Below are 121896 nucleotides of genomic sequence, written 5' to 3'. Positions count from 1 at the left end.
ACTGCTAAGCGCTTGGGAAGTACAAGTTGGCAACATCATCATCATCATCATCATCAATCGTATTTATTGAGCGCTTACTATGTGCAGAGCACTGTACTAAGCTCTTGGGAAGTGCAAGTTGGCAACATATACAGTCTCTACCCAACAGTGGGCTCACAGTCTAGAGCAGCACTGTACTAAGCGCTTGGGAGAGTACAATACAACAGCATTAGCAGTCATGTTCCCTGCCCATAAGGAGCTTGTGGTCTAGATGGGGAGACGCATTTAATATAATATATATTAAATATATATTAAATATAATATACAAATATATAAATAATACATAATATATAAATAAATATAAATATTTATTTTATATTTTATATTTATTTTAATGTAAATGTTAAATATAAATACATAATATATAATATATAAATATTTTATAATCCATAATTTATGTGTCTATCAAGTCTGTTGCATGATACTCTCCCAAGTGCTTTGTACAGGGCTCTGCACACAGTAAGCACTCAAAAAGTGCCGCTGATTGATTTAAACTCCTTGCTGTCACCAGTCCAAATGGGGCCTAAGCTCTGAATATAAATGACCCCGCTTCAGTTTTCCGTCTCTGGGGGTTTTGCTGCATTTTCCAGCGTGAAACAGAGATTGTGACGGCGCCTGAGTTCAGATGGATTTTTAGACTCCCCCTTTTAGACTGTGAGCCCACTGTTGGGTAGGGACTGTCTCTATATGTTGCCAATTTGTACTCCCCAAGCGCTTAGTACAGCGCTCTGCACATAGTAAGCACTCAATAAATACGATTGATGATGGATGTCAGGCCCACGCGACAAGCGCCGTAGCGCGTAGCGCAGAGTAAGCGCTTAGACGTCCTAAATAGCCGCTGAGCGGGACAGCAGGGTGTTTGTCTTCAGGCCTCAAAGAACACGAGCCCTTGAAAATTCCCAGTTCCGTCTTTCTCTAAATGGGGGGACGTGACAATACGCGATTCATTCGGGATTGAAAGGCTTCCTGTTCGAGCCAGGCAGAAAGCAGCCACTGAACTGCTTGTTTCGAAGTTGCCTTCGTGACAATTCCGTCTCCCCTTGACTTTTAGAGGGAGAAAAGGGTTTTGGCATTTGTTGCGCACATGAATTTCCTCTGTAGAGTCTTTCTCGGCTTCCAGGGGAAGGAAATCTTACCAGGCCTGGAGATTGAGGGAGGGTTTAACGAACCGCCACATCTTTGTACATCTTTATTACTCTATTTATTTTACCTGTACATATCTATTCTATTTATTTTATTTTGGTAGTCTGGTTTTGTTCTCTGTCTCCCCCTTTTAGACTGTGAGCCCACTGTTGGGTAGGGACTGTCTCTATATGTTGCCAACTTGGACTTCCCAAGCGCTTAGTCCAGTGCTCTGCACACAGTAAGCGCTCAATAAATACGATTGATTGATTGATTGATTGATCTTTCTGCTTCGGCTGAGACTCCGAGGGCAAAAAGAGCCACCCTTCGATGCTGCCTTTTTTCCTTCCCTCCCGGGCAGTTCCATCCCCCCGTCTTACCTCCTTCCCTTCCCCACAGCACCTGTATATATGTATATATGTTTGTACATGTTTATTACTCTATTTATTTGTTTATTTTACCTGTACATATCTATTCTATTTATTTTATTTTGTTAGTCTGTTTGGTTTTGTTCTCTCTCTCCTCCTTTTAGACTGTGAGCCCACTGTTGGGTAGGGACCGTCTCTATATGTTGCCAACTTGGACTTCCCAAGCGCTTAGTCCAGTGCTCTGCACACAGTAAGTGCTCAATAAATACGATTGATTGATTGACTGATTGAACTTTCTGCTTCGGCTGAGACTCCGAGGGCAAAAAGAGCCAGCCTTCGACGCTGCCTCTTTTCCTTCCCTCCCGGGCAGTTCCATCCCCCACATCTTTCCTCCTTCACTTCCCCACAGCACCTGTATATATGTATATATGTTTGTACATATTTATTTTACTTGTACATATCTATTCTATTTATTTTATTTTGTTAGTATGTTTGGTTTTGTTCTCTGTCTCCCCTTTCTAGACTGTGAGCCCGCTGTTGGGTAGGGACTGTCTCTGTGTGTTGCCGACTTGTCCTTCCCAAGTGCTTAGTACAGTGCTCTGCACACAGTAAGCGCTCAATAAATACGATTGGTTGATTGATTGATCGATCTTTCTGCTTCGGCTGAGACTCCGAGGGCAAAAAGAGCCAGCCTTCGACGCTGCCTTTTTTCCTTCCCTCCCGGGCAGTTCCATCCCCCACATCTTTCCTCCTTCCCTTCCCTACAGCACCTGTATATATGTATATATGTTTGTACATATTTATTACTCTAATTATTTTACCTGTACATATCTATTCTATTTATTTTATTTTGTTAGTCTGGTTTTGTTCTCTGTCTCCCCCTTTTAGACTGTGAGCCCACTGTTGGGTAGGGACTGTCTGTATACGTTGCCAACTTGTACTTCCCAAGCACTTAGTACAGTGCTCTGCACACAGTAAGCGCTCAATAAATACGACTGATTGATTGATTGATCTTTCTGCTTCGGCTGAGACTCTGAGGGCAAAAAGAGCCAGCCTTCGACCCTGCCTTTTTTCCTTCCCTCCCAGGCAGTTCCATCCCCCCATCTTACCTCCTTCCCTTCCCTACAGCACCTGTATATATGTTTGTACAAATTTATTACTCTATTTATTTATTTATTTATTTTACCTGTACCTATCTATTCTATTTATTTTATTTTGTTAGTCTGGTTTTGTTCTCTGTCTCCCCCTTTTAGACTGTGAGCCCACTGTTGGGTAGGGACTGTCTCTATATGTTGCCGACTTGGACTTCCCAAGCGCTTAGTCCAGTGCTCTGCACACAGTAAGCGCTAAATAAATACGATTGATTGATTGATTGATTGATCTTTCTGCTTCAGCTGAGACTCCGAGGGCAAAAAGAGCCAGCCTTCGATGCTGCCTTTTTTCCTTCCCTCCCGGGCAGTTCCATCCCCCACATCTTACCTCCTTCCCTTCCCCACAGCACCTGTATATATGTATATATGTTTGTACATATTTATTACTCTATTTATTTATTTATTTTACCTGTACATATCTATTCTATTTATTTTATTTTGTTAGTCTGTTTGGTTTTGTTCTCTGTCTCCCCCTTCTAGACTGTGAGCCCGCTGTTGGGTAGGGACTGTCTCTATATGCTGCCGACTTGTACTTCCCAAGTGCCTAGTCCAGTGCTCTGCACACAGTAAGCGCTCAATAAATACGATTGATTGATTGATAGATTTCCTGGAGCATAGTGAGGTAGGAGGGTGATAGAGCTAACGGCTGACTGTCCCCCCGTTGCTCTGACATTTTTCATTCATTCAGTCGTATTTATTGAGCGCTTACTGTGTGCAGAGCACTGTACTAAGCGCTTGGGAAGTCCAAGTTGGTAACTATAGAGATGGTCCCTACCCAACAGTGGGCTCACAGTCTAGAAGAGGTACTGAGGAACAGAGGAGTGACTTGCCCAGTGTCCCAACAGACAAGTGGCGGAGCCGGAATTAGATTCATTCATTCATTCAGTTGTATTTATTGAGCCATTACTGTGTGCAGAGCAGAAATCCCCCTGCTAAACAGTTGGGAAAATGGGAATCCTCCGGCTGCTAAAACAGCACTTCTCCCAGGGAACAGGGAACAGATTTGGAGCCGGGTGTCTCAAAACGTGTGTATTGTGTGGGTGAGTGTGTGCGTGTCTGTGTAGAGGAGTCTCAAGGGGAGTGGAGAGGGGTTGAGAGAAGGGCGACAACTTGAAAATTGTTTCGAGGGGAGGTTCGTGAACTGTGAAATGACAATGGGGAAAAACGCCATAGTCCTCCCCGAAATTAGCCACCTGTTCAATCAACCAATCAATCATATTTATTGAGCGCTTACTGTGTGCAGAGCACTGTACTAAGCGCTTGGGAAGTCCAACTTGGCAACATATAGAGACAGTCCCTACCCAACGGTGGGCTCACAGTCTAAAAGGGGGAGACGGAGAACAAAACCAAACATACAAACAAAATAAAATAAATAGAATAGATATGTACAAGGAAGCGCTTACTATGTGCCAAGCACTGTTCTAAGCGCTGGAAAGTAATCCTTTTCACTGGGAAAGCCAGTGTTAGGACTGTAAGCTCATTGTGGGCGGGGACTGTATCCACCAGTGCTTGGTACATAATAAGCGCTTAATAAATGCCATTATTATTATTATTACCAACTCTGTTATATTGTACTCTCCCAAGCGCTTAGTACAGTGCTCTGCACACAGTAAGCGAGAAGCAGCGTGGCTCAGTGGAAAGAGCCCGGGCTTGGGAGTCAGAGGTCGTGGGTTCGAATATCGACTCCGCCACTAGTCAGCTGTGTGACCTTGGGCAAGCCACTTAACTTCTGTGCCTCAGTTCCCCCATCTGTAAAATGGGGATTAAGACTGTGAGCCCCCCGTGGGGCAACCTGATCACCTTGTATCCCCCCCAACGCTTAGAACAGTGCTTTAACAAATACCAACATTATTATTATTATTATTATTTGCACATAGTAAGCGCATAACAAATACCATTGTTATTATTATTATTCTTCAATGTGGCTCAGTGGAAAGAGCCTGGGCTTTGGAGTCAGAGGTCATGGGTTCAAATTCCAGCTCCGCCAATTAGCTGTGTGACCTTGGGCAAGCCACTTACCTTTTCTGTGCCTCAGTTACCTCATCTGTAAAATGGGGATTAAAACTGGGAGCCCACTGTGGGAGAACCCGATCCTCTTGTAACCTCCCCAGCGCTTAGAACAGTGCTTTGCACATAGTAAGTGCTTAATAAATGCCATCATTCTTCTTCTTATTATTATTAAATATGATTGATTGATTTTACACTCAAGATAACACCTGTTTCGGAGAGACGTCCGTCTCACTATTGAGCCGTGAGTTGGGTCTAAACTGTAAGCTCATTGTGGCCGGGGAACCTGTCTACCAACTCCGTTGTGTTGAACTCTCTCAAGCGCTTAGTACAGTGCTCTGCACCTTGTAAGCGCTCAGTAAGTGCCATTCGCTCCCGACGCTGGGGCTCTGGATTTTGCTGCTTTTCCACTGTGCTAATTTTAGAGGGGGATAGCATTCCCTATCCCTGGATCCCGGGGTTACCGTGTGGTCGGCTGCAAAGGAATAAGGAAGAAAACCCAATTGTAGCTCTGACAGCACAGAATAAGGGCTAAATGGAAGAAATAATAAGAACGATGATGATGAGGGAAAGGAATATTTCCCTCAAAGCCTGTTTTTCACCTGCCCTGCAGGAAGAGGTTCCTTAGCTCTAGGAATAATAATAAAATAATAATAATGGTATTTGTTAAGCGCTTACTATGTGCAAAGCTCTGTTGTAAGCGCCGGGGGGGATACAAGGTGATCAGGCTGCCCCACGTGGGGCTCACAAACTTAATCCCCATTTTACAGATGAGGGAACTGAGGCCCAGAGAAGTGACTTAATAATAATAATAATGGCATTTGTTAAGTGCTTACTACGTGCAGAGTTCTAGGCGCTGGGGAAATACAAGGTGATCAAGTTGTCCCTCATGGGGCTCACAGTCTTAATCCCCATTTTACAGATGAGGGAACTGAGGCTCAGAGAAGTTAAGTGACTTGCCCAAGGTCAAACAGCAGACATGGGGCGGAGGCAGGGTTTGAACCCACGACCTCTGACTCCAAAGCCCGGGCTCTTTCCACTGACCCACGCTGCTTCTCAATCTTGTAGGAAGGAGATCAAAGGGCCCCTGGTTGCTAAAGCGTGGCTCAGTGGAAAGAGCCCGGGCTTTGGAGTCAGAGGTCGTGGGTTCGAATCCTGGCTCCACCAATTGTCGGCTGTGTGACCTTGGGCAAGTTACTTCTCTGAGCCTCAGTTCCCTCATCTGTAAAATGGGGATGAAGACTGTGAGCCCCATGGGGGACAACCTGATCACTTCGTATCCCCCCCCCAGCGCGTAGAACAGTGCTTTGCACATAGTAAGCGCTTAACAAATGCCAACATTATTATTGTTATTATTATTATTATTATTATTATTATTATTATTATTATTATTATTATTGCGAGCCCACTGTTGGGTAGGGACCATCTCTCTATGTTGCCAACTTGGACTTCCCAAGCGCTTAGTACAGTGCTCTGCACACAGTAAGCGCTCAATAAATATGATTGATTGATCGCACCCACAGAATTGTGCGGCACCCAAGCTCCGAGACGGAAGGGAGGTGTTTTGGAAAGCCGAACTGCCAATCGAATTAAGGTGGCGGGATGCCAAGGCTGAAGAGCTCCAGGGCCGTGCCCACTGCCGTGACGCCACAAACACTGGCACACGGCTGAAGAAATTAAATGGCCCTGTTCGGGCCAGCGCGGCTCCTCCAAGGCGTGAGGCTGACTCTAGATGGATCCCTGTAATCTAGACAGATTATTATTATTATCATTATTATTATTAATATTAATATTAATATTATTATTATCCCAGGCTAGGAGGGAAACCTAAACAGCCAGCCAGAACGGTTCAGTGTTCTCAACACGCCTTCTACTCCTGAAAGCGAGGCTCTGAAAACCGACAAAACAGCCCACTATGAAGATGTCCGTCAATCAATCAATCTTAATTAGACTGTGAGCCCCATGTGGGGCCTAATTAGCTTGCATCTATCCAACACTTAGCGCTTAACACAGAGCCAGCGCTCAAAAAATGCTACAGATAAGGTAGCTGAAGCACAGAGAAGTGACTTGCCCAAGGTCATACAGCAGACAGATGGCGAAGCCGGAATTAGAACCCAGTTCCTCCAGGCCCGTGGTCTTTCCACTAGGCCTCGCTGCTGCTACTTACTGAACCTCAGTCTTGTCTCTCTCACTGTCAGTCCCTTGCCCACAGCCTCCTCCCGACTGGAACTCGCTCCGTGGCTCAGTGGAAAGAGCCCGGGCTTTGGAGCCAGAGGTCATGGGTTCAAATCCCGGCTCCGCCAACTGTCGGCTGTGTGACTTTGGGCAAGTCGCTTAACTTCTCTGGGCCTCAGTTCCCTCATTTGGAAAATGGGGATTAAGACTGTGAGCCCCCCGTGGGACCACCTGATCATCACATCATAACCACTCCAGTGCTTTGAACAGTGCTTTGCACATAGTAAGCGCTTAATAAATGCCATTATTATTATTATATCCGACTGACTACTACTCTCCCCATCTTCAAAGCCCTCCTAAAATCATATCTCCTCCAAGAGGCCTTGCCTGACTAACCTCTCATCTCCTCGCTTCGGGAAGCAGCATGGCTTAGTGACAAGAGCGTGGGCTTGGGAATCAAAGGACATGGGTCCGCCCCTAGTCTGCTGTGTGACCTTGGGCAAGCCGCTTAACTTCTCTGTGCCTCAGTTCCCTCATCTGTAAAATGGGGATTAAGACTGTGAGCCCCACGTGGGACAACCTGATTACCCTGTATATCTCTCCCGGTGCTTAGAGCGGTGCTCGGCCCATAGTAAGCACTTAATACCATATTTTTATTATTATCGTTCTGTTGTGTAAGCACTCAAGTCTGTGTCTCATAAGTACTTCCCAGACTGAGCCCCTTCCTTCCTCTCCCCCTCGTCCCCCCTCCACCCCCCCATCTTACCTCCTTCCCTTCCCCACAGCACCTGTATATATGTATAGATGTTTGTACATATTTATTACTCTATTTATTTATTTATTTTACTTGTACATAGCTATTCTATTTATTTTATTTTGTTAGTATGTTTGGTTTTGTTCTCTGTCTCCCCCTTCTAGCCTGTGAGCCCGCTGTTGGGTAGGGACTGTCTCTATGTGTTGCCAACTTGTACTTCCCAAGCACTTAGTACAGTGCTCTGCACACAGTAAGGGCTCAGTAAATACGATTGATTGATTGATTGATAAGTACTTAGGTACTTACTCCACCTCAGCCCCGACTGTAACCTCTGTACATAGCGCTTAGAACAGTGCTCTGCACATAGTAAGCGCTGAATAAATGCCATCATTATTATTATTGCATATCCTTCTACTCTGCCGCTTCCCTTATCTTTTTACAGCTCCTTTAATTTTTCCCTCCCGCTATGGACTAAGTTCCTTGAGGGCAGGGATCATGTCTACCAACTCCATAGTACTGGACTCTCCCAAGCGCTTTGCACAGTGCTCAGCAGACAGTGAGCACTCAGTAAATGATCATGTCTACCAACTCCATAGGGCTGGACTCTCCCAAGCGCTTCGTACAGTGCTCAGCAGACAGCGAGCACTCAGTAAATGATCATATCTACTAACTTCATAGGACCGGACTCTCCCAAGCGCTTTGTACAGTGCTCAGCAGACAGTGAGCACTCAGTAAATGATCATGTCTACCAACTCCATAGGGCTGGACTTTCCCAAGCGCTTCGTACAGTGCTCAGCAGACAGCGAGCACTCAGGCACTCAGTAAGTGATCATGTCTACCAACTCCATAGTACCGGACTCTCCCAAGCGCTTCGTACAGTGCTCAGCGGACAGCGAGCACTCAGTAAATGATCATGTCTCACGATCATGAGAAGCAGCGTGGCTCAGTGGAAAGAGCCCAGGCTTTGGAGTCAGAGGTCATGGGTTCGAATCCCGGCTCCGCCACTTGTCAGCTGTGTGACTTTGGGCAAGTTACTTGACTTCTCTGTGCCTCAGTTCCCTCATCTGTAAAATGGGGATTAAGTCTGTGAGCCCCACGTGGGACAACCTAATCACTTTGTATCCTCCCCAGCACTTAGAACAGTGCTTGGCATATAGTAAGCGCTTAATAAATGCCATCATCATCATCATCATGATGTCTACGAACTCCACAGTACCGGACTCTCCCAAGCGCTTCATACAGTGCTCAGCAGACAGCGAGCACTCAGTGAATGATCATGTCTATCAACTCCATAGTACCGGACTCTCCCAAGCGCTTCGCACGGTGCTCAGCAGACAGCGAGCACTCAGTAAATGATCATGTCTACCAACTCCATAGGGCTGGACTCTCCCAAGCGCTTTGTACAGTGCTCAGCAGACAGCGAGCGCTCAGTAAATGATCATATCTACCAACTCCATAGGGCCGGACTCTCCCAAGCGCTTCGTACAGTGCTCAGCAGACAGTGAGCACTCAGGCACTCAGTAAGTGATCATGTCTACCAACTCCATAGTACCGGACTCTCCCAAGCGCTTCGTACACTGCTCAGCGGACAGCGAGCACTCAGTAAATGATCATGTCTCATGATCATGAGAAGCAGCGTGGCTCAGTGGAAAGAGCCCGGCCATTGGAGTCAGAGGTCATGGGTTCGAATCCCGGCTCCGCCACATGTCTGCTGTGTGACCTTGGGCAAGTCACTTTGCTTCTCTGAGCCTCAGTTCCCTCATCTGTAAAATGGGGATTAAGCCTGTGAGCCCCACGTGGGACAACCTGATCACCTTGTATCCCCCCCAGCGCTTAGAACAGTGCTTTACACATAGTAAGTGCTTTGAAGCAGCGTGGCTCAGTGGAAAGAGCCTGGGCTTTGGAGTCAGAGGTCATGGGTTCGAATCCCGGCTCCACCACTTGTCAGCTGTGTGACTTTGGGCAAGTTACTTGACTTCTCTGTGCCTCAGTTCCCTCATCTGTAAAATGGGGATTAAGTCTGTGAGCCCCACGTGGGACAATCTAATCACTTTGTATCCTCCCCAGCACTTAGAACAGTGCTTGGCATATAGTAAGCGCTTAATAAATGCCATCATCATCATCATGATGTCTACCAACTCCATAGTACCAGACTCTCCCAAACGCTTCGCACAGTGCTCAGCAGACAGCGAGCACTCAGTAAATGATCATGTCTACCAACTCCATAGGACCGGACTCTCCCAAGTGCTTCGCACAGTGCTCAGCAGACAGCGAGCACTCAGTGAATGATCATGTCTACCAACTCCATAGTACTGGACTCTCCCAAGCGCTTCGCACGGTGCTCAGCAGACAGCGAGCACTCAGTAAATGATCATGTCTACCAACTCCATAGGACCGGACTCTCCCAAGCGCTTCGCACGGTGCTCAGCAGACAGCGAGCACTCAGTAAATGATCATGTCTACCAACTCCATAGTACCGGACTCTCCCAAGTGCTTCGCACAGTGCTCAGCAGACAGCGAGCACTCAGTGAATGATCATGTCTACCAACTCCATAGTACTGGACTCTCCCAAGCGCTTCGCACAGTGCTCAGCAGACAGCGAGCACTCAGTGAATGATCATGTCTACCAACTCCATAGTACTGGACTCTCTGAAGCGCTTCGTACAGTGTTCATCAGACAACAAGCACTCAGGCACTCAGTAAATGATCATGTCTACCAACTCCATAGGACCGGACTCTCCCAAACGCTTCGCACAGTGCTCAGCAGACAGCGAGCACTCAGTGAATGCCCTGGCTGGATTGGGAGTCCAAGCTTCCCGGGAGACGCCGACCAGGAGGTTAGTGGAACACGGGGAAGAAGCGGGACAGCCTCCAGCCGCTCTCACTCCCTCGCCGCGACCCGGGGACGCCAAGCGGGGGTCTGCTCGAGAGCCCGTCCTCCAGCATCTGTAGAGGAGGAAGGAGGAAACCGTGGTTCCGCCGAGCACTTTCTGCACCTCCCCTGAGGCAGCTGCGGAGAAAGGAAGTCAAGCCGTCCTGTGTGGGAGCAGCCAGACCCCAATCATGTCTTGGCCTCTTCTTGTCCCCCGTGGCTCGTTCCCTTCCCTCCCGCCTTAGCAGGCCCCGCCACTCCCTCCCCAGCCTGCCTGTTCTTTTCCACTCCCTCATTATCCCTCGGAGCTTCCCGGGGCTTGAGGCCTGGTCTTGTGTTTCCCATCCTGTGCCCGAGAGGGGCCGGTCCAGCCGCGTTCCCGGCTCCGGAGCGATGACCGCACCTCATCCGGCCCTCTCCGGGCCACTGGCTCTCCTCCCAACCTCCCGGCCGCCCGGCCGCGAGCGCTACCTCTTTGCGCGTGACTAGTCTCTCCCGCCATTCTCTGAGCTCCATGGTGTGTTCGTCGTCCAGCCTTGTTAGTTTTTTGTTTTCCTGGTCTTTCAGGAGGCGGACTTTTTCAGCCTGGGGAGCGGAGAAAAGGCATCAACTTCCAGACTGTGAGCCCACTGTTGGGTAGGGACCGTCTCTGTATGTTGCCAACTTGTACTTCCCAAGCGCTCAGTCCAGTGCTCTGCACGCAGTAAGCGCTCAATAAATACGACTGAATGAATGAGCTTACAGAGCCCCTAGGGTAGAAGGGCGCGTCTCCGTTTCTCTGGCTTCTAGCAGTAGCCGCAAACTGTGATCATCCAGCCCAGAACGAGCCCGGGCTTTGGAGTCAGAGGTAACGGGTTCAAATCCCTGCTCTGCCACTTAGCTGTGTGACTTTGGGCAAGTCACTTCACTTCTCTGGGCCTCAGTTCCCTCGTCGGTAAAATGGGGATTAAGACTCTGAACTGCCCGTGGGACAACCTGATCACCTTGTAACCTCCCCAGCGCTTAGAACAGTGCTTTGCGCATAGTAAGTGCTTAATAAATGCCACTATTATTATTATTATTATTATTATCCATACCCTGACCCATAGCAGTTGTTATCAGGGTATGGATAATAATAATAATAATAGCAGTTGCTATCAGGGTGACCAGTTGTCCACTCTGGGGGCCAGCCTGTCCTCGGTCTGGCATGGAAGCAATGCTAGGCCGCCTTTATAACTCTTATATTGTACTCTCCTAAGCGCTTAGTACAGTGCTCAGCATTCATTCATTCATTCAATCGCCCACTGTTGGGTAGGGACTGTCTCTATATGTTGCCAATTTGTACTTCCCAAGCGCTTACAGTGCTCTGCACATAGTAAGCACTCAATAAATACGATTGATGATGATGATGATTTATTGAGCACTTACTGTGTGAAGAGCACTGCACTGAGCACTTGGGAAGTACAAGTCGGCAACATATAGAGACGGTCCCTACGCAACAGCGGGCTCTGCGCTCGATAAGTACAATTAATTGATTGATTTATAACCAGGATTTTAATTTTCAGCACCCAGCCCTCTGCTGCGATCCCGGCCACTGAGCTCGGGGAGGACACCAGGTTCACGGGAACCGGTTCTAGAGCAAATTGGGGGGCCGGGGGCCCCCAGGAAAAATGCGTGAGGGCCAGGTAAGCCTGGCATATGTCTGCAAAAGGGCACGGGGGTTGTCATCCCGTTCCGCTGCGAGCCTGGCATCACACAAGTGATGTCACGTGCGTCTTAATGACCGGTATTCCTGAGTGCTGCCGACAACTTCGCTGTTTAGTTTTTAGATTCCATCACCCTTCCCCCTGAGGGATGCCAAGTGTTGAACGGCAAACCCTAAATGGCATGATAATTGTAATACCTTTAAAATACTTTCCCTCTAGTCCGTAAGCTCTCAGTGGGCAGGGAATGTGTCTGTTATATGGTTGGGCTGTACTCTCCCAAGCGCTTAGTACAGTGCGCTGCACAGTAAACACTCAATAAATATGATTGATGGTACTAATGTGCCAAGCACTGCAGGAACTGCTCGGGTAGATATCAGATAATCAGGAGATAATCAGGTCAGACGGGTCCCTGTCTCCCATAGTCTGATGAGGAGGGAGTATAATAATAATAATGGCATTTATTAAGCACTTACTATGTGCAGAGCACTGTTCTAAGCGCTGGCGGAGGTTACAAGGTGATCAGGTTGTCCCCCGGGGGGCTCACAGTCTGATTTTACAGATGAGGTAACTGAGGCATCGAGAAGTTAAGTGACTTGCCCAAATTGGGGACAATTGGTGGAGCTGGGATTGTACAGGTAGTGATCGTATAGGGATTGAATCCGGTGTGACAGATGAAGAAATCAAGGCACAGTCACTGAAGTGACTTTCCCAAGGTCACACCGCTGACAGGTGGCAGAGCCAGGATTAGAGCCCAGGTTTCCCGAGTCCCAGGCCTCTGCTCTTTCCGCTAGGCCCGACTGGCCTCGCCGGCTCCTTTTTTACCTCCCTGATTTCCTGTCACAACCCAGACCGCTCACTTCACTCCTCTGATTCCAACCTGCTCACCGTACCTCAATCTTTACCTCCTCACCGTGTCCACCCAGCCGGCCTCTGCCATCTCGTTCTGCTCTGCCAGGGTAGCTGATTTCCCCCTGCAACTTTTCATCGGAATCGAGGGGTCCCTAGGCTCGGAAGCGACTGGCGTCCTACCGAGTCGCGAGAGGAAGAGCGACGACCGTAAGGACAGATGTCTGGTGCGGGAGCTGGGAGAGGAGCTTGGGGGCCGCGGGGGGAAGCGGTGTGGCCTAGTGGAAAGAGCCCGGGGCCTGGGAATCGGGGACCTGGCTCTGCCCCTTGCCTCCTCTCGGACCTCGGGAAAAAATCACTTCACTTGTCAGTTACTTCGCCTGTAAAATCCCTGTTTTTTCTCCCGTTTATCATCATCAATCGTATTTATTGAGCGCTTACTCTGTGCAGAGCACTGTACTAAGCGCTTAGACTCTGAGCCCCATGTGGGACAGGGACTGTGTCCGATCTGATTGTCTTAAATCTACTCCCGTGTGCAGTACAGTGACTGTGTCCAATCTAATTGTCTTAAATCTACTCCCGTGTGTAGTACAGTGACTGTGTCCGATGTGATTGTCTTAAATCCACTTCCGTGTGTAGTACAGTGACTGTGTCCGATCTGATTGTCTTAAATCTTCCCCCTTTTAGACTGTGAGTCCACTGTTGGGTAGGGACCGTCTCTATATGTTGCCAACTTGTACTTCCCAAGCGCTTAGTACAGTGCTCTGCACACAGTAAGCGCTCAATAAATACGATTGATTGATTGATTAAATCTACTCCCGTGTGTAGGACAGTGCTTGGCATCAAGTAAACGCTCAACTGGAGAAGCAGCGTGGCTCCGTGGAAAGAGCCCGGGCTTTGGAGTCAGAGGTCACGGGTTCAAATCCTGGCTCCGCCAATTGTCAGCTGTGTGACTTTGGGCAAGTCACTTCTCTGGACCTCAGTTACCTAATCTGTAAAATGGGGGTTAAGATTGTGAGCCCCACACTGGACAACCCAATCACCTCGTATTCCCCCAGTGCTTAGAACAGTGCTCGGCACATAGTAAGCGCTTAACAAATACCATCATTATTATTATTATTAACAAATACCACAATTTCAATTTATCATCATTAAGGTTTTTATGTTAACGGGATTCTGGTGGTGGGGGTGGTGGTCATTCATTCGATCGTATTTACGGGGCGCTTACTGTGTGCTGTACTAAGTGCTTGGGAGGGTACAGTGCAACAATAGACACATTCCCTGCCCACAACGAGCTCACAGTCTAGAGTCACGGGGAGACAGATATTACAGATATGTCCCTAGGTGCTGCGGGGATGGGATGGGGAAAGAAAAAAGGGAGCAAGTCAGGGTGACGCAGAAGGGAGTGGGTGAAGAGGAAAGCGGGGGGCTTAGTCTGGGAAGGCCTCTTGGAGGAGATGTGCCTTCAGTAAGGGTTTCGAAGTAGTGGGGAGTCATTGTCCGTTGGATTTGAGAAGGAAGGGTGGTCCAGGCCAGAGGCGGGATGGCGGGCGAGGGGTCAGCGGTGAGAAAGACGAGACTGAGACCAGTGAGAAGGTTAGCGCTAGAGAAGTGGCATGGACCGGGTGGTAGGATTTTAATTTAAATTAAATTAAAGTAAATTTAATTAAAGTAAAGTAAAATTTACTTAAAGTAAATTTAAGTAAAGTAAATTTAATTTAATTTAAATTAAATTAAAGTAGGAGGAGGCAAGGTGTTTGAAACGCCTCTAAAGCCAATGGTGAGGAGTTTTTGTTTGATGTAGGTACAGAGGCAACCACTGGAGTTTTTTGAGGAGTGGGGTGACCTGTCCTGAACTTTTCTGCACCTTCGAGGCTCTCTGCCTAACCCGTTGGCCATCAGCCAGCAGACAATTATTTTTAATGCCTTCAGAAGGATATCTGAGGGCAGGCACACCTGCTCCCACAGAGAGGAAGAACCAGAAGCCGGAGACTTTCACGCTCTACCTTGGGCTCTAAAAATATCCCGCCAGCCCTCCCTGCCTTAATCTCCACCTCCCAGCCTGGGAGAGATCCTCAAACTGAAGAGAGGTAGAGAGAAAAGCAGCGTGGTTTAGTGGTTAGAGCCCAGGCCTGGGAGCCATCATCATCATCATCAATCGTATTTATTGAGCGCTTACTGTGTGCAGAGCACTGTACTAAGCGCTTGGGAAGTACAAGTTGGCAACATATGAACCCAGAAGGACCTGTGGGTTCTAATCCTGGCCCTGCTACTCGTCTGCTGGGTGATCTTGGGCGAGTCACGTCACTTTTCCGTGCCTCAGTTACCTCATCTGTAAGATGGAGATTAGGACTGTGAGCCCCATGTGGGACAGGGATGGCATCCAACCTAACTTGCAGCTGCCCCAGTGCTTAGAACAGTGCCAGGTGCACGGCGCTTAACGTATTATCGTAATTTGGTCAGGACGCCGGACTCACCTGCATCTGTCCCATCTCATCCTCGTTGGCCTCCAGCTGTCCCTGCAGCTCCTGCAGCTGCTCCTGGTGATGTTTCAGCTGCTCCTCAGCCTCAGCTTTCTGGCGCGCTTCCTCTTCCTGCAGGAACTGGGGAAGGGGGGGAAAGGGGCTAGTGGCCGGGGCTTCCCGAGCCCCTCCAGACAGCAGGAACTGAGGCAGCCGGGTCAGTGATTCAGGGGAGTCACGGAATTTTCGGTAATTTTACCCGATAATAATAATAACAATGGCATTTATTAAGCGCTTACTCTGTGCCAAACACCGTTCTGAGCGCTGGGGAGGTTACCAGGTGATCAAGCCGTCCCACGGGGGGCTCACGGTCTTCATCCCCATTTGACAGATGAGGGAACTGAGGCCCAGAGAAGTGAAGTGACTTGCCCAGAGTCCCACAGCTGACAAGTGGCGGAGCTGGGATTTGAACCCATGACCTCTGACTCCAAAGCCCCGGCTCTTTCCACTGAGCCACGCTGCTTCCCAATTCATTCATTCATTCATTGTTGTATTTATTGAGCGCTTACTGTGTGCACAGCACTGTACTAAGCGCTTGGGAAGTACAAGTTGGCGACATATAGAGACGGTCCCTACCCGACAGCGGGCTCACAGTCTAGAAGGGGGAGACAGAGAACAAAACAAAACATATTAACAAGATAAAATAAACAGAATAGTAAATATGTACAAGTAAAATAGAGTAATAAATATGTACAAGCATATATACGCTTAGAACAGTGAGCCCTTAGAACAGTGAGCCCGTTGTTGGGTAGGGACCGTCTCTATATGTCGCCAGCTTGTACCTCCCAAGCCCCTAGTATGTGCTCTGCACACAGCAAGTGCTCAATAAATATGATTGAATGAATGAATGAGTGAATATACAGAACTTCCATTCTGCAGAGGAGGGAACTGAGGCACAGAGAAGTCAAGTGACTTGCCCAAGATCACACCACAGACAAGGGGCAGAGCCTGGATTAGAGCGCAAGTCCTCTGACACCCAGTCTCCCACTCTTTCCACTAGGCCACACTACCTGATCACCTTGTAACCTCCCCAGCGCTTAATACAGTGCTTTGCCCATAGTAAGCGCTTAATAAATGCCATTATTATTATTACAATACAATATTTCTTTATTATAGTATATTTATTATTCTATTTAATAGCTATAATTCTAGTTACTTTGATGGTATCGATGCCTGTCTACTTGCTTTGTTGTCTGTCTCCTCCTTCTAGACTGTGAGCCCGCTGTTGGGTAGGGACCGTCTCTATAGGCAGCACGGAGTGCCAGGAGGCTGCCAGGAGCGGAGTTTGGAGTTGCTAAAAAGACTCTGACACACTTTGTGTTCCCCAAAAGCATGGCTGAAAGCCAGCTTTGCGCCTAACCTGCTGCCCCGGGGCTGGGACAGACCTTCCCTGCAGGAAAACTTTGGGGCCGCCGGCCCGCGAGGGAGACGGTACCTGTTTTATGTGTTCCCTGTGCTCCGAGCCGCTCATCTCCTGGCTCTTCAGGCTCTCCTTGAACTGGGCCAAGCGCTCCTTGGCGCGGAGACGACAGGTCTTCAGCTGCCGGCTCCTTTCTTGGGCCTGCCTGTTTCTGAGGTCATCCCGGAGGAGGTGGTGGAAACAGTGCATTCGCTCCTTCTCCTGATAAGTACAGGGCCCCCGTGACCCACCGGCCCTGACGGGGATTTTGTGGGAAAAGGGGGACCCGGCTCCAGCTCGTTTCCCTTGCCTGGGCCAAAGTGGCAGTTAGGTAAAGTCTGATGAGGATGATGATGGTACTTAGTAAGCGCTTACTAGGGGCCAAACGCTGTTCTAAGCGCTGGGGTAACTATAAGGTTATCAGGTTGTCCCACGCAGGGCTCGCAGTCTTGGCGTTTAAGCGCTTACTATGGGCCACGTGCTGGGGTAAATATAAGGTTATCAGGTTGTCCCACGTGGGGCTCACAGTCTTAGCGTTTAAGCGCTTACTATGGGCCACGTGCTGGGGTAAATATAGGGTTCACAGGTTGTCCCACGTGGGGTTCACAGTCTTAGCGTTTAAGCGCTTACTATGGGCCAAGTGTTGGGGTAAATATAGGGTTCTCAGGTTGTCCAACACGGGGTTCACAGTCTTAGCGTTTAAGCGCTTACTATGGGCCAAGTGCTGGGGTAAATATAGGGTTCTCAGGTTGCCCCACGCGGGGCTCACAGTCTTGGAGTTTAAGCGCTTACTATGGGCCAAGTGCTGGGGTAAATATAAGGTTCTCAGGTTGTCCCACGCGGGGCTCACAGTCTTAGCGTTTAAGCGCTTACTATGGGCCACGTGCTGGGGTAAATATAAGGTTCTCAGGTTGTCCCACGCGGGGCTCACAGTCTTGGAGTTTAAGCGCTTACTATGGGCCAAGTGCTGGGGTAAATATAGGGTTCTCAGGTTGTCTCACGTGGGGCTCACAGTCTTAGCGTTTAAGTGCTTACTATGGGCCAAGTGCTGGGGTAAATATAGGGTTCTCAGGTTGTCCCACGCGGGGCTCACAGTCTTGGAGTTTAAGCGCTTACTATGGGCCAAGTGCTGGGGTAAATATAGGGTTCTCAGGTTGTCTCACGTGGGGCTCACAGTCTTAGCGTTTAAGCGCTTACTATGGGCCAAGTGCTGGGGTAAATATAAGGTTCTCAGGTTGTCCCACGCAGGGCTCACAGTCTTAGTGTTTAAGCGCTTACTATGGGCCAAGTGCTGGGGTAAATATAGGGTTCTCAGGTTGTCCCACGTGGGGTTCACAGTCTTAGTGTTTAAGCGCTTACTATGGGCCAAGTGCTGGGGTAAATATAAGGTTCTCAGGTTGTCCTACGTGGGGCTCACAGTCTTAGCGTTTAAGCGCTTACTATGGGCCAAGCGCTGGGGTAAATACAAGGTTATCAGGTTGTCCCACGCAGGGCTCACAGTCTTGGAGTTTAAGCGCTTACTATGGGCCAAGTGCTGGGGTAAATATAGGGTTCTCAGGTTGTCTCACGTGGGGCTCACAGTCTTGGAGTTTAAGCGCTTACTATGGGCCAAGTGCTGGGGTAAATATAGGGTTCTCAGGTTGTCCCACATAGGGCTCACAGTCTTAGCGTTTAAGCGCTTACTATGGGCCAAGTGCTGGGGTAAATATAGGGTTCTCAGGTTGTCCCACGTGGGGTTCACAGTCTTAGTGTTTAAGCGCTTACTATGGGCCAAGTGCTGGGGTAAATATAGGGTTCTCAGGTTGTCCACGTGGGGCTCACAGTCTTAGCATTTAAGCGCTTACTATGGGCCAAGTGCTGGGGTAACTATAGGGTTCTCAGTTTGTCCCACGCAGGGCTCATAGTCTTAGCGTTTAAGCGCTTACTATGGGCCAAGTGCTGGGGTAAATATAAGGTTCTCAGGTTGTCCCACGTGGGGCTCACAGTCTTAATCCCTGTTTCCAGATGAGGGAACTGAGGCACAGAGAAGTGAAGTGTCTCGCCCAAAGTCACGCAGCTGACAGTCAATCAATCAATCGTATTTATGGAGCGCTTACTGTGGGCAAAGCACTGGACTAAGCGCTGGGGAAGTACAAGTTGGCAACATATAGAGACAGTCCCTACCCAACAGTGGGCTCACAGTCTAGAAGACTGTTTCTGTTAGAAGACAAGTGGCGGAGCGGGATTGGAACTCCCTTTCCGCCATGCCACGCTCATGACCCACGCAGCGTGGCTCAGTGGAAAGAGCGAGGGCTTGGGAGTCTGGGGTCATGGGTTCGAATCCCGGCTCCGCCACTTCTCAGCTGTGTGAACTTGGGCAAGCCACTTCTCTGGGCCTCAGTTACCTCATCTGTCAAATGGGGATTAAGACTGTGAGCCCCAAGTGGGCCAACCTGATCACCTCGTAGCCGCCCCCAGTGCTTAGAACAGTGCTTTGCACGTAGTAAGCGCTTAACAAATACCACCATTATTATTATTATTATTATTAGAGCCCGCTGCCTCTCGTTTCTAGTTTAATGATGGAGTTTGGAGGAGAACCCTTCCTCATAAACCGGGGTTGGGAGAGGGGGGCAGATCCAGAAGGCCCGAAGCCATTCTGGAGGGGCAGAGCGACTGGAAGGAAGGGCCGCCCGGGATCAAAAGCGATCCCAGACTGAGCCCCTTCCTTCCTCTCCCCCTCGTCCCCCTCTTCATCCCCCCCATCTTACCTCCTTCCCTTCCCCACGGCACTGTATGTATATGTATATATGTTTGTACATATTTATTACTCTATTTATTCTACTTGTACATATCTATTCTATTTATTTTATTTTGTTAGTATGGTTTTTGTTCTCTGTCTCCCCCTTTTAGACTGTGAGCCCACTGTTGGGTAGGGACTGTCTCTATATGTTGCCAATTTGGACTTCCCAAGCGCTTAGGACAGTGCTCTGCACCTAGTAAGCGCTCAATAAATACGATTGATGATGATGATCACGTCCCAGACCCGCCCCACGACCGGCTCAGAGGGATGTGCCCGTATTCCCAAGCCCTGCTGCTTTCTCCCGCCCCCGCAGCGAGAAGCACCCAGGGGTCTTTTCTCCAGAAGGGTCCTTGGGGGGACGGTGCGGAGGCCCGGATGGTGGACACCACCTCACCTTCTCCTGGCGCTCCCTCAGCTGCTGTCCGTGCAGGCTGTACTGCTCCTTGACCTGCTGCTTGAACAGCTGATACTTGTCCTGCAGGTGCGACTGCTCCAGTTTCCAGATGATCGATTCCCGGCCTTGGGAGAGCCAGTCAATCGGTCAATTATATTTATTGAGCACTTACTAAGCGCTTGGGGGAGTACAACATAACAGAAACGTTCCCTGCCCACGAAGAGCTTACAATCAATCGATCAATTGTATTTATTGAGCGCTTACTATGTGCAGAGCACTGTACTAAGCACTTGGGAAGTACAACATAACAGAAACGTTCCCTGCCCACGAAGAGCTTACAATCAATCGATCAATCGTATTTATTGAGCGCTTACTATGTGCAGAGCACTGTACTAAGCGCTTGGGCAATACAAATTGGCAACATATAGAGACAGTCCCTACCCAACAGTGGGCTCACAGTCTAAAAGGGGGAGACAGAGAACAAAAACCAAACATACTAACAAAATAAAATAAATAGAATAGATATGTACAAGTAAAATAAATAAATAGAGTAATGAATATGTACAAACATATATACATATATACAGGTGCTGTGGGGAAGGGAAGGAGGTAAGATGGGGGGGATGGAGAGGGGGACGAGGGGATTAATTGATTGATTCTCCTTTTCCTCCATATCTTCTCCTCTCATTCATTCAATCGTATTTATTGAGCACTTATTGGGTGCAGAACACTATACTAAGCGCTTGGGAAGTACAAGTCGGCAACGTATAGTGACGGTCCCTACCCAACAACGGGCTCCCAGTCTAGAAGGGGGAGACAGGCAACAAAAGCAAACGCGTAGACAGGTGTCAAAACCGTCGGAATAAATAGATGGTAAATAAATAGCTCTCCCTCCAAACCCTTCTTCCTACCATTGAAGCAGCGTGACTCAGTGGAAAGAGCCCGGGCTTTGGAGTAAGAGGTCATGGGTTCAAATACCGGCTCTGCCACTTGTCAGCTTCACTTCTCTGGGCCTCAGTTCCCTCATCTGTAAAATGGGGATTCATTCATTCATTCACTCAATCGTATTTATTGAGCACTTACTGTGTGCAGAGCACTATACTAAGCGCTTGGGAAGTACAAGTCGGCGACATATAGAGATGGTCCCTACCCAACGGTGGGCTCACAGTCTAGAAGGGGGAGACAGAGAACAAAACATATTAACAAAATAAAATAAATAGAATGAATATGTACAAATAAAATTAATAGAGTAATAAATACGTATAAACATATATACATATATACAGGTGCTGTGGGGAGGGGAAGGAGGTAAGGCGGGGGGGATTAAGATGTGAGCCCCATGTGGGCCAACCTGATCACCTTGTAACCTCCCCAGCGCTTAGAACGGTGCTTTGCACATAGTAAGCGCTTAATAAATGCCATTATTATTATTATCGAAGACGGCCTCAACCGGTCCAGAGTAGCTCGCAGAATCCCCGGCAGAGCTCGGGCTAGGCCATGGCCAGGGTTGGCCGAGGCTCGGTTTTCTTGCCTTTCCCTGTTTGGGCAGGAGGCCGCGAGGCCCCGGGGGGAGACTCTCCACACTTCTCCCAGGGAAGAGAGGGTTGAGGTGAGTCCAGAAGGCCCTTTCCTCCCAAGAACCCGGAGCTTAATCTCCCCTGATCCTCTGGCTCTGAACGCATTACAGAGAAGCAGCGTGGCTCAGTGGAAAGAGCCCGGGCTTCGGAGTCAAAGGTCAGGGTTCGAATGCCGGCTCCGCCACAGGCCTGCTGTGTGACCTTGGGCAAGCCACTTAGCTTCTCTGAGCCTCAGTCACCTCATCTGTAAAATGGGGATGAAGACTGTGAGCCCCCCCGTGGGACAACCTGATCACCTTGTATCCCTCCAGCGCTTAGAACAGTGCTTTGCACATAGTAAGTGTTTAACAAATGCCATCATTATTATTATTATGAAGGCACGCATGTATGCATGTGTATGTATGTGTGCTCACCTTAATTTAATATCCATCCCTCGCTTAGCCCCACAGCACTTATCATCATCATCAATCGTATTTATTGAGCGCTTACTATGTGCAGAGCACTGTACTAAGCGCTTGGAAAGTACAAATTGGCAACATATAGAGACAGTCCCTACCCAACAGTGGGCTCACAGTCTAAAAGGGGGAGACAGAGAACAAAACCAAACATACTAACAAAATAAAATAAAAAGAATAGATATGTACAAGTAAAATAAATAGAGTAATAAATATGTACAAACATATATACATATATACAGGTGCTGTGGGGAAGGGAAGGAGGTAAGATGGGGGGATGGGGAGGGGGACGAGGGGGAGAGGAAGGAAGGGGCTCAGTCTGGGAAGGCCTCCTGGAGGAGGTGAGCTCTCAGCAGGGCCTTGAAGGGAGGAAGAGAGCTAGCTTGGCGGATGGGCAGAGGGAGGGCATTCCAGGCCCGGGGGATGACGTGGGCCGGGGGTCGATGGTGGGACAGGCGAGAACGAGGTACGGTGAGGAGATTAGCGGCAGAGCAGCGGAGGGTGCGGGCTGGGCTGGAGAAGGACAGAAGGGAGGTGAGGTAGGAGGGGGCGAGGGGATGGATGGACAGCCTTGAAGCCCAGGGTGAGGAGTTTCTGCCTGATGCGCAGATTGATTGGTAGCCACTGGAGATTTTTGAGGAGGGGAGTAATATGCCCAGAGCATTTCTGGACAAAGATAAAGATAATCCAGGAAGCTGCATGAAGCACTTATGTCTCCAGTCTCCCTGGCTGCTCCTTCTCGGTCTCTTTTGCGGGCTCCTCCTCTGCCATCCAGCCCCTAACTGTGGGGGTCCCTCAAGGCTCAGTTCTGGGTCCCCTTCTATTCTCCATCTACACCCACTCCCTTGGAGAACTCATCCACTCCCACGGCTTCAACTACCATCTCTGTGCAGATGATTCCCAAATCTACATCTCCAGTTCCCGTTCCCTCTCCTTCCCTGCAGCCTCATATTTCCTCCTACCTTCAGGACATCTCTACTTGAACGTCCCGCGGTCATCTCAAACTTAACACTTCCGAAACAGAACCCCTCACCTTCCCACCTTGACTTTCCCGTCACTGTAGACAACACCATTATCCTCCCTGTCTCACAGGCCCATGACTTGGGCGTTATCTTCAATTCATCTGTTTCATTCCACCCACCTGTTCAGTCACAAAATCCTGTTATGTTCAACCTTCTTAACAGCGCTAAAATCTGCCCTTTCCTCTCCATCCAAACTGCTACTTTGCTGATCCAAACACTCATCCTATCCCACCTGGATCACTGCACCAGTCCCATTGCTGATCTCCCTAACTCCTGTCTCTCCCCACTCCAGTCCATACTTCACTCTTCTGCCCAGATCATTTTTCTACAAAACGATTCGGTCCATGCTTCCACTTTTCTCAAGAACCTCCATTGGTGGCCCATCCACATCCACATCAAACAGAAACTCTTTACCATTGGCTTTAACTTACTCATCCACCTTGCCCCCTTTTCCCTTCACCTCCCTGATTTCTTAGTACAACCCAGCCCTCGCACTTCACTCCTTCATACCAATTTACCATATCTCAAGCTCATCTATCGCGCCGCCCGCCTCTCGCCCATGGCCTGCTTCTAGGCTGGAATTCCCTTCCCATCCAACCAGCAGTCTCTCCACTTTCAAAGCTTTATTAAAAGTGCATCCCCAACTAAGCCCTCATTTCCCTTACTCCCTCCCTCACCCCACCCTCAGCCCCATAGCACTTATGTACATACGTAACCAAAATTTATTTTATTGTCTTCTTTATTGTTTATTAAATTTACCTAAATTTAAATTTAATTTAATAATTGTACTATTTATTGTTCATTAAAATTTATTTTAATGCCTGTTTCCTCTGTCTAGAAGACTGCAAGCTCCTTGTGGGCAGGGAACGTGGCTACCCACTGTTGTATTCTAATCTCCCAAATGCATAGGAAGTCTGTGTTCTTGAATCTGTGACCTTTGGACATTTGATATCGCCCCACCCCTAACCCAACAGAAATATACACATATCTTTAAATTATATATTATAAATTATTTGTTCATTCATTCAATCGTATTTATTGAGCGCTTACTGTGTGCAGAGCACTGTACTAAGCGCTTTGTCTGCCTCCCCCTCTAGACTGTAAGCTTGGTACGGATAGCGACTGTCCCTGTTACTTCTGTTGTATTGCACTCTCCGAAACACTTAGTACAGCACTCTGCATGTACTAGCTTTACTTCTATTTATTCTGATGACACCTGTCCACATGTTTTGTTTTGTTGTCTGTCTCCCCCTTCTAGACTGTGAGCCCGTTGTTGGGTAGGGACCGTCTCTATATGCCAACTTGTACTTCCCAAGCGCTTAGTACAGTGCTCAATAAATACGATTGAATGAATGAATGAACACTCAATACATATCATCATCATCAATCGTATTTATTGAGCACTTACTGTGTGCAGAGCACTGTACTAAGCGCTTGGGAAGTACAGGTTGGCAACATATAGAGACAGTACCTACCCAACAGTGGGCTCACAGTTTAAAAGATCATTATTATTTATTATCATTGATGGATTAAAGTGCTTTGCACACAGTAAACGCTCAATAAATATGATTGATCGATTTCGTACGTACCCATCTGAAATTTATTTCTGTCTCCCCCTCTAGACTCTAAGCTCCTTCTGGGCCGGGATCATGTGGCCCAGCTCGATAGTATTGACCTCTCTGAAGCTCCCAGTCCAGTGCAGTGCTCACAGTACGTGCTCAATAAACACCGGTCGACTGCATACATACATGTGCGTGATTGGTGATGGCGTGATGGTGATGAGGCACCTTACCCAGCAAGTTCTAGCCCCAGAAGGAGAGTCTGAGGCACTTCCCAGACACGGACCCTTGGCCCTGTAGAAAGACTGTTCACGTTTCATTAATGGAATGGCTACAAATCTAGGCACTGTATGCAACGCTTTTCCCAGTCATCTCTGCATCAGGTAGAAACTCCAGAGCCTCAGCTGAAGGGCAATTACTCCATCAACTCTCCCCTTACAGCCTACCCTGGCTCTTCTCCCACCACAACGTAGCTCACACGCTTTAACATTAACTTACTCACTGAGCCTCGCTCGTGTCTGGGCCTCGCTCATATCTCCCTCCCTGAAGGCTCAATCAATCAATCAGTCAATCGTATTTATTGAGCGCTTACTGTGTGCAGAGCACTGTACTAAGCGCTTGGGAAGTCCAAGTTGGCAACATATAGAGACAGTCCCTACCCAACAGTGGGCTCACAGTCCAAAAGGGGGAGACAGAGAACAAAACCAAACACACTAACAAAATAAAATAAATAGAATAGATATGTACAGGTAAACTAAATAAATAGAGTAATAAATATGTACAAACATATATAATCATCAATCGTGTTTATTGAGCGCTTACTGTGTGCAGAGCACTGTACTAAGTGCTTGGGAAGTACAAGTTGGCAACATATAGAGACAGTCCCTACCCAACGGTGGGCTCACAGTCTATATATGTATATACATATATACAGGTGCTGTGGGGAAGGGAAGGAGGTAAGATGGGGGGATAGAGAGGGGGACGAGGGGGAGAGGAAGGAAGGGGCTCAGTCTGGGAAGGCCTCCTGGAGGAGGTGAGCTCTCAGTAGGGCCTTGAAGGGAGGAAGAGAGCTAGCTTGGCGGATGAGCTCCCCACTCACACTCTCCCTCCTGCTTGAATCTCCTTCCCCCTACATAGCTGTCAGACCCCCTCTTCCCAGCCTCACAACAATGGCAGCTCCTCCAGGAAGTCCTCCCTGATTAATCCCTCATCTCCCCACTCTATTCTCCCCCTTTTCTTCATCCCCCATGCCCTAGAGCCCTCACCTTCCATAATAATAATGGTATCTGTTAAGTGCTTACTACGTGCCAAGCACTGTTCTAAGCTCTGGGGTAGATACAAGGTTATCAGATTGTCCCACATGGAGCTCACAGTCTTAATCCCCATTTTACAGGTGAGGTAACTGAGGCACCGAGAAGTGAAGTGACTTGCCCGCAGTCACACAGCTGACAGGTGGCTGAGCCGGGATTAGAACCCATGACCCCTGACTCCCAAACCGGGGCTCTTTCCACTGAGCCGGGAGGAAGGAGGGAGGGGGAAGGAAGGGAGAAAAAGGAAGCGAGAGAGGGAAGGGAGAGGAAGGAGAGAGGAAAGGGGGAGATAGAAGAAGGGAAAAGAGGGAAAGATAGGAAAAGGGAGAGGGGTAGGGGAGAGGGAGGGAAGGAAGGAGAAGGAGAGGGTAGGATGAACTTAAGTATTCATCCCGCTCACACTGGGCATTTATTTAGATAGACTTATACTCTGGAGTCTCCCCACCTTGTAATTGATTCGAATGTCTCTCCTCTACCATATCGTTAGCTCCTTGAAGGCATGAATCACATCTACTAAAATATCCATATATCATCTCTTAGTAAAGTGCTCTGCACGCAGTAAGTGCTCAATAAGTACGATTGAATGAATGAATGAATCTCTACCATTACAGTGCCTGGCACACATTTATTATTATTATTAATAATAATTATTATTAATATTCTGTCTGCATAATAATAATAATAATAACAGTTAGCAAATACCACAGTTATTATTATTACTACTAGCTCTACTGGAGAAGCAGCGTGTCCCGGTGGAAAGAGCCCGGGCTTTGGAGTCAGGGGTCATGGGTTCAAATTCCGGCTCCGCCGATTGTCAGCTGTGTGACTTTGGGCAAGTCACTTAACTTCTCTGGGCCTCAGTTCCCTCATCTGCAAAATGGGGATGAAGACTGCGAGCCCCCCGTGGGACAACCTGATCACCTTGTAACCTCCCCAGCGCATAGAACAGTGCTTTGCACATAGTAAGCACTTAATAAATGCCAGCATTATTATTATTATTATTATTACTACTGTACTCTCCCAAGCGCTTAGCTTAGTGCTCTGTAACTGGCAAGTGTTCAGTAATCATCTCTGGTTGATTACCGATGGGAAGATTTTGGGTTTTTTTTCTTATTGGTAAAGTGCTTACTATGTGCCTGGCACTATACTAAGCTCTGGGGGTAGATGCAAGCCAACAGGGTTGGACACAGTCCCTATCCCACGTGGGTCTGACAGTCTTAATCCCCATTTTACAGATGAGGTAACTGAGGCACAGAGAAGTGAAGTGACTCGTCCAAGTTCACACAGCAGACATGTGGATTAGAACCCAGCTCCGCTGGCTCCAGGCACTATGTTTCTTTCCACGAGGGCCATGTTGCTTCCCAAGATTTGCTCCCCGCTGTCATTTGTCAGGTCCTACCTAATCTAGGGAACTGGGGGGATTTGAGGACAGAAAGCACGTCTCTTTGGGATGCCCTTTTCCGTCAATCAATCAATCAATCAATCGAATTTATTGAGCGCTTACTGTGTGCAGAACACTGTACTAAGTGCTTGGGAAGTACAAGTTGGCAACATATAGAGACAGTCCCTACCCAATAGTGGGTTCCATGGGCTCTCAATGCCAGGGAAGGCCTTTCAGAGCCGTAATCCGGCTCGGAACCGAGCCCAGCCGCCCTGGGTTAGCTTCATGGCTCAGTGGAAAGAGCCCGGGCTTTGGAGTCCGAGGTCATGGGTTCAAATCCCGGCCCCGCCAATTGTCAGCTGTATGACTTTGGGCCAGTCACTTCACTTCTCTGGGCCTCAGTGACCTCATCTGGAAAATGGGGATTAGGATTGTGAGCCCGCCGTGGGACAACCTGATCACCTTTTAACCTCCCTAGCGCTTAGAACAGTGATTTGCACATAGTAAGTGCTTAATAAATGCCCCTTCCTTCCTCTCCCCCTCGTCCCCCTCTCCATCCCCCATCTTACCTCCTTCCCTTTCCCACAGCACCTGTATATATGTATATATGTTTGTACATATTTATTACTCTATTTATTTATTTATCTTACTTGTACATATCTATTCTATTTATTTTATTTTGTTAGTACGTTTGGTTTTGTTCTCTGTCTCCCCCTTCTAGACTGTGAGCCCGCTGTTGGGTAGGGACTGTCTCTCTGTGTTGCTGACTTGTACTTCCCAAGTGCTTAGTACAGTGCTCTGCACACAGTAAGCGCTCAATAAATATGATTGATTGATTGATTATTATTCCCACCCCAGACGGACCTCGATTTCGGGCCGCAGCGTTCCTACCTCTTCTGAGGTTTTGCAGCTTGCTGGCGTATTCCCACTCCATGGAAGTCACTTTCATCTTGTGCTCCTGGGCGAGCTTCTTTAGGGCTTGGTTCAGCTGCTCCTGCTGCTGCTGCTGGAGGAGCCCTGGCTCCTGAGAGGGAAAGAGAGAGAGGAGCGGGCAGAAGGAGCTTGGTTGGATATCCTGGAATCTCAACATTTTTTTTTTTTATCAGCTACGTGTCTGCTCTGAGTTTTAATCCTGACTGCCTAGAGCCAAGCAGTTTATTGGCTCTAGAACGTCGCCTCTGCAGCTGAAACAGTCTAGGGAATTTAGGGTCTTCTAAAGCCATTTGGACCAAGAGCTCTAAGAGCACCTCGGTCATCCCTGCTCGCGGGGAGTTTGGGAATTAGAGAGAGCGTGGCCCTGGGAGTCAGAAAAACCTGGGTCCTAATCCCGGCCCGGCCTTTCTCTGATGTGTGACCTTGGGCGAGCCGCGGCGTGGCTCAGTGGCTTTGGAGTCAAAGGTCATGGGTTCAAATCCCAGCTCTGCCAACTGTCAGCTGGGTGACTTTGGGGGAGTCACTTTACTTCTCTGGGCCTCAGTTCCCTCATCTGTAAAATGAGGATGAAGACTGTGAGCCCCCCATGGGACAACCCAATCGCCTTGGAACCTCCCCAGCGCTTAGAACAGTGCTTTGCACATAGTAAGCGCTTAATAAATGCCATTAGTATTCTTATTATTCTCTGTGCCTCAGTCACCTCATCTGAAAAAGGGGGATTAAGACTGTGAGCCCCATGTGGAACAGGGACTGCATCCAACCTGACGGGCTGGTATCTACCCCAGCGCGTGGCACATAGTAAGCGCGTAACAAATTCCATTTAAAAAACAACGACGTGAGAATCAGACCCTAATTCCCAGTTCCCTGTAAATATTATCCCAACTGCCACCCCTCCGCGACTCCGGGACACATTCCATTCATTCATTCAATCGTATTTACGGAGCGCTTACAGTGTGCAGAGCACTGGACAAGTGTTTGGGAAGTACAAGTTGGCAACATATAAAGACGGTCCCTACCCAACGACGGCAGGGGCCCCCGGCCTGATTGAATGAATGAATGAATGAATGAATGAATGAATGGATGGGCCTGGGCTCTCATCCCCAGCTCCGACCAGCTTGGGTGGTCCCCAGGTTCACTCACCTCCTTCTGGTTCTCCTTCAGAGCGGGCAGCATCCTGGCCAAGCCCTTCTGCTGCTGGGATTTCAGGCGCCTGGCCTCTTTCTGCAGCCGCTGGACGTGCTCCGTCTCCAACCTCTCTGAGGTCAACTGGTAGTGCCGCTCCAGGGCCTCTATTTCCCCATCGTAGTGTTGCTTCTTGCCCTGGGCGCAAACGCGACCGCCATCTCATCCTCTGCCCGGGGCTGCTCATGCTACTTTTGTTTTTAATGGCACTTGTTAAGCACTTACTCTGGCAGGCACTGTACTAAGCGCTGGGGTAGATAGAAGATAATCGGGGTGGGCACACCCGATAGGGTTCACAGTCTTAATCCCCATTCTTCAGATGAGAACTGAGGCACAGAGAAGCCAGGCGACTTGCCCAAGGTCACACGGCAGGCAAGTGGTGGAGCCGGGATTAGAATCCAAGTCCTCTGATTCCCAGGCCCCTAATTTTTCCACAAGGCCACGCCGCTTCTCTTTAATAATAATAATAATAATAATAATGACGGTATTTGTTAAGCGCTTACTATGTGCCAAGCACTATTCTAAGCGCTGGGGTGGATACAAGGTGATCAGGTTGTCCCACATAATAATAATAATAATAACGTTGGTATTTGTTAAGCGCTTACTATGTGCCAAGCACTGTTCTAAGCGCTGGGGTGGATACAAGGTGATCAGGTTGTTCCACATAATAATAATAATAATAATAATGTTGGTATTTGTTAAGCACTTACTATGTGCCAGCACTGTTCTAAGCGCTGGGGTGGATACAAGGTGATCAGGTTGTCTCACATAATAATAATAATAATAATCTTGGTATTTGTTAAGCACTTACTATGTGCCAGCACTGTTCTAAGCGCTGGGGTGGATACAAGGTGATCATGTTGTCCCACATAATAATAATAATAATAATGTTGGTATTTGTTAAGCACTTACTGTGTGCCAAGCACTGTTCTAAGCGCCGGGGTGGTTACAAGGTAATCAGGTTGTCCCACATAATAATAATAATAATAATAATAATAATAATAATAATAATAATAATAATGTTGGTATTTGTTAAGCACCTACTATGTGCCAAGCACTGTTCTAAGTGCTGGGGTGGATACAAGGTAATCAGGTTGTCCCACGTGGGGCTCACAGTCTTCATCCCCATTTTACAGATGAGGGAACTGAGGCCCAGAGAAGTGAAGTGACTTGCCCAAAGTCACACAGCTGACAAGTGGCAGAGTTGGGATTTGAACCCACGACCTCTGACTCCAAAGCCCGGGCTCTTTCCACTGAGCCACGCTGCTTCCCTAGGGCTCACAATCTTAGTCCCCATTTGCCAGATGAGGGAACTGAGGCCCAGAGAAGTGAAGTGACTTGCCCAAAGTCACACAGCTGATAACTGGCGGAGCCAGGATTTGAACCCATGACCTCGGACTCCAAAGCCCGGGCTCTTTCCACTGAGCCACGCTGCTTCTCTTTCTACAGAACAGATCATTTACACCATCACAGTGTAATGTGATGTAATAGATGTAATAGACAGTGAGCCTACTTTTAGGCTGTGAGCCCACTGTTGGGTAGGGACTGTCTCTATATGTTGCCAATTTGTACTTCCCAAGCGCTTAGTACAGTGCTCTGCACATAGTAAGCGCTCAATAAATACGATTGATGATGATGATCGCGGAAAGAGGGGTGTCTGCAGGCCCTCAGCATTCACGCCCCTCTCACCCACTCTCTTCTCCCACTACCCCCCAGCTCGCAATCTTCACTCCCTCTCTAGCCAACCTATCGTACCTTGGTCTTACCTCCCCCCAGCGCTTAGAACAGTGCTTTGCACATAGTGAGCGCTTAATACCATTATTACTGGGAAGCAGCGTGGCTCAATGGAAAGAGCCCGGGCTTTGGAGTCCGAGGTCACGGGTTCAAATCCCGGCCCCGCCAATTGTCAGCTGTGTGACCTTGGACAAGTCACTTCACTTCTCTCCCCCTGCCTCCCTCCTGCCTGGGAGTCACAGTCTTCTAGACTGTGAGCCCACTGTTGGGTAGGGACCGTCTCTATATGTTGCCAACTTGTACTTCCCAAGCGCTTAGTACAGTGCTCTGCACACAGTCAGTGCTCAATAAATACGATTGATTGATTGATTGAAGTGCTCTTCACATCTGACAGCCCACGGTTCTCCCCATCTTCAAAGGCCTTTTCAAAGCCCATCTCCTCCAGGAAGCCTTCCCTGATTAATCCCTCCTCTCCCCAACCTCTTTCCCTCTTACTGCCGCTTCTACATCACCCAAATGCTCAGCACCCCCCATCTCCCTAACCTTGTCCTTAAACTCTGGGTAGTGGCTCAATGGAAAGAGCACAGGCTTGGGAGTCAGAGGTCATGGGTTCAAATCCCAGCTCCACCAACTGTCAGCGGTGTGACTTTGGGCAAGTCACTTCACTTCTCTGTGCCTCAGTTACCTCATCTGTAAAATGGGGGTGAAGACTGTGAGCCCCACGTGGGACAACCTGATCACCTTTTATCACCTTGTATCCCCCAGCAGTTAGAAGAGTGCTTTGCACATAGTAAGCGCTTACAACCTGATCACCTTGTATCCCCCAGCACTTAGAACTGTGCTTCACACATAGTAAGCACTTAACAAATACCATTATTATTGGGAAGCAGCGTGGCTTAATGGAAAGAGCACAGGCTTGGGAGTCGGAGGTCATGGGTTCAAATCCCGACTCCACCAACTGTCAGCGGTGTGACTCTGGGCAAGCCACTTAACTTCCCTGTGCCTCAGTTACTTCATCTGCAAAATGGGGATGAAGACCGTGAGCCCCACGTGGGACAACCTGATCACCTTGTATCACCTTGTATTCCCCAGGGCTTAGAAGAGTGCTTTGCACATAGTAAGCACTTACAACCTGATCACCTTGTATACCCCAGCACTTAGAACTGTGCTTCACACATAGTAAGCACTTAACAAATACCATTATTATTGGGAAGCAGCGTGGCTTAATGGAAAGAGCACAGGCTTGGGAGTCGGAGGTCATGGGTTCAAATCCCGGCTCCGCCAATTGTCAGCTGTATGACTTTGGGCAAGTCACTTCACTTCTCTGTGCCTCAGTTACCTCATCTGTAAAATGGGGATGAAGACTGGGAGCCCCACGTGGGACAACCTGATCACCTTGTATCCCCCAGCACTTAGAACAGTGCTTCACACATAGTAGGCGCTTAACAAATACCATTATTATTGGGAAGCAGCATGGCTCAATGGAAAGAGCACGGGCTTGGGAGTCAGAGTCATGGGTTCAAATCCCGGCTCCGCCAATTGTCAGCTGTGTGACTTTGGGCAAGTCACTTCACTTCTCTGTGCCTCAGTTACCTCATCTGTAAAATGGGGATGAAGATTGGGAGCCCCACGTGGGACAACCTGATCACCTTGTATCCCCCAGCACTTAGAACAGTGCTTCACACATAGTAGGCGCTTAACAAATACCATTATTATTGGGAAGCAGCGTGGCTCAATAGAAAGAGCCCGGGCTTGGGAGTCAGAGTCACGGGTTCAAATCCCGGCTCCGCCAATTGTCAGCTGTGGGACTTTGGGCAAGTCACTTCACTTCTCTGTGCCTCAGTTACCACATCTGAAAAATGCAGATTAAGACTGTGAGCCCCCCGTGGGACAACCCGATTGCTTTGTAACCTCCCCAGCGCTTAGAGCAGTGCTTTGCACATAGTAAGCACTTAATAAATGCCATTATTATTATTATTATTATTATTATTATTATTTATTTGACAGCTCTTCTGCTCAACTGTCAGCTCCCTGAGGGCAGGGATCTCCAAATTCATTCATTCAGTCGTATTTATTGAGCGCTTACTGTGTGCAGAGCACTGTGCTAAACGTGCTTGGGAAGTACAAGTTGCCAACATACTCTCCCAAGCGCACTTAGCACAGTTCCCCGCACAAAGTAGGCACTCAATACTACTGTTAATGATGGCATTTATTTATTAAGGCCCTACTGAGAGCTCACCTCCTCCAGGAGGCCTTCCCAGACTGAGCCCCCTCCTTCCTCTCCCCCTCACCCCCCCATCCCCCCGTCTTACCTCCTTCCCTTCCCCACAGCACCTGTATATATGTTTGTACATATTTATTACTCTATTTATTTTACTTGCACATATCTATTCTATTTAATTTATTTTGTTAATATGTTTGGTTTTGTTCTCTGTCTCCCCCTTCTAGACTGTGAGCCCACTGTTGGGTAGGGACCGTCTCTATATGGTACCAACTTGGACTTCCCAAGCGCTTAGTACAGTGCTCTGCACACAGTAAGTGCTCAATAAATATGATTGATTGATTGATTAAGTGCTTACCACTGTTCTAAGCGCCGCTGGGAGGTTACAAGGTGATCAGGTTGACCCACATCGGGCTCACGGTCTACTATTCACACTATTGATGAACTGTGCTCTCCCCAGGCGAGGCCAAGACGAGTTCACTCATTTTCCAAACATCGGATTATTCATTCCCCCCCAAACCCTCACAGAAGGGCTGGTGGCAGGACATTCCCGCCCCTCTGGGAGGGCGGGCTGAAGGGAAAGGGTCACTCGGATGACCAGAGGGCCTGGATTTGGAAGTTGGGTTGCTTCGGACCTCAGCCTCCCCCCCCAACCACCCTATTAGAGAAGCAGCGTGGCTCAGTAGGAAAGAGCCCGGGCTTTGGAGTGATCATAATATAATATAATATAATTATATATAATTATAATTATAATTATATTTATATAATTATATTATTATATTATATTATTATATTATATTATTATATTATATTATTATATTACTATATTATATTTATTATTATCATTATTATATTATCATATTATTATATTATAATATTATTTAATTATATTATATTATAATAAATAATAATAATAATAATAGTAATAATAATAATGGCATTTATTAAGCGCTTACTATGTGCAAAGCACTGTTCTAAGCACTGGGAAGGTTACAAGGTGATCAGGTTGTCCCACATGGGGCTCACAGTCTTAATCCCCATTTTACAGATGAGATAACTGAGGCACAAAGAATAATAATAATAATAATGGTATTTATTTAGCGCTTACTACGTGCAAAGCACTGTTCTATGTGTCTGTTTGTTGTTGTACTGCACTTTCCCAAGCGTTTAGTACAGTGCTCTGCACACTGTAAGTCACACATGCACAATGGAGTCAGAGGTCAGGGGTTCAAATTGCGGCTCCGCCAGTTGTCAGCTGTGGGACTTTGGGCAAGTCACTTCACTTCTCTGTGACCTCATCTGTAAAATGGGGATAAAGACTGTGAGCCCCACGAGGGACAACCTGATCACCTTGTAACCTTCCCAGTGCTTACTTAGAACAGTGCTTTGCACATAGTAAGCACTTAATAAATGCTATTATTATTATTATTATTGTTATTATTATTATTATTATTATTATTATTATTATTATTATTATCACCTGGCCATGCCCAAGTCGAGAGCAGCCGAGAGAAGGACCCCCACACTGTTTTTCTATTCTATTTATTTTATTTTGTTAGTATGTTTGGTTTCGTTCTCTGTCTCCCCCTTCTAGACTGTGAGCCCACTGTTGGGTAGGGACTGTCTCTAGATGTTGCCAACTTGGACTTCCCAAGCTCTGCACACAGTAAGCGCTCAGTAAATACGATTGATTGATCGATTGATCGATCTTACCGTCATCTCCAGCTCAATGTGACGGAACAGCTGCTCCCGCTGCTGATGGTGTCTCTGGTCCAGCTGGCTCTGGGCTCGCTGCTCTTCCTTCTGAAGGAGCCGGAGTTCGTGCAGTTCCTGGCGTCTAAAACAACCACTTTCGGGGTTTGCTTGCCCTGCCCTCTGAGGATCTCCGACCGCTCCAGGAGAAAGGGAGGTTCACATCCCCATTCTCCAGTTAAGGGGAGGCCTTGGGCAGGGCCGAGGGGATTTCTTTTTTTAATGGTATTTGTTATGCGCCTACTACGTGCAAAGCACTGTTCTAAGCGCTGGGGGGGGATACAAGGTGATCAGGTGGACCTCCGAGGGGCTCACAGTCTTAATCCCCATTTTACAGATGGGGTAGCTGAGGCACGGAGAAGTTAAGTGGCTTGCCCAAGGTCACACAGCTAAGTGGTGGAGTCGGAATTCGAACCCACGACCTCTGACTCCCAAGCCTGTGCTCTTTCCCACTGAGCCACGCTGCTTCTCCAAGGGCCCTTCCCCTCTCCCTGCCCCCCTCGCCCAGAGAAGCAAAAGAGCCCTGGCTTTGGAGTCAGAGGTCATGGGTTCAAATCCCGGCTCCGCCAATTGTCAGCTGTGTGACTTTGGGCAAGTCACTTCACTTCTCTGGGCCCCAGTTACCTCATCTGTAAAATGGGGATTAATCCCGTGAGCCCCCTTTGGGACAACCTGATCACCTTGTAACCTCCCCAGCGCTTAGAACAGTGCTTTGCACATAGTAAGCGCTTAACAAATACCACCATTATTATTATTATCCCCCGAACTCTATTGTAGCATTCATTCATTCATTCAATCTCATTAATTGAGCGCTTACTGGGTGCAGAGCACTGTACTAAGCGCAAGTCGGCAACATATAGAGATGGTCCCTACCCGACAATGGGCTCACAGTCTGTGAGAGATTGAACCAGCAAGGTAGCGGTTTGGATGGAGAGGAAAGTGTAGATCTTGGCGATGTTGTGGAAATTGCTGCATCCGCTGCCACTTTGGCCGCCGCATCGGCAGCTGCTCCAGAGGTGGGTGAGCTCTACCTATGTTGTGTTCTTTAAGTGCTTAGTGTGTGCCAAGCACTGTACTGAGCGCTTGAGTAGACCCAAGATTATTAGGTCAGATACTGTGCCAGTCCAGCATGGAGCTCACAGTCTAAAGGGGAGGGAGAACAAGTATTGAATTCCCATTTTAATAATAATAACAATAATAATGATGGCACTTATTAAGCACTTACTATGTACAAAGCACTGTTCTAAGCTCTGGGGAGGTTACAAGGTGATCAGGTTGTCCCACCGGGGGGCTTAGTCTTAATCCCCATTTGACAGATGAGGTAACTGAGGCCCAGAGAAGTGACTTGCCCAAAGTCACACAGCTGACAAGTGGCGGAGCCGGGATTTGAACCCACGATCTCTGACTCCAAAGCCCGGGCTCTTTCCGCTGAGCCACGCTGCTTCTCTATTTTACAGATGAGGAAACTGAGGCACAGAGAAGTTCCCAAGGTCACACAGCAGGCAAGTGGCAGAACTGGGTTTACAGCCCAAATCCTCTGACCCCGGTGCCTACGGTCTTTCTTCGAGGCCACACTGCTACTTGCCTTCAAAACCTTTTCCTGATTAATTCCCAATTCTCTAATCGTGTCATTCCATCAGATTCCCTCTAAGCGCTTAGTACAGTGCTCTGCACACAGTAAGCGCTCAATAAATACGATTGATGATTCCCTCACCATTCATGGGTCTAGCTGATGATTCATCCCTCGGCTGGAAGCTCCTTGTTTGCAGGGAACAGATCTGCTGACTCTGTTGTACTGTACCCTCCTAAGCGCTTAGTACAGTGTTCTGCACACAGTAAGTGCTCAGTAAATACGACTGATGCAGTGTCGTTGGCTTACTTTTATCGTTACCAGTTGTAACTATGGTTTCCCCTCTGCTCTCGTATTTATATTGCCTGGATCTGTCTGCTTTCCTCAGTAGATTGCAAGTTCCTTCGAGGGCGGGCACAGTATCCTCTGACTTAATAATAATAATGGCATTTATTAAGTGCTTACTATCATCAATCGTATTTATTGAGCGCTTACTGTGTGCAGAGCACTGTACTAAGCGCTTAACTTTACTACGTGCAAAGCACTGTTCAATTTCAGGATCCCAAACCCTCACTAGGCAGCACGGGTCAGCTACAGTCCTTTACACACAGTAGGTGCTTTCAGTTCAGTTCAATTCATTCATTCATTCAATCCTATTTATTGAGCACTTACTGTGTGCAGAGCACTGTACTAAGCGCTTGGGAAGGACAAGAAGCAGCGTGACCTATTGGAAAGAGCTTAGGCCTGGGTGTCAGAGGATCTGGGTTCTTACCGGCTCCCCTGCTTGCCGGCCTTGTGACCTGGGGTTAAGTCGCTTAACTTGGCTGTGCCTCAGTTTCTTCATCTGTGCAATGGTGATTCAATGCCTGTTGTCCCTCCTATTTGGACTGTGAGCCCAGTGCTTAGCCCATAGTAAATGCTTAGCAAATACCGCCATTCTAATTATGAATGCATCACTTAGTCCCTTGCAGATAATTTCAGGTTCCCGGTTTATTTTCTAGTCCACGGTCTGCCCCGTATTCCCCATCCCTGATGGGAACGCCTCCTGGCTTCCAGACTGTAAGCTCAAGGTGGGCAGGAGACATCTTAGTACAGTGCTTGGCACCGAGTATGCACTTGACAAACACCACAGTTATTTTTCTATTATTATTATTACCAAATAATAATACCAGATAATTATCAAATCCCTTTTCAACTCCAATCAGCCCGCGTCTAGAACTTGTAGTAGAGTGTGAGCTCCCTGTAGACTGTGAGCTCACTGTGGGCAGGAATAATAATAATAATAATAATGGTCTTTATTAAGCGCTTACTATGTGCAAAGCACTGTTCTAAGCGCTGGGGAGGTTACAAGGTGATCAGGTTGTCCCACGTGGGGCTCACAGTCTTAATCCCCATTTTACAGATGAGGTAACAGGCACAAACAATAATAATAATAATAATGGTATTTATTAAGCGCTTACTATGTGCAAAGCACTGTTCTATGTGTCTGTTTGTTGTTGCACTGCACTTTCCCAAGCATTTAGTACAGTGCTCTGCGCACAGTAATGCTTAATAATAGGAAGCCTCGTTAGTGCAGTAGGTAGCACGTCAGTCTCCCCCTTCTAGACTGTGAGCCCACCGTTGGGTAGGGACCGTCTCTATATGTTGCCAGCTTGTACTTCCCAAGCGCTTAGCACAGTGCTCTGCACACAGTAAGCGCTCAATAAATACGATTGATTGATTGATTGAAGGTCGTGAGTTCGATCCTCACACGAGGCATCCGTTGCTTCTATCCAACTTGTACTTCCCAAGCGCTTAGTACAGTGCTCTGCCCACAGTAAGCGCTCAGTAAATATGACTGAGTGAATGAAAAGAAGCAGCGTGGCTCAGTGGAAAGAGCCCGGGCTTGGGAGCCAGAGGACGTGGGTTCTAATCCCGGCTCCGCCACTTGGCAGCTGTGTAACTTTGGGCGAGTCACTTCACTCCTCTGGGCCTCAGTTCCCTCATCTTGATCACCTTGTAATCTTGTAAGCTGATCACCTTGTAACCTCCCCAGCGCTCAGAACAGGGCTTTGCGCATAGTAAGCGCTTAATAAATGCCATTACTAGTATTATTATTATTCTCTGGGCCTCAGTTCCCTCATCTGGAAAATGGGGATGAAGACTGTGAGCCCCAAGTGGGACAACCTTGATTGCCTTGTATCCCCCCCCAGTGCTTAGAACGGTGCTTGGCACATAGTAAGCACTTAACAAATACCGACATTATTATTATTATTATTATTATTAATAAATGCCATCAGTTGATTAAGAGACATTGGCAGGCAGGGGAGCTACCAGCTCCGCCGTTGTTCCCCGGCCCTGACCCTGCCTCCCGCGCGGATGACCCTCCCACCCGAGGCCAGGGACCCTCTCACCGAGCAGAGCGCCGTTTGTCACCGCCGCCGTCCACCTCACTCACGGGCTTGGAGGTCGTCACGCTGACCTCCTTCCCGTCCACCACAAACCTGCGGGTTTTCCTCACTGTTTTCCGGAGCAAGGCGGTGTCCTGGGGGCCAAAAACGATGATTTCTGAGCCACACGGGCCTCCAAACCCTCAGCCCCGCCGCGCTTGTGTCGGATGAGAAGCAGCGTGGCTCGGTGGAAAGAGCCCGGGCTTGGGAGTCGGAGGTTATGGGTTCCAATCCCGGCTCTGCCACTTGTCTGCTGTGTGACCTTGAGCAAGTCACTTCACTTCTCTGGGCCTCAATTGTCTCATCTGTATAATGAGACTGTGAGCCCCACGTGGGACAGGGACTGCGTCCGACTCGATTTGCTTGAATCCACCCCAGTGGTTAGTACAGTGCCTGGCGCATAGTAAGTGCTTACTAAATACCATAATTATTATTGTTATTATTATGATCTGTGATTTAGTTATATTAACATCTGCCCCCTCGCCCATCCAGGACGTAAGCTCCTTGTCTGCAGGGGATATGTCTACCATCTCTGTTGTGTTGTACTCTCCCAAATGCTTAGAGAAGCAGCGTGGCTCGGTGGAAAGAGCCTGGGCTTTGGAGTCAGGGGTCATGGGTTCGAATCCCGGCTCTGCCAATTGTCAGCTGTGTGACTTTGGGCGAGTCGCTTCACCTCTCTGGGCCTCATCTGTAAAATGGGGATTAAGACTGTGAGCCCCCCGTGGGACAACCTGATCACCTTGGAACCTCCCCAGCGCTTAGAACGGTGCTTTGCACATAGTAAGCGCTTAATAAATGCCATCATTATTATTATTAGTAGTAGTACAGTGCTGTGCATTCAGTAAGTGCTCAATGAGAGCAGTATGGTCTAGTGGACAGAGCACAGGCCTAGGAATCAGAATGACCTGAGTTCTAATCCTGGCTCCCCCCTCAGTCTGCTGTATGACCTTGGGCAAATCATTTCACTTCAGCGTGCTTCTGTTACCTCAACTGTAAAATGAGGATTAAGACTTTGAGCCCCTTGTGGGACAGTGACTGTGTCCAACGTAATTAGATTTGATCTATCCAATTAATTAGTGCAGTGTCTGGCTTCTAGTAAGCGCTTAACAAATGCCATTAAAAAAATAGGTGCACTTTGCTATATGCCAGGTCTTCTTCAAATATAAAGGGCAACTAGATACTGTCCCTGGGAAATAATAATAATAATAATAATAATAATAATGATGGCATTTATTAAGCGCTTACTATGTGCAAAGCACTGTTCTAAGTGCTGGGGAGGTTATAAGGTGATCAGGTTGTCCCACGGGGGCCTCACAGTCTTCATCTCCATTTTACAGATGAGGAAACTGAGGCACAGAGAAGTTAAGTAACTTGCCCAAAGTCACACAGCTGATAATTGGCGGAGCCGGGATTTGAACCCATGACCTCTGACTCCAAAGCCCGGGCTCTTTCCACTGAGCAACACTGCTTCTGGCAAGAGCTGGGGCTCCCAGTGATCCCCATCATTCCGCCTCCTCCATCTTACCTGAGTCAGGCTGCCTGCAGCTAACGTCCTTGGAGCCGGGAAGCGACGGGCAACAGGAGGCTCTCCGGAGCCAGAGGCCAGATTTTCCTTTTTTTCCAGTGGTTCCCCTTCCGGCGGGTTTGATGTTCCTGCCTCTTTCCCAGAAGTTGCACCTTCTCTAAGCATTTGTCCGTTGCTCATGGGTTTTGCCATTCCGAGAGACCCAGGACGCTCTTGGGAAAAGCCCACCGTCTTCTTCCCTGTCAGAGGCTCTCGGGGTCCCGGCTTTGCCGAACTAGCCAGGGTCTCTGCCTCTCTTGCTACGCCGGCTGCTGGCCCGGAAAACTTCAGGGTAGGATTCTGAAAATCATCTTCACTCATACCAGCTTCCCGACCCCGGTCGCTCTCTGAGTCCCGGCGTTCGGCTTCCTCCTTGGGGGTCATGAGAGTCTTTCCATCCACAGCAGCCACGGGCCCTTCCAGCTTGCTGCGGGCTGGGCTCTCTCCAGGGGAGGAATGCCCCTTTACCCCTCTCAGGCCTTCCTTTTCAAAACCACTGGTCCTGTCTAGGTCTCCCGGTCCCAGAAAGGGCACCTCCTCTCTGGGCAGAGGTTTCCACTCGCCGGTCGGGTTGAATCTCGTGCCCTCCGGCTCACCCTCCGCTTGGGGGTCCTGGGCCCCGGCGTCTCTCGGCTGCATCTTCTCTTCCGATGGCTCTGACCGTGTGAAACCGTCTCCCATCTGGACCCTGGCTTGGGCATCGGGAAAGAGGGACCCCCTGTGACTCGACTCTCCTCCCTGAACCCCGGCCCAAACCAGGGGCTCTGCAGCCCTGCTCAGGGCCACTCTAGGGAGTCTGGCCAGGCCCCGGAGGCCCGGAACCTCAGTCATAGCCTGGCAGAGATCAAGCGCGGCCAGCAGGTACTCTTCTGGCGACGCTGGGGCTTTTCCACAAGGGCCGCAGACAGGAGTGAGATCCAGGGACTGGGTTTTAGCTACCCCTAGGCTTCTCTCCCGGTTCCCCCCTGCCTCCACCTGCTCACAATTTGGATGTCGGGACCTCCCCAGGGCTTCCTTTGTCTCGCTCGGTGCCGGCCCGCAGGGCAGCCTCTCATCCAGCCATCCAGTGCCCACTGGTGGCTCTCCATCCGGGTACGACAGCTTTTCCTCGGTGTCCTCAGGGTCCCGGCTCCCTTCTGCCCCATCCAAGCCGGCCACGCATGTGTTCTGAACGGGGCCCTCCTGAGCCCGGACAGCCTCCTGCGGACCTCCCGGCCAGGGGCGGGGGACTAGAGGTGGAGATGCTCTGTCTCTGATATGCGGGTCAGTGGCCTGGTGGGTTTCCGCTCCTAGGCTCCTCTGGTCAGTCCCACTTCCTCCCCTCTCTAAGCTCACAGAAGCTGACCACCCCGGAGGCTCCGACTCTGCCCAGGCCTGCTTCTCTGAGGGGCCAAGCCTTGCCCCATGAGGCTCGGTGAATTCTGTCCCTCCCCTGACTTCGGGGGTCTCTGGAAGGGTCCCCTTTAGAGCTCCATCATGCTCAGCTGGAAGAGATGGAGGCTTCTGAGGCCCAAGAAGGACTCCTGGGTCCCCTTGCCCACCCTGGGTGACCCCCAGCCCGTCATCCTTGACCGGGTCCTGGGGCCTCCCCCCTCCGAAGAATGACCTGCGTCTTATAAGCTTCAGGAAGTCCGTGGGCTTCTTGCCGGGCAACCTCATTGACCCCCGGCAGGCCTTCTGCCCCTCAAGCGCCGGAGCCGACTTGCGTCTGGCCTGCTTCAGGAAGTCGGGCGCCCTGTTGGTCATCAGTCTTGGGGGGCCTTGGAGGGTAGCGACCAGCTTCTGGTCATGGGGGCCCACCCCCTGAGGGCTGGGGGATTGCCCGGAGGGGCAGCTCTCCGGCCGGGCTGCCGGGCTGCTTTCCCGCGGGACTTCCAGGGAGTCTGCCGGGGGCGGGACAGCCCCGGTGGCTGGCTGGGTCTCGGGATGAGCCTTCCACGTCGGCGGGCGAGAGCGGTCCTCCTTGCTGAGAGGACCGCTCCCGGCCGACTCCTCCAGGGAAGGCCTCCTGGATGCGGGGGTCCTCTCTGGCTCCGAGCCATGGCCGTGCTTCTGGTTGGGCTGGAAGAGAGAAGGCAAGAAGGAAAGAAAGTCAGGGATTCACCGATGCCTTCTGGAAGGGTTAATAATAGTAATGATGGCAACGGTAATAATAATTGGGACATCTATGAAGCACTTACGGTATGCTAAGCCCTGGGAAGTATTTAGGAAAATCAGGTCGGACACAGTCCCTGTCCCTCATGGGGCTCACAGTCTAAATAGGAGGGAGAGTAGGCATTAAATCCCAGTTTTACAGATGAGGAAACTGAGACCCTAAATGAGAAACAGTGGGGCCTAGGAGATAGAGCACGGGCCTGGGAGACAGAAGGCCCTAGGTTCTAATCCTGGCTCCATCGCTTGCCTGCTGTGTGACCTTGGGTAAGTCACTTCCCTGTGCCCCAGTTACCTCACCTGTAAAATGGAGATTTAGACGGTGGGCCCCATGTGGGACAGGAACTGTGTCCAACCCGATTAGCTTGTATCTACCCCAGAATTTAGTACAGTGCCTGGCACATAGTGAGCACTTAATTTATTCATTCAATCGTATTTATTGAGCACTTACTGTGTGCAGAACACTGTACTAAGCGCTTGGGAAGTACAAGTTGGCAACATATAGGGACGGTCCCTACCCGACAACGGGCTCACAGTCTAGAAGGGGGAGATAGATAACAGAACAAAACATGTGGACACGTGTGAAGTCTGTGAGCCCGTTGTTGGGTAGGGACCGTCTCTATATATTGCCAACTTGTACTTCCCAAGCGCTCAGTACAGTGCTCTGCACACAGTAAGTGCTCAATAAATGCAATTGAATGAATGAAAGTCATCAGAACAAATAGAATTAAAGCTAGATGCACATCATTAACAAAATAAATAGAATAGTAAATATGTACAAGTAAAAAAGAGTAATAAATCTGTACACACATATATACAGGTGCTTTGGGGAGGGGAAGGAGGTAGGGCGGGGGGGATGGGGAGGAGGAGAGGAAAAAGGGGACTCAGTCTGGGAAGGCCTCTTGGAGGAGGTGAGCTCTCATTAGGGCTTTGAAGCGCTCAATAAATACGATTGAATGAATGAATGAATTAATGAATGAAGAGAGCTAGCTTGGCAGATGTGCGGAGGGAGGGCATTCCAGGCCAGTGGGAGGACGTGGGCCGGGTATTTATTTATTAATGAATACCATGAAAAAGAAAACCAAAAAACAAAAATCCAGATCCTCTGACTCCCAGGCTGTGCTTTTCCCATGAGGTCATGCTGTTTCTAGTAATTATTAAGCCCTTACTAAGTGCCAGGCCAGGGGTGGAAAACAGCTCAGTCAAATGAGACAATCCCTATCCTACTTGGGGCTCAAAAATCTAATCTTATGCCTATTACAGATGAGAAGACTCAATCAGACGGTCCCTCTCACTGCAGCCAAACTTTTACTCTTCACTCCTCTCCAGCTAACCTCCACATCGAGCCTCCTTCTCGCCTCTCCCACCTCTAATTCCTTGCTCATGCTATCCTGCCTTCCTGGAACTCCCTCCCAGTTCAAATCCACCAGATCACACATCTCTCCCCATCTTCAAAGCCCTTTTGAAAAATCCCACCTCCTCCTAATTGGCCTTGTCTGATTCATTTTTCTTCTCTCCACTCCCTACTTCACGCCAACAGTTCTTACGCCCTCGCAATTACCTGTAACATTTCTAAAATTCTAGACTGTGAGCCCGCTGTTGGGTAGGGATCTATATGTTGCCAACTTGTACTTCCCAAGCGCTTAGTACAGTGCTCTGCACACAGTAAGCTCTCAATAAACACGATTGAATGAATGAATAAACTTAGCGACTTACATTCTGTTCTACTAAAGCACTTAACTCGTCCATGCAGCCAACTTTCTCTTCTCTTTATCCTTTTAACTTTAAATTATCAGTCGTCTGTCTCCCCTGGTCTCTCCTATGAATCGACACCTTACCGTAGCAGGAGAGTTTGTGTACGCCGATGAAGCTTACAGCTATGCCTTTGAGAGAATACTCTCTTTTTTAGGATTACCGGTAATGGAGAGGTCCAAGTCGAAGAGTCAGACAAAGCTGTGGCACAGGGGAATCAAAGAGACTCAAGTTTCTACTGCGCAGAAATGGCAATGGTAAACCACTTCTGTATCTTCACCGAGAAAACTCTACAGATATATTTTCCAGAATAACTACAGAGGTAGTGAAGACGGGGAGTTTTGGAGAAAGTGTAGCCATAGCGTCTCTATGAATTGGAAATGACTCCACGGCATTCGACGACTACTCTTTTGGTAGATAGTAACCCTCCCAGAGGGCAGGTGGTATCTTCTAACTCTGTTGCGCTCTCTCGACTGCCCGGGGCTCTAAATACAGTTGGTACTCTCGTGATTAATTGACTGAAACTGAGCCACAGAAAGATTAAGTGACTCGTCCAAGGTCACGCAGCAGGCCCGTGGCGGCACTGGGATTAGAATTCAGGTCTCCTGTCTCTCAGTCCCAGGATCTTTACACTAGCTCTTACGCTACACTGCTGATGAGAAGCAGCATGGCTCAGTGGAAAGAGCCCGGGCTTGGGAGTCAGAGGTTATGGGTTCGAATCCCAGCTCCGCCAACTGTCAGCTGTGTGACTTCGGGCAAGTCACTTCACTTCTCCGGACCTCAGTTCCCTCATCTGTAAAATGGGGATGAAGCCTTTGAGCCCCCCGTGGGACAACCTGATTACCTTGTACCCCCCCAGCGCTTAGAACAGTGCCTTGCACATAGTAAGTGCTTAATAAATGCTGTCATTATCATTATTATTGTCAGCTGTGTGACCTTGGGCAAGCCACTTCACTTCTCTGGGCCTCAGTTCCCTCATCTGTCAAACGGGGATGAAGACTGGGAGCCCCACGTGGGACAACCTGATCGCCTTGTATCCCCCCAGCGCTTACAACAGTGCTTCACACATAGTAAGCACTTAACAAATACCATCATTAATTAATTAAATTAGCTCACATCGTCTCCCTTCACAATCACCCGTGGCCTCACTAGTTCTGACCGAACCAGGAGCCAAGGGAGGTTTCTGGAAATTCAAATGACTTCACAGCTGGTTCCCAAGCTGCCTCCTCTCCAGAAAGTGATGATGATCAATAGCGGAAAAAGCCCAGGCCTGGGAGTTAGAGGACCTGGGTTCTAATCCAGTTCCGTCACTTCCCTGCTGTGTGACCTCGGACAAGTCACCTAACTTCTCTGTGCCTCAGTTACCTCATCTGTAAAATAAGGATAAAATACCTGTTCTCCCTCCCACTTAGTCTGTGAGCCCCATGTGGGACAGGGACTGCGTCCAACCTGATTGTTTTGTCTACTCCTGCACTTTTTTTTAAATGGCATTTATTAAGCGCTTACTATGTGCAAAGCACTGTTCTAAACACTGGGGAGGTTACGAGGTGATCAGGTGGTCCCACGGGGAGCTCACAGTCTTAATCCCCATTTTACAGATGAGGGAACTGAGGCCCAGAGAAGTGAAGTGACTTGCCCAAAGTCACACAGCTGACAATTGGCGGAGCGGGATTTGAACCCGTGACCTCTGACTCCAAAGCCCGGGCTCTTTTCCACTGAGCCACGCTGTTTCTCGGGCTAATGAAGCAAAGTAAGCGCTTAATAAATGCCATTATTATTATTACTGGGCTGTAGTAGGATATCAGTGAAATAATATAGGAGGGGGAGAGCTGATTAAGCACTTTAAAGCCGATGGTAAGGAGTTTCTTTTTAAGGCGGAGGTGGATGGACAACCACTGGAGGTTCTTGAGGAGTGGGGGAAACATGGACTGAACATTTTTTAGCAAAATGATCCAGGCAGCAGAGTGAAGTATGGACTGGAGTGGAGAGAGACAGGAAGGGAGAGAGATAAGCAAGGAAACTGAGGCAGTAATCAAGGTGGGAGAGGATAAGTGTTTGGATTAGCATAGCAGCAGTTTGAATGGAGAGGAAAGGAAAACTCCTTACCATTGGCCTTAAAGCATTCAATCAGCTCCCCTGCTTCTACTGTACTCAGCCAGCACATTTCGTTCCTCTAATGCCAAACTTACTCACTGAACCTCAGTCTCATCTATAATAATAATAATAATGGTATTTGTTAAGCACTTACTATGTGCTGGGGGGATACAAGGTGATCAGGTTGTCCCACCATTTCATTTCTCTAATGCCAAACCTACTCACTATACCTCAGTCTCATCTATAATAATAATAATAATAATAATGATGGTATTTGTTAAGCACTTACTATGTGCAAAGCACTGTTCTAAGTGCTGGGGGGATACAAGGTGATCAGGTGGTCCCATGGGGGGCTCACAGTCTTCATCCCCATTTTCCAGATGAGGGAACTGAGGCCCAGAGAAGTGAAGTGACTTGCCCAAAGTCACACAGCTGACAATTGGCAGAGTCGGGATTTGAACCCCTGACCTCTGACTCCAAAGCCTGGGCTCTTTCCGCTGAGCCACACTGCTTCTCTATGAGGGGAAGGGGCATCGAAGAGAAGGGAGAGGAGGGGAGGGGGCGTAGAGGGGAGGTGGAGGGGAAGGCATTCATTCATTATGTCGTATTTATTGAGTGCTTACTGTGCGCAGATGCTGTACTAAGCGCTTGGAAAGTACAATACAGCAATAAAGAGGGACAATCCCTGCCCACAAAGGGCTATAGGAGGGAAGGGGGCATAGAAGAGAAGGGAGAGGAGAGGAGGAGGCGTGAAGGAGATGGGAGGGGAGAAAGTTGAAGGAGAGGGGAGGGGATGTGGTGGAAGGGGGCATAGAAGGGAAGGAAGAGGAGGTGAGGGGGTGTGAGGGAGATGGGAGGGGAGGGGGCACGAAGGAAGGGGGAGGGAAGAAGTTTAAAGGAGGGGAGGGGGCATAGAGAGGAGGAGGAGGGGAGGTAGATAATAATAATAATGGCATTTATTAAGTGCTTTCTATGTGCAAAGCACTGTTCTAAGCGCTGGGGAGGTTACATGGTGATCAGGTTGTCCCACCGGGGGCTCACAGTCTCAATCCCCATTTTCCAGGTGAGGGAACTGAGGCCCAGAGAAGTGAAGTGACTTGTCCAAAGTCACACAGCTAATAGGCGGAGCCGGGATTTGAACCCATGACCTCTGACTCCAAAGCCCGGGCTCTTTCCACTGAGCCATGGAGTTGGGTACTGAAGATTAGTCTGCCTTAAAACAATCAGCTTTTTTAGGAGACAGCAATCTATCTCACTGCTGATCCCCCACCCACGTCCTGACTCTGGCCTGAAGGCCCTCCCCTTCATATATGACAGACCATCGCTCCCCCATCTTCAAAGTCTTATTAAAATCACATTTATTCCAAGAGCCCTTACCTGACTAAGCCCTCATTTTAACTTTTTTATGGTAGGTACTATGTGCGAAGCACTGTTCTAAGGGAAGGGGTAGATACAAGTTAGTCAGGTTGGACACAGGCCCTATCCTACATGGAGCTCAACGGCTACGAAGGAGGGAGTAAGATTTAATCCCCAGAGCACTTGTGTCCATATAGCGAAGCAGTGTGGCTCAGTGGAAAGAGCCTGGTCTTGGGAGTCTGAGGACATGGGTTCAAATCCCAGCTCCGCCGCTTGTCAGCTGTGTGACTTTGGGCAAGGCACTTCACTTCTCTGTGCCTCAGTTACCTCATCTGTAAAATGGGGATTAAGATTGTGAGCCCCACATGGGTCAACCTGATCACTTTGTATCCTCCCCAGTGCTTCGAACGGTGCTTTGGACATAGTAAGCGCTTAAACACCAAAATTATTATTATTATTATTATTAAGGTAACTAAAGCCCAGAGAAGTTAAACGTCTTGCCCACGGTCACACAGCAGACACAGGATTAGAACCTAGGTCCTCTGGTTTCCAAACCCATGCTCTTTCAATATCTGTCTCCCCTTCTAGACTGGGTTGCGTGTACCAACTCAGTTGCACTCTTCCCTCCCAAACGCTTAGTACGGAAGGCATTCAAAAAATACCACCGATGACTGACGGACTGATTCTGTACCAGGTGCTTGTGGCCATACAAACGCATGTGACTTGGATTCAGGCCTTGCTTATGAGGAGTTTACAGTGATAAAATCCTCAGAAAAATAACTCTGGTTTAGACACCCAAACTGCTTTCTTGCCCTCCCCTCCTGCCCAGGACTGACAGCAGCCGTCTTCCCCGCGGACAGGGTGCAGGGGCTGGGTGGAGCAGGGGGATGCAGGGGTTGGAGGGGAGGGGAAGGGGGTCTCAAGTTATTTTTCAAGAAGCTGGAGTTCCTAGTGCGAGGGGGCACCTCCCAGTGTCCTTTCCAAGCACGCAGGCCTAGGACCCCTCTGATTCCCATGGCCTTCTGCGGCATCAAAGGAAGAGGGAAAACAAGGCCCGGGAACTGCTTACCAGAAAGACTTGCCCCTCCTCCTTGTCTTCCTCCTCCTCCTCCTCTTCAAACTCCTCCAACACCTCTGCTTTGGCCTCAGCAATGAGCTCCCTCAGTGGCCGGTTGTCTTCTACCTCCAACACGAAAGGGTGCTGAGAAATGAGGGACAGGGAGAAGGAGGGTGAGTGAGAGAGGCAATCGGAGGGCGTCAGATGGATACGAGGACAGAGGGCTTAGAGGGGTCAGAAGGTCAGAGGATTGGGGGTCAGAGGGGCCGGGGGTCAGAAGGATCAGGGGGTCAGAGGATCAGAGGAGTGAGGGGCTTAGAAAGATCAGGGACTCAGAGGAGTCAGAAGGGTCAGGAGTCAAGAGGGTCAGTGTGTCAAGGGGCTCTGCGGAGTCAGGAGCCAGGAGGCCAGAGACGTCAAAGGGACCTGGGACTGTCTTCCTTCCTTCCCAGGACTGGGATTTCCCCAAACCACAAGAAATGATGGCTAAATTAAGCAGAAGGTGTGATATTTAGACCCAGGGGAGAGGAAGGGAGAGCGGCCAAAGAGAAGGAGAGAAGGAAAGTGACCGGGTTGGGGGGGGGGGCAGATAGGGGTGCACAGAAGAGAGAATGGGACAGAGACTCTGCTGAACGCACACAATAGTTGGCTCTGTGGTCACATCCTCACAAAACTCTCTTTCAGGATCACACAAATTCCGGGGCCTCTGCTGAGGGCAGCTTGGTCAATAATGTGCTCTGCACATACTCACATACACAGGCACACACACAGACACATGCAAGCACAAACTTGCACACACAGAGACACATTTAAGCACATATACAGATGCCCTGACTGTTACAGACGCAAACAAGAACGCACAGACGCGCACATGTACACACAGATCTACGTAAGTGTGAACACAGATCTACATAAACACACATGTGCATAGACACACAGTCATACACATTCTTTCTGGGGAGCAGGTTCCTCAGGGCTGGCCACTCACCTGCAGAAGCTGGCTAGCTGACCACCGGCTCTCTGGGTCCCGAGCCAAGGATTTGCACAGGAAGTCCTTAAAGTCTTCAGACCTGTAAGGCCCATTACAAACACGTTGTCCCCATCCCTCCTTGACTTGTGGACTTCCCGGGCCCCCTTCCTCAGTCCCCACACTTCCCCTCTCCACCCTCAAGGAGCTAACAATCTCGTGACAGATGTGTCACCCTCTCAATTTCCTGCCCTAATCAATCAATCCATCTGTGTATTTATTGAGTGCTTTGTGCAGAGCACTTTACTAAGCACCTGGGAAAGTATGATACAACAGAATTGGTAGTCGTGATCCCTGTCCACAGAAAGGTTTCCCTAAGGAGGCAGATTCAGACTTCATTATTATTATTTTTACTAATAATTTTAATGATAGTAATAATAACAGTAATAATGATGATGGTGGTACTTGTGGAACGCTAAGCACCAAGCACTGGCCACCGAGTTGTTTCCGACCTATAGCGACTCCGTGGAAAACATCTATCCCAAAACGCCCCACTCTCCAACTGCAACTGTTCCGGTAGTGTATCCATAGAGTTTTCTTGGTAAAAATATGGAAGTGGCTGCCTTCCACGCAGTAAACTTAAGTCTCCACCCTGACTCCCATGCCACTGTTCCCCAGGACAGGTGATTTTTGACTCATAGCAGATTGCCTTCTGCTCGCTAGCCACTGGCCAAGCTAGGAATGGAATGGGTAGGCCTCTGCTCGACTCTCCCTCCCATAGTTGAGACTGGTAGAGGACTGGAAACCACTGGGGTAGCTACAAGATAATCGGGTCAGGCACAGTTCCTGTCCTTCAGGGGGATCCTGGGGTTAGGACTTTGCTTTCTACACATTCTTCCCTTGACTCCTGACCTCTGCTTTCAGTTACAAAAATCAGTTTCCCATCAGTCCTGTTCTCTTGTCTCAGCCAAATCTGTGACATTCAAAGGTCGAGAAGGGGAGATATTCCACAACATTTAAATCTCCTGAGGCCTCTCTGACACCTTCCTCGGAAAACCCAAAGTCCGGTGAGACAAGACCCCCTCTGCCCTCAGAGCTTACCCACCCTCCCTACAGGGGTGGTGAAGGAAGGAACAAGGAGCGAGCGGCTCAGGCCATTCTCCCCCATGTCACAGATGGAGAAACTGAGGTCCAGAGAGGGATCATACGTGCCTTGATTACTGAATCAGCCTCCTTGCTGACCTTCCTGTCTCTCCTGACTCCAGTCCATGCTTCACTCTGCTGCCCGGATCATTTTTCTATAAAAACGTTCAGGCCATATCTCCCCACTCCTCAAGAAACCCCAGTGGCTGCCCCGTCCACCTCGGCATCAAATGGAAACTCCTAACCATTGGCTTTAAAGCACCTTGCCCGCTCCGACCTTACCTCACTACTCTTCTACTACAACCCAGCCTGCCCATTTCGCTTCTCTAACCTTCTCACTGTACCTCCATCTCGTCTATCTCGCCACCAACCTCTTGCCCACATCCTGCCTCTGGCCTGTAACGCCCTCCCTCCTCATATCTAACAGACAATTACTCTCCCCCACTTGAAAGCCTTACTGAAGACACATCTCCAAGAGGGCTTCCTTGACTAAGTCCTCTTTTCCTCTCCTTCGACTCCCGTCTTGGTCGCCCTGACTTGCTCCCTTTATTCATCTCCCCTCCCAGCTCCACATAGATTAGATACATCTCTGTGACTTCTTTATATTAATGTCTGTTTTCCCCTCTAGACTGTAAGCTCACTGTGGGCAGGGAATGTATCTGTTTATTGTTATATTTTACTCTCTCAAGTGCTTTAGTACAGTGCTGTGCACACAGTAAGACTTGACTAAGTCCTCTTTTCCTCTCCTTCAACTCCCGTCTTGGTCGCCCTGACTTGCTCCCTTTATTCATCTCCCCTCCCAGCCCCACATAAATTAGATACACCTCTGTGATTTCTTTATATTAATGTCTCTTTTCCCCTCTAGACTGTAAGATCACTGTGGGCAGGGAATGTATCTGTTTATTGTTATATTTTACTCTCTCACGTGCTTTAGTACAGTGCTGTGCACACAGTAAGACTTGACTAAGTCCTCTTTTCCTCTCCTTTAACTCCCTTCTTGGTCACCCTGACTTGCTCCCTTTATTCATCTCCCCTCTCAGCCCCACATAAATTAGATACATCTCTGTGATTTCTTTATTTATATTAATGTCTGTTTTCCCCTCTAGACTGTAAGCTCACTGTGGGCAGGGAATGTATCTGTTTATTGTTATATTTTACTCTCTCAAGTGCTTTAGTACAGTGCTGTGCACACAGTAAGACTTGACTAAGTCCTCTTTTCCTCTCCTTCGACTCCCTTCTTGGTCACCCTGACTTGCTCCCTTTATTCATCTCCCCTCTCAGCCCCACATAAATTAGATACACCTCTGTGATTTCTTTATATTAATGTCTCTTTTCCCCTCTAGACTGTAAGCTCACTGTGGGCAGGGAATGTATCTGTTTATTGTTATATTTTACTCTCTCAAGTGCTTTAGTACAGTGCTGTGCACACAGTAAGACTTGACTAAGTCCTCTTTTCCTCTCCTTCGACTCCCTTCTTGGTCACCCTGACTTGCTCCCTTTATTCATCTCCCCTCCCAGACCCACATAAATTAGATACATCTCTGTGATTTCTTTATTTATATTAATGTCTGTTTTCCCCTCTAGACTGTAAGCTCACTGTGGGCAGGGAATGTATCAGTTTATTGTTATATTTTACTCTCTCGAGTGCTTTAGTACAGTGCTCTGCACACAGTAAGACTTAATAAATACAATTGACTGAATGATTGACTGACGGTTAACAGGCAACCACAAGCCAGGATGGAACTGGACCAGAGAAAAGAGTGGGGATGCTGAGCCCTGGGCTAGGGCAAAGAAAAGCTGCTTGCACAGAGAGATTACGGGGGCGGGCGGCTCTCCTGGTTCCAGTCTGGGGAACCTGGCAAAATTAGAGTTGCAGTGTGACTTGGTGGGAAGAACACAGTCCTGAGAATCAGAGGACCTGGGTTCTAATCTTGGCTCCCCGACTTGTCTGCTGTGTGACCCTTGGGGAAGTGACTTCACTTCTCTGGGCCTCATCTGCAAAATGGGGATCCACTACCTGTGCTCTCCTTCTTAGCCCCATGTGGGACTCGATTATTTTGTATCTAATCCTGACTCCGCCACTTATCAGCTGGGTGATTTTGGGCAAGGCACTTCACTGTTCTGTGCCTCAGTTACCTCATCTGTAAAATGGGGATGAAGACTGTGAGCCCCCGTGGGACAACCTGATTACTTTGTATTAACCCCAGCGCTTAGAACAGTGCTTTGCACATAGTAAGCGCATAACAAATACCATAACTATCTACACCAGTGTTTGGCACATAGAAAGAACTTAACAAATGCTATTATTGTTAATAGTAGTAGTAATAATGGTAACAATAATGATACGGATACCCAGCCCATGGCCACACAGCTGCCCTGGGCGAGGCTCATCCCAATCCCAAGCATCCCTCCCTCCCAGAAGAGCACTGGTTTGCCGCAACCAGGAGTCTTCCAATAGAGGCACCGGGTCTTTTATACGCTTATAATAAGGAGAAAGATAATTGTGGCATTTATTAACTGCGCACAGTGTGCCAAGCACTGGGGTAGGTAGCCTACAAGCAGATCAGTCAAAGTCCTTGTCTCACATGGGGCTGACAGCCCAAGGGGGTTTGGAAGAACAGTTATTGAATCCCCACTTTCCAGATGAGGAAACCGAGGCCCAGAGAAGTGAAGGGACGTGGCCAAGGTCCCCCAGCAGGCAAGTGGCAGAACCAGGGTGAGAGGCAGGTCCCCTGACGCCGGGCCCAGGTTCTGTCTAGTGGGCCCTGCCGCTTGTCTGTTAGCTGAGTATGGTGGGGCGCAGGAAGATGGGACCCCCGGGGGTCCCGGGCGAGGGCCTCACCACCGTGTCGGGAAGCGCAGGGTAGGCGGCTGGGCCTTGGCGATCTTCAGGAGGACCCGCACGGGATTGAGCTTGTGGTGCGGGGGCTCCATCTCCGCCATCTCGATCAGGGTGATGCCCAGCGACCAGATGTCAGCCTTAGAGTCGTAGGGTGCTTCCTTGGAGGTCTCACACTGTACCACCTCCGGTGCCATCCTGCACGCCAAAGACCAGTTAGCCATGCCTTCATCCCAGGCATCCCCTTTCCAACCTCCCCAGCCCCGCGGCAGCTATCAGCGAGCCGCCCTCCTGCCCCGGGAGCAAGGGAACAGAGAGTGTCCTGGCTGGAGCCCTCAACTGTAAGCTCCTCGTGGGCAGGGAGCATGTCTACCCACTCTCCCAAGCACTTAGTCCAGTGCTCTGCACATAGGAAATACCACTGATTGATTGAATGATTGGGCAGCCCCCCCGACAAGGGTCAGGCTGGTGTACAGTCACGTGAGCGTTTTGGGGAGGGACAGAGGAGGGGGTTTCAATTATCTATGGGGATCGTCGGGGAGGGGCAGCAGCCATTTAAGGCTGGGAGAGACTAAATTTACTGAGCTAGGAAGAGCGGCCTCATCTGATTTGTGAAAGAACTGACACCTAAACCTCTGATCATAACCCATCACCACGCCCAGCATCACATTTGAGCTCTTGCTGTGTGCGGAGGACTACACTAGTCACCAACTGGTTGCAGAGCAGTGTACTGGATGGTATCTGGGTGCTTAGCACACTGAACTGGGCACAGACTGGGGGCAGAGCAAACTGTACCGGGGGCCTACTGGGTGTTGAGGTGCTCTGCACACAGTCAGCATTCAATAAATACGATTGAATGAATGAATGAATGTGCAGAGCAGTGTACTGAGTACCTAGCGTGTGCAGGACACTGTACTGGGAGCCCTCTGTGTGTTCAGCAGTGTACTGGGTGGTTGCTCATCAATCAATCCATGGTATTTATTGAGCGCTGTATTGAGTTCAATACAACGGAATTGGCAGACACTTTCCCTGCCTATTAAGAGCTAACATTCTGGGGAGGAGACAGGCATTAATATGAATAAGTAATTTATAATATATATAAGTTAAAGAGACGTACACAAGTGTCATGGGGTTGGTGGTAACGTAAACATCAAATGTCCAGAAGTCACAGATCCAGTTACAGAGACAATGCAGATGAGGAAAAGAGGGCTTAAGCGGGGAAGGCTTCTTGGAGAAGATGTGACATTAAAAACACTTTGGAGGTGGGAAGAAGGACTATTTAGATCCCTTTCTCGCATTCCTTCTCTCTTTCTCCATGCCCACTTTGGTCCTTGAGGACTTCAATATCCACATAGATATTCCCCATGACCTCTCCACCTCCTGCCTTCTATCACTCCTCAACTCCACCGACCTCCTGCTCTCCCCCTCGCCAACCTGGACGCCCACTTGATCTCTAACCACTGCACAATCTCTACCCTCACCAACTCCGAAATCCCTCTCCCTCTGAACACAACCTTCTCATTTGCCTCCTTTCCCACACTCTCTATTCCTTCGCACCTTAGAAAAAACACTCACCCCCTTCTTCCTTCCCTCCCTAACAGCTTAGTACAGTGCTCTGCACACAGTAAGCGCTTAATAAATAAGATTGAATGAATGAATGTTGAAGAGGAGGAATTGCAGCTAGGGAAAGGAGGAGGGCAAGATAGACTAGTTAGTCTAACTAGTTAGACTAGTTACTACTAGTGAGTAAGATAGAGCTAGAGAAGCAGAGTATGTGGGCTGGACTGTAGTAGGCGATCAGGGAGATGAGGTAGGATGGGGAGAGCTGATCGAGTGCTTTAAAGTCAATAAGTAGTTTCTATCTGATGCAGAGATGGATGGGAAGCCACTGGAGGTTCTTGAGGAGTGGGGAGGTTTGCTGATAAATGATCCACGCAGCAGAGTGAAATCTGGATTGGAGCGGGGAGAGACAGGAGGCCAGAAGGTCAGTGAGGAGGCAGTTGCGGTTGTCAGGGCAGACTAGAATATGTTGCCAACCTGTACTTCCCAAGCGCTTAGTACAGTGCTCTGCACAGAGCGCTCAATAAATACGATTGAATGAATGAATGCCTAGGTCAGCACGGTAGCAGTTTGGATGGAGAGGAAAGGGCGGATTTTAGAAATGTTATAAAGGTAGGAAAATTAGATGACGGGATTTGTATATATGTTTGTACGTATTTATTACTCTATTTATTTTACTTGTACATATCTATTCTATTTATTTTATTTCATTAATATGTTTGGTTTTGTTCTCTGTCTCCCCCTTCTAGACTGTGAGCCCACTGTTGGGTAGGGACCGACTCTACATGTTGCCAACTTGTACTTCCCAAGCACTTAGTAGAGTGCTCTGCACACAGTAAGCGATCAATAAATACAATTGATTGATTGATTTGGTGTCAGATTGAAATGGAGAGATGAATCGAGGACGACGCCAAGGTTACAGACTTGTAAGGTTCGGAGGAGAGTGGTCTGCACATAGTAAGCGCTTAACAAATACCAATATGATTATGATTATTGTCTACAGTGAGGGAAAGACAGCGGGAGGAAAGAGTTTGGGTGAGGTGAGACGACCTGTTTTGGACATGTTACGTTTAGCTCATCCTCCAGCCGGCCCCTGAACCTATCTGTTCTCTGGGATAAAGCCGCAGTGAGGGAGCCAGCCTCCCACCCGCCCCGACTCCCATCCCACGTACCAGTATGGGGTGCCAATAAACGATGTTCGGCGCTGCAGGGTCCGGGTGTTCCTGGCAGACACGCCAAAGTCGGCTGAGACACGGGAGAGAGGGAGAGCGGATGAGAGATATGATGCCAATTAGTACTTCCCAAGCACTTAGTACAGTGCTCTGCACACAGTAAGCGCTCAATAAATACGATTGATGATGATGAGAGGGCCAAGAGAGAGAGAAACAGAGACGGAGGGTGAGAGAATGAGACACTCCTGACCGGGGGAACGTCGACCCTGATGGGGGAAGGAGACTGGGGTCTCCAAGGGGCCCGACTTTGGGCAGGCTGGTCACAACGGGAAACAGTGTGGCCCAGCGGAAAGAGAACACGCCCAGAGGACCTGGGTTCTAATCCCGGCTCTGCCAACTGCTTGTCCTTGGGCAAGTCATTTAATACTGATAATAATAATAATGGCATTTATTAAGCGCTTACTATGTGCAAAGCACTGTTCTAAGTGCTGGGGACGTTACAAGGTGATCAGATTGTCCCACGGGGGGCTCACAGTCTTTATCCTATTTTACAGATGAGGTAACTGAGGCGCAGAGAAGTGAAGTGACTTGCCCAAAGTCACACAGCTGACAAGTGGCGGAGCTAGGATTTGAACCCATGACCTCTGACTCCAAAGCCCGGGCTCTTTCCACTGAGCCATGCTGCTTCTCTAGCTTCTTCTTTGGGCCTCGGTTTCAAATGGGGAATGTTCTACCTCCTAATTAGACTATGATCCCCATGAGGGACAGGGACTGTGTGATACCACCCCAGCACTTAGAACAGTGCTTGACGTATAATAAGTGCTTAACAAATAACAGTATTAAAAAAAACAAAACAAGGCTGGGAGAAACACACCCCATCCCAGAGTAAGCACATAGTAAGCGCTTAATAAAAATGCCATTATTATTATTATTATTATTATTATTACTATTAATGGGGTGGGAAGGTAGGGAAGGAAGAGGGAGGAAGACCAAGGGTTGGATTATCCCTAGAGGCTGCAGGGGCCTTCCTGGAGGTAGGAGGAGGAGAATAATAATAATAATAATAACAATAATAATAATAATAATAACAATAATTTTGGTATTCGTTAGGCTTGGCATCTAACTTGAGGATGTCAGGGAAGCCAGAGGTTTGAGGCCTGACTTTTTTTTTTGATGGCATTTGTTAAGCGCTTACTATGTGCAAAGCACTGTTCTAAGCACAGGGAGGATACAAGGTGATCAGGTTGTCCCACGGAGGGCTCACAATCTTAATCCCCATTTTAAAGATGAGGTAACTGAGGCCCAGAGGAGTTAAGTAACTTGCCCAAAGTCACACAGCTGACAAGCGGTGGAGCCGAGATTTGAAGCCATGACCTCTGACTCCCAAGCCCGGGCTCTTTCCACTGAGCCACTCTGCTTCTCAGAGAAGGGAAGACAGGGCTTGGAGGGCTGAACTGGGGCGAGGAGGTGGCATGAAGGAAACCTGAGGCTGATGGAAGTAATAATAATAATAATGATTTTGTTCTCTCCATCCCCCTCATCTTACCTCCTTCCCTTCCCCACAGCACCTGTATATATGTATATATGTTTGTACATATTTATTACTCTATTTATTTATTTATTTTACTTGTACACGTCTATTCTATTTATTTTATTTTGTTAGTACGTTTGGTTTTGTCTCCCCCTTTTAGACTGTGAGCCCACTGTTGGGTAGGGACTGTCTCTATATGTTGCCAATTTGTACTTCCCAAGCGCTTAGTACAGTGCTCTGCACACAGTAAGCGCTCAATAAATACGATTGATGATGATGATGATGATGGTATTTGTTAAGTGCTTACTATGTGCCAAGCACTGTTCTATGCGCTGGGGGGATACAAGGTGATCAGGTTGTCCCACATGGGGCTCACAGTCTTAATCCCCATTTTCCAGATGAGGGAACTGAGGCCCAGAGAAGTGAAGTGACTTGCCCAAAGTCAAACAGCTGACAGTTGCAGAGCAGGGATTTGAACCCATGACCTGAGGAATGAAGATGGCTTCCCTGCACCTCGTCCCACCCCCCCGTGGCCCCGTGCTACCCCTTGCGGCCCCCCGTGCTGGTTGTCTGGCCCCCACGAGTGTCTCACCCAGCTTGACGTCCCCGGCAGCGGACAGCAAGACGTTCCCGGCCTTGAGGTCTCGGTGGAAGACCTTGGAGGAGTGCAGGTAGTCCAGGGCCCGGAGCAGCTGTTTGCAGGCCACCCGGATCTGCGGCTCCGTCAGCCCTTTCTCCAGCTCTGAAAGCACCCATGGGCCCTTGGTCCGACCCCTCTGGGAGGTGGGGGTGGGATAGACAGGACGGGATCTGGTGCTGAGGCCTGTCAGAGGGCCCGGGCGGCCTGAAGCCTCGCCACTGGCTCGGGGAAAGGCAATTCCTGGGCCTTGGTTTGCCCCTCTGTGTAATGGGGGAGGGGAACTCTGGGAAAGCGCTAGGGGGGAGAAAAATGGCTCAGGGAGCGGGGACGAGGATGCTTCCGAGCGGGTGCGGGTGCAAGTCACCGAGGCTGCCGTTTTCCTTACCTAGCATAATGCTGTCCACGGCCCCGCCGGGGCAAAACTCGATGAGGATCTAGAAACCAAAATGAGTGTCAGAGCGGCGCTTCGGCGTCACGGGAAAGCGGGTCCCTGACTCCTCATCAACGATCCTCCCATTGATCGATGGTATTTATGGACAATAATAATAATGATGGCAAGCGCTTACTAGGTGTAAAGTGCTGTTCTAAGCGCTGGCGAGGATACAAGGTGATGAGGTTGTCCCACGGGGGGCTCACAGTCTTAATCTCTATTTTACAGATGAGCTGAGGCCCAGAGAGGTGAAGTGACTTCATCATCATCATCATCAATCGTATTTATTGAGCGCTTACTATGTGCAGAGCACTGTACCAAGCGCTTGGGAGATACAAATTGGCAACACGTAGAGACGGTCCCTACCCAACAGTGGGCTCACAGTCTAAAAGGGGGAGACAGAGAACAAAACCAAACATACCAACAAAACAAAATAAATAGAATAGATATGTACAAGTAAAATAAATAAATAAATAAATAGAGTAATAAATATGTACAAACATATATACATATATACAGGTGCTGTGGGGAAGGGACACAGATATGTACGTACATATCTGTGTCCCTTCCCCACATACATAGACGTATGTATGTATCTTCCATACATCTGTGTATGTATGTATCTTCCATACATACATAGATATGTACAAGTAAAATAAATAAATAAATAAATAGAGTAATAAATATGTAGAAACATATATACAGGTGCTGTGGGGAAGGGACTTGCCCAAAGTCACACAGCTGACAAGAGGCGGAGCCGGGATTTGAACCCATGACCTCTGATTCCAAAGCCCGGGCTCTTTCCATTGAGCCACTTGGCTTCTCAGCCTGCCCCAGATGACCCAGCCTGGAGCCACTATGGTGGTCTTCGCCTGACATGGGCTCTTCGGGCCTCAGGGGAGACTGCAGACCAGTGCCAAGGCAGTGGCTTCGGTAATAATCGTAACAACTGTGGTATTTGCTAAGCACCTACTATGTGGCAGGTACTGTACTATGTGGCATTTGTTGAGCTCTGGGGCAGATAAAGCGCATCAGGTTGCAGTCTCAATCCCCATTTTACAGATGAGGTAACTGGGGCCCAGAGAAGTGAAGTGACTTGCCCAAGGTCACACAGAAGACAAGCGGTAGAGCCAGGATTAGAACCCATGACCTTCTGACTCCCAGACATACGCATTATTCACTATGCCATGCTGCTTCTTAGTATTCATTCATTCAGTCGCATTTATTGAGCGCTTAATGTGTGCAGAGCACTGTACTAAGCGCTTGGGAAGCCCAAGTTGGCAACAGATAGGGACGGTCCCTACCCGACAACGGGCTCACGGTCTAGAAGGGGGAGACGGACGACAAAACCAAGCATGTAGACGGTCGTCAAAACCGTCAGAATAAATAGATAATTTATTAATCAGGAACTTGGGGGAATCTGGCCACGCGTCGACCAACGCTTATTCAGGGTTTCTTCTAGGTCCGTCCACCCCAATGGACAAGTGACTCACCCCAGCAAGTCTCCCTGGGATGATAATAATGGTGGTATTTGTTAAGCGCTTACTATGTGCCAAGCACTCACTGTTCTAAGCACTGGGGGAGATACGAGGTGATCGGGTTGTCCCACATGGGGGCTCACAGTCTTAAACCCCATTTTCCAGATGAGGGAACTGAGGCCCAGAGAAGTGAAGTGACTTGCCCAAAGTCACACAGCTGACAATTGGCAGAGCTGGGATTTGAACCCATGACCTCTGACTCCCAAGCCAAGACAGTGCTTTGCACATAGTGAGCACTTAAATGTCATTATTATTATTATTATTATTATTCCGCTGAACCAATAATGCTGATAGCCCTGAGGGTGGCCGGGGTGTGAGCCCACTGTTGGGTAGGGACCGTCTCTATGTGTTGCCAACTTGTACTTCATCATCATCATCATCATCAATCGTACTTATTGAGCGCTTACTGTGTGCAGAGCACTGTACTAAGTGCTTGGGAATCATCATCATCATCAATCGTATTTATTGAGTGCTTACTGTGTGCAGAGCACTGTACTAAGCACTTGGGAAGTACAAGTTGACAACATATAGAGACAGTCCCTACCCAATAGTGGGCTCACAGTCTACTTCCCAAGCGCTTAGTCCAGTGCTCTGCACACAGTAGGCCCTCAATAAATACGATTGAATGAATGAAAGAATGAATGAATGGGCTAAGACCCCACATGCATGGAACCCCTGTCCTGCTGGGAGCCCCCAATTCCACTCAGCTGGAATTCCAGGGAAAAGAAAGAAGGCTTGGCCAGGCTCAGTTCAGTGGCTCAATGGCGCAGGCATTCCAGCAACCGGTGGTGATGCTCAGATGGGACTCGCTCCTCCTCTTCCCTCTCCACCTCCTCCTTCTCTTCCTTTTCCTGCTGCTGTTGCAGGAAAACAAGCCCCCTGCAGCTCCCATCCTCCTGCTCCCAGCCCCCCCGGGTCCTCACCCAGAGCTCCCCTTCCCAGTAGAGAGCCTCCAGCAGCCGGACGACGTGTGGGTGGTCACAGCTGGCCAGGATATCTATCTCCACCACGTGGTCCTCCAATTCCTCCTCGCTCTGTGTCTGGATCACCTTGGCAGCAGCCAGGAGTCCCGTCTCCTTGTGCTGAGCCTGGAAGGGACGGAAGGGTAGATCCTGCGTTTCTCCGCCCTCCCCTTGCCCCAGCCGGGCCTTCAGCCCATCCCTGGGTTTTGGGTACCGTTCTCCTCGCCGCTCACCACTGGGCTAACGGAGGTCCAGTGTCTCGGTTCCAGCGAGGCCGTGACCCCGCTGTGGGGAGGGTCAGCATGGTGGTTGGGATCTGCTTCAGGGCCCCTCTGGAGTGGGAGGGTGGCTGAAGCAATTGGGAAAACAGGACATCACCTCAGCCTCCCTGAGGGTCCACGGCAGCTTCATCACAGCCTCCTTGAGGGGTCATTCATTCATTCATTCAATCGTATTTATTGAGCGCTTACTGTGTGCAGAGCACTGTACTAAGCGCTTGGGAAGTACAAGATGGCAACATATAGAGACAGTCCCTACCGAACAACGGGCTCACATATCTAAGCACATAGAAACCACTTAAATACCACAATTATTATTATTATCCCTCACCCCCACCCTGTGTGGACCCCCTGGAGGCTGGAGTATCCACGATCTCTCTGATGTTTCCAGAAGCTCCTGGTGTCACTGGGCCCAGAGCCTTGGGTGAAGGCCGGTTTAGCCAACAGGTTAAACTCCCAGTACAGTGCTCTGCACACAGTAAGCGCTCAATAAATATGATTGAATGAATGAATGGTCTCCTTTCCTCCTGCACTTAGAATTACTGCATCTGATGCCGTACATTTCCTCCTCTGACACAGCTCGGGTCAGAGTCCACCGCCACCGCGGCTTCTCCTCCATCCCCAACCCCTTCCCCCAGGGAGGTCACCCCTCCATCCTGCTCCGTGTGTGTGGCCCCATTCATTCAGTCGTATTTATTGAGCGCTTACTGCGTGCAGAGCACTGGACTAAGCGGGGCTCCTAGGGCCCCACGCCGCCCAGCGGAAATCACTGTGGCTTCTGACTCTCCTCTGTGTATCCCCGGAGGGGGCGGCTGACAGGAAGCGATGCTACTTGACGTTCACACTTCCCTCCCCTCACCACACTATCCCGCCTTTCGAGGGGAGAGGAGGCTCCCCGAAGGTGACAGTCCCTGAGCGGGTGTGTCCTAGATCTCAGCCCCAGTGGCCACCCAGCATCTCTTCAACCTGTGGCCCGTTCCACTCCTTGAGGTCGGGGATAATAACAATAATGGTATTTGTTAAGCGCTTACTATGTGCAAAGCACTATTCCAAGCACTGGCGGGATACAAGGTGATCAGGTTGTCCCACGTGGGACTCACAGTCTTAATCCCCATTTTGCAGATGAGGGAACTGAGGCCAAAGTCAGCCAGCTGACAACTGGCGGAGTTGGGATTTGAACCCATGACCTCTGACTCCAAAGCCCGGGCTCTTTCCGCTGAGCCACGCTGGGATCATGCCACTTTACTGCACGTTTCCAAGCGCTTAGTACAGGGCTCTGCAAACAGTGAGGACTCAGTGAACTCCATTGAGAGGCAGTGTGGCTCAGTGGAAAGAGCATGGGCTTGGGCATGGAAAGAGCATGCCTCTTGTCAGTTTTGTAACTTTGGGCAAGTCACTTCACTTCTCTGTGCCTCAGTTACCTCCTCTGTAAAATGGGGATTAAGATTGTGAGCCCCATATGGGACAATCTGATCACCTTGTATCCTTGTATAGTAAGCGCTTAACAAATACCAAAATTATTATTATATTTATTATACTGGATGCCTACTAGATGTCTGGTGGGTGCAGAGTCCTGAATTCGGTGATTAAGAACATGCAATAACAGAACTGACCAATCAGGGTGATTTATTGCATGCTTACTGGGTGCAGAGCTGGGGGGAGAAGCAGCGTGGCTCAGTGGAAAGAGCCCGGGCTTTGGAGTCAGAGGTCATGGGTTCAAATCCAGCTCCGCCACTTGTCAGCTGTGTGACTTTGGGCAAGTCACTTCACTTCTCTGGGCCTCAGTGACCTCATCTGTCAAATGGGGATGAAGACTGTGAGCCCCTGTGGGACAACCTGATCACCTGGTAACCTCCCTAGCACTTAGAACAGTGCTTTGCACATAGTAAGCGCTTAAACGCCAAAATTATTATTATATTCATTATACTGGATGCCTACTAGATGTCTGGTGGGCGCAGAGTCCTCAATTCGGTGATTGAGAACATGCGATAATAACAGAATTGACCTATCAGGGTGATTTATTACATGCTTACTGGGTGCCGAGCACTGAACTGAGTGTTTGGGAGAGTGCAGTGGAGTCAGTAGACATGGATCCTGCCAGCAAGGAGGAGGATCTAGCTGGAGAGACAGATAAGCAGGGGGAAGAGTCTGCGTGGATTGCCTCTTCCTCCTCTCCGGAGAGTCTTCCCAGTTCCAAGTCAAGACCAACCCCAGCTCTTAGCAAGACCCGGAAGCCCCAACCACGGCATGTCTGCTCCGGGAAGGGGCTGGACATAGGAGAGGTTCCTGGGATGAGGTCAAAGTCCTGGGCAGCCACAGAGAGTCACCCCCGAACGACTCGGTGAACTCTCGTGGCTCGAGACAGCCGCTGCCCCAACAGCGCTTAGTACAGTGCTCTGCACACAGTAAGCGCTCAATAAATACGATTGGTTGGTGAGTGAATCTGTCAATCCTTGGTATTTACTGAGCACTGTACTAAGCACTTGAGAGAGTACAACAGACCTGGTAGACATGTTCCCTGCCCATCCCAAGCCTGAATGATGGAGTGAAATCTGTTCTGGGCACTACACTGCCAGTCTCTGAGCACTGACCGCTTCTCTGAGCACTGACCGCTCCTTGGGGAGCGCACGGGGACATGTGACTCCTGACTATAAACTTTCTAAAGGAGATACAGAGGTGCAAATCAGTGGGCCCAATTAGCTTTTCCTGGGAGAGTTCATCATCAATCGTATTTATTGAGCGCTTACTGTGTGCAGAGCACTGTACTAAGCGCTTGGGAAGTACAAGTTGGCAACATATAGAGACAGTCCCTACCCAACAGTGGGCTCACAGTCTAAAAGAATAATAATGGCTTTTATTAAGCGCTTACTATGTGCAAAGCACTGTTTTAAGCGCTGGGGAGGTTACAAGGTGATCAGGTTGTCCCACGGGGGGCTCACAGTTTTAATCCCCGTTTTACCGATGAGGGATCTGAGGCCCAGAGAAGTGAAGTGACTTGCCCAAAGTCACACAGCTGACAATTGATGGAGCCAGGATTTGAACCCATGACCTCTGACTCCAAAGCCTATGCTCTTTCCACTGAGCCACGCTGCTTCTCTGGTTCACACTTCTTTCCTCACACCACACACTCGATCCACCCTGCCCTCAAGCCAACCGTGATCTATTCTTTCCCCCCCACCCGTCCACCTTATTCAGTCCAACCCACTTCCTCCTTCTACCCTCCTCCTCCTCCAGGAAGCCTTCCCTGCTTAATACTACTCCTAATAATTGTGATATTTAAGTGCTTACTATGTGTCAGCACTGTACTAAGACCTGGGATGGATAGAAGATAATCAGGTCACACATGAGGCTCATAGTCTAAGGAGGCGGGAGAACAGGATTGAATCCCCACTTTGTAGAGGGGGAACTGAGGCACAGAGAAGCTAAGTGACTTCCCTGCGATCACACAGCAGGAAAGGGGCAGAGCCGGGATTAGAACACAAATCCTCCAACTCTCAGGCCTGTGCAATTTCCACTAGTCCACGCTGCTTTTCCCACCAGTTCTCCGACCCTCCAGCCCAACCCCTGACCCACTTCTCCCGGCTCAGTTATCCGTTCCGAGGACTGTTGTCTCCATCTCTGTGCTTCCCTACTGGAATTCAGTGTACGATCCCGAAAGGCCAGGGAGAGGCTAGGCCACTTGGGCACCAGGGGCAACTTTGTCTCAGCGGGAGGGTGGGGGTGGACGGCGCAGCCCCGGGCCGGTCACTGAGACCACCGGTCAACTGCGGCCTGGCCACTCTACTGCCCTACTTTACAGCTCACTCCTGCTTATTCTGCTTAGAGAAGCAGCGTGGCTCAGCGGAAAGAGCCCGGACTTGGGAGTCGGAGGCCATGGGTTCTGATCCCGGCTCTGCCACATGTCTGCTGTGTGACCTTGGGCAAGTCACTTAACTTCTCCGAGCCTCAGTTACCTCCTCTGTCAAATGGGGATTAAGACTGTGAGCCCCACGTGGGACAACCTCATCACCTTGTATCCCCTCAAGAGCTTAGAACAGTGCTCAGTACAGTGCTCTGCACATAGTAAGCACTCAATAAATACGATTGAATGAATGAATGAATGATTTGCACATAGTAAAAGCTTAACAAATGCCATCATTATCATTATTATTCTATTGTTAAGGCTAATGCTCACTCTGCTGCTAATTCTTCTGCTCGCTTTACTCTTCACTTTAATGCTCTCTTTACTACACTCTACTGCTCACGCTATTACTCACTACTGCTCATTTCACGACTCATTATACTGTTAGTTGCATTTGTTGAGTTCTTCACTGTGTGCAGAGCACTGTACTAAGAGCTTGGGAGAATGAAATATAACAACAGAACAGACACATTCTCTTCTAGACTGTGAGCCCGCTGTTGGATAGGAACCATCTCTATATGTTGCCAACTTGTACTTCCCAAGTACTTAGTACAGTGCTCTGCACATAGTAAGCGCTCAATAAATACGATCAAATGAATTTGAATTCTCTGCCCATAACGAGCTTATAGTCTAGAGGGAGAGACATTAATATAAAGAAATAAATTACAGGTATGTACATAAGTGCTGTGGGGCTGGGAAGGGGGACGAATAAAGGAAGCAAGTTGGAGCAATGCAGAAGGGAGTTGAAGAAAAGGAAAAGAGAGGGCTCAGTCAGAGAAGGCCTCATGGAGGAGAGGGGCCTTCAGCAAGGCTTTGAAATGGGGGAGAGTACTCATTCTAGTGCTCATCTAGTGCTCCATGCAGGCCTATAATAATAATAATAGCATTTATTAAGCGCTTACTATGTGCAAAGCACTGTTCTGGGGGAAGTTACAAGGTGATCAGTTTGTCCCACAGGGGGCTCACAGTCTTCATCCCCATTTTACAGATGAGGTCACTGAGGCACAGAGAAGTGAAGTGACTTGCCCAAAGTCACACAGCTGACAATTGGCAGAGCCGGATTAGAACCCACGACCTCTGACTCCAAAGCCCGGGCTCTTTCCCACTGAGCCACGCCACTTCTCAGGCCTAGGGAGGATTAGGTCAGGAGCAGGGCACTGGGCAGACCAATGCTCCTTATCGAGGACAATGCCATGCTCATATTCAGCTTCCTGTTTACAGCTTAGATGATTTTTTCAATGAAACCACAATGCAAAGCTGAGTCCCGCAGTCAAGATGGAGCAGAGCGGGGGCTGCTTGGGTTTTGGTCATGGGCGGGGGAGGAGGAAGGTTGTCCCGTTCCCTTTAAAGCCTGCAGGAGATGGAGAGGAGCAGGAAGGTCAGGATGGAGAAGACTTTTTCCATAACTCTAGGTTCTGGTTCAGGGAGGGTCCCTCTCTCTGGGAGATGTTCATTCATTCAGTCAATCATATTTATTGAGCACTTACTGTGTGCAGAGAACTGTACTAAGTGCTTGGGAGAGAACAACGTAACAATAAACGGACACATTCCGTGCCCACAGAGAGCTCACGGTCTAGAGGGGTATAGACAGACATTAATATAAATAAATTACAGATACGTACTTAAGTGCTGTGGGGCTGGGAGGGGGGATAAATAAAGGGGGCAAGTCAAGGCGACGCAGAAGTGGGAAAAGAGAAAATGAGGGTTTAGTCAAGGAAGGCCTCTTGGAGAAGATGTGCCTTTGATGAGGCTTTGAAGTGGGGGAGCATCACTGTCTGTTGAATTAGAAGAGGAAGGGTGTTTCAGGCCAGAGGCAGGACGTGGGTGATGGGTCAGTGGTGAGAAAGATGAGATAGAAGTAGAGTGAGACAGTTAGTATTAGCGGAGCAAACTGCAAGGGCTGGGTTGTAGGAGGAGAGCAGCGAGCTGAGGCTTTAAAGCCAATGGTGAGGAGTTTTTGTTCGATGTGGAGGTGGATGGGAAACTCCTGGAGTTTCTTGAGGAGTGGGGAAACGTGGCCTGAACGTTTTTTGTTGAAAAATGATCTAGGAGGCAGGGTGAAATTTAGACTGGAGTGGGGAAAGACAGGAGTCAGGGAGGTCAGCCAAGAGGCTGATACAGTACAGGAGGCTGGGAGGTCAGCAGGGAGGATGATACGGGAATCAAGGCAGGATAGGATAAGTGACTGTATTAACGTGGTAGCAGTTTGGATGGAGAGGAAAGTGCTCACACTTGACTGTGAGGCGGAGAAGCAGCGCAGCCTAGGGGGAAAGAGCACAGGCCTGGGAGGGGAGGTGGGTGGTCAGAGGATCCTGGCTCTGCCAAACCTGCCTCTTGTGTCTCCTTGGACTAATTACTTCACTTCCCTGGGCCTCAGTTTCCTCATCTGTAAAATGGGGATTCTGTGCCTGTTCTTCCTCCACCTTATACCAACAGGGATTGTGTCCTACCTGATTATGTTGAATCTACCCCAGCTCTTAGTACCGTGCTTAGCACATAGTAAGTGCTTAACAAATGCTTTATTCATCATCATTATCAATCAATCAATCGTATTTATTGAGCACTTATTGTGTGCAGAGCACTGTACTAAGCGCTTGGGAAGTACAAGTTGGCAACATATAGAGACAGTCCCTACCCAACAGTGGGCTCACAGTCTCAAAGGGGGATATATCAATATTATTTTTGTGGGGAAGAGGATTTACGGATGGGGAAGTGGTCCCTAGGGGTTAGGGCACGGCTAGAAAGCCTCCAGGGAATCCGACCTTTGGGTAATCGCTGAGTTTATGCATCCCAAGAGTTAGTGGGAAGATTCCCCTTCTGACCATCTGGTAGAATTTGGCCATTTGCGTGGTGTGCTCTGGCAATGGCAGGCTGGGCCAAAGGGTGCCATCCTGCCAACCTGCTGACTGGGCTGCCTCAGATCCCACCCTCCCTCCTATTAATAATAATAATAATAATAATAATAATAATAATAATAATAATAATAATGGCATTTGTTAAGTGCTTACTATGTGCAAAGCACTGTTCTAAGCACTGGGGAGGTTATGAGGCGATCAGGTTGCCCCACGGGGGGCTCACAGTCTTCACCCCCATTTTACAGATGAGGGAACTGAGGCCCAGAGAAGTGAAGTGACTTGCCCAAAGTCACACAGCTGACAACTGGCGGAGCCGGGATTTGAACCCATGACTTCTGACTCCAAAGCCCGGGCTCTTTCCACTGAGCCACGCTGCTTCTCTATTGCCACCAGCCAATCGCCTCCCATTGGAGAAAGTTCCTTCCCCTCTCTGGGCACCTGTCTCTCACTGGGGCCGGCAGTCTTGTCCTTCATAACAACAGTAAAAATAATAATAGTTGTGGTATTTTTTGAGTGCTTACTAGTTCCTAAGCACTGTGCTAATGCTGGGAAAGCTACAAGTCAATTGAGTCACACCCTGTCCCTGTCGCACAAGGGGTTCACAGCCTAAGGGGGAAGGAGAACAAGGTATTGAATCCCCATTTTACAGGTGGGGAAACCGAGTCACAAGGAACGTAAGTGACCTGCCCAAGATCACCGAGCTGGGAAGGTGCCCGCAGGCCACGGCAGCCTCAGGGAGTGGCCTCGGTTTCGCCGTCTCCCAGGGATGATGGGTCAGTTCTAAGGAAACACCTGGTGCGCCCTGCCCGCCTCCCCCGTCCCCCACAGCTTTTCCAGGGGATGGAAGGGTAAAGTCCTTCTGGACCGACAGGAGGAGGGGTCCACTGGCATCTTCGTAGTTCAGCCCTGCATAACTGTGATGTTTGTTAACTCTGCCAAGCACCGTGTAACCGGAGACAGTGGGAGTGAGAGCCTTAGATTCAGAGCAGAGTGGCACAGGCGTGGAGAGCAGGTGGAGTGTGGAGGGGTAGGATGTTGCTGAGCCAGAAAGAGTGGCCCGGGGTCCAGTAGGTGTCCACACCAGGCACCCGACCCCTGCATGGGAGCGTGGGGACCAACTGGGAGGCTGCTGGCCTCCCTCCAGGCTGGGGAAGAGAGTCTGGGGAGGGGGCTCACACGAGGTCCAGAGCGGCCCCAGTGCCCCCCAGACTGAGATGGAGTGTGGCCTGGCCTCCTGAGGGAAGGGGCGGGAGCAGGGCTTCCCTGCAGCCTGAATTTTAAGGGTTGCAGGTTATAGAGTGGTATAGAGAGGAGGCGGGTTTGGAGAGGTCCAGGAGGCTGGACATCCATTCTCCTCTTGGGTCACTCGAGAGCCCGGCTCCAAGGGAGCATCCAGGGGAGGTCCCCACCCCTCCCGTCCCCTCCATCCATCTCTGGAGTCCCTGGATCCAGCGTGGCTCGGTTTCCATGCTGGAGACCCCGGCGCTTGGTCCTTCCCAGCGGTCTCTCTTACCTTAAACACTTTCCCGAAAGCCCCGTCTCCCAACTCTCCAACCAGGGTCCAGGCGTCGGCGGGGTTCACGTCCCGCCTCACGTTCCTGTAGAGCTTCACCTGCCTCTTCTCCGCCCCGGCCCGGAACAGCCGCAGCAGGAAGGCCATGGTCGCTCCTGAACCCACAGCGGACCGGTGGGCGGGGGGTTTCAGTCCCAGTCACTGCCCCATCCCTGCAGGGCCCCGGGAAGGCCGGGTCCAGGCCCAGGCTTGGGACGGGGCCTCCAGGATGGGCCTGGCGGGAGCAACGGACAGAGCGATTGGGATTTCTCCGTCGAAAGTCCAGCTGGGCCTAGGTGTGGCGAGGGCCGTCTCGGGGCCGGGATTAAGGTGACCCCATCCCCGGGGCCTGCCCGATGACGGGTCCTTCTCGCCCGTCCCAGCCCTCCAGGGCCCCGGCAGAGCACAAGCCGGGGCGCGGGGTGAGGAGATGTGAGGTGGGTTTCTCGAGCGGGTCTCAAACACGAGCGTTTCCTCTCGCTCGTGCCTCTCGGGGCCGGAAACAGCCTGCAGATAAAAGGGGTGAGCTCAGAGCCGGTACTCAGCCTTTTAAGAGAGGAATCGAGCGCGAGACGGAGAGAGACGAGACAGCGACACAGACCCAGAGAGGCATGTTTGCAGAAAGCTACACCAGCGGCTTCTTTGGACCGAGGGTAAAAGCTAGGAGCTATTTTGGCCTCCAAGCTGGCTGGTTGCCAGCACTGAGCTGAATCAACTCCCTGAATCCCCACGACCTGCTAATCAGGTGGTTCACAGCTCCTGTCCCACACAGTGAGCACAATCTAACAGGGAGGGAGATTTTTCCTCCATTTTTCCTCCATTTTTCAAAGGAGGAAACGGTGGTCCAGAGAAGTGAAGTTACTCTCCTGAGGTCACACAGCAGGTGAGTGGTGGAGCCAAAATTAGAACTCAGGCTCTCCGCCGCCTCCAAGGCCTGTGCTTTTTCCACTGTGCTTCACTATTTAAGCACATATTCACCTACTCGTACATTTTCCCTTTCTCCATTTTCTTTGCCTTTCCGAGAAGCAGCATGGCCTAATGGAAAGAGCAGAGGCCGAGGACACAGATCTGAGTTTTAATCCCAGCTCTGCCGTATGACCTTGGGCATGTGACTTTACTTCTCTGGGCCTTAGTTTCCTCATCTAAAATGGGGATTCAATGTCTGGTCTCCCTCCTACTTGGACTGTGAGCCCCTTGTGGGATAAGGATTGTGTCTGATCTGCCTATGCTTTCCTACCCTAGTGCTCAGCACATACTAAGTAAATAGCACCCTAATAATAATTACTTTTATTATTATTTCTCTTTTATCTGTAAATCATTCTGTGACCCTCTCCTCCGCTACACTGTAAGCTCCTTCTAGATTGTGAGCCCACTGTTGGGTAGGAACCATCTCTATGTTGCCAACTTGAACTTCCCAAGCGCTTAGTACAGTGCTCTGCACACAGTAAGCACTTAATAAATACGATTGAATGAATAAGCTCCTTGGGATCGTGTCTCCCAACTCTATTGTCCTCTCAAAAGTGTTTAGTACGGTGCTCTGCACAAAGTAAGCGCCGATAACTACCACTGATTGAATGATTGAAAATTTATGATGCCCTCTGAGGGCCAGGCTCCGGGCTGAGAGCTAGGAAAGCTGGACTGCTGGCAAATTTGAAAGCTCTTTGGGGACAGGTTTCCCCTGACACAATAGTACAAGGGGAAAGGACCCAGGAATCCGAGGCCACAGCCTCCCTGGAACCAAGTGACTGTAGGCTCTCAGTGCCCATTGCTGGCTGACTGAGCTGAGAGGACAGTGATGCTTTCTGCCATTCTGAGACTTTGCCCACTGCTGAATCTGATCCTAAGCTCTGGTGGGGATTTCTCTGAGTCCTGGGTCAGGGTTTGGTTCTTGTTGGGGGGGCCCAAAAGGGAAGGATGTCATTTGGCTGTCAGGAGATGGAAAAAGCAGAAGTGTTCTCTTCCTTGAATGGAGGCAGGGTGGGGTTGAGGAGGGGTCCGCCCATCAGGGAGAGCCCGACATTTTCTTTACAGTATTTGCTAAGTGCTTACTATGTGCCGGGCACTGATCTAAGCTCTGGGTTGGATACAAGCTGGTCAGGTTGGACCCAGTCCATATCCTACTTGGGAATCACAGTCTTAATCTCCATTTTACAGATGAAGGAACTGAGGCATAGAGAATAATAATAATAATAATAATGATGGCATTTGTTAAGCGCTTACTATATACAAAGCACTGTTCTCAGCGCTGGGGGGGGGGATACAAGGTGATGAGGTTGTCCCACGTGGGGCTCACAGTCTTAATCTCCATTTTACAGATGAGGTAACTGAGGGTCAGAGAAGTGAAGTGACTTGCCCAAGGTCACACAGCAGACAAGTGGCGGAGTCTGGATTAGAACCCATGACCTCTGACTCCCAAGCCCGTGCTCTTTCCATGACTTGCCCAAGGTCACACAGCAGACAAGTGGCAGAGTCTGGATTAGAACTCAGGTCCTCTGATTCGCAGGCCTGTGCTTTATCTACTGTGCCACACTGCTTTCAGGTTTTAGTCCCAGCTAATAATAATAATACTTTATAATTACGGTAATTGTTAAGCACTTGCTATGTGTCAAGCCCTGTTCTAAGCAGTGGGATGAGGTTGGACACAATCCCCATCCCACATGGGGCTCCAAATTTTAATCACCATTTTACAAATGAGGTATCTGAGGCACAGAGAAAATAAAAGACAGCAGACATTTGGTGGAGCCAGAATTAGAACCCAAGTCCACTGCTTCTCTAGCTCTGCCACTGCCCTGCTGGGTGACCTGGGACAAGTAACTTAACCTCACTGTGCCTCTCAGCCTTCTGACGAGAAAGCGCTGAGGGGAAACGAAAAGGCTTCATATATTCAAGGCGGCGTTGTTATCAGTGGCACAGTATCCCTGCTCAGAAAGTGGGGAGGGGCTCTACACCTCATCTGGAAGAAGGGGGAAAGATTGGGGTTCCAGGAATAGATATACCTGATTTATTTAGGTGCAACCAACAAACCAGAGCTCATCTGGGCTGAGTCCTGGGCCCAAGGCTCCCTGCCCTCCTCTCTCTACTCATGTGCTCGACCCTTTCCGTAAGCCCTGCTGGAGCTGTTTTTCCAGAGCACAGACTTGGGGTTGGGGAAGCAGCTGCTCTTACATGATGGCAGCAAACCGTCCCAAAGCCCCCCATTGAACCCTTATTCACACTGCCCCCCCAGGACCTGGAACTCATCTCCCTAAAATGGCCAGATCCTTACACTCCCCAATTTTGAAGCCCTCCTGAAAGGTCTCCCTCTCCAGAAAGTCTTCCTCAATGAGATTCCTCTGAATCTCAAAAGCCCTCAGCCATCCTCTACACTTGTGAATTTGCTTAGTTCTGTCCAGCCCCAGAAATTTTCCATCAGTTGGATATTTAATTTTCTTTTTTCTCTTTCTGCTGCTTGTGAATCAGTATCAAACGGTGGCATTTACGGAGCGCTTACTGTACTAAGTGCTTGGGAGAGCACAATACAATAGAGCTGGTAGACGGATTCCCTGCCCATGAGTTTACCCATCTTGACTGCCGCCTCAGTCTCCTCACAGATCTCTCTATTGTCTCTCCCTGCTCCAATCCAAACTTCAGTCTGCTGCCCGAATCATTTCTTTAGAAACAATTTTTCTACACCTGCCTCCCCACTCCTCACAAATCACCTTCTCTGCATTAACTGACTGTCCTTGCTACTCTCACTTCATCCCAGTTTACACTCTTCTTTTCTCTCAAGCTTACCTACTTGCTGTGCCTTATAAAGTATTTACTATATGTCAAGCACTGTTCTAAGTGCTGTTGTTGTCTTAACTACTTGCTGACATCTTGCTTTTACTCTCCTCCTGCCAGGAATGCTTTCCCTCTACACACCTGGCATCCGTTGTTCTCCCACTTTTCAGAGCCCTTCTAAAAATCACACCTTCCTCAAGAACCTTTCCCTGATTAATGTCTTATCCCCTAACCCTGTATTCCCCCAGGTGCCACTTCAGCACTTTCTCATCATTCTTAGCAGCAATGTTTTTTCCTCCTGTCTACAATTTATTTTGGTATCGCTCTCCCTAACTACATTGTAAGCTCCTTTATCTCCCTCCTCTGCCCATTCCCCAGCATTGATTATGCATTTGGCTGTGTACCTCAAGCATTTTTATACAGATCTCAACCCCATAGCACTTAAGTACATATTCTCCTACTCTTATCTGTATTTTATTTCATTGTCTGTCTCCCCCCGTGGACTGTAAACTCCTTGTGGGCAGGGATCACACCTACCAACTCCATTGTACTGTACATTCCCAACCACTTAATACAGTGCTCTTGCACGCAATAAGTACTCTGTAAATACCACTGGATGGCTGATGAGAAGCAGCGTGGCTCAGTGGAAAGAGCATGGGCTTTGGAGTCAGAAGTCATGGGTTTGAATCCCAACTCCACACATGTCTGCTGTGTGATCTTGGGCAAGTCACTTAACTTCTCTGGGCCTCAGTTACCTCATCTGTAAAATGGGGATTAAGACTGTGAGCCCCACGTGGGAGAACCTGATCACCCTGTATCCTCCCCAGCGCTTAGAACAGTGCTTTGCACATAGTAAGCACTTAACAAATGCCAATTATTATTATTATTTTTATTATTGACGAAGTCAGGCATCACGCTTCTAATTCTATTGTACCCCTCTAAGTTCTCAGTACAGTGATCTGTGCACAGTAAGCGCTATTGGTCAACTGATTGACTGTTTCAGGAGTAAAAATAAGGGTTGGATCATCCAGGGGGGATTTTCCTCAGAGGACTTTTTCAATCCCAAATGGAGAAATGGAGCAGAGATATTGGTAGTTCTCTGTTGCCTAGGACCCCTCTGCAGTTCTTCAGTCAGATGTTCTTGTCTATCTCACTGTCAACCCCTCAACCACATCCTGCCTCTGGCCTGGAAGGCCAGCCAGCCAGTTATTCTCCCCCACTTCAAAGCACTCCAAGAGGCCTTCCCTAAGTTCTCCTTTTCTTTTCTCCCACTCCCTCCTGCATCCCTTTATTCATCCCCCCACTCATTTACAAACCTGTAATTTGTTTATTTATATTAATGTCTATCGACCTTTCTAGACCGTAAGCTCATTTTGGGCAGGGAATGTGTCTGTTTATTGTTATTTTGTACTCTCCCAGGCACTTAGTACAATGCTCTGCACACTGTAAGCGCTCAATAAATACAATGGAATGAATGAATGTTTCTACTTGTCTCAACGGGGACGGGAAAGAATGGCTGACAACTGGAGAGGGGATGATCAATCAGGAGCAGAGTTTTAGTAGGCTTTGAAGGTAGGACGTGATACAGTGGATTTGAGTGGGAAGGATCTCAGGAAGTCCAGGTATAGGGAAGAGTGTGAGCCACTGACTGGAGACAGGACAGTCAAGGCCAAGGTACAGTTTGGAGGATGGCCAGCTGGGAAGGAGCAAAGCACATGAGCTGAGGTGTAGTGAAAGAAGAGTGTAGAAAAGGAAGAAAAGGGCATTTGGGAGGCAGGGAGCCGCCAGTCAGGAGGTTCCATTGGGTTTAGAGGGTGGATGAGAGTCCCTGAAAATTTCTGAAGAGGGAAGAGACGCAAGGCTGAGAGGGAGTTAAGTCTGGACAGAGTCAGTGTTGAGCTGGTGCTCAACTCAACTCCTCATCTTCCCACCCAGTCCCCCTCATCGCCCGAATTTTCCGTCACTATAGACACCACCACCATCCTTCCGATCTCATAAGCCTGCAACCTTGGCATTTACCTCGATTCACCTCTCTCCTTCAATAGGCGTATTAAGTCTGTCACCAAATCCTGCCGGTTTTTCCCTCACAACATATCTAGAATCCAACCTATCCTCTCCACCCAAACTGCTACTGGACTAATCCAAGCACTTTTCATATCCAGCCTCTGCTACTGTGCCGGCCTCCTAACTGACTTCCCTGGTTCTAGTCTCACCCTTCTGCTGCCCAGATTATTTTTCAAAAAAAAAGAAATCATCCTACACAGGTCTTCCCACTCCTCAAAAACTCTAATAATTTTCCGCTGATCACCACATTAAGTTGACACTCTTCACCACAGGCTTTAAGATACTTATGAGGAACAAAATAAGCAGATCACCTCCTAAAACTCCCTCCTTCTTCATATGTGAACACTCTCCCCACCTACAAAGCCTTATTAAAATCACATCTCCTCCAAGAGATCTTCCCCAACTAACCTGTAATTTTCTCTTCTCCTACTCCCTGTATCACCCTTTATTCCTCTCACCCTCATTTCCACAGCACTTATGTATAATAGCCATAACTTATTTTGATATCTGTCTTTCCATCTAGACTACAAGTTCCTTGTGGGCAGAGAGGGTGTCTACCAACTCTGATTTATTGTACTACTAATAATTAATAATAATTACGGTATTTGTTAAGCACTTACTATGTGCCGGGTACTGTACTAAGTCCTGGGGTGGTTACAAACAAGTCGGGTTGGACACAATCCCTGCCTCACGTGGGTCTCGCGGTCTCAATCCCCATTTTACAGATGAGGCCACTGAGGCATGGAAAGTGAAGTGATTTGCTCAAGGTCACACACACAGCAGACAAGTGATGGAGGTGGGATTAGAACACATGACCTTCTGACTCCCAAGTTTATGCTCTATCCACTAAGCCGTGCTGCTTCCCAAGCGCTTAGTACTGTGCTCTGCGCACAATAAGCACTCTGTAAATACCATTGAGTGATTGATAGGCAATCCATGAGGTAAAATAGAGAGGGTGAGCCGAATAAGTGCTTTAAAGTCAATGATAAGGAGTTTCTGTTTGATGTGGAGGTGGATGGGCAACCACTGAAAGTTCCTGAGGAGTGGGGAAACGTGGACCACACTGTTTTCAGAAAAATGATCTGGGCAACAGAACTTGAACTGAAGAGGAGAGAGATAGAAAGCAGAGAAGTCAGCAAGGAGTCTGATACAGTAGTCAAGGCAAGGTAGAATAAGTGCAGCGTGACTCAGTGGAAAGAGCCTGGGCTTTGGAGTCAGAGGTCATGGGTTCAAATCCCCGCTCCGCCAACTGTCAACTGTGTGACTTTGGGCAAGTCACTTAACTTCTCTGGGCCTCAGTTACCTCATCTGTAAAGTGGGGATTAAGACTGTGAGCCCCACATGGGACAACCTGATCACCTTGTAACCTCCCCAGTGCTTAGAACAGTGCTTTGCACATAGAAAGCACTTACAAATACCATTATTATTATTAAGTGCTTGATTAACGTGGTAGTAGTTTTGATGGAGAGGAAAGGGTGAATTTTAACAATGTTATGAAGGCAGGATTGACAGAATTTGGTGACAGACTGAAGGTGTGGGTTGAATGAGAGAAATGCACCAAGTTTCAATTACCTTATCAGCGATGATTGTCTTCAATTGCTTGAAAATGACAAAAACCTACAAAGACCCGGGGAAGTCCTAGGCGTTCTGCCCCCCAGCCCCTCGGGTTTGCTTAGGGATAAAGGGGCCAGTTTAGCCTTTCCAGGACACACTGACTTGTTTTGCCCAAGTGGGGCTGGTGTTTTGCACATAGTAAGCGCTTAAATGTCATCATTATCGTTGTTATTATTATAATTATTCAGCCCTGCCTTTGAGGTCATCCATCAATCAATCAGTGGTATTTATTTATTCAATTGTATTTATGGAGTACTTACTGTGTGCAGAGCACTCTACTAAGCGCTTGGGAAGTACAAGTTGGCAACATATAGAGACGGTCCCTACCCAAAAACGGGTTCACAGTCTAGAAGGGGGAGACAGACAACAAAACAAGCATGTAGACAGGTGTCAAAATTGTCAGAACAAATAGAATTATAGCTACATGCACATCATTAACAAAATAAATAGAACAGTAAATATGTACAAGTAAAATAGAGTAATAAATCTGTACAAATATATACAAGTGCTGTGGGGAAGGGTAGGAGGTAGGGGAGGGGGATGTGGAGGAGGAGAGGAAAAAGGGGGCTCAGTTTTGAGCATTTACTGTGTGCAGAGCCCTGTATTAAACCCTTGGGGGAACACAATATAACAAATTTGGTAAACATAACCCTGCTCACAAGTATAGAGGGTGAAGGGAGCTGGGGAGGAGAGAAGGGGAAGGAAGAGGAGGAGATGGGGGAGAAGATGGAGAAGGGGAGGTGAGAGGGAAAGGGAGCATTAACTTATCTGATCTGGAGCACGGACTGGGGGAAGACCCATTAGAAGACATCAGGCTCCAACCCAGGAGCCTGGTTAGAGGAGCTTCCTGTATCTCAGAAAGTCTGGGGCACCTGGTCAGAGGAGCTATCAAGGAAAATTCCAGACACCTGGTCCAAGGAGCTTCCCGTATCATGGAAAGTTGCAGGCACCTGGTCAGAGGAGCTTCCTCTGTCATCAAAAATTCCTGGTACCTGCTCAGAGGATCTTCCTGTACCATGGAAAATTCCGGGTGCCTGGTCAGAGGAGCTTCCTGTATCACGGAAATTTCCGGGCACCTAGTCAGTGGAGCTTCCTGATATCAAAGAAAGTTCCGGGTGCCTGGTTAGAGGAGCTTCTTTTATTATGGAAAGTTCCAGGTGCCTGGTCAATTTGTACTTCCCAAGCGCTTAGTACAGTGCTCTGCACATAGTAAGCGCTCAATAAATATGATTGATGATGATGATGATGATGATGGTCAGAGGAGCTTCCTGTATCACAGAAAGAGCGGTTCTTCTTGCTATGTCCACGTGGGCCTGTTCTCATGGCTGTGTTTACTTAGGATGTCAATCAACTGATCATAGTTATTGAGCACTAACTGTATGCAGAGCACTGTGCCAAGCACTTGGGAGAATACAATATAATCATCATCATGATGGCATTTATTAAGCGCTTACTATGTGCAAAGCATTGTTCTAGGCATTGGGGAGGTTACAAGGTGATCAGGTTGTCCCACGGGTGGCTCACAGTCTCCATCCCCATTTTACAGATGAGGTAACTGAGGCACAGAGAAGTGAAGTGACTCGCCCAAAGTCACACAGCTGACAATTGGCAGAGCCTGGATTTAAACCTCTGACCTCTGACTCCCAAGCCCGGGCTCTTTCCATTGAGCCACACTGCTTCTGTAACAGATATATAACAGGCACAGTCCCTGCTCACAACAAGCTTACAGTCTAGAAGGGGAGACCGGCATTAGCATAAATAATAATAATAATAATTGGCATTTGTTAAGCGCTTATTATATGCAAAGCACTGGGGAGAATGCAGGGTGATCAGGTTGTCCCACGTGGGGCTCACAGTTTTCATCCCCATTTTACAGATGAGGTAACTGAGGCTCAGAGAAGTTAAGTGACTTGCCCAAGATCACACAGCAGACATGTGGTGGAGCCGGATTTGAACCCATGACCTCTGACTCCAAAGCCCATGCTCTTTCCACTGAGCCATGCTGCTTAGCAGATGTGTACATAAATGCTGTGGGGATGAATAAAGGGAACAAATCAGAGTGATGCAGAAGGGAGTGGAAGAAGAAATGAGGACTTAGTCAGGGAAGGCCTCTTGGAGGAGATGGGCCTTGAAAAAGGCTTTGACAATGGGGAGAGTAATTGTCTGTCAGACATGAAGAGGGAGGGCATTCCAGGCCACAGGCGTGAGTTGGGCGAGAGGTCGGTGATGAGTTAGATGAGACTGAGGTACAGTGAGTAGGTTGGCATTAGAGGAGTGACGCATGGGGGCTGGCTTTAGTAGGAGAGTAGTGAGGTAAGAGGAGACAAGGTGAATGAGTGCTTTAAAGACGATGGTAAAGAGTTTTTGTTTGATGTGAAGGTGGATAGATAACCACTGGAGGTTCTTGAGGAGTGGGGAAACACAGACTGTACATTTCTGTAGAAAAATGATCAAGGCAGCAGAGTGAAATATGGACTGGAGTGGAGAGAGAGACAGGAGGCCGGGAGGTCAGCAAGGAGGCTGAAGTCCTGTGAAGACTGCGGGAGCTCCACGCTTTTCACTTCCACCTCGCTTTCTATCCTCTGTCTGGTTGCCGTAAGTTTGAGGGGACCAGGTTGCCGGGGCCTAATAATAACCATATTAAGAGTCAAGGCATCTGCTAAGCCCTAAGGTCGATATAAATCTAATCAGACACAGCGTTGTGGATCCAGGGGTCTGATCTCTGAGGAGAGGGGCAACAGATGTCAGCCTGTTTCAGCTCCCGCCCGTGTCCCAGGGCTGCCCTCCCCTTCCTGCTCCGTTGACCTCCATTAGCCAACCAGTCAATCATCGGTATTTACTGAGCAAAGCTTACGGGTGCGGAACACTGGACTAAGTGCTTGGGAGAGTGCAATGCAACAGAACTGGGACGCTATCACTGCCCTCAAGGAAAGAGTGTGGCCCAGGGGAAAGAACACAAGCCTGAAGTCAGAAGGACCTGGGTTCTAATCCCAGCTCTGCCACACGTCTGCTGTGTGATCTAGGGTGGGTTACACAACTTCCCTGTGCCTCGGTTACCTCATCTGTAAAATGGGGAGTAAGACTGTGAGCCCCATGTGGGTCATAGGCTGTGTCCAACCTAATTAGAGAAGCAGCGTGGCTCAGTGGAAAGAGCCCGGGCTTTGGAGTCAGAGGTCATGGGTTCAAATCCCCGCTCTGCCACTTGTCAGCTGTGTGACATTGGGCAAGTCACTTAACTTCTCTGGGCCTCAGTTACCTCATCTGTAAAATGGGGGAATTAAGACTGTGAGCCCCACGTGGGACAACTTGATTACTTTGTATCTATCCCATCGCTTAGAACAGTGCTTTGCACACAGTAAGCTCTTAATAAATGCCGTCATCATTATTATTATTAGCTTGTGTCAATCGATTATACTTATTGAACGCTTACTGTACCCTCAGAGTACTGTGTACAGTATTTAGTACAATGACTGACACTGAGTAAGCACTTAACAAATACCATTAAAAAAAGGCGCTTACATTCTAGTGAGGGAGACACACATGAAAATGAAACCCAGCCAGGGCAAGCTAGGGGAAAGGATATATATACACAGAGAAGCAGCGTGGCTCAGTGGAAAGAGCACGGGCTTTGGCATCAGAAGTCATGGGTTCAAATCCCAGCTCTGCCACTTGTCAGCTGTGTGACTTTGGGCAAGTCACTTCACTTCTCTGCACCTCAGTTACCTCACCCGTAAAATGGGGATTAAGCCCCACATGGGACAACCTGATCACCTTGTAACCTCCCCAAGTGCTTAGAACAGTGCTTTGCACATAGTAAGTGCTTAATAAATGCCATTATTATTATACATAAGTAATAATAATAATTGTGGCATTTGTTAAGCACTTACTCTGTGCCAAACACTGTTCTAAGCACAGAATAACGGGGTTGGATACCATCCCTGTCCCACGTGGGGCTCACAGTCTTCACCCTTATTTCACAGATCAGTAACTGAGGCACAGAGAAGAGAAGTGACTTGCCCAAGGCCACAGAGCAGACATGTGGCAGACCCGAGATTAGAACCCACATCCTCTGACACCCAAATCCATGCACTTTCCACTAAGCCATCCTGCTTTAAGTGTTGCGGAGCTAGGACACAACAAGCAGCGTGGCTCTGTGGGAAGAGCCTGGCCTTTGGAGTCAGAGGTCATGGGTTCAAATCTCGGCTCTGCCAACTGTCAGCTGTGTGACTTTGGGCAAGTCACTTAACTTCTCTGGGCCTCAGTTACCTCATCTGGAAAATGGGGGAATTAAGACTGTGAGCCCCCCGTGGGACAACTTGATCACCTTGTAACCTCCCCGGCGCTTAGAACAGTGCTTTGCACATAGTAAGCACTTAATAAATGCCTTTATTATGATTATTATTATTATTATCCTAGGGCTTAGGGAGATGGAACCCAAGTGCATAAGTGAGGCAGAATCAATCAATCAATCAGTGGTTTAGAGAAGGAAAATAAGATGAGGAGGTCAGAGGTTAGTCAGGGAAGGTTTCCTGGAGCAGATGAGAATGGCCTTTAGAGCATGAGCTGATCCCAGCCCCTGGATCCCAGCTCCCGCCCCCCACCCCCTGGCTCCTGGTCCCAGAATTCCAGCTCCTGGCCCCCATCCCCTAGCCCCAGGCCTCCACTTCCCGGCCCCCCATCCTCCGGCCCCCGGCCATCACCTCAAGCTCGGATCACAAGTCCCCAGCCGTAACCCAGCTCCGTGGGCTCAGCAATCACCACTCCGGTGGGTTTGGAGTCACATGGGGGCGGGTTTGGATCCACACAGGGGAGGGGAATGGCCGGACACAGCCAGACACAGCCGGACACAGCTGGATGCCCAGCACACTCCGCGCACCCAGGGTGTGGGAAGGAATCTGGGTGGATCCCAACATTCGTTCCAAGGGCTAAATGCTGGGAAATGCCGGCTGCTGCTGCCCGGGGACTGTCCGGTGGGCCCTCACTGAGCACTGCTCATGGCTCTTGCTGAGCATTACCCAGGATCCTGGCTGAGCACTGTTGAGAGCCCTGCTTGAGCACTCATGAGGACCATTGCCCTCACCAGTTGTTCCAGACATTTAACTCCCTCCTCAAACCCCCATCCCACTACATCCCTAATCCCTTGCCCCTGATTACCTGACAACTTACTTTATTGAGGAAATTGGAACTATCTGGCATGAGCTGTCTAAAATCTCCCCACCACTCCCCACTCTTGTCCCTTCTTCAACTCTCCCGGCATTGTCTCTAAAGGAGATCTCCCATCTTCTCTCAAAATCCACTCCCTCCACCTGCGCATCTGATCTCATTCCTTTCTTCAAAACACTTGCCCTCTCCCTTCTTCCCTCCCTAACCACCATCCTCAACTGTTTGCTCTCCAATGGCTTTTTCCCCACTGCTTTCAAGCATGCCCATATCTCCCTTTTCCTGAAAAAACCCTCCCTTGACCCCATGGCTCCCTCCAGTTATCGCTCCATCTCCCTCCTTCTAGTCCTCTCCAAAATCCTTGCGGGAGTAGTCTACACCTTCTGTCTTAGTTTCTCTCCTCCAATTCCCTCCTTGATTCCCTCCAATCTGGCTTCCGTCCCCTTCATTCCAGAGAAACTGCCCTCTCAAAGGTCAAAAGAGATCTCCTTCTTGCCAAATCCAACGGTCTCTACTTCATCCTAATTCTCACTGACTTTGATACTATCAATTATCCCCTTCTCCTGGATACATTATCCAACCTCAGCGTCACTGACACTGTCCTCTCCTGGTTCTTCTCCTATCTCCCTGGCAATATCTGTATTTTTATTTATTTATATTAATTTCTGTCCCGCTCCCCCCGCCCCGCAAACTGTATGTTCATTGTGGGTAGGGAATGTGTCTGTTATATTGTTATATTGTACTCTCCAAAGTGCTTAGTACAGTGCTCTACAGAGATAAGTGCTCAATAAATATGATTGACTGACTGATCCAAGCTGAGCATTTCGGAGGGCCCCAGGTGAAGTGGTCCTGATAAGGCCAATAAGGGATGAGGGAGTTTGTGACTCAGCTTTACCAACGGAACAAACCACAGTGTTCAGTATTACAGTAAGAAAACATTTATTCGCTGCAGAAATAATTATAATCATGAAGGATCCTGCTTCCAATAAGCCCTCTAACCCAGGAGCATTGAGATTCTGGACACCATTAAGTTTTGAAACCCAGGGACCACAAGATTTCAGGTACCATTAAAATCCTCAACCCAGGGGCAACGGGATTAAACCCTCAGCCCAGGGGTGATGAGATTTCTCCTTCCTGAGATAATCAGTATTCAGTTTGAGAATGGACGGAGAGTAGCACAGGTGTCCCCGGCCAAAAGGTCTCCTCCAGCCCAGGCTGTCTCTGCCAACACTTCGGATAACAGACAATGCGTTCTGTGCTTAAATGGTGTCTCACCTGAGTCTCCAGTAGCTGTGTCAGTAGTTATTCAGAGTTGGTCATTGGTGTCCGTAGTTGTTCAGAGTGGTCTTCGCTCAGGCTGGTTGATAACAGTGATATACGCCCAAGGACACCCTATCTAATAAATTAACAAACTGGAAACTGCACCCCTTCACTTGGCAAGGTGTTTTAGCAAGATGCAAACTGCACCCTTCAGCTGGGCAGCCGGGGAAGTCGCAGATGAGTGCAGAAAGATGCTGAGGAGCACTGTTTGGGTTTAGGGTCGGAGGGGAGTACTGCTGATCAGAGGAGGCTGAGCATTGGGGGGAAGGCTGATGAAGGTGGGGGGGGGGGGGAACCCTACTGGGCCAAGTCCTACATGGCCTTGGGTTAGTGGTGTTTTTGGGATTTTTGCCGTGAGGGCTTGGCGGGCGTGCTTGCAGTGACTTCTGGAGCTCTGAAGTCTTGTTTCCTTTGAGAAGCTGCTTCCTTAGAGAAGCAGCGTGGCTCAGTGGAAAGAGCACGGGCTTTGGAGTCAGAGGTCATGGGTTCAAATGCCAGCTCCGTCAATTGTCAGCTGTGTGACTTTGGGCAAGTCACTTCACTTCTCGGGGCCTCAGTTCCCTCATCTGGAAAATGGGGATTAAGATTGTGAGCCCACGTGTGACAACCTGATCACCTTGCATTCCCCCCAGCACTTAGAACAGTGCTTTGCACATAGTAAGCGCTTAACAAATACTATTATTATTATCATTTGTGCTCAAAGTGCTGGGGAGGTTACAAGGTGATCAGGTTGTCCCACAGGGGGCTCACACTCTTACTCCCCATTTTACAGATGAGGGAACTGAGGCCCAGAGAAGTGAAGTGACTTGCCCAAAGTCACACAGCTGGCAATTGGTGGAGCCAGAATTTGAACCCACGACCTCTGACTCCAAAGCCCGGGCTCCTTCCATTGAGCCACGCTGCTTCTCTTGTTTTGTTGTCTGTCTCTCCCCCTTCTAGATTGTGAGCCCATTGTTGGGTAGGGACTATCTGTTACCAAACTGTACTTCCCAAGGGCTTAGTCCAGTGCTCTGCACACAGTAAACGCTCAATAAATACGACTGAATGAATGAATGAATGGGGTATATGAGGGCCCAGGTTGAGCGTGGGTTGGATGGCCTGTGGGAAGCCTTGGGGAGAGAGTTGGGGCAGGGGGAGCGAGGGAGGGAGGGGAAGGAAGAAGGATGGAAGGAGAAGGTGTTGCTGGATAGAGGTCATTGTACCTGCCAGGCTGTTCTCGGGGGGATTCCTGCCAGTTCAGTGCCCTGTGACCTGCCCCCCGCCCTCCACCCCTCACTCCCTCCACCTCCCCTGTCACCTGTATCCCTCCATGATGGCAGTCCTGATGGTGGCAGGAACAGCTCCCCTCCGGTCTCCCCAGAAAAGCCTGGCACCGTTGGAGGAATCAGGGGCTTCCCCAGGAAAATTCCACCAGCTTCCAGCGGCTCAGCTACGACACTGTTGAACCATGGCCCAAGTGAATCCTTAACTAGGTAGGGGGGCATTGGGGGAAAGCCAGACCCTGGACCCCTCACCGCGTTAGTATAATCACTCATCCTATGCCAACTGGATTACTGCATCAGCATCTGATTTCCCAACCTCCTGTCTCTCCCCACTTCAGTCTATACTTCACTCTGCTGTCTCGTATCTTCTAGCTATGTGCCAGAGCACTGCACAACGCCTGGCATATAGTAAGTGCTTAAAAAATGCCACTATAACCTTTACCGTGTATCTATCCCAGTGCTTAGTACAATGGTTGACACATAGGAAGCGCTTAACAATAGCACGATAATGGTTATTGTTATTAGAGGCTGGAGGCAGAGAGGCTAGGAAGGGAGACCAGATGAGGGAAGCCTTTCATTATGCCCATAATAGGAATAATTGTATTTATTAAGGGCTTATTGAGTGCTGAGCACTCGACCAACTGCTGGGGCAGGATACACACGTGGGAATTATTCATTCAATTATATTTATTGAGTGTTTACTGTGGGCAAAGCACTGTACTAAGCGCTTGGGAGAGTACAGTACAACAACAACCCAACCCCTTCAGGGCCTGAAGGAACTCACTGCCCGCTCGTCCCAGTTTGGGCCCCGGCAGAACCCTCGCGACCACTGGGAGGAACCGCTTCTCTGCTAGGGGCTGTGGGTTCCCCAGCTGGATGATACTCCCGGGCTTGTGAAGACACTTATTTATACTTCTAAAAGGTAATTAATAAAGCCCAGGAAGGGCTGTGAACGTGAGAACTGAGTTCCCAAGCCACCTCCAGTTATTCTGGAGTTGATTTTCTAGGTCCTCAGTTTCTTCTCCTCTTCCTCCTCTGCCTCACCTCCCTAGGGACTACCTTCTGACCCTTTCAGCACTCCTGCAGGAGAGAACGGGCAAGCAGAGTAAAATAAAATAATAAATGTTGGTATTTGTTAAGCACTTACTGTGTGCCAAGCACTGTTCTAAGCGCTGGGGTAGGTACAAGGTAATCAGGTTGTCCCACGTAGGGCTCACAGTCTTCATCCCCATTTTACAGATGAGGTAACTGAGGCACAGAGAAGTTAAGTGACTTGCCCAAAGTCACACAGCTGACAAGTGGCGGAGCTGGGATTACAACCCATGACTTCTGACTCCCAAGCCCGGGCTCTTTCCACAGAGCCACGCTGCTACCTCTGTAGAGTAGGGTGGAGCTTGGGAACTTGTACTTCCCAAGCGCTTAGTACAGTGCTCTGCACACAGTAAGCACTCAATACGATTGATTGATTGATTGATTGAGGGGGGTGCCCTGGGAACAGCTCTGGTGGTAAATTTCATCATCATCATCATCGTCATCATCAGTGGTATCTGTTGAACTCTTACTTTGTGCAGAGCACTGCACTAAGAGCTTGGGAGAGGACAATACAACTGAGTTGGTAGACACATTCCCTGCCCACAGTGAGCCTACAGTCTAGAGGGGGAGACAGACATTAATATATAGATAATTTCTAATATAATACATAAATGATGGGAAAGGAGGTTATTCATTCAATGGTATTTATTGAACATTTGCTGTGTGCAAAGCACTTTACTAAGCACTTGGGAGAGAACAATACATCAATAAACAGACACATTTCCCTGCCCACAACGAGTTTACAGTCTGTGGGGGGAGGGAAGACAGACATTTAATATAAATAAATAAATTTCAGGTATATACCTAAGTGCTGTGGGGGGAAGAACAAAGGAAGCAAGTTAGGGCGGCAAAGAAGGGGGTGGGAGAAGAGGGAAGGGGGGCTTAATCTGGGAAGACCTCTTGGAGGAGATGTGCCTTCAAAAAGGCTTTGAAAGGGGGTAGAGTAATTGTCAGATTTGAGGAGGGAGCACATTCCAGGCCAGGGGCGAGGGGTCAGAGCTAATGGCTAAAATTATGGTTTGGGATTATCTGCCCACCTCTTTTTTTGTAGTCTGGAAAATGTTCGGTGGCCCAGTGTCACTGCTGTTAGAACAAGCCAACTGAGCGGGTTAGCAACATTCCAGTTGGGCAAGCAAAACTCCAGCAAGGCTAGCAGTACTCTAGCCGGGCCAGCAATGCCCCAGCTGGGCCAGCGACAGTTCCGCCCAGGCTAGGAAAGCCCGCAGGTAGAAGGAACTTGCTTTGCTGGGCAGATGCAACCACGGGCTTTTTGCACTGGAGCGTTTGCTTACAGAGAAGTGATGAAACGCACACCTGGCTGGCGATTAGCAAGCAGAAAGTTCTTTCACTTTCCCTTCGTCTAAGCAGCAGGCATTCCGGGAAGGGCTAGAAGGAATCATCCCCCATCAGGGATTAACTCCAAGGTCAAGGGGGGCCAGGACTGCACTCTCATAAGTTTATAGGAAAATGAAACTGACTCAACAAACTCAGGCCCGCCCCCCGGCTCCAACCCTGCTCTACTCTGTTTAGATAGTAAGGCTTGGGCTGGGCTAGTTGAGGCTCCATGGCCAGGCCATGGTGGCCCCAGTGGGGGAGGCCAGGCCAGTGTAGACAGTCCTTGGGCATGTGTCTCCTTGGGGCTGCTGGACCCAGCAGGCGGGGCTCAGGACAAGCAGCTGGGGCCAAGATGGGTCAAAGCCTTTGGGCTTTGGACAAGTCCTGCCCCAAAGTGGGGACAGGGGCAACCCCCCTCACTGCCTCAAGCATCCCCCCTCCTTCCCTCTCCTCCTCCTCCCTCTCCCACCCCTCCATCATCCTGCTTCCTCTTGTCCTTCTGCTGCTCCGCGTCCATCTCTTCCTTCTTCCCCAGACTGCAGCCCAGCAGAGCCATGAGAACCGGCTCTGCTCTCCCGGCATCCTGGAACTCCGCTCCCTGTTTCAGCCCTGGAATGCAGCCTTTAAAGAGGAACAGGAGGAGCAGGAGGGTGGGGGCAGGAGAGGCAGAGACCCATCTGATTCATTCATTAATTCATTCATTCATCATCATCATCATCATCATCAATCGTATTTATTGAGCACTTACTATGTGCAGAGCACTGTACTAAGCGCTTGGGAAGTACAAATTGGCAACATATAGAGACAGTCCCTACCCAACAGTGGGCTCACAGTCTATCATTCATGCATTCAGTTGTATTTGTTGAGTGCTTACTCTGTGCAGAACACTGTACTAAGCGCTTGGGAAGTACAAGTTGGCAACATATAGAGACGGTCCCTACCCAACAACGGGCTCACAGTCTATCATTCAATCGTATTTATTGAGCGCTTACTGTGTGCAGAGCACTGTACTAAGCGCTTGGGAAGTACAAGTTAGCAACATATAGGGACGTTCCCTACCCAACAGCGGGCTCAATCAATCGTATTTATTAAGCGCTTACTGCGTGCCGAGCACTGTACTAAGCACTTGAGAAAGTACAATACAGCAATAAAAAGTGACAATCTGATCATCTTTCAGCCCCAGCTTTCAGCTACTATATTCCAGCGCTTAGAACGGTGCTTTGCACATAGTAAGCACTTAACAAACACCATCATCATCATTATTATTATTATTACCAGGCATTGTTCTAAGCACTGGGGTAGATTACAAAGTAATCAGGTTGGGCACCGCCTATGTCCCACACAGGCCTCACAGTCTTCATCCCCATTTTACAGATGAGGTAACTGAGGTGCAGAGAAGTGAAGTGACTTGCCCAGGGTCACACAGCAGCAGACAAGAGGAGAACTGGGATGAAGGTTCTTCTTATTCCAGGGTCCGTGCTCTATGATGACCACCGGGCTTCTGGGTGGCTCTAGGGCTACAGGGGTCCATTCATTCATTCAGTCATATTTATTGAGCGCTTGCTGTGTGCAGAACACTGTACTAAGCGCTTGGGAAGTACAAGTCAGTCGCACCCGGCCAGGCTGGAAAGGAGGCCAGGAGAACTTGGTCCCAGCCCCCGGCTAGCCGGTCACCCTCGGGGCCCCCAGGGTGCGGACGAAGGTCTGGACCAGTCCACGGCACATGGGGCAGGCGGCGGTGTCTCTGAGGATCCGCAGGGCGCAGCAGGAGCAGATGTGCGAGTGTCCGCAGGGAAGGAGGCGGGCATTCCCAGTGTGCTGGTAGCAGATGGAACACTCCTCCTCTGAGTCTCGCGCTGGGCTGCAAGAGCAGAGCCCTGGCGGGACAGGAGCCGGGCGGGTGGGGTCATGGATGGAAGATGGATCTCTTCCACCCCAGCCCCCGGGCTCGCCGCTTGGGCGAGGCGGGGAAGCGGTGGGAGGGACCCAGCCCTGAAAATGCTTTTCTCCATCTTTTGGGCCATGAGGCCCTGATGCAACCCTTCCCCCTCAGCAGGCCGCCACGGCCGGGCATCCCCCAAGCTGACCCCTTCCTCCTCCTCTTCCCCCAGCTCCGGGAGCGGGGACAGATCCCACATCAGGCCAGGGCCCGGGGAGCTGGAGAGGCCCAGGGCAGGCGGGTGGGCTGGTTGACCCGATGCTTGGCTCTCATCAGTTCTGTCTTCTGAGGTCCTTAAAGCAAGGCCCGATCGTTACATGGGAGCTCCCCGGCCCTTGGATCTGGGCTTCGCTTGTGGCTGGGCTTCTGCCCATCACAGAGAGCAGAGATGGAGCTGGGGGGCAAAGGAGGTGAAGCTGCACTGGTATCTTCGTAGCCCTGGGCAAACACGCATTCCTCTGGCCTCACCCGGGGGTGGGTGAAGGGTCTCTAGAAAGAGAGGAGCCACTGCAGCGGCTCTATTCATTCCTCCTGCCGCTCCCATTTAGACCCTTCAGGAGTACCAGTCCCATAGTGCATCAGGCATCTTTATCCTCCCTCCTCTTCAACCTTCTTCTTCCTCCCCTTCCCTGTCTCCTGAGCATAGTTGCCAACCTTCGGCATTCCCAGGGTGTCAAAATGAGCTATAGCTGGAAATACGATTGAATGAATCTGTAAACCCCATAAAAAATTTTGGATGCCTAATACATATTAGCAGGCATCACCCATGGATCACTGGAGAAGCAGCGTGGCTCAGTGGAAAAAGCCCGGGCTTTGGAGTCAGAGGTCAAGGGTTCAAATCCCAGCTCCGCCAGTTGTCAGCTGTGTGACTTTGGGTAAGTCACTTAACTTCTCTGTGCCCCAGTTCCCTCATCCGTAAAATGGGGATTAAGACTGTGAGCCCCAAGTGGGGCAACCTGATCACCTTGTATCCCCCCAGCACTTAGAACAGTGCTGTGCATATAGTAAGCACTTAACAATTACCATTATTATTATTATTATTATTATTATTATTATTGGTGTTCTAGATTGTGACCCCTTCTAGACTGTGAGCCCGTTGTTGGGTAGGGACCATCTCTATATGTTGCCAATTTGTACTTCCCAAGCACTTAGTACAGTGCTCTGCACACAGTAAGCACTCAATTAATGCGATGGAATGAATGAATGAGTTAATTAATTCATTAGCCACCCCCCACCCCCCCAATGGCCCCGGCACCCGGCAGCTCTTCGGGAAGATTGGGACTCAACCCCCACTCCTGCTCGTACACAAGGTGGGGGGACATCCAGGATAGCACCTAGGGATCCCGATTCCCAGCTTCACTGCCTCTTCCCCCTTCCCACACCTATCTCCTTCCCAAGCCCAACAACACCCCCATCTCGGCCCTCCCACTCCTCCACCGAGGTCTGAGTCCTTATCCTAGCCCCAGAGCAGAAACTTACCACTACTTCCAGCTGGACTCCAGGGCAGGGGGCTGAGGGTAAGGCTGGGCCTGGGGCTGGGACAGGAGCTGGAGCTGGGCCAGGCCATTGCCGGATCTAGACAGAGCAGAAGAGAAGTGGGGAGGTTAAGACTGACAGTCCTTGGATCTTGGACAGAGCCCATCTCCCTCTTTCCCTCGCTCCATCCTGTCCCTCTGAAGAGGAAGGCCCGGGGCCTTGAAGAGGAACAGTGACATGCCCATGGAACCACTGAAATGACTGCCTCTTCCCTTTTCCTGGACCTCAGAGAGGAAGCCCCCACCCTCCAAACCAGAGTGGGGTCCAACTAACCGTGCCACCCCTCCAGACCCTCTGGGGCCCCCTCTGCCCACCTGGGACCCCCACTTTCCCCAACCCCCAGGCTCCCAGAGCAGTAGACCAGAGGGGAATCCAGCAAAGAGTGACCACAGAGCCAGTGCCCCCAGGGGCCTCCTCTGCCTGCCCAGAAGCCCAACGTTCCCCCCGGGCCTGGAGCTGAGAGTGGAAGCCCCCACCCCAGCAGACCAGAGTGGGATCCAGCAAACAGTGCCCACCCCTCCAATGCCCCCATCCCCGGGGCCCCTCCACCTATGTGGGATCCCAACCCTCCCATCCCTCAGCCCCCATAGATCCTGGGAGTGGGGTTCAGTGCTCTCTCACCAAGTAACCGCACAGCCTTGGCCCTCCCGTAGATGTCCACCACGGCCCAGAGAGGGGAGGCGGCCGGCACCCCCCGAAGCAGCAACCTTGGCTCTCCCCTGTCACCGGTCCAGAAGAGGCGGCCCCGGTGGTCCACCCAGAAAGTGATGACGTCCCCCGGATTCTCCCCCAAGTCCGGCAGGACGGCCGCCCAGACGGGCTGCTTCTCCACCAGGTCGGGGCAGACGTAGGGGGGCAGGCTCCCGGGGCAGATACGGGAGGGGTCCAGTTGAGTGAAGCCCACCCGCAGCCCCCCGTGCCAGCACTCTTCCAGCACGAGCAGCTGCAGGGCCACCCTCTCCCCGGGGCGCACGGGCCGGTTCGTGAAAACGATGCCGTCGTGGAAGGTGGCGGCCCTCCAGGCCGTGCAGTGGAGCTCGTCTAGACGGATCTGGGAGCCCTTGGCGTGTGGGTGGAAGGAGAGGGATTCAGTCTGGACGGGGGCACTGTCGCCTGCAAAATGAACCCAACAGTCCTTGCTTATCAGGTCTTCCCCTCTGTATACCTGCAGTAGCTCCGGCGGTGAAGCATAAGCGCTTAGTACAGTGCTCTGCACACAGTAAGCACTCAATAAATACGACTGAATAGATGAATCCAGCTGCAACTCCTACTGACACAGGCGGTAACTCCTGCCACGAGGCCTGTGGCGATACAGGCAGAAACTCATACAGTACCTCCTGTGGGATAAAGTCTGCAGTAATTCCTGCTGCAATTCATGCAACGAATACTGCCGCAGTGCCTGCAATAAAACTCGTGCTGTAATGCATGTGGCGGCACCTACAGTAACTAAGTACAGTTATGAGAAGCAGCGTGGCTCAGTGGAAAGAGCCCGGGCTTGGGAGCCAGAGGTCATGGGTTCTAATCCTGGCTCCTCCACTTGTCAGCTGTGTGACTTCGGGCAAGTCACTTCACTTCTCTGGGCCTCAGTTACCTCATCTGTCAAATGGGGATTAAGACTGTGAGCCCCATGTGGGACAACATGATCACTTTGTAACCCCCCCAGTGCTTAGAACAGTGCTTCGCACATAGTAAGCGCTTAACAAATGCCCTCATTATTATTATTAACGTCCTCTGTAACTTCTACAATGACTCCTGTCATAACAGCAGCAGTGGCTCTTGAAATAGCTCCTGCTAAAACTCCAGGAATAACTGTTTCAAGTCCCTGCGGAAACTCCTGTCATGACCTGTACTGTTCCTTTGGTCTCCATTTCTGAGGGTCCTTCAGCTTTTCGGTGGGGCTGGTTCCCCCAGGTTCCCTAGGTCAGTGTGAGGAGCAATCACATCTCCCCACTTCTCAAAACCCCACACTGTGTGACCATCCATCACCTCCTCAAAGAGAATCCCATGTCCCTTGGCTTTAAGGCATCCAATCAACTCTGCCCCTGCTTCCTAGCCTCACTCATCTCCCACTGAAACCCAGCCACCGCACTTCACTCCTCAAGAGCCCGGCCTTTGGAGACAGAGGTCATGGGTTCAAATTCCGCCGCCGCCACTTGTCAGCTGTGTGACTTTGGGCAAGTCACTTCACTTCTCTGGGCCTCAGTTACCTCAACTGTAAAATGGGGATTAAGACTGTGAGCCTCCGGTGGGACAACCTGATCACCTTGTAACCTCCCCAGCGTTTAGAACAGTGCTTTGCATATAGTAAGCGCTTAATAAATGCCATTTTTATTATTATGATTATACCTGTCTCCCTCCCACTTAGACTGGAAGCCCCATGTAGGACAGGGGCCATATGGAAAAGAGCACGGGCTTTGGAGTCAGAGGTCATGGGTTCAAATCCCACCTCCGCCAATTGTCAGCTGTGTGACTTTGGGCAAGTCACTTCACTTCTCTGTGCCTCAGTTACCTCATCTGTAAAATGGGGATTAAGACTGTGAGTCCCCTGTGGGACAATCTGATCACCTAACTTCCCCAGCGCTTAGAACAGTGTTTTGCACATAGTAAGCGCTTAATAAGTGCCATCATCATTATTATTATTATTATTATCTTGTATCTATTCCTGCTCTTAAAATGTACTGGATGCCATAATTATTATTATTATTATTATTATTCATTCATTCATTCATTCAATCGTATTTATTGAGTGCTTACTGTGTGCAGAACACTGTACTAAGCGCTTGGGAAGTACAAGTTGGCAACATATAGAGACGGTCCCTACCCAACAGTGGGCTCACAGTCTAGAAGGGGGAGACAGAGAACAAAACAAAACATATTAACAAAATAAAATAAATAGAATAAATATGTACAAATAAAATAAATAGAGTAATAAATACATACAAACATATATACATATATACAGGTATATATATATAATACAACCTTATTATCTTGTATCTATCCCTACTCTTAAAACGTACTGGACACATACTAAGTGCTTAACGAATGCCATCAAAGTAATAGTAAAAATAGTAATTCTCTCCCAAGCGCTGAATACAGTGCTCTGCAAAGAGTAAGCGTTCAATAAATGCAATCGAATAAATGGATAACTAGTAATAATGATAAATAATGCCAACCTAACCGCTGTGTTTCAACCTCATTGGTCTAAATGATGACCCCTTGCTCACATCCTCCCTCCTGCTTGGAACTCCCTCTTTCTTCATATCCGACAGACTCCCCCTCCCCTCTTCAAAGCCCTATTAATACTATTAATAACATTGATGGAATTTGTTCAGTGCTAACTATGTGCCAAGCACTAGGTTAATCAAGCTGGTCACAGTCTCTGTTTCACATGGGGTTCACGGTCTAAGCAGGAAAAACAGGTATTGCCTCTTCTTTTACCGATGAGGAAACTGAGCCATTATGAAGTGAAGTCACTTGCCCGACGTCAAACAGTGGGCAAGTTATCTACTCCAGCGCCTGTAGAGTGCCTGGCACATAGTAAGCGTTAGCAAATGACATAAAAAAAGGTGGAGGAAATCAGGATTAGAACCCAGGTCCTCTGATTCCCAGGCCCGTGCCCTCTCCAGGCGAAGCTGCTTCTACTAAAATAATGTCCTCTTCAGGATGCCTTCCCTGATTAACCTCTCATCTCCTCACCCTGTCTTCCCTCCCTAATTGCACTTCGATACTCACCTCCTATCGCATTTATACTCTGTGGCTTCCCTCAATTTGCAATTTATTTTAATGTCTGCCTCACCTTTCCCCCGCCACCCCCGGACCGTAAGCTCCTTGTGGACAGGGACCACTTCTATCAACTCTACTGTATTGTAGTTACCTAAGTGCTCAGTACAGCATTCTGCACACGGTAAACACTAGATTAAATCCCACTGGTTTTCCAAAGGTTGGAGACAGCAACAGGTTAATGGCAAGTGATCCCTGCTGGGAGGAGGAGGAGGAGGAGATGAAATCTGCCCTACCCCGTCCTTCCCCTCCCACAGCGGGTCCCTGGGCCAAAATGGCAGGCGGATTTAGGGCTCTGGACATATGGTGGGGAGGGGAGGGGGCAAACACGCCCTCACGCCAAGCCCGATCCACGCTTAAGAGTTTATACTAATAATGGTATTTGTGTGAGCCCTCCTCTGCCCGCTCACAGAATGGGGTTCTGTCCTCTGAGTCCCCTAACCCCCATATGTCCAGAGCCCTAGATCCGCCGGGCACCCTCAGCCTAAGAACTTCTTTCTCTGATTGCCGGGGTCCTGTCCCTGTCAGAGGGGAAGCCCCCAGAGGGACAGGCACTTGACTGACTCAACAACCTTACCCCGCCCTCTGAGCTAATACTAATTTAATCCTAGATCGCCCTGCTACAAGGAGGGGCCCACAGAGCCTGATCCATGGCCCAGCCCCTACTCCAGGTGTACTGGAACGGGAGCCTTCCTCCCTCTGCTAAAGGGACTTAGCACTTTCTTGAGCCCTTGTACTGATAAACCCCAGACGGAATGCTGCTTCCAACCTCCTTCCTGGGGATAGTCCTCTGCTGCCCTTGGGAGCAGGGATTCAGTCTACTTGCTCTTTCATGCTCTCCCAAGCGCTCAGTTTAGTGCTCTGCAGACGGTAAGCACTCAGTAAATACCACTGATTGACTGACTGATGGATGGATTGCCTTCTGGCCCAGCACAGGGAAGCCCCAGGCTAGCAAATGATGGGGGAGAAGGGAGGAAGGAGCTGTACTAGCTATGGAGGCCCAGGCTGCAGAGCAAGGAAGGACGTCAAAGGGCCCTGAGCAATCTGCCTGGGGTTTCCTTTACGTTTCTGAGTTCCTGGATCCTTGGAATGTGTAATTAACTGCTCTGTGCTTAGTCACTGGCAACCCTGAGAGCCAATTCTTGGGCGTGAGAGTTGAGCGCAGGCTGGGGGAATCCCAGCTGGCTCAGGTGGGCTGGTGAGGGGCAGGGAAAGGTCAACATGGCTTGCAGCCCCGAAAGGGACTTGCCAATTGGGAGGCAAGACAGGAAAATCCCTCTAGAGCCCAGCCCACTGCTCCCCTCCCATCCCCCACTGGTCCTGCCTTCAGCTACAAGGGAACACTCAGGGCCCATCTTTCCTGTCTTAGACCTCCTGCCTTCTCACCCTGTCTGTCCTGGCCAGAGCCTGGGCTGGCTGCCCCCCACCTCCCTGGGATGAGACAGACCACCTCAGCGGGGGGGGCTGCAGGCCCAGCCCTCCCCCCGAAAGGGGGCTTCTTATAATCACAACTGTGGTCTTTTAAACATTCTTTTAAATTTTTCTAGGTTATTTGTTAAGCGCTTATTATGTGTCAAACCAGTGAATTAGGTCGGACACAGTCCCTGTCCCGCGTGGGGCTTACAGCCTAAGTAGGAAGAAAAGCTGATATTGAATCCCCATTTCATGAGAGGGAAACTGAGGCCCAGAGAAGTGAAGGCCCAGGATCACACAATAGATGTGTGGCAGAGCTGGGATTAGAACCCGGGTCCACTGACTCCCAAAGATTATTTCTGCTTGGGCGGCGGAATGAGCGGACGGGTTACCCAGGTTAGGATAGGCTGGGAAGGAGGGGAGCAGGCCTGGGGATCCCTGCGCTCTCCTCCAAGCCATGCTCTGACCAATCCAGCTTCCCGGCCTACAGTCTCTCCTGGTTTGGTCTCCCTTTCCCTCTGGGCCAAATCCCTCCCTCCCTCTGGCGCTATCATTTGAACTGCAGGAGGAGTGGGCAGAGCATGGGGGCTCAAGAGGGACAGTCGGCTCTGGAGTAATAATAGTAATAATGGTGACATTTCTTAAGCGCTTACAGTGTAAAGCACTGTTCTAAGCGCTGGGGGGATGCAAGGTGATCAGGTGGTCCCACGTGGGTCTCACAGTCTTAATCCCCATTTTACAGATGAGGCTTAGAGAAGTTAAGTGACCCAAGGTCACACAGCAGACATGTTGTGGAGCTGGGATTCGAACCCATGACCTCTGACTCCAAAGCCCAGGCTCTTTCCACTGAGCCACGCTGCTTCTCAACTGTCCCTAAGTGCCTGTCCCACTGCTGCTCTCAGGGGAGATAGGCAGGCTCAGAAGCCCTGGTGTCCCCCCTGCCACCCCAGTTGCTGCTCTCAGGAGAGAAAAACAGCCTTTCAGGCCCTGGCGTCCCCAACTGCCTTCCCTACAGCTGCTCTCAGTGGGGACAGTCAGTCCCTGGAGCCCTGGATTCCCTGCTTGCCTTTTCCACTCCTGCTTTCAGGAGGGACAGGCCCCCCCCTGAGGCCCTGGGGTCCCTACTTACCTACCCTGCTACTGTTCTCAGGAATGACAGATTCCTGAGACCCTGTGCCTGCCCAGCTGCTGATCTTAGCAGGAACAGACAGTCCCTGGAGCCCTGGATTCCTTGCTTGCCTGCCTCACTGCTGCTCTCAGGAGGGACAGACACCCCCTGAGGCCCTGCAGTCCCCCCCCCCCCCACCCCGCCTGCCCCACTGCTCCTCTCAGGAAGGACAGACAGTTACTGAGGCCCTGGGATCCCCTCCTGCCCACCCTGCTGCTGTTCTCAGGAGGGAAAGACAGCCCTTGAGGTCCCGGGTTCCCACCTCTCCTGCCCCATCCAATCCAGCCAGGGGGTGTCAACCTCTTTCCAAACTGAGCCCCTGGACCTCAAGTTCTCTTCCTAAACACCCTCCCACCCCTTCAACCATCTCCCTTTCCCCCTTTCCTGGCCCCAACCTTTGCTCAGGCTGTGTCTCGTACAGCGGAAAGTAGCGGCAGCTGCATCCAGCATGGAAGGAAACCTGTCCACAATTCATTCATGTATTCAATCACATTTACTGAGCGCTTACGTCTCAGAGTCTGTGACACTAACCAAGGTGCTTTCTTATACCTATTCTGTCCTGCTCTGCTGGCCTACAGACTCTGGCTGCTCTCTGGCTGCTGCTACTTCCTGCCAAGTCCCCCAGACATCTCCCTTCTTTTTTTTGTGGCATTTGTTAAGTGCCAACTATGTGCCAGGTACTGTTCTAAGCTCTGGGGTGGATTAAAAGTAATCAGGTCGGATGCAGTCCATGCGCCACATGGGGCTCACAGTCTTAACCTCCATTTTACAGATGAGAGAACTGAGGCACAGAGAAGTTAGATGACTTGCCCTAGGTCACACAGTAGACAAGTGGTGGAGCCAGAATTTGAACCCAGGTCCTTCTGACTCCCGGGCCCATACTCTATCCATTAGGCCACGCTACTTCTCCCTGCTATGCCCAGTGGCTGCCATGGTGGCTGTTCTCTCTGCAGCTCTTCAAGGGGCTCTCAGACGTCCCAGCTAAAAGGCACAGAAAGATTCAGGGCTGGAGCCAGGAGTGGGGACCAGGAACAGGTGCAGACTCTCAACACACTGTGCTTAGCAACGATATAGAGGATGGATAATCGGATCGGATCTGGTCCCTGTAGTACATTTAGGCGGGCACACAGGAGACATTCAGACAAAACTGAGAATGACAGTGCCATTTAGAAGCAGGGGTTAGATTATGGGACCAAAATGAAACTCAGTAACTACTCACCACTTTTCTCTTTCCTTCCTTCCCCCTGCCGTCTGTCCTCTCGGCCCCATCTTAGATAAGGTCTGGGCTGTCTTACAGGCCTAAAGAAAGTGCCAGAGTTGCCCGTAGACTCAACTGGCCTTCACTGCCCCTAAATTATGCCCTTCTTCCCCAGTGCCTGCTTTCTTTTCATCCAGCCTTCTTGGCTGGGCCCACAGTTGAACTTAGAGGGAGCAGGACACAATGCTGTTGATGCAAGTGACAAACACTAATCATTACGATGGAATGGACTCGGCACTCTCAAGGGACCAAGAGTGTCCTCAGCACTACGGTAAAGGGAACAAAATCAATTTGGACCGGCCCTACTACCAAGGTGTTGGCCGGTAATTTTCTGAGCCTGCCAAACAATAGATCAAATTCTTCCTACCTTCTGCCTTCCTGCCAGGATTCCTGGAAGTCATGGGAGAACCTCCCTGGAGAGGTCCTTGGAGCTCAGAGGGCAGAGATGCTGGAAACGTCTGCCTTGGTGGTGAGGCAGATGATGAGAGCAAAATACCCCAAGGAGGCCTGGAGGTTTACAGAACCTGAAGGAGGGAGGTGCAGGGGTGGAGAGGAGGAGGGCAGAAGTGGTCAGGTGACTGGGGAATTCCCACTCTGTCCAACTGACAAGGGGGAGGGAGGGAGGGTTTCAGAAATTTCCTCAGGTACTGACTCATGACGACCCATTTAACAGAACTATGTTGAGTTTCCAACATAGAGTCAGAGAGAATCTTCAGTGTCCGGGGCAATGGGTATCCTGCCTGGGAGAGACCGGAGGGTAGCCCAATTCCTCACCAGGGCATAGCATGGGACAGGAAACAGGAAGGGAAGCAGGCATGGAAGAGGGAATGGCTTACAGTGGGAAACTTAGTCACTGACTAGGGCATTCAGAAGACACTTCCTCAGTGACTGCCCTGAGTCACTGGTCTCAGTCACTACCCTCAGTGACTGTCCTCAGTCACGCCCTCAGACTCTGCCTTTTATTTTTTTGTAATGGTATTTATTAAGCACTTACCATGTGCCAGGCACTGTGTTAAGCGCAGGGGTAGATACAGTCTTAATTCCTATTTTACAGATGAGGTAACCGAGGCACAGGGAAATTAAGTCACTGGCCCAAGGTCACAAGCTGGGATTAGAACCCAAGTCCTCTGGCTCCCAGGGACATGCTCTTTTCGCTACGCAATGCTGCTTCAGTTACTACCCTCAGTCACTGTCCTCAGTCTCTGTCCTCAGTCTTTGCCCTCCGTCTCTCCCCTCAGTGCCCTCGCACTCTGCCCTCAGATTGTGTCTTCACACACTGCTCTCAGACTCTCCCCTCAGTCACTGCTTTCAGTCACGGCCTTCAATCACTACCTTCAGACTCTGCCCTCAGTCACCGCACTCCATCTTTATCCTCAGATTCTGCCCTCAATCTTTCCCCTCGGATTCTGTCCTCAGTCACTGTCCTCAGACTTTACCCTCAGACTCTGCCCTCGGATTCTGCTTTCCTGGAGAGGCAGCAGTAGCCTGAGTTCTCAGACTGGACCCGGTACTTTCAATTTTATTTTCTTAATATGTTTTGTTCTGCTGTCTGTCTCCCCCTTCTAGACTGTGAGCCCGCTGTTGGGTAGGGACCGCCTCTATATGTTGCCAACTTGGACTTCCCAAGTGCTTAGTACAGTGCTCTGCAATCAATCAATCAATCAATCAATCGTATTTATTGAGCGCTTACTATGTGCAGAGCACTGTACTAAGCGCTTGGGAAGTACAAATTGGCAACACATAGAGACAGTCCCTACCCAACAGTGGGCTCACAGTCTAAAAGGGGGAGACAGAGAACAGAACCAAACATACCAACAAAATAAAATAAATGGGATAGAAATGTACAAGTAAAATAAATAAATAAATAAATAAATAGAGTAATAAATATGTACAACCATATACACATATATACAGGTGCTGTGGGGAAGGGAAGGAGGTAAGATGGGGGGATGGAGAGGGGGACGAGGGGGAGAGGAGGGAAGGGGCTCAGTCTGGGAAGGCCTCCTGGAGGAGGTGAGCTCTCAGCAGGGCCTTGAAGGGAGGAAGAGAGCTAGCTTGGCGGAGGGGCAGAGGGAGGGCATTCCAGGCCCGGGGGATGACGTGGGCCGGGGGTCGATGGCGGGACAGGCGAGAGCGAGGTACGGTGAGGAGATTAGTGGCGGAGGAGCGGAGGGTGCGGGCTGGGCTGTAGAAGGAGAGAAGGGAGGTGAGGTAGGAGGGGGCGAGGTGATGGAGAGCCTTGAAGCCCAGGGTGAGGAGTTTCTGCCTGATGATGCACACAGTAAGCGCTCAATAAATACGATTGATTGAATGAATGAATGAATAAATACGATTGAATGAATGAATGAAGGAACACCAAGCAAGGCTGTGTTCATGTGTTGACTTCCTGAAGCCCCATTGCTCCCCACCCTTCCACCACACCACCAATCTGACTTTCAGCATCTCTTAAAAGGCCCACTCTCCCACAAGGGGTTTCCCTGTTTAACCGACATCTTTCTGCTGCTTCTCTCCTAACAAACATGCTGAGCACACCGGTATGCTCCATGTCATTTCTTCACATAGTGGCTTGCTTACTTGTTTTTTCAGCTAGATCTCTGTTCTTGCTCTTACTCCTATTAACTATTGTCAAATTGTGTCTATCCGTTTCCTGCATTAGACTGCCAGATCCTAGAGGGCCAGAGCTATATCTTCTAGTCCTACTGCATATTCCAAGAGCCTAGGTCAGTTCCCTACCCACAGTGTGGCCTGAGCCACATGGGGTCTAGTACAGCGTGGCTCAGTGGAAAGAGCCCGGGCTTTGGAGTCCGAGGTCATGGGTTCAAATCCCAGCTCTGCCAGTTGTCAGCTGTGTGACTTTGGGCAAGTCACTTAACTTCTCTGGGCCTCAGTTCCCTCATCTGTAAAATGGGGATGAAGACTGTGACCCCCCTGTGGGACAACTTGATCACCTTGTAGCCTTCCCAGTGCTTAGAACAGTGCTGGCACATAGTAAGCACTTAATAAATGCCTTCATTATTATTATTATTACAGCACTTCGTCTGAGCCACATGGGGTCCAGTACAGTGCCCTGTGCACAGCAGGCCTCTCCAGACTGTAAGCTCACTGTGGGCAGGGAATGTGTCTGTTATACTGTTTTATTGGACTCTCCAAGCACTTAGTACAGTGCTCAATAAATATGATTGACTGACATTGGCTGTCCAGTCCAGCACTCTGAGTCGCATGGGGTCCAGGACAGCAACAGCACTCTACGCACATGAAGTGTCCAGTACAGTACTGTCTGAGCCACACGGGGTCCAATACCATCCTCTACCTGAGTCACATGAGGCCCAGGACGGTGCCCCATCCACATTAGGCATCCAGTTCAGCACCCTACAGGAAACCTTCTCTATTCAACACTCCAATCCCATCTTCGGCACTTAGGTACTTCAATACTTTCCCCAGCAGTGGTGGACAAGTGTCCATTTTTATTCATTTGTATATGATTTATATATTTATCTGTACATCCCACAGTTTGTTCAGTGGCTTGGTCCCGAGAAGCAGCGTGGCTCAGTGGAAAGAGCAGGGGCTTTGGAGTCAGAGGTCATGGGTTCAAATCCCGGCTCCGCCACTTGCCAGTTGTGTGACTTTGAGCAAGTCACGTAGCTTCTCTGTGCCTCAGTTCCCTCATCTGTAAAATGGGGATGAAGACTGTGAGCCCCACGTGGGACAACCTGATCACCTTGTCTCCCCCTCCAGCGCTTAGAACAGTGCTTTGCACGTAGTAAGCGCTTAACAAATGCCATCATCGTCATCATCATTATTATTATTACCCTTCCCAACGCTGACCCTGGTCAGAGCCCAGGCCTGGGGCTCCACAGAGCTTCCTGGAAGGAAATCTCAGAAAAAGCATCTTTGTCTCCTTACCGTGAACACAGCACCAAATAGCGTTCAGCATCTTCCAGAAAAGTGCAGCCAAGACTCTCTGCCACAACTAGGGCCTCGGCTGCATCCGCTGCCGCTGGTACTGCCCCGGGTACCTCTGCCACTGCTGGTGCCACTGCTGCAGCAGGTGACACTGGAGTGGCCGCTGAACAGGTTTCCATAGCACCGAAAGGTTCGCAGCATGTTTTAAAGCCCCGGCTCAAATTACCGGTTAATAATTGGAGAGGTAGTGTCACACGATGCGGTACCGGGGATTTCCGATTCTTTTTCCTGGTCTCGTGCTCTCCTTCCTGTGCCAGTCTCCTGGGACGAGAAGAGAGGAGGGTCACGGGGAGTGGGGAGGGTCAAATGCCCAGTTTGTGGCTTCTCTTCTGCAAGAGAGTTAGGTTTGGGGGGGTCAGAGGGGTGGAAGTGGGGAGAAGTGGACGCAGGGGGAGACCGTAAGGTCGTTGTGGGAAGGGAATGTGTCTGTTTATTGTTATAGTGTACTCTCCCAAGTGCTTAGTACAGTGTTCAATAAATACAACAATTGACTAAATGCAGAGAAGGCTTTTTTAGACTATGCGGGACGTCTATCGTGTCCCTGGCAGGGTTCGGTTCGGACGGCCACCTGTAGGATAGGAAAGCTGCCGATGGTCTGAGTCTCTAGGGGATCAGACTCAGGTCTGAGGCCCCCAAAGCCTGGGTACCCGGTAAATCCCCCCTGCTCCCGGCAGCCACTCACACTGCCATGGGAGACCTCTGTGCAGGGGAGAGATCGGCTGCTTTAAGCGGGAAGCCCGAGGCCCGCTTGCCCTAATCCAGAGGTGGACACCTTTCGTCCCGCCACTGTGCTCACTGCCAAGGAGACTTCAGACACATGATAGACTAGATGTCCCACGTAATCTAAAAAAGGTTTTTCTACATCCTCCAACACCCTCTGGATATCACCCCACCTCCCCACTTCATTCCCCTTCCACTGCTATTACAACTTCCTCTCCTTCAACTCCCTTCCTGCCCAACCTGCGGTAATGGTATTTATTGAGTGCCCACAGGGTTCAATGTACTGAACTAAACACTTGGAAAAGTATACAATGAAAAAGTGATCCATTTCCTGCCCACAAGAAGCTTACTCCCTAAGGGGGAAACAGAACAGATGTAAAAATATTAACCGATAGAAAAGTCAGAATAAATGACTGTAAGCTAGACTGTAAACTCAGAGTGGGCAGGGAATGTGTCTACTGCCTCTGTACACAGTAAGCTCTCAATAAATATGAATGATTGATTGACTTGAGCAGTTATATGTGCACAAATCTTGAGGATGAGGATGAATAACTCTATCATCTACTTTAAAGCCCCTCCTCCCTTCCCTCACTGCTCTCCCACTACAACGCAGCCTGTATACTTCGCTCTTCTGATGCCAACCTACTCACTGTACCTCGACTCATTCATTCATTCACTCATTCAATCGTATTTATTGAGTGCTTACGGTGTGCAGAGCACTGTACTAAGCTCTTGGGAAGTACATGTCGGCAACATATAGAGACGGTCCCTACCCGACAACGGGCTCACAGTCTAGAAGGGGGAGACAGACAACAAAACAAAACATGTAGACAGGTGTCAAAATCATCAGAACAAATAGAATTATAGCTATATGCACATCATTAACAAAATAAATAGAATAGTAAATATGTACAAGTAAAATAAGTAGAGTAATAAATCTGTAAACTACATACAAGTGGTGTGGGGAGGGGAAGAGGGTAGGGCCAGGGTGGGGTGGGAGGGGGAGGATGGAGAGGAGGAGAGGAAAAAGGGGGCTCAGTCTGGGAAGGCCTCCTGGAGGAGGTGAGCTCTCAGTAGGGCTTTGAAGGGAGGAAGAGAGCTAGCTTGGCGGATGTGTGGAGGGAGGGCATTCCAGGCTAGGGGAAGGACGTGGGCCGGGGGTCGACGGCAGGACAGGCGAGGACGAGGCACAGTGAAGAGGTTAGTGATCTCATCTATCATCATCATCTATCATGAGATCTCATCTATCTCGCCATCTCACCCAGGTCCACCTCTGGTCTGAAACGCCTCCCTCTTTCATTCATTCATTCAATCACATTTATTGAGTGCTTACTGTGTGCAGAGCACTGTACTAAGTGCTTGGAAAGTACTATTAGGCAACAGATAGAGACAATCCCTACCCAACAACGGGCTTCACAGTCTAGAAGCCAGGTTCTAATCCTGCTAAATCCTGGCTCTTGCCAAGTGCTTGCCAGGGTGACTTTGGACAAATCACGTAACTTCTCTGTGCCTTCATTTCCTCAGCTGTAAAATGGGGATTAAATACCCGTTCTCCATCCCTCCTACTAAGAATGTGAGCCCCATGAGGGACAGGGACTGTGTCTAACCTAAATAATTACCCACCCCAGAACCCAGAAGTGTTTGATGCATAGTAAATGATTAACGAATCCCACAAAGAAAAAGAGAAAATGAAAGAGCTATTTTCCTTCAATTAACGGTCGTTTCCAGGTCTAGGGGCAGTCCCCTCCACTTGCCCCCTGTTCCCCTACTTTCATCCATTCACTTGTATTTATTGAACACTTACTGTGTGCAGAGCACTGTACCAAGCGCTTCGGCAGTACAACAATGAACAGACACATTCCCTGCCCACACGAGCTTACAGTCTTCAATCCCTCCTCTGGCCTGCAGCCTGTCCCCTAAGTATTTCATGTAAAAAAATGACTTATAATCCTCATCATATCCAACAGACTCTCCCCACCTTCAAAGACTTTTTGTTGGCACATCTCTTCTGAGAAGTCTTCCCTAACCCTCATTTCCTCTTCATCCACTCCTTCTGCGTTGGACTTGATTTGCTCCATTTTTTTCACCTCTCCTTCAGTCTCACAGCACTTATGTACATATCCGTGATTTACTCATTTATATTAATGTCTGTCTCCCCCTGTAGACTATAAGCTCGCTGTGGGCAGGGAACATGTCTACCAGCTTTGTTTTATTGTACTCTCCCAAGTGCTTAGTACAGTGCTCTGCACGTAGTAAACCATGAATAAATATGACTGACTGATTGAAACAACTACACGTGTGGTAGAGATCAATCCATCATTGGTATTTACTGGGAACCGACTAAGTGCGTGGGAGAGCTCAGTAGAGGTTATGAGTTCCGATCCAGCCCTCATGATGCATTCAATCCTTGTAGGAGGAGGAGGGATTTCAGGAAGGTTTTGAACGTGGGGACGGCTGTGGCCTGTCAGATGCGGGGAGGGAGGGAATTCCAAGGAACAGCCTGGGTGAGGGAAAGGAGGTAGGGGAGAGTCAAGAGAGAGGGAAAGCTAGAAGGTTGGCTTGGGAGGAGGAAGAGAGAGTTGAGAAGTAGAAAGTCAATCCGTCAATCAGTCGATTGGATTCACTGTGCACTTGCTGTGTGCAGAGCACTGTACAAAGTGCTTGGGAGAGTACAATATAACAGACACATCCCCTGACCGCCAGGACTTCCAGTCTAGCAGGTGAAGAGAAAGTGAGTTTGGAATGTTCCCTCAACTCTGAAGCCCCAAGCTCACAGCCTCAAGGCAACACTGCCCACCCTTGACACCATCCGGGCTCCAGGGCTAGATTAATTAGTGGGGAAGGGGTGACTTGGAATTACAGGGGTCTCGACCGACCCCCACAATCCCGGCCCCCAAGACCTTACTAACAGCCCCAGCTGGGGTCATGATGAGGGTCGCGTCCTTCTCAAAACAGCTGATGTGAGGCAACAGATGCTGCCCTGCCCTGATTCTTCGATTACAGGGAATGGGGGAGTCCTAGAGGGAAGCCTGTTGGCTCCCAGAAGTTCTGCCTCACTCTTAGTAAGCACCACGGAAGGAGTGATTCGGACAAACAGGGGCTAATCCCTGGTGTCTACCTCTGCTGCCCTCCAGCTAGCCAACTCCGCGAGGAGGCTTGATTATTCTTTGGTTGGCTCAGGGCCTTAAGCTGAGAGGGGAAAAGTGTGGGTGATGTGACACTGGCCTATGTGTGTGGTTTCTGGGCTGGGTGTGTTTATTTATGGGGTGCTGTCCCACAATAGGGTGTCATTATGACTGGGAGGAGGGAGGGAACACTTTAGGAAGAGAAAGTTACCGGGTGAAACGTGAAGAGGGAGCGGGGAGGAGAGGCACAGGAAGGATGCAGCAGTGCATCTGCGCTTAGAACAGTGCTTTGCACATAGTAAGCACTTACAACTGCCATTATTATTATTATTATTATTATTATGAGCCCTTTCCAACTTGTGGATCATCTCACCCTGCCAAACCGCCAACCCACGCCAGTGGGATCCCCCTGCCACCCTCCCATCTCACCTTCCTGGGGCCTCCCCTGACCTGCCCGGAGTCAGCCGAGGCCCGGAAAAATTTAACAGCGGCAGCCCATGGCCTCCACGAACTTTAGAACTTTGGGAACCCTGAAACTCTTCTCCTCTAACTACAGATTACCATCATTCACAGTACATTCATCTATGTCCATTCCTTTAATATTTGGTTTGCGTTTTATCATTTCATTTTGCCTTTTGTTCTCTTGTTCTGTTGTAGAGTGTTAGAATCTTGGGTGCTACCTTCTCGCCTTCTCCAGCCCAGCCGCACACTCCGCTCCTCTGGTGCTAACCTTCTCACTGTGCCTCATTCTGGCCTGTCCCGCCATCGACCCCTGGCCCATGTCCTACCTCTGGCCTGGAATGCCCTCCCTCCAAACATCCGACCAACTAGCTCTCTTCCTCCCTTCAGTGCCCTACAGAGAGCTCACCTCCTCCAGGAGGTCTTCCCTGACTGATCCCCCCCTTATCCTCTCCTCCTCCTCCCTCCCCATCACCCCCACTCCCTCCCTCTGCCCTCCTCCCTTCCCCTCCCCACAGCACTTGTGTATATTTGTACCTATTTATTACTCTATGTATTTTATTCATGATGTGTGTATATCTATAATTATATTTTTTTTGATGGTATTGACACCTGTCTACTCATTCTGTTTTGCTGTCTGTCACCCCCTTCTAGACTGTGAGCCTGTTGTTGGGTATAGACCGTCTCTTAGTACAGTGCTCTGCACACAGTAAGTGCTCAATAAATGCAATTGAATGAATGGAGGAGGTGAGCTTTCAGTAGGTCTTTGAAGGGGGGAAGTGAGGGTGAATGAATGCCTTGCCCCACCTTGCCCTGTTCTAGCCTACTTTGCCCTTCTCTGAACTATAATAATAATAATAATAATAATAATAATAATGATAATAATAATAATAATAATAATAAAAATGATGGCATTTGTTAAGCCCTTACTATGTGTCAGGCACTGTACTAATTGGGCTCTTTCCACTGAGCCACGCTGCTTCCTTTAACTGAGGCACAGGGAACTGAAGTGACTTGCCCAAGGTCACACAGCAGACAAGTGGCACAGCTGGGATCAAAACCTAGGTCCGTGTTCTTTCCACTAGCCGTGCTGCATCAACCTTGCGTTGGCCTGGCCTGCCCTATAGAGTCCTGCCCTAACCTGTCCTGCCCAAGCTCGGCTCTGCCCAGTCTGCCCAGCCCAGCCTCGGCCCCGGCCCACGGAGGCTCACGGTTTCCATGAACGGGGGTACACAAACCGAGGAGAATAGGATACAAACACCAGACCAGAGCAGATTAGCACGCAATGTTCCCAGGGATGGGGATTAAAAGGACGGAGTCCCGGAAACAGCCCTCCCTCTGCCAGCCCTGCCACCTCCACACTTTGGCTCCACTGCTTCAACCTCCCAGCTCCCACCTCCCCTTCAGCCTCACCCCATCCCCTTCAGCCCCGTGGCCTCCCCCTTAAACCCACTGCCTCCGCCCTCAGCCCCGCCACTCACCCCTCAGCCCAGATGCCCCACTCCACCACCCTTCAGCTGCGCCGCCTCCCCATGAGCCGCACTGCCTCCTAACTCAGTCCAGCCTCCTTTCCTTACAGCCCCATAAGCAGAGAGCACGGGCCTTAGAGTCAGAAGGTTCTACTTTTGGCAAGTCATTTCATTCAGTCGTACTTATCGAGCACTTACTGTGTGCAGAGCACTGTACTAAGCGCTTGGGGAGTACAAGTCGGCAACATATAGAGACGGTCCCTACCCAACAACGGGCTCACAGTCTAGAAGACTTCTAGACTTCACTTCTCTGGCCCTCACTTCCCTCCTTTGTAAAATGGGGATTGAAACTGTGAGCCCCTCGTGGGACAACCTGATCACTATGTATCCCCCCTTCCCAGCGCTTAGGAAAGTGCTTCACATCTAGTAAGCACTCCTCAAAATCTCCAGTGGCTACCAATCAATCTGTGCATCAGGCAGAAACTCCTCACCCTGGGCTTCAAGGCTGTCCATCCCCTCGCCCCCTCCTACCTCACCTCCCTTCTCTCCTTCTCCAGCCCAGCCCGCACCCTCCGCTCCTCTGCCGCTAATCTCCTCACTGTGCCTCGTTCTTGCCTGTCCCACCATTGACCCCCTGCCCAAATCATCCCCCGGGCCTGGAATGGCCTGCCTCTGCCCATCCGCCAAGCTAGCTCTCTTCCTCCCTTCAAGGCCCTACTGAGAGCTCACCTCCTCCAGGAGGCCTTTCCAGACTGAGCCCCTTCCTTCCTCTCCCCCTCTCCCCCGTCTCCATCTCCCCCATCTTTCCTCCTTCCCTTCCCCACAGCACCTGTATATGTGTATATATGTTTGTACATATTTATTACTCTATTTATTTATCTTACTTGTTCATATCTATTCTATTTATTTTATTTTGTTAGTATGTTTGGTTTTGTTCTCTGTCTCCCCCTTCTAGACTGTGAGCCCGCTGTTGGGTAGGGACTGTCTCTATGTGTTGCCGACTTGTACTTCCCAAGTGCTTAGTACAGTGCTCTGCACACAGTAAGCGCTCAATAAATATGATTGATTGATTGATTGATTGATTGACCACCACTCCGCTTCCCGATTCCCCTCAGTGCCCCGAGATGGAGGCCCAGCTCCGCTTGCCATCAGCTTGTCCTTGGCTGGCCCGGGTGCAAAACGGGGAGGAAAACCTCTCATTTGCGGGCAAGGATCCTGGAGGTGTCGGTGGCGAAGGGTTGCCGGAAGCTTCAGTGTTTTTATTATTATTGCTATTATTATCATCATGAACGGAGACGCTTCCTTCCGCCCCACGCTTCCGACCCAATCTGACTGTTCTGCTTCTTGTTCGTCTCTTGTCGTCCCACTTCTAGGTTTCCTGGATCGTTCAGGGCTCTCAGAATTAGTCAGCGCGAGGCCGTCGCAGTCTCTTTGGTGCCCCTGCCTGTCCGCTGTGTGACCTTGGGCAAGTCACTTCACTTCTCTGTGCCTCAGTTACCCCCTTTGTAAAATCAATCGTATTTATTGAGCGCTTACTGTATGCGGAGCACTGTACTAAGCGTTTGGGATGGCAATTAAAATGGCAATTAAGACTTTAAACCCCACGTGGGACAGGGACTGCGTCCAACCTGATTATCTTGTATCTACCCCAGTGCTTAGTTCAGTGCCTGGCACATAGTAAGTGTTATGTATTAATAATGTAACTAATTAATGTAACTAATACCATAAAAAACAAACAGACAAGCAGCAACAACAACAACAAAGATGGCACAGGTTGGGGAGTCTGGAGGCTTGGGCTATAACCTTGGCTGTGCTACTGACTTGTTAAGAGACCTTGGGAAGGTTATTTAACGTGGCTCAGTGGAAAGAACATGGGCTTGGGAGTCGGAGGTCATGGGCTCAAATCCCAGCTCCGCCGCTTGTTAGCTGTGTGACTTCGGGCAAGTCACTTAACTTCTCTGTGCCTCAGAGTAAATCAGGTAAAATGGGGATTAAGATTGTGAGCCCCATATGGGACAACCTGATCACTTTGTATCCTCCCCAGCGCTTAGAACAGTGCTTTGTATATAGTAAGCACTTAACAAATACCAAAATTATTATTATTATTATCGCTGTCCGTATTTTAGATCTGTAAACAGCTAGCTACTCATGATGATCATTCCTTCAAATAAATTTGTTATGACTGTACGTGTGGCAGTGCCGTTATTGCTGATGATGTTGGCCATGGAGTCGTAAATGTAAATGTAATCACAGATGTAAAATGACACAATCCCGTGAGCCCTGCCTTCTCTTTCATTGCCAATTAAGCTTCGGCACAAGGGTAAAGGCCCCTTTGGGTGCTAAAATATCACAGTTATTGCCGTTCTAACAACTGCTCAGCTGTCTGGGTTGTCCCCCACATGTCACACACAAATGTCCCCACATGTACAGAGTTTCATGCAGAACATCCACGGACCCAGGAACATGCTGTCACATACGTTGTGCATGGGTGGCTGACCGGGGTAGATGTTGTGGTAGCTTCTGCTTGATTTATGCCAAAGTGCTTTCCAACCAGAAATCCCATTTTCATGCTCACTGTACTCTTCCGAAGTGGGGGGAGACAGGGATCATTATCCCCGTTATACAGATGGGGAAACTGAGGTCCTGAAACAGGTCACCTCACAGGATCAATCAATTAATCGATGGTATTTATTGAGTGCTTACCATGGTCAGAGCGCTTGATTAAGCATCTGCGAGAGTATAAAGAGTTGGCGTGGCTCAGTGGAAAGAGAACGGGCTTTGGAGTCAGAAGTCATGAGTTCAAACCCCGGCTCCACCAATTGTCAGCTGTGTGATTTTGGGCAAGTCACTTCACTTCTCTGGGCCTCAGTTACCTCATCTGTAAAATGGGGATTAAGCCCCCCATGGGACAACCTGATCACCTTGCAACCTCCCCTGTGCTTAGAACAGTGCTTTGCACTTAATAAATGCCATCATTATTATTATTATTTGGCAGATACGTTCCCTGCTCACAGGAAGCCAACAGTTTAGAGGGGGAGACAGACATAAAATAAATTAGGGATTTGTACTTATGTGTTTTGGGGCCGAGGGTGGAGTGAATATTGAGTGCTTGGAAAGTACAACTCCAAGCGCATAGGTGCCGCAGAAGGGAGTGGGAAACGAGGGTTTAGTCGGGAAGGGCCTCTTCCATTCATTCAATCGTATTTTTTGAGCGCTTACTGTGTGCAGAGCACGCAGTAATGAGCACTTGGGAAGTACAAATTGGCAACATTAACTTTTGGAGGAGTTAATAAGGGAAAAGCAGCATGGTCAAATGGAAAGACCCCTGGCTTGGGAGTCAGGAGGATCTGGGTTCTAATCCCGGCTCTGCCGTTAGTCCGCTGCGTGAACATGGGCACGTCATTTCACTTTTCTGTGCTTCAGTTACCTCATCTGTGAGGTGGGAATTGAGACTGTGAGTCCCATGTGGGACAGGGACTGCGTCCAACCTGATTATCTTGTATCTACCCCAGTGCTTAGTTCAGTGCCTGGCACATAGTAAGTGTTATGTATTAATAATGTAACTAATTAATGTAACTAATACCATAAAAAACAAACAGACAAGCAGCAACAACAACAACAAAGATGGCACAGGTTGGGGAGTCTGGAGGCTTGGGCTATAACCTTGGCTGTGCTACTGACTTGTTAAGAGACCTTGGGAAGGTTATTTAACGTGGCTCAGTGGAAAGAACATGGGCTTGGGAGTCGGAGGTCATGGGCTCAAATCCCAGCTCCGCCGCTTGTTAGCTGTGTGACTTCGGGCAAGTCACTTAACTTCTCTGTGCCTCAGAGTAAATCAGGTAAAATGGGGATTAAGATTGTGAGCCCCATATGGGACAACCTGATCACTTTGTATCCTCCCCAGCGCTTAGAACAGTGCTTTGCATATAGTAAGCACTTAACAAATACCAAAATTATTATTATTATTATCGCTGTCCGTATTTTAGATCTGTAAATAGCTAGCTACTCATGATGATCATTCCTTCAAATAAATTTGTTATGACTGTACGTGTGGCAGTGCCGTTATTGCTGATGATGTTGGCCATGGTGTCGTAAATGTAAATGTAATCACAGATGTAAAATGACACAATCCCGTGAGCCCTGCCTTCTCTTTCATTGCCAATTAAGCCTCGGCACAAGGGTAAAGGCCCCTTTGGGTGATAAAATATCACAGTTATTGCCGTTCTAACAACTGCTCAGCTGTCTGGGTTGTCCCCCTCGTGTCACACACAAATGTCCCCACATGTACAGAGTTTCATTCAGAACATCCATGGGCCCAGGAACATGCTGTCACATACGATGTGCATGGGTGGCTGCCCAGGGTAGGTGCTGCGGTAGCTTCTGCTTGATTTATGCCAAAGTGCTTTCCAACCAGAAATCCCATTTTCATGCTCACAGTACTCTTCCGAAGTGGGGGGAGACAGGGATCATTATCCCCGTTATACAGATGGGGAAACTGAGGTCCTGAAACAGGTCACCTCACAGGATCAATCAATTAATCGATGGTATTTATTGAGTGCTTACCATGGTCAGAGCGCTTGATTAAGCATCTGCGAGAGTATAAAGAGTTGGCGTGGCTCAGTGGAAAGAGAACGGGCTTTGGAGTCAGAAGTCATGAGTTCAAACCCCGGCTCCACCAATTGTCAGCTGTGTGATTTTGGGCAAGTCACTTCACTTCTCTGGGCCTCAGTTACCTCATCTGTAAAATGGGGATTAAGCCCCCCATGGGACAACCTGATCACCTTGTAACCTCCCCAGCGCTTAGAACAGTGCTTTGCACTTAATAAATGCCATCATTATTATTATTATTTGGCAGACACGTTCCCTGCTCACAAGAAGCCAACAGTTTAGAAGGGGAGACAGACATAAAATAAATTAGGGATTTGTACTTATGTGTTTTGGGGCCGAGGGTGGAGTGAATATTGAATGCTTGGAAAGTACAACTCCAAGCGCATAGGTGCTGCAGAAGGGAGCGGGAAACGAGGGTTTAGTCGGGAAGGGGCTCTTTCATTCATTCAATCATATTTTTTGAGCGCTTACTGTGTGCAGAGCACGCAGTAATAAGCACTTGGGAAGTACAAATCGGCAACATTAACTTTTGGAGGAGTTAATGAGGGAAAAGCAGCATGGTCAAATGGAAAGACCCCTGGCTTGGGAGTCAGGAGGATCTGGGTTCTAATCCCGGCTCTGCCGTTAGTCCGCTGCGTGAACATGGACACGTCACTTCACTTTTCTGTGCCTCAGTTACCTCATCTGTGAGGTGGGAATTGAGACTGTGAGTCCCGTGTGCGACAGGGGCTATGTCCAACCTGAATAACTTGTAGGTACTCCAGTGCTTAGAACAGTGCCTGGCACCTAGTAAGCACTTAGCAGATACCATTATTATTATTGTTATTATGAAGGTTTTGAAGTTGGGGAGAGTGGTGGTCTGTTGGATATAAAGGGGGAAGAGAGTTCCAGGCCAGAGAGAGGACATGGGCAAGGTGTTGGTGATATGATAGGTGAGAATGAGATACATTCATTCAATTCAATCACATTTATCAGCGCTTAGAACAGTGCTTTGCACATAGTAAGCACTTAATAAATGCCATCATCATCATCATCATCATTTATTGAGCGCTTGCTGTGTGCAGAGCGCTGTACTAAGCACTTGGGAAGTACAAGTCGGCAACATATAGAGATGGTCGCTACCCAATAATGGGCTCACAAGGGGGGACAGACAACAAAAGAAAGCAGAGACAACAAAAACAGAGACTAGGTTGGCATTAGAGGGCTGGGCTGTAGTACGGAATCAGCAGGGTAAGGAAGGAGGGGGACAGCTGATTGAGTGCCTTAAAGCTAATGGTCAGGAGTTACTGTTTGATGCAGAGGTGGATGGGCAAACACTGAGGTTCTTGAGGAGTGTGGAGAATTAGACTGAATGTTTTTCTTGAAAAATAATCTGGGCAGTGGAGTGAAGTGTGGACTGGAGTGGGGAGAGACAGGAGGCAGGGAGGTCAGCAAGGAGGCTGACGTAGTCAAGAGGGGAGAGGATAAGTGCTTGGTTCAGCGTAGTGACAGTTTGGCTGGAGAGGAAGGGCACATTTTAGCGACGTTGTGAAGGCAGGACTGACAAGATCTGGTGACAGTTGATTATGTGGGTGGAATGACAGAGATGTGGAAGATAATGACAAAGTTACGGGCTGTGAGACATGGAGGCTAGTGGTGTTGTCTATAATGATAATAATGATGGTATTTATTAAGCGCTTACTATGTGCAAAGCACTGTTCTAAGCGCTGGGGGGATACAAGGTAATCAGGTTGTCCCACAGGGGGCTCACAGTCTTAATCCCCATTTTACAGATGAGGTAACTGAGGCACAGGGAAGTTAAGTGACTTCCCCAAAGTCACTCAGCTGACAATTGGCAGAGCTGGGATTTGAACCCCTGACCTCTGACTCCAAAGCCCGGGCTCTGATGAGAAAGAGAGGAACAGTGCTTTGCGTGTAGTAAGCACTTAACAAATACCATCATTATTGTGATAGGAAGGTGACTGAGGCAATTGTCCCAGGCTTCATGCCTACCCCCTCAACCTCGGAGAGCTGTTGAGTGCCAGGAGGCGGGAGGAGGAGGAGGGGAAGGCATGGATGGGGCTAAGAGAAGAAAGGAAATGGCTCAAATAGCTGAGAGCAACAGGAGGGCTTAGTTTGCTCCTCTGCAGGGAAGTAGTGGGGCCTATTAGTAATAATAATAATGATGACGATAACTGCGGCATCTGTTAAGCTCTTACTCTGTTCTAAGCGCTGGGGTGGTCACAGTTCCAGCCCTGCACGGGGCTCACAATCTTAATCCCCATTTGATAGCTGAGGTAACTGAAGCACAGAGAAATGAACTGACTTGCCCAAAGCCAGACAACTGACAAGTAGAGCTGGAGTTAGAACCCCAGGTCCTTCTGATTCTCAGCCCCTTGCTCTGTCTACTAGGCTACGAAGAGCAGGGGCCCGAGAGTCAGAGGATCCGAGTTCTAATCCCAGCTCGGCCAGGCACCTGCGGTGTGTCCCGAGGCAAGCTGCTTAACTTTTCTGTGCCTCAGTTCCCTCATCTGCAAAAATGGGGACTGAATCCCTGTTCTCCCTTCCACTTAGATTGCCTGAGTGGCACCTGATTGTCTCGTTTCTACCCCAGGGCTTACTTCAGTGCTTGACCTGTAGTAAGCACTTAACAAATACCACAATTATTACTATTATTCCTCTTCCCCTCAGGAGGAAGCCTCAAGCTAGCCCCAGCCCGCCTTCCTGTCTGGGTGATGGGGAAAACGTGGAGGTGATTTCCTCTCTGCCCTCGCCCGCCTCTCCTCCTCCCCATCCCCCCGCCCTACTTCTTTCCCCTCCCCACCGCACCTTTATATATGTTTGTACGGATTTATTACTCTATTTATTTTACTTGTACACATTTACTATTCTATTTATCTTGTTAACCATGTTCATTTAGCTTTAATTCTATTTGTTCTGATGACTTGACACCTGTCCACATGTTTTGTTTTGTTGTCTGTCTCCCCCTTCTAGACTGTGAGCCCGTTGTCGGGTAAGGACCGTCTCTATGTGTCGCCGATTTGTACTTCCCAAGCGCTTAGTCCAGTGCACTGCACACAGTAAGCGCTCAATAAATACAGTTGAATGAATGAATGATTTCCCTGCTGCGTTCATTCCCTCGGCTTCCACCGCTCGAAATATTTCCCGGGGCCCAAAGAAGCAGACTTGGAGAGCCAGCTCCGGGTGCAGGGAAGGAGGCAATGCCCTGCATCCAAGTCTCAGGGGCCGGGATAAGGATGCCATTCATTCATTCATTCAATTGTATTTACTGAGCGCTTACTGTGTGCAGAGCACTGTACCAGGTGCTTGGGAAGTACAAGTTGGCAACATATAGAGACGGTCCCTACCCAACAGTGGGCTCACAGTCACCCTACCAGGGCCTCCTGGAGTGGCCTCGGAGGATGCCACGATGGCCAGGCCGGGCTGGGGAGGCCCCGGGGGATGCGTTGGGATCCCCGGGGAGGGAGAGGCCCTGTGATGGAGAGGATGGAGGGACGGCAGACTGGCATTTTTTATTTTATTTTATAATATTTTAATATAATATAATATTTTATTTATATAAATAAAATATTAATTTTATTTTGTTAGTACGTTTGGTTTTGTTCTCCGTCTCCCCCTTTTAGACCGTGAGCCCACTGTTGGGTAGGGACTGTCTCTATATGTTGCCAACTTGTACTTCCCAAGCGCTTAGTCCAGTGCTCTGCACACAGTAAGCGCTCAATAAATACGATTGATGATGATGATGATGGCAGCGGGTACCAAAGCACTGCTGGGGACAGAGCGCCGCCTGGCGGCCGTTCCCAAGAAAGCTCCCCCATTCAGCCCTTCAATCCTATTTATTGAGCGCTTCCTGAGTGCAGAGCACTGTACTAAGCGCTGGGGAAGTACAAGTCGGCAGCATATAGAGACGGTCCCTATCCATCAGCGGGCTCACACTCTAGAAGGGGAAGGCAGACAACAAAACAAGGAGACAGGTGCCAATACCATCAGGATAAATTGAATGGGAAAAGAGCCCGGGCTTTGGAGTCCGAGGTCACGGGTTCAAATCCCGGCTCCGCCAATTGTCAGCTGTGTGACTTTGGGCAGGTCACTTCACCTCTCTGGGCCTCAGTTCCCTCATCTGGAAAATGGGGATTAAGACTGTGAGCCCCTCGTGGGACAACCTGATCGCCTTGTAACCTCCCCAGCGCTTAGAACAGTGCTTTGCACATAGTAAGCGCTTAATAAATGCCACCATTATTATTATTATTATTAATTATAGCTATAGATACATCATTAATTCATTCATTCAATCGTATTTATTGAGCACTTACTGGGCGCAGAGCACTGTACTAAGTGCTTGGGAAGTCCAAGTTGGCAACATATAGAGACGGTCCCTTTCCAACAGAGGGCTCCCAGTCTAGAAGTGGGAGACAGACAACAAAACAAGGAGACAGGTATCAATACCATCAGGATAAATAGAATTATAGCTATAGACACATCGTTAATTCATTCATTCAATCGTATTTATTGAGCACTTACTGGGTGCAGAGCACTGTACTAAGTGCTTGGGAAGTCCAAGTTGGCAACAGATAGAGATGGTCCCTCCCCAACAATGGGCTCACAGTCTAGAAGGGGGAGACAGATAACAAAACAAGGAGACAAGTGTCAATACCATCAGAATAAATAGAATTATAGCTATAGACACATCATTAATTCATTCATTCAATCGTATTTATTGAGCACTTACTGGGTGCAGAGCACTGTACTAAGCACTTGGGAAGTACAAATCAGCAACAGATAGAGACGGTCTCTCCCCAACAATGGGCTCCCAGTCTAGAAGGGGGAGACGGACAACAAAACAAGGAGACAGGTGTCAATACCATTAGGATAAATAGAATTATAGCTATAGACACATCATTAATTAATTCATTCAATCATATTTATTGAGCACATACTGGGTGCAGAGCACTGTACTAAGCGCTTGGGAAGTACAAATCAGCAACAGATAGAGACGTTCTCTCCCCAACAACGGGCTCCCAGTCTAAAAGGGGGAGACAGACAACAAAACAAGGAGACAGGTGTCAATACCATCAGGATAAATAGAATTATAGCTATAGACGCATCATTAATTCATTCATTCAATCGTATTTATTGAGCACTTACTGGGTGCAGAGCACTGTTCTAAGCGCTTGGGAAGTACAAGTTGGCAACATATAGAGACGGTCCCTTTCTAACAGAGGGCTCACACTCTAGAATGGGGAGACAGACAACAAAACAAGGAGACAGGTATCAATACCATCAGGATAAATAGAATTATAGCTATAGACACATAGTTAATTCATTCATTCAATCGTATTTATTGAGCGCTTACTGGGTGCAGAGCACTGTACTAAGCGCTTGGGAAGTCCAAGTTGGCAACAGATAGAGACAGTCCCTCCCCAACAACGGGCTCACACTCTAGAAGGGGGAGACAGATAACAAAACAAGGAGACAGGTGTCAATACCATCAGGATAAATAGAATTATAGCTATAGACACATCATTCATTCATTCAATCGTATTTATTGAGCGCTTACTGGATGCAGAGCACTGTACTAAGCACTTGGGAAGTCCAAGTTGGCAACAGATAGAGACGGTCTCTCCCCAACAATGGGCTCCCAGTCTAGAAGGGGGAGATAGATAACAAAACAAGGAGACAGGTGTCAATACCATCAGGATAAATAGAATTATAGCTATAGACAGATCATTAATAATAATAATGGCATTTATTAAGTGCTTACTATGTGCAAAGCACTGTTCTCAGTGCTGGGGAGGTTACAGGGTGATCAGGTTGTCCCACGGGGGGGTCACAGTCTTCATCCCCATTTTACAGATGAGGTCACTGAGGCACAGAGAAGCGATTTGCCTTGCCCAAAGTCACACAGCTGAGCTGGGAATTGAACCCATGACCTCTGACTCCAAAGCCCGGGATCTTTCCACTGAGCCACGCTGCTTCTCTAAATTAATAAAATAAATAGAGTAATAAATCTGTACAAATATACACAAGTGCTGTGGGGGTGGGGGGGAGGTGATGGGGAGAGGAGGAGGAGGAGGAGAGGAAAAAGAGGGGGGCTCAGTCTGGGAAGGCCTCCTGGAGGAGGTGAGCTCTCTGTAGGGCTTTGAAGGGAGGAAGAGAGCTAGTTTGGCGGATGTGTGGAGGGAGGGAATTCCAGGCCAGAGGGAGGATGTGGGCCGGGGGTCGATGATGGGACAGACGAGAACCTCCAGCCCCTCCAGTCCCGGACTGCAGCCCCAGGAACCCCGCACGGGGCAGGAAACAGACCCTCCTTCCCTTCCCCCCCTCCCCACGTCCACACATATCCACACACGCAGCTGCCCAAGGCAGATAGACAAGCAGGCCAGGATAGTTATCACTTTGCACATGATCTCCCGGGCACATATAATAATAATAATGGCATTTATTAAGTGCTTACTATGTGCAAAGCACCGTTCTAAGCGCTGGGGAGGTTACAAGGTGATCAGGTTGTCCCACGGGGGGCTCACGGTCAATCCCCAGTTTACAGATGAGGTAACTGAGGTGCAGAGAAGTTAAGTGACTTGCCCAAAGTCACGCAGCTGACAATTGGCGGAGCCGGGATTTGAACCCATGACGACTGACTCCAAAGCCCGTGCTTTGCAAGCATATGCAAGCGTATGCGAGCATACTCCTGAAAACACATCTCAGTGCACACTTGTCCACCTGCAAACGAGCTTGAATGCAGACACACATGTGTGCAAACACACACATGTGCTCCCACGCGCAGTGTATGGGATTAAAGTTCTAAGGGCTTTGCGCTCCTGCGGAAATGTATATTTACTTCTCTCTATTTCTGGTGCAGTCCCTCTCTGCCCAGAGTGTGTGTGTGTATATATATATATATATATATATATATATATATATAAATAAAGCACAGCTCGCACTGGATATAAAAAGCATGTGTAATTCTCTCAAGCCAGGAGTGGTTAAGAATGCGTGTGTGTGTGTGTGTGTTTGTGTGCGTGTGTGTATTCAGTTCCAGTTCCATTTATTCCTTAAACCGTCCATGTGACTGTATACTATTTTGGGGATTCACTTAGAGATTCAAAAACCCACGGAAATTTACTATGTTTCTAGATATTGGGATTTGTATTTGTCTCTCTGGGCGTGTTGATGAATCTAATTCTTGATGGGTGTATCGGGTGCATTTCACTGTGGGTGGGCTATTGACTCCTTGTGTGTGCCTGTGTGTGTGTATATATATGTGTGTAATTTGCTTGCCAAATGCACTGGCACACAGGGTTTTATCCCAATGGGTCTATTCTGGGGGCCGGGGGGCGGGACATTAAGAAAAGGCATGTGCCCATTCTTGAAGTAAGTAGACTCCATTGCCCCTCCCAGGTTCTGTAGTGTGCCAAATCTTATGTTCTGGCCGTTCTCCGGACTGAGGGCTGGGCTGTCGGGTCTCTTGCCCACCCTGTGGCCTTTGCCCATCAGCAGGGGAGAAAGATCAAGGGTCAGGGCAACAACCCCAACAACCACCTCCCCTCTGGCCCGGGCATTCATCATCACCCCAGCTCGACACCTTGCAGGTGTCCCTCCCGTCTTCATTCCCTCCCCTTGCCAATCAATGTGTCAATCTGCTGCTCTGATTCTATTCTAAAAGGATCTGTAGAAGTCTCTCCTCTCTTCCGTGGCTGTTTATTTGACACAGTAGACGCCACACTCTCTTTCCTATCTTCAAGCCTGTAATCTTGGCCTTGTCCTCCACTCATCTCTCTCATTCCACTCACCTACTCAATCCATCACTTAATCCCGCCGGTTTGACCTTCCCGACGTTGCTAAAATCAGCCCTTTCCTCTCCATCCAAGCTGCTACCATGCTGATTCAAGCCCTTATAATAATAACAATGATGATGATGGCATTTGTTAAGCGCTTACTATGTGCAGAGCACTGTTCCAAGCACGGTGGGGGGATACAAGGTGATCAAGTTGTCCCACGTGGGGCTCACAGTCTTAATCCCCATTTTACAGATGAGGTAACTGAGGTTCAGAGAAGTTAAGTGACTTTCCCAAGATCACACGGCAGACATGTGGCGGAGCCGGGATTCGAAGCCATGACCTCTGACTCCAAAGCCCGGGCTCTTTCCACTGAGCCACACTGCTTCTCTTCTCTTATCCTATCCCACCTTGACCACTGCACTGTCTCTTTTGAGTGCTGTATTGTACTTTCCAAGTGTTTAGTGCAGCGCTCTGTGCCCAGTAAGCGC

General features: G+C 49.3%; 2 protein-coding genes across 2 annotated transcripts; both read right to left on the bottom strand.

Moving 5' to 3' along the window:
- Positions 1 to 10454: 10454 nt before the first annotated feature.
- LOC119939632 (serine/threonine-protein kinase 10-like) lies at positions 10455 to 70688 on the bottom strand. Its single transcript, XM_038759761.1, has 18 exons — positions 70542 to 70688; positions 61956 to 62120; positions 59450 to 59498; positions 59017 to 59166; positions 56894 to 56966; positions 54165 to 54359; positions 50201 to 50282; positions 49225 to 49356; positions 40764 to 42863; positions 39203 to 39333; positions 35201 to 35324; positions 29491 to 29670; positions 28309 to 28438; positions 20114 to 20238; positions 16977 to 17162; positions 15497 to 15622; positions 10960 to 11073; positions 10455 to 10562 (listed from the first exon to the last, which is right to left on the bottom strand). The coding sequence occupies exons 1-18, from the start codon at positions 70686 to 70688 to the stop codon at positions 10455 to 10457; spliced, it is 4317 nt and encodes a 1438-aa protein (XP_038615689.1).
- Positions 70689 to 89851: 19163 nt separating this feature from the next.
- NEURL3 (neuralized E3 ubiquitin protein ligase 3) lies at positions 89852 to 99942 on the bottom strand. Its single transcript, XM_038758868.1, is given in 6 exon segments — positions 89852 to 90066; positions 91608 to 91703; positions 92286 to 92777; positions 99654 to 99791; positions 99794 to 99902; positions 99904 to 99942. Coding segments are annotated over 6 exon segments (1089 nt in total).
- Between the last annotated feature and the right edge of the window lie 21954 nt (positions 99943 to 121896).

The sequence above is a fragment of the Tachyglossus aculeatus genome, chromosome 17 (genome assembly GCF_015852505.1).
Source record: "Tachyglossus aculeatus isolate mTacAcu1 chromosome 17, mTacAcu1.pri, whole genome shotgun sequence".
NCBI classification, from domain to species: Eukaryota; Metazoa; Chordata; class Mammalia; order Monotremata; family Tachyglossidae; genus Tachyglossus; species Tachyglossus aculeatus.
This window is presented reverse-complemented; position numbering and strand designations above follow the sequence as displayed.

Excerpts from the sequence above, each read along its gene's own strand:
- LOC119939632 (XM_038759761.1), bottom strand. The coding sequence starts at position 70,688 with ATGGCCTTCCTGCTGCGGCTGTTCCGGGCCGGGGCGGAGAAGAGGCAG. Across the intron at positions 50,283-54,164 it reads CTGCGCTTCCCGACACGGTG|GTCTGAAGACTTTAAGGACT; the intron begins GTGAGGCCCTCG and ends TGGGCCTTACAG. Across the intron at positions 10,563-10,959 it reads GACTAGTCACGCGCAAAGAG|ATGCTGGAGGACGGGCTCTC; the intron begins GTAGCGCTCGCG and ends CCTCCTCTACAG.